Source organism: Hyperolius riggenbachi, chromosome 5 (assembly GCF_040937935.1).
Source record: "Hyperolius riggenbachi isolate aHypRig1 chromosome 5, aHypRig1.pri, whole genome shotgun sequence".
Classification (NCBI taxonomy): Eukaryota; Metazoa; Chordata; class Amphibia; order Anura; family Hyperoliidae; genus Hyperolius; species Hyperolius riggenbachi.
The window spans coordinates 47,472,886-47,617,064 of record NC_090650.1 but is presented as its reverse complement, the minus strand read 5'-3'; the positions used below and the strand labels follow the sequence as shown (position 1 = coordinate 47,617,064).

At 44.3% G+C, this 144,179-nt stretch overlaps 1 protein-coding gene across 1 annotated transcript; it reads right to left on the bottom strand.

Moving 5' to 3' along the window:
• Window positions 1-54,900: 54,900 nt before the first annotated feature.
• On the bottom strand, window positions 54,901-138,735 carry BMI1 (BMI1 proto-oncogene, polycomb ring finger). Its single transcript, XM_068238250.1, has 18 exons — window positions 138,524-138,735; window positions 106,900-107,005; window positions 106,753-106,816; window positions 106,637-106,671; window positions 105,331-105,391; window positions 104,593-104,649; window positions 104,455-104,514; window positions 102,905-102,960; window positions 90,741-90,753; window positions 76,233-76,368; window positions 68,699-68,795; window positions 68,448-68,503; window positions 68,302-68,352; window positions 65,820-65,931; window positions 65,689-65,731; window positions 62,855-62,953; window positions 62,200-62,280; window positions 54,901-61,402 (listed from the first exon to the last, which is right to left on the bottom strand). The coding sequence occupies exons 1-18, from the start codon at window positions 138,660-138,662 to the stop codon at window positions 61,076-61,078; spliced, it is 1,593 nt and encodes a 530-aa protein (XP_068094351.1). The 5' UTR covers window positions 138,663-138,735; the 3' UTR covers window positions 54,901-61,075.
• Window positions 138,736-144,179: the final 5,444 nt, after the last annotated feature.

Here is a 144,179-nt window from a genome sequence, read left to right as displayed (position 1 = left end):
GTCAGGGTTGTCAAACTTAAATACGCAGTGGGCTACAAATTGAAAACTGGGACCAAGTTGCGGGCCAACCTTGATGCCTAGCGGTCAGATTCCTCCCATATACAGTTCCCTGGTGTCTAATGGTCCTCCTCCCTTCTCACTCCTCTGTAAGTTTCCAGACTGAAATTAAAAGATCATATCTAATGACATTCAGTGGCAAAAATGGATTGTGTAGTGATGACAAATTTTATACAATGTTTATATTGAAGTCGAGTTACTGTTCAACTCCTACAGTAAACCTAACACATACCCTTATAGTTCAACAATAGAGACAATTAAGCTAAAAATCACCTGTAGAGAGAAAAAAAACATATAATAGCTTCTTCAGGGTGTCTCCCACTGGACCCCAATTTTTCTGTAGGGCTGTAGGTCTGTAGGTCTGAGATAATCTTCCAATATTTCTCTGCACCACCACTTCCAACAATGGGGAAATGATTTGGTTGCAGCCCGATCCATCAAAGCCATACCTCTTCTCATGGCTCTGTAAGAGGTGGCATGTGGTGGCCATCTTGGCAGATGTGTCTGGAAGATCTCCTCCTCTATTACAGATGACCTAAGAGAGAAGAGAGCAGCAAAGCAAAGAAGGATCAGTGTCCATGAAGAGTCTTACTGGGGAGGGGGAGCATCTGGTTATCTCCAAACAATTGGTGGGCTTTTAAAAAAAATTAAGTGAGAGGAATACAGAGATGGCCATATTGTCATCCATTTTCTATAGTGCCATTTGCCATCCTACCATTCAGGTCTTTTGATTTCAGTGGTTTTCAAGCCTTCATCACAGGCCCATACACACGGGGTACAAATGTCTGTACAGACATGTGTTGAGCGACAGTTCGCACAACAGTTCATTCACGTGGACACGGCAAGCGACAAAGACAGTCTGCAGACAGTCTGCAGACACAGCCATGTCCGAGCGATTGAACTGGTGAATCGCTCACGGGTTCTGTCGTGCGAACCGCCACAAAGTCTGTCATTGTCCTCGTGTGTATGGAAGTTCTCTAGCAGACATTAGAGTCGCTCTCAACAGACATCCGGTGGTCTGCTGTATCTGTCACGGACAACTTCCGCCGTGTCTTTGCTTTTTCTATTTTCGCATGAGTACAAGTGTCGCGAGCACGAATTGTTGCTGCCATTAATCAGTTGATGTCTCTTGTCTGTTTGTCGCTGCTCACAGCTACTGACATTTGTACATCATGTGTATGGGCCTTTAGTGGTCTCCAACTCTTTGTGACCATACAGTGGCTTGCAAAAGTATTCGGCCCCCTTGAAGTTTTCCACATTTTGTCACATTACTGCCACAAACATGAATCAAGGGGGCCGAATACTTTTGCAAGCCACTGTATGTACTTTTGCATGCCAAAGGTGTCTGTCAGTCACTGTTTCTTTCAGTTGCATAGGCATGTTCATAGCTCCACATATGCTGTCTATCCATCTTAGCTTCTTCCACCCTCTTCTTCCTTTGCCTTCAATTTTAAGCCACGCTTCTGAAAAGAGGATGGAATTAGTAAGGTCTTAGGGTTCATGGTGCCCTGTACAAAGTCTTAGCTATGTACCTACTTTAATTTTCGGTATCTGAAAATTATTGTTTGTGATCATTTTAGGTGGCAGTTTAGGAATTAGCACTGTACAGATATGCTGCTTGGCTCTTTCTAAGGCACACAATACATATAATCTGATTTATACAACAAAACAAAGTTGATTCCTGTCCAGAGTAATTAATGTATATATATATATATATATATATATATATATATATATATATAACTTTTATTATAACATTTAAAAGAACCATATATATTTTCCACTAACTGAGGTAGGTTCAAATTTCTCGATCAGATATTTGACTATTATAGACAAAATCAATTCTGATCCACCTATTCCTCACTCAGATTGCTTATGTGCTATAAAGATTCCCCCCACCACAAATCCAACATGTTTCGGCTCCCTAAAATGGAGCCGTCGTCAGGGAATAAAAGTGCTCAGTGCTAGGGTGCTAAGTGCATAGCGTAATCACATTACAATCACAACATATGGAAAATAAAAAATGAGAGCCGTGCTCTCTAGCTCAGTCAGTCATCCCCCCACCACATGTTGGATTTGTGGTGGGGGGAATCTTTATAGCACATAAGCAATCTTAGTGAGGAATAGGTGGACCAGAATTGATTTTGTATATAATAGTCAAATATCTGATCGAGAAATCTGAACCTACCTCAGTTAGTGGAAAATATATATGGTTCTTTTAAATGTTATAATAAAAGTTATATTATATATATATATATATATATATATATATATATATATATATATATATATATATATATATATATATATATATATATATATATATATACATTAATTACTCTGGACAGGAATCAACTTTGTTTTGTTCTCTCTAAGGCAGCCTGTTTTTGTTTTTTTATACAAATAGAGGAGGACAAGTTGCCTGCTGCAGGGACTTCAAATTAAGTCTCCCCAGTAGCGGTCGTTTGTCAGTGATTCAAGATGAGGGATCAACAATGACTTCATCAGCAACATTGAGGCCTGGAACCCACTGAAAACCGCAAACGCAAAACGCAACCGCTAGCGTTTTGTCTGAGCGGTTTGCAAGCGGATTCATGCGCGTTTTTGGTCGTGTTTTGCAACATTGTATTTTTTTCCCCAGCGGGTGCCTAGCGTTTTGCGTTTTGCGTTTTTATCCTGATTGGTCCTGTGAATTATTTTTCATTTTGTTACAGTGTGCTGAACCGCAAAACGCTAGCAAAACCGCTCAGTTTAGGTTTTGCTGAGCGTTTCCGCTAGCGGTTCAATACTTTACATTGAAGCGCTAACGCTCCCAAAATGCTGCACGTCCTGCGTTTGCGTTTCTGAGAAACGCAAACGCTCCTGTGGAAGTTGACCCATCCATTAACATTAGCCCAGCGTTTTGGCAAACTGCTAGCGTATCGCAGTGCTGCCAAAACGCTGCCAAAAGCGCTCCTGTGGGTTCCAGCCCTAAAGGAAGATTGCACACAGGCAAGATTTTTGCACTAGATCAGTGATCTGCAAACTTGGCTCTCCAGCTGTTAAAGCGGACACAAACCAAACATTTTTTTTAATTAAAAACATTTAGTTGCACCACTCTGACACATACAAAGATAAATAAACACTCCTTCAAGCCTATGAGCATTTCAGTGCATGCTTTTCACCCTTCTCTTTTCATAACTAGGATTATACTGGGTGCAGCCATTAGCAATTCCTCCATTGCCGGACACCACCTACTCCACCAGTTTGCCGGATTTTGTCCCGGCAATTTGAAAGGAAGGGAGGGGTTCCTCCAATTAATGTAAAATATTTTATATTTGTCATAATGCAGCTGAAAAAAGGCTGCTATTTATTATTATAATTTAGAAAATAGATTTTATTTCTGAAATCTTGTATTTTTAATTTGGGTCCACTTTAAGGCTAGCTACACACCAGGACGTTGCGTTTAGGGGACGTTATAGGGCACATAACGTGCCCCTAACGCAACGCCTGGTGCTCTCTGGTGTGGACGTCGGAGTGAGCCGCGTTGTGCAGCTCACTCTGGCGTCCGTGATGCCGTGATGCGTACTCTTGGGCGCATGCGGCATCACGTGGTCCCGCCCGGCCAATTGCCGCACAGAGCGGCCGCTCCAGGAAGTAAACAATGCACGTCACTGAGTGCAGTGAATATTAATTAGCCATGTGCCCGGCCGCTCTCCCCACCTCCCCAACATGACTGAGCATGTGCAGACAGTCTAACGCGGCTTAGCCACGGAGAACGCACAGCATGCAGAACTTTTCTGTGTTACAATGTAACGCAACGTGGGCAGTGTGAACAGCCCACTTGTGTTACATTGCTGTGCGTTGGGGAGCGTTACAGGCTGCACTAATGTGCGCCTGTAACGTCTCTGTGTGCAAGAAGCCTGAGGAACTACAAGTCCAACAATGCATTGCGGGAGTCTGACAGCCACAGTCATAATTCATAAAGGCAAATGCATTGTGGGACCTGTAGTTCCTTAACAGATGGAGAGCCAAGTTTGCAGATCACTGCTCTAGATGGTCAGAATGTTTCAGCTTTAAAACTTAAGGTATGTAGTATTAGTAGGGAGCCTGTATCCAGCATTCATTTTCTTAACATTTTTTTGCAACTAATGCTAAAAATACTATGAGTAATTAAAATATTTGTGCATTAAATAACATTGTGTATTTGGACAGTATAATAGAAGCAAGCAGTCTTGAGATGCGCTATGTACGAAGGTCATCCAGAATAAACAACCTTTTTTATTTAATTAATTAATCAATTTATTTTCGACACGCTGTAGCTTCTGACTAGATGCATTTATCATACATTTTTACAAGGTCTTCAATCACTTGGTGTGTGCAAGGTAATGTCCATGTTTCTCTGTGGCCTCTTTCACACTATACGCTAAAAAACAGAAGATTGTTCCCAATGCACTGCTATGGAAAGTTAAAACGTATTACGTGTAAAAGGGTCGTTAGTCTATGATCTACTAATTTAGAAATCAGAATGCTCAGATGTTAGTATTTTGTGTGTGATGTGTCTTCTGCGGTTACAATCCTGTCTTAAATTTGTCAGGCATTGCTTTGGTTCTGTGATTGGATCCTTGTTACTCATCCACACTTGTATGACTGCAATCAAGGAGATTGATATTGATGAAGAATAAAGACTGATGCTGTTCCTTTACAAAAAACCCAATTGCCTGTTTTGTATATATTTAGCGTGTACTCTGGGGTGGAACTGTACTGATACTTTTTATCCCTATCTATTGGTAATAGCAAGCGCCAGGTCACTGAGAAGAGGCGAGGATGGAGATGAGTGCACAAACTGGAGCAGTGCTGACAAAAACAGGGAAAGGGGCCTCAGGGAGCACAGTACATTTAATGTGGGGATATCTGGGGGGGAGGCAGCTGACTCGGGGTCCTAGGGACAAAATATGCTGCGGAGGGGTGTCGGGGAGGGGGGGGGGGGCAGGTTAATCTTGGCAATTGTTGTTTGAACCGGCCCTGGGTTCCTGTTGGCAACCGCACTACTTTTGCTTCCATTTTTGTGTGTGTGTGTGTTGGTAAGTCAGCCTCATAGTGAAACAGCAATAAAACACCACCAGACAGATGCTAAAACTTTTTCATACTCTCCAAAAACTATAAAGCAAAAGCAAATATCCTGGAGTTAGGAATAAAGTGCAACGCCTTGTTCCCCTGCACTCATGAGTTAGCTGAATGGAGCAGATACTGAGCAGAGGATGAGACACAGGAAGGCTGAGGCCTTATTTACAGCTTGCTGTGGAGGCACCAACTGAGCGCTATCACTTCCCCTGCAGGAGATCTACTCTATGCTAAAGACCTGGGAGGGGGGAGCAGCAGCACTACCAGGCATAGGGAAGCCTGCAGCCCCCTTACCTACCTCCCACACCGCTGCACATCAGCAAAGTATGCTGTGTGAGAAGGCTGATCAGTCCTCATGCACCTGACTGCAACCCCCCCCCTCCCCAGCAACACTGCCTGTGGAGCCCTCCCACACTATTTTTCACTGACAGCAGTCCAGGGACACCACCAAGTTCACATTCAAGATCGTCTGCCTGTTTTAATTAGATCTCCCAGTGCCGGAGGCTGTTTTGTAAAGAGTTCTAGGCAGAATTTCCGGCTTCCAGGTCTCTGGGGGAATCAAATAATGTACAAACATAGAGGGGGGCAGATAAAAGAACAGCAAAGCAAGGGATTTGCGGTCTGCCTGTTTCTAATGAGAACAGGAGCAAAGCTCTGTCTGCAAGGGTGAACTAGAGAATAGATAGATGGATAGAAGATTGATAGAGAGATGGATGATGGATGGATGGATGGATGGATGGATGGATGGATGGATGGATGGATGGATGGATGGATGGATCGATCGATGGATCGATCGATCGATCGATCGATAGATAGATAGATAGATCTATGTATGTATCTAGACAGAAACATACATACATAGGAGATAGAATAGAAAGTCAGAAAAATTGTGAGAGAGAATAGGGTAACTGGAGAAAAGAGAGAAAATTTTAAAAAGTGGATATTATTATTATTATTGATTTATAAAGCGCCGACATATTCCATGGCACTGTACAAAGTAAGAAACAAACATGGGGTACATAATACAGACAATGGTGTACACTAATATACAAGATACATAATTAGTGACAAAATACAAAAAATGATACAACATACAGAATACAAAATACAGAAGTGGTAATGAAAGTGATAAAAGTAACATGATGAATAAAATGTATAATGATTTCCAAGACACAAAAGGGGGAGAGAGCCCTGCCCTTGCAAGCTTCTATATATATAATAGACTAAGGCCACATACACACATCAGACCATAGTCTTTTGAAAATGAAAGATCACAGACCAATCTTACCACCCTTCATGTAGTATGAGAGCCATACTCTACACAGTCTTTTCTATGGAGCTGAACTCCACATCAGAAAAAAATCTTTGCAAGATGCTGCACACACAGGTGCTGTACAGACACAAAAGATCAGTATCTGCAAAAGATCTGTTCCTGCCAAAAATCCATTCCTGCAAATTGCAATGATAGTCTATGAGATCTGCAGATCATCATACACACATGATTTAACTGACATTCATCTCTAGATCAGATCCACCAGGATGGATTTTCAGAACTGCAGATGATTGCTTGATCTGCAGATGAATGTCAGTTAAATCATGTGTGTATGATGATCTGCAGATCTCATAGACTATCATTGCAATTTGCAGGAATGGATTTTTGGCAGGAACAGATCTTTTGCAGATACTGATCTTTTGTGTCTGTACAGCACCTGTGTGTGCAGCATCTTGCAAAGATTTTTTTCTGATGTGGAGTTCAGCTCCATAGAAAAGACTGTGTAGAGTATGGCTCTCATACTACATGAAGGGTGGTAAGATTGGTCTGTGATCTTTCAGTTTCCAAAGACTATAGTCTGATGTGTGTATGAGCCTTAAGTGCCTCAACCTTCAAGCAAGAAGAAGAAGTACTTTGCATGAGAAAATTTATGCGTGATCAAACACCAAGTTTAAGGCCTTTTTTCCACGGACTGTTGAGCTGTGTGCTCAGCAAGCAGTTACCAGGCAGCAGTAATCAGTTACCAGGCAGCAGCAAGCTGTTACCAGGCAGTAGTGAGCAGTTGTAAGAGTTTGAGAGGCATTTTACTGCTTATCAACTGTCCGTGGAAAAGAGGCCTACCCTAGCAAGTCTGGCTTTGCAAATCTGGCCTAATTGGCTATTCATGAGGCAATGCTCACGCAAATTTGCTTTTGCATTCCAAACTATATGCAGGGTCAAAAAACCAATAAAGCGGTCGCCCTGCTGCATGCCAGTGATGAGCGAAAATTTTTACAGAATTTTCGCCTAATTTCGTTTTGACAGGCAAATTTTCCATCTAATTTTTTCACGTTAATTTTCGCCTCATGCCAGTCATTTTCGCGTTACTTGCGTATTATTGCGGACATTTTCCGCATAAGGGCATTAGCGTCTGCATTCAGAGAAGTTTCTTGCGCATTATTGCGGACATTTTTCCGTATAAACGTCTGCATAGACTGAATTTCCATGCGGATTATTGTGGACATTTTTCTGCATAAGGGCATAAGCATCCGCATACAATGAATTTTCGAAAACGCAAATATTTCTGAAGATTTACGTGAAAATTCGCCGAAAACTGGATTTTCGATGCGCAAATATTTCTGAAGATTTACGTGAAAATTCGCCGAAAACTGGATTTGCGATGCGAAAATGACTTAGGTGAAAATTCGCAAGCAACACTGCTACATGCTACATTAGCACTATCCAGGAGCGCCACAGGGAGGATTCCCAATGCCCCCTTTTTATACAACCGGGGGACCGCGGGGTCCCAGGCACTCTCACTGCCTGGGAACCACAGCAGCACCCCGGAGGGGGAGGCTTGGTGGCGCAGCCAGCGCTGGGGAGAGCCGTCCGCACCCACCTCCCAATATTAAAAACAGGCACTTACCTTAACGTCCATTGCGTTCCGCTACATGCGCATTAACTTGGGGGCACCACATGAGAAAGGAGTGAAGCATGGGTCACCCCAAGCTTTAGAGCTCAGGGCTGGCTCACATACAACACTCCGGGGGGGAGGACAAGCGCAGACAACTAACTCCAGGGTTCACACCACCGGAGCAAGCCATCCACCACCTGCCTCCAAAGGATACAACTGCAAAAAATGCTTTCCATGAGAAAATTAATGCGCATGTAGCAGAACGCAATGGACGTTAAGGTAAGTGCCTGTTTTTAATATTGGGAGGTGGGTGCGGACGGCTTTCCCTGGCGCTGGCCACGCTTAGGGGGATCGGCTGAGCCACCCAGCCTCCCCCTCTGGGGTGCTGCTGTGGTTCCCAGGCAGTGAGAGAGCCTGGGACCTCGCGGTCCCCCCTGGTTGTATAAAAAGAGTGGCATTGGGAATCCTCCCCGTGGTGCTCCTGGATAGTGCTAATGTAGCATGAACTTATTCCCGCAGGGCGACCGCTTTGCAGTATTGGTTTTTTGACCCTGCATAGTTTGGCATGCAAAAGCAAATGCATATTCGCATGAGCATTGCCTCATGAATAACAAATTAGGCCAGATTTGGAAAGCCAGACTTGCTAGAGTTAAACTTGGTGTTTGAGCATGGAAAGCATTTTTTGCAGTTGTATCCTTTGGAGGCAAGTTGTGAATGGCTTGCTCCAGTGGTGTGAGCCCTGCAGTGAGTCGTCTGCGCCTGTCCCCCCCCCCCCCCCCCCCCCGGAGTGTTGTACGTGAGCCAGCCCTGAGCTCTAAAGCTCGGGGTGACCCATGCTTCACTCCTTTCTCATGTGGGGGGCCCAAGTTAGTGCGCATGAAGCAGAACAGGGGGTATTGGAAAGCCTCCCAGTGGCGCTCCTGGATAGTGCTAATGTAGCATGAACTAATTCCTGCAGGGGGACCGCTTTGTGGTATTAGTTTTTTGACCCTGCATAGTTTGGCATGCGAAAGCAAATGCATATTTGCATGAGTATTTGCATCAGTATCTGCAAAAGATCTGTTCCTGCAAAAAAATCAGTTTCTGCAAAATGCATTTATAGTCTATGATATCTGCAGATCTCATGCTGGGCATACACGGTATGTTTTCTACAATGTAATCGAGCCATGTCCGATACCCTGCCGGATCGATTCTGCTGCGCTTGATACCGGCGGGCAGGACAAAAGAAGAAACGAGTGGAAAATAAGAAAGCGCTCGCGGGGACGAGCGGGAATCGATCCGGGCGCCCGCGGGGACGAGCGGGAATCGAGCCAGCGGCTCTATTACACGGTAGAAAACATACCATGTATGCCCAGCATAATGCACACCTTGTTTGACGGATATTGATCTGCAGATCAGACAATCCTCTGCAGATCCAAAGATCCATCCTGGTGGATCTGATCTGCAGATGAAGTCCGTTAAACAAGGTGTGTATGAGATCTGCAGATATAGACTATGAATGTATTTTGTAGGTACTGATCTTTTGCAGGAACAGATCTTTTGCAGATACTGATCTGTTGCATGTGTACTGCATCTCTGTGTACAGCATCTTGCAAAGATTTCTGTCTGATGGGGAGTTCAGCTCAATAGAATAGACTGTGAAGGTATGGCTCTCATACTACACGGAAGGGGGTAAAATTGGTCTGTGATCTTTGATTTTCCAAAGACTTTTATCTGATGTGTGTACCCACCTTTATTCTTCTTGCTTCAAGGTTGAGGCACGTACTCTATTAGATAGATCAAAGATGCGGCGTATGCTACGACGCGGGACGGCTAGTACAATCTAAAGGGAATGGGGGGAAACAAGAGGAGGGGTAGTATACAATAAAATATATAAAGGCAGTGTGTTTTAGGATACCTAGTAGGAGTGCAATTTGGTCTTAGGACAAAAGGAAATGGCTTAAGGTAGCGTATATGCTTGTCGGAACAAATGAGTTTTTAGAGAGCATTTAAAAGTAACAAAGGTTGGCGAGTGACGGATGTGTTGTGGGAGGGCATTCCAGAGGAGGGGTGAAGCGCGTGCAAAATCTTGTAAACGTGAATGTGAGAAAGTGATTCTAGAGGAGGACAACAGAAGATTGTGTGCAGATCTGAGATTGCGATTGGGTTTGTATCTGGAAATTAGTGAGGATATGTAGCGGGGAGAGAGATTGTGGAGAGCTTTGTAGGTTAGGGTTAGGAGTTTGAACTGGATCCTCTGGGTAATTGGCTATGTATGAATATGGAGAGATATGGAGAGATAAGTGAGCAGATGGACGGACGGTGCAAAAGAGAGTGAGATAGATAGATTATAGGCAGGCAGGCAGATGATGGTCAGGCAATTAAAGTGTACTTTAAGGGAAAAAAAGTGCCCCTTCTGTGTACTCACCTCGGAGGGGGAAGCCTCTGGATCCTAAAGAGGCTTTTCCCAACCTCCTCTGCAGGTCTGTTCAACGTTGGAACCCCCCAAAAAAGTTTGTTGCCACCTGTTGACAGCTCACGCATGTGCACTAGCACCGTACCCACTCCGCTTTCTTGGAAAAAGCCGGGCCGGAACGGGCCCGTGCTGCCGTGCTTGCGCAAGCCACTTGTGCAGTAGCACTGACCCGATCAGTCTCAGCGTTTTCCACCAGAGACCGAGCAGCTCTATGCTATGTTGATCCAGCGACAAGACTCCGGGGTCTTATCACTGTATCGACCTGGCTAAGTAGGACGGGGGAAGCCTCATTATATTGCAAGCTTTGCAGGTTTGCTTTAACCACTTAAGGAGTGTGGGCTTAACCCCCCCCCCCCCCCTAAAAACCAGGCCATTTTTTATATATTAGGCCACTGCAGCTTTAAGGGCTTGATACAAACAAACACAGAACATTTATATCGCGCTTTTCTCCTGGCAGACTCAAAGTGCCAGAGCTGCAGCCACTAGGACGCGCTCTATAGGCAGTAGCAGCGTTAGGGAGTCTTGCCCAAGGTCTCCTACTGAATAGGTGCTGGCTTACTGAACAGGCAGAGCCAAGATTCGAACCCAGGTCTCCTGTGTCAGAGGCAGAGCCCTTAACCATTACACTATCCAGCTACCACCGCTTGATGCAGGGCCGCACAACTCAGCACACAAGTGATTCCCCTCCCTTTCAGCCCTCTCTGTTGGTGGGCTATGATCAGTCCCAGGATGTTAATTTTTTTTTGTGTCAATATTTATACCTTTATTTTTTAAATAAAAATACATATTTTATTTATTTATTTTCTATACCCCCCTCTCTCCCTCCCAGGGCCGGGCCGAGGCATAGGCTGGAGAGGCTCCAGCCTCGGCGCAGTGTAGGAGAGGGCGCACAAGTCATTCAGCTGTCATTCCTAATTGTGTGTGAAGCAGAAAGAAATAAGAAAAGGGGATACATGGCAGTGACTGCAAGCCAGATAACTAGATATTAAGGTGTTGGGGAGGTTGTGGGCCCTGTGGCGCTTCTTAGTCTAATAGCAATCAGTGTGTGACGGCTGGTGTGGGAGGGATGGAGGGGCGCACTTTGGTGTCTCAGCCTTGGGTGCTGGAGGACCTTGTCCTGGCTCTGCTCCCTCCCCCCGCCAGCCAATCACTGTGATCAGCTGTCATAGGCTTCAGCCTATGACAGCCGATCACACCCAAGCCTACCAGGGGGACAGCCCCTACCAGGGGGACACACACAAGCCTACCAGGGGGACAGCCCCTACCAGGTGGACACACACAAGCCTACCAGGGGGACAGCCCCTACCAGGGGGACACACCCAAGCCTACCAGGGGGACAGCCGTGTCACACGGGATGCTTATGACGGAGCTTAGCTCTGTCGTTTAAGCGGAGATGCGCGCGCAATCTCTTGCAAAACACACCCCCAGGACTGCACGCCGATCAGCGTTAGGCAGTCCCGGGGCTGGCGCCACTTTCACGCCCATCGGCGTGACGTGGTCGCCGAGAGGTTAAGGTGACCATACACTTAGACTTTCTCCCAAGGTTGTGAACCAATTGTTTACTCTCTGATCAGAATCTGATGGGATTATGGTCCATACATACCATACCATACCTACCACAAGTAGTACAGACTAACCAGCAAGCTCATCGTGAACCAGAACTCATTAGAGTGTGTGAGGGGCTGCAATGGTCCTAAAAGCCCCCTTACTAAAATGCTAAGAAAAACAAAAGTTTGCTTACTTAAAAAAGAAAGAATTTGTGATAATTCAGGTTGGAGTGAGCTTGAGATGTCTCCCAGTGCATCACTGTGGAATATATGCAAATTAACCATTGTTAACCTTAGAAGCTAAACACACCTCCAGAACCGCTGGAATGCAATGATGTGTCATCTTGTTAATTTGTACAGAGCAATAATAATCCAACATGCATACAGACTGTTTCGGATTGTTTGATCCTCATCAGTGCATGGCATTGATTAATTTGGCTCTATGGAGTAGGGCTTGTAACACGCATATCGATATGTAGTAAATTTAAGCATGACGTACTGTTTGAGGCTGTGGCCCACATGCAGTGGTGTGATCACCATTGACCTGCCCCCAATGGATGGAAATTTCAAATCCTGTCGATCAATAGTTCAAACCATTTCTAGGTCAAAGGTGATTGTAATTCTATTGATCACATGTGTTGGGATAATATATTTTCGACAAAAAATCCATAAGTATATGGTTACCCTTAGATAAATAGATACGGGTGTGGGGAACAGATTTGTATAAAAACTCTGAATGTATAGATTTTCCAAACATCTCGGATATGTTACATATTCATTACAATACACAGATGAAGATGGGCAGCTTAACAGGACTTCCATAAATGATGGTCTTCCCTGTTTCTCTGGTGACAGTAGGTTTGACATAAGACCCAAAGGCAGTGGGGAATCCTCTCCTACCATAACATATTGATATTCGTGAACTAGGTCGCACAGCTATCCTGTCAGTGCTGTCAACGAACTCGGGCCATAAATATACAGAAAGTACACAGGCTGCAGCTGTGAACTGATTGGTTTAATAAACACAACAAAAGCTTCCGGTGGCTGTAGGAGGTCCTGTTGCCAGACACCTTGGTGCGCTTTACGCATAAGCTGGTTCTGCAACTGAACCAAGAATTCTACAGGGAGTATTTTCACTGTGACTAGTAAAATCCATAATACAGAGCTGTCAATGATCTCAGCAATATTTCTCTACACGTCACTGCTTGGAATGACATTATGGCAATGCCAACTGTGACAGTGTCATGAAGGCAACACAAAGCAATATGGGTATCCTCTACTGAATCAGCCACTCATACTTGTGGCCTGTTGGAGTCTCATTTCCCTCAGCCACAAAATTAGCAGAACCAGAATTAAAACTAGAGCCTGTCTTTGTTTTACAATCTAGCACAGAATGAGCTCATTTAATAAAACTGATGTCCACAAGGCTGAATTTATATTTTTTTCGCTCCTAGGCCAAGTATATTGGGGCTCCCCTTCCAAGAGCAGCAGCGCCTCTCCCATTCAATGTGCCACCCCCTTTTCCATGTGTATAATCAGGGCACTTTCCAAGCTAAATTGCACCCAGGGTGAGGGTGTAAAAATTGCACCCCCTTCCCCTCCCCCCCCCTCCTCCCATGGACTCGCGAACCCTTACTCTTTAGGGACAGTCACACACCCACAGGTCACAAGTACATCTGCCTACTTACTAGTGACCAGCCGCTCATCCAGGAGGAAGCGTGGACCAGGAAAACACACAGATAAGGAGAGCCTGGAAAGAGCGACTCCTCCATGGGTGCCGCGCACTGACAGCCTGCAGTACCGCTACAGGACATCACATGGTGGTGACATGATGATGACTTCACGTCTGATGCAGGCAGCCCAGGAGGAGTTAAGGAAGGTGATCATGCTGGTTTCTTCTTCCATTTGGCTGCACTGCGCGTCACCAGCTCCCTAGCAGTTGTGTCCTTCTGCCTGCGCCGCCCTTCTTCTACTTGCCAGTCTGCGCCCAGGGCGATTGCCCTGCTCTCACTACCCAAGAAGTGTATGATCCCTGTACTGCAGCCCCTCTCTTTCATGCATGGCTCTCTTGGACATCAGCTTCCCTTTTGCTGTGTTACTCCTCATTTGCATCCTTTTCTTTATATGTAGCAACCAATATTTCATGTACACATGCCCCTTGGGATGCAGCCATCCAAGGCCTGGGCCTTTGTGGCCTTTCCAGAAATCTGGCCCTGGTTGTCCACTTAACCGTAGTGCCCCTTGCACTGTGAACGTAAAAATGTTGTGCCATTTGAATGTCTTCTATTTGAACCTGAAGTACATTGGCTCAAGAATAGGGATGGTCAATAAGATGCAAATAATTTCAAGTTAATGCAAGATTTATGCAAACTCTGAATGCAGATTTCTGCAGCTTGAAAATGAGCCATTCAAATTCTGTCTCTAGTCTGTCTTCTAGGTAGAAATACAGAAAGAGACACCGAGAGCCCAATATAGTGTAGTATGTACTGGTAATATGGGTGTGACAAAGTATATATATGATATATATATTGTACTTTATACTGGTTGATATATATATATATATTGTACTTTATACTGGTTGAACTCGATGGACGTATGTCTTTTTTCAACCAAAATAACTATGTAACTATTAAGATGTGGAATGCATTGCCACAGGAAGTCGTTATGGCAAACTCTATACCTGCATTTAAAGGGGGCTTAGATGCTTTCCTTGCGTTGAAAGACATCCATGGCTACAATTACTAGGTAATGCCTAATGATGTTGATCCAGGGATTTTATCTGATTGCCATCTGGAGTCGGGAAGGAATTTTTCCCTTTAGGGGCTAATTGGACCATGCCTTGTGGGTTTTTTTTCGCCTTCCTCTGGATCAACAGGGATATGTGAGGGAGCAGGCTGGAGTTGTACTTTATACTGGTTAAACTCGATGGACGTATGTCTTTTTTCAACCAAAATAACTATGTAACTATGTAACTATGATATTAATACTCATAAACCAGGGTTACCTTCCAGGCAACCACTGTAAAGGCAGGTGGGGAGATTAGACCTGTCCCCACTCAGGATTAAGAAGTCGCTCTCTGTAGATCGGAAAAAAGGGGGCAACACCCCTCCACCAAGGGTGGACCTAGAACATGTACAGGCAGGCAAACAGGCGCCAAAAGGATAACAGTCGATAAAAAGTTTAAAACTCAGGGAGGTGGATTTTCCTCTTACAAGTAGACACAACAAACTGTTGATAGAGTTCAACCAAATATTTATTCACATGCTCCAGAAAGTGCAACGCGTTTCACAGGCATATCCCACTTCCTCAGGCTATGAACGGAGCATAAAACTCATGTAGGTCTAGTACAAAGCAAAGCGCCTCTGTGACAAAGTCCTCTATAAGTTAAAAGCTATTTCAGATATATGACCGCGTCCTGTTTACCTTTATCCATTTCACAAACTGATGCCGCCCTTCTAAACAGAAAATATATAAGAAAACTGTTTAATTAGGAACTGTAGTGATATATAGTAGAATACAGTAAATTATTCAGGACACATTATGCACTTTTCAGTTAAAAATCCTGCTTTCAACGTCAGAAACCCTTCCTCTAGCTATGTATTGCTGTACACTGGTATGTAGCTCCGCCCTCCAACTAAGGCTTATCCCAGGCTGTTTATTATATGGAATTTAACCCCCCCCCCCCCCTAAGCATTCTGACCGGCTATGTTTTTGTACTGGCTTTAGAACTCTCCATATATGAACATTCTGCACAGATCACCTGCCAGTAGTAAAGATGTTGCCACCTGTGATGAATTTCAGAATGTAAATCAGGGAGAGGAAACATTTTACAATGGGCAAACACTGCCTTAGGGCTCGTTCGCACTATAAGAGCTTTTCTAAGTGCTTGTGATTTTAAAAGCTCTTGCTAATGTTATACTGTGTGTGTGTTCACACTGGAGCGATGTGATTTTGTAAAAATCCCCCACAACATTGCATTAGCAAGAGCTTTTAAAATTTCTAGCGTTTTAAAAGAGCTTGTAGTGTGAATCAGCCCTAAATAATTTGTAAATTAATATTCATTATGTTATTTTGGTTACAGTTTATATTTAAGACTAGCCGATGGTTCAGTGTTGCCCGGGTATGTATTTGGCTGGTGTTGGCCTCCGCCCACTTTGTCTAACCCTAACACACAATTTCTCAATTACTCAGTGACTATGTTTGTGAGCTTTGTGGTCTTTGGCATCAATAATTTCCTAGTTTGTGTGTTTGTGCCGCCACCCCTTTTTCTGAATTTGAACCCCAGTCACCCAATGACCAACTGTACCCGGTGTGGGGCTTGTGCCATTAACAGTGCAAGAATGGCAGCAATTGCAAATTCCCCTTGAAAATCAATAGGTGCATTTTAAGATATTTTTGTAGGCTCCACCCACTTTTCTGAATATTAATTCCAGTCACCCAGTGACCAACTGTGCAAGGTTTGAGAACCCTACCATTAACCGTGTAAGAATGGATGTAGTTTATATTTTCCCAGTGAAATTTGTATTTGTCTACGCCCACTTTTTGGTTATGGAGATAAAAAGTATTCTATGTATTATTCCAGGCAATGTACTCATGTGTGCCAAATTTCATTCAAATCCGTTCAGCCATTGTTGCGTGATCGAGTAACAAACATCCAAACATTATCCAAACTTTTGCATTTATAATATTAGTGAGATAGCAGGCTGCCTTAAAGAGACACTGAAGCAAAAAAAAAAACATGATATAATGATTTGTATGTGTAGTACAGCTAAGAAATAAAACATTAGGAGCAGAGACATAAGTCTTGTTTCCAGTACAGGAAGAGTTAAAAAACTCCAGTTGTTATCAATGCAAAAGAGCCACTGATCTCTACGACTTTCAAAGTTGCAGAGAGCTCTGTCTTCTGAAGCTTCTCTCAACTGTCAGTCATTGTAATTTATTTTTCTCTGCAGAGAAGGGGTTGAAAAAAATCACTGCTGCTCTTCAAAAGCTTTATGGAGATGAAGATTTAATTTTTCAGCACGACCTGGCACCTGCTCACAGTGCCAAAACCACTGGTAAATGGTTTACTGACCATGGTATTACTGTGCTCAATTAGCCTGCCAACTCTCCTGACCTGAACCCTATAGAGAATCTGTAGGATATTGTGAAGAGAAAGTTGAGAGACGCAAGACCCAACACTCTGGATGAACTTAAGGCCGCTATCGAAGCATCCTGGGCCTCCATAACACCTGAGCAGTGCCACAGGCTGATTGCCTCCATGCCACGCCGCATTGAAGCAGTCATTTCTGCAAAAGGATTCCCGACCAAGTATTGAGTGCATAACTGAACATAATTATTTGAAGGATGACTTTTTTGTTTTAAAAACACTTTTCTTTTATTGGTCGGATGAAATATGCTAATTTTTTGAGATAGGAAATTTGGGTTTTCATGAGCTGTATGCCAAAATCATCAATATTAAAACAATTAAAGGCTTGAACTACTTCAGTTGTGTGTATTTGAATCTAAAATATATGAAAGTCTAATGTTTATCAGTACATTACAGAAAATAATGAACTTTATCACAATATGCTAATTTTTTGAGAAGATCCTGTATATATATATATATATATATAAAAAAAAGCTCAGAATTTTCCCTAATGTGTGCATAGTTATCACATCACTAGCATTGTGGCAGCTCCTGTACAGGTGAAAACAGGAAGTAAAAATCATCTATAGGAAAGAAGTAACAGTGGAAACACACTGTGGTAATTGTGTATCTTTCTTTAAGATGTAGATGTTACATCTATTTGAAGTATGCGTAAAACAGTGGTTTGTTCTAAAGCTGCTCCAAAATGGAACTAAAGAATCGAGTCAGTTTTGGAGAACAGTGATGTGAAGCCACACACACTTTAAGGCAGGCCAGAGGTTCTGAAAATAAGACCTTCTTTTGCGCATGATTAGATTGGATAGATGGTGAGCATAGGCTCTCGCCAAAGCTCCACTGCCCTCCTTTACTAACAACTCCCCTTCAGTCTCCCAATCCAATTATACTGCACATACTGGACAGACCTTGGCAATTTAAGGCCCAGCACAATGCCCCAACCTAACTGGGAGTCATTTGAAGTGCTCTGAGGCTTATTGGCTAAATTGTAGGGTTGGTACAAGTCCTAAACACAAAGAAAACAACTACAATGTTTTATGCTAATTCCCAGCATGCAGCCTGGGAGTTTAGGCTGTCTCCTAAGCCTATAATAGGTGCCTATGGAAGAGAGAATAATCACTCCAAAAGCACACGTTAACCTTTCCTCTCCCTATACTATCACTATGCAGGGAGGCCGGGAAAAGTTTTTATGCCATAAAGGCCCCCCTTTTCTTTAAAAAAAATGTCAAGCTTATATCAGCTGGGTGAAATGAGTTCCAACCCATATGTCTGTTTCAAGAAAGGGCTTTATGCTGCTCCGTGATATTAATGTGTCACGGGCCTTGAGGCACTATTGTTCTTTTTGGGATGTGTAGAAGTTATGTCTTACTTATTACGTACTCTATTGAAATGAATAATGCTAATAAACTGTCTGCTTTCATTCACTTTGCATTTTATTATTTTTTGTTTTGTTTTTATTGATTTGTTTATTTTTGTAAAAAAAATAAAAAAATAAAATATATATATATATATATATATATATATATATATATATATATATATATATATATATATATATATATATATTAGAATAAATAAATAACACAGTTGTGAAGGTTTTTATAGACTTCAAAAACTTTTTTTTTTTCCTCACCTTCAACAGTTTACATTTGTTCCCTTATTAAATGCTTGGTGAAATTTGCCTTTCAGCTATAAGTGAGCATTTGTGGTTATCCATAATGCTCCACTACTGAATATACAAATTATCCCTTTTTTATCCCATACAGCCATATCAATCCCTGCCATGTACTGATGAGGGCCAAAAGCCCGAAACAGGCTGTCTACATGTGGGGTTGGTGTGGCTGTGTAATATTTAGAGATATAGGCTTGCTATACACCAGCGGTTCTTGATGCTTGTCTGGCTTACAGGGGTGAAAAGGGATCATTTGTATATTCAGTAGTTGAGCATTGTGGGTAATGCAAATTATCCCTTTTTTTATCCCATACAGCCATATCAATCCCTGCCATGTACTGTTGAGGGCCAAAAGCCCGAAACAGGCTGTCTACATGTGGGCTTGGTGTGGCTGTGTAATATTTAAAGCTATAGGCTTGCTATACACCAGCGGTTCTGAATGCTAGCCTGGCTTACAGGGGTGAAAAGGGATAATTTGTATATTCAGTAGTGGAGCATTGTGGGTAACCACAAATGTTCACTTATAGCTGAATTATTGCAAATTTCCTTCTGTTTTAAAAAGGCAAATTTCACCAAGCATTGCTTATTAGTAGGAGGGCTTTTTGGTTCCTTTTATCCCCCTATACATTCCTAGTGGTTTGGGTCAACCTGAGCTGCTTGGTTACTCTGATGTTCCCATATTCAATAAACTTTGCTCCTGAGTTTTCTCCATGGTGATATTTTAACACTTCATCACATTTAAAGCCCCCAATACACAAGAAAATACTAAAAAGAAGTTTGATTTAACTTTTTTTTTTTTACTACATTTTAGTACTGTTTTGCCAGATGCTATTAATAACATTTTTTTTTAGATGATGAAAAATGATCTGGGAGAAGACTGAGCAGAAAAGTTAATGGCATAAGGCCTAAGATGTTTAATAAATGTTAGTCATTCCTATAGATTTATATTGTAAGGCTGGAGCCACACTTTTCAGTTTTCTACGTCAGTTTTTCTGCATGAGCTGCCTGACAGTGCTGCATTGCTGTCAGTTGTTTTTCTGCATAAGCTGCCTGACAGTGCTGCATTGCTGTCAGTTGTTTTTCTGAATGAGCTGCCTGACAGTGCTGCACTGCTGTCAGTTGTTTTTCTGCATGAGCTGTCTGACGGTGCTGCATTGCTGTCAGTTGTTTTTCTGCATGAGCTGCCTGACAGTGCTGCATTGCTGTCAGTTGTTTTTCTGCATGAGCTGCCTGACAGTGCTGCATTGCTGTCAGTTATTTTTTCTGCATGAGCTGCCTGACAGTGCTGCACTGCTGTCAGTTGTTTTTCTGCATGAGCTGCCCGACAGTGCTGCATTGCTGTCAGTTGTTTTTCTGCATAAGCTGCCTGACAGTGCTGCATTGCTGTCAGTTGTTTTTCTGAATGAGCTGCCTGACAGTGCTGCATTGCTGTCAGTTATTTTTTCTGCATGAGCTGCCTGACAGTGCTGCACTGCTGTCAGTTGTTTTTCTGCATGAGCTGCCCGACAGTGCTGCATTGCTGTCAGTTGTTTTTCTGCATGAGCTGCCTGACAGTGCTGCATTGGCGAGCCGGGACAAGGTTCTCCAGCACCCAAGGCTGAGACACCAAAGTGCGCCCCTCCATCCCTGCCTCCCCAGCCGTCACACACTGATTGCTATTAGACTAAGAGGTGCCACAGGGCCCACAACCTCCCCAACACCTTAATATCTAGTTATCTGGCTTGCAGTCACTGCTATGTATCCTCTTTTCTTATTTCTCTCTGCTTCAAACACAATTGGGAATGACAGCTGAATGAATTCTGCGCCCCCTCCTACATTGCGCCCTGAGGCTGGAGCCTCTCCAGCCTATGCCTCGGCCCGGCCCTACGCATTGCTGTCAGTTGTTTTTTCTGCACGTGAAAAACACATTTAAGTGTGAACAAGCTCATAGATTAATATTAGTCCTCAGTTTTCCTGTGCAAAAAAACTCACAGAAAAACAGATAAGTGTGGGCAGGGCCTAAGCTTCACAGATACACACACTATAACTATGACCCGATTAGTGTGGAATATCCACATTTATTTATTTATTGTATTTTTAAAGCGTCAACATATTACGCAGAGCTGAACAATTTAATTGTAACGATTGTGGAACTTTCTCCGTGATCAGCGCACAACGCGTGCGCTGACACGGCGGAAATCCTCCACAAGCGTATATTTGCAGGCACCCAGCAAAAGGTGCTACGCACCCGTAGAGGGAAATTCCTGTCGGCAGATGGCGCTGGGGAGTGCAGACGAACCAATCCTCTGTACCTCCACAAGTGCCAGACAGGAATTGTACGAAGCACAGAACGCAATCGCAAGAGAGGCGATTGCGAATGAGAGCGAGCAAAGGGACAGGTTGTATGTGTGTGCGCCAATCCAGTCGCCACCCCGTGACCGCGCACACACAACAGCAGATATGAAATAGGAACGCGATCGCGAGAGGTGCGATCGCCAGACGGGACACAAGGCAGATCAGAATAGAATACAAGGGTAGCAAAGGCACAGCAAATAATACAATAAGGAGATACGGAAAATAACAAACGCTAGCTAACCGCGAACACCGCACTCATTCGCAACAGTGCACGCGGTTATGCGCGATCTCCACGTGATAAGCACAATAGAGACAAGCACGCCTAACTAACCATTAACAGACAAACATGAAACAGAGGACGCGAGCGCTAGCTTAACGGTTACCTCACCGAGCCTCCAGCAAGCGTAGCGGACAAGACAGACACACGAAAACAGGGACAAACGAGAGATAGGATCCACAGCGCCAGCAAAAAGTAGCTAGCGCGATCCCAGAAGACAGAACAGAAGGATCCCCAGCGCTAGCGAAAAGTAGCTAGCGCGATTCCAGGAGACAGAACAGAAGAGATAGCTGGTAGCAACCGCTGCACCAGCTATACTCCAAGAACAGAGATCAGAACCATTTCCTGTCGACCACCATTGGGACAGGACAATGGCAACAGGCAAGACAAGACAGAACAGGCAATACAGATAATACAACCTGACTGGGCTAGAAGGGGAGCCTAAAGCAACCCCCAGGAATTAACTATAATAGCTAGCAATGGCTGACACTCCAGCAGTGTCCATCAGGAACAGACCATGGAAAGGAAATGACCAGCAAAGCCTTCTGGGAAACATAAAGCTCTTATAGTGCCAGTCATCAAAGAAGGCAGGTAGGGGATTGGAATAACGAATGTATGCAAATTCCCCAGCAAGAGAACAGACCAGAAACTTGCAATGGAAAGACAGGTCTCTGTTCCAGAGACCTGCAGCCCACAGACTAGAGGAATGGACAAACAGCTGTCTGCCTGTGCAGCCAGCTGAGTGGATCATCACAGTACCCCCCCCCCCCCCCCCCCTCTAGGGATGGATTCCAGACATCCCTCAAAACTGGTATCATCACAAAACTCTAACTGAAGACTCATGAAGGTCGGGGCAGCCCGACAAGGCCCAATTCCAGAGTCAGTCCATCCGAAACCGACCTCATTGCAAGCAGAAGCCACCAAAACATGCCCATCAGCACTACAAGTCTCAGCGTAACACCCATCAGGACTGTGGACACCAGAGAAGAAGCCATCGACACCCTCCAGACAATACCCACCACCTTCCAAGGAGCGTCCAAGAATACCAAACCTGCCGCAATACCTGTTCGAAGTGTCCCTTACAACACCAAAGCCATTGTTGATCGTATTCAGGGCACCAAGCAAAACCTTTCCCGGAATCTCCCAGAACGCCTTGAAGCTCCGCAGAGATCCCAAGAAGCCATAACGCTCACCAGGCTCACATGGAGAACCACCAAGAACCCCTATGGAACCTATGATCATTCCAGACTCAAAATTAGCAGGACACCCATCAAGATCAGGACTTTCAGGGACCACTTCTGGGCATGCAAGCAGGCAGGCTATATCAGAACATGTCTCCACTGAGGAAGCATCTGAGTACGCTGGTAACCGAGGCACACTTGGGCTTTCTGGGTCACAGAGCACATCGGGGTACACTAGTACAGGAGAAACCTCAGGACATGTCGGGGAACTGCCAACCTCAGAGTCCGACACGACAAGACCAAAACCAGTACCGGGCAGAAAATCATCACGAGTAAAGGTCACAGGTACTGGTCTTTCAAAAGAAGACTCGGACTCAAATTCAGAATTTTCTGTAACTGTAATATCATCATTGACTACACATGAATGAAGCTCCACAAGAGCTGCAAAAGTAGTCAGCAAGGCAGCAATGCCTACTGAAGTGGGCAACACCTCAGAAGGCCCTGGGGGGCAGGAGACATCTCCAACAAGTTCTGCACCCTTTGGGAGGAACTCGGAGACCTTCAGATCATCAAACAAGACCTCAGGAACATCATTTTTCAAGTTTTCTAAGAAGGATTCTGTACTATCCATGTTACAGGGCAAAACTGGAACTTTATTTTGAGAACAGGGCAGATGTCCCAGGGAAGGTTCCACCATAAACTGAGACTGAATTTCATCATCATGAGTGGATCGTACAGGAATATATTTACTGGACCACACACTGACTCCCTAACTTTAATCTCGTCGCACCCAGAATTCTGCGTAGTAGTCAAACTAGCTTGCAACTCCAAAACTGCAGAAAGACAGGTAAAAATAGCAGCAATACCTAGACGAGCCTCTAGGGGCAGGGCAGGAGATATTGTACAAGGCAATATTGACTCATCCAGAGTACAGGGTGGAGAGTCAGAACTTTCTTCAAAGCAAGAAAGGGACTCCCAAATGTCAGTGTGATTGGACATCGTTTTGTTATTCATAGTACAGGGCAGGCTCAGAGAAAGCGTCTCTGAATAAGGCAAAGAAGGTTCAGCATCAGATTCGCAAAACCGAAGCGCTGTCTCACTCTTAGATTCGGCTAACAATGTAGAATCCGAGGAATCAGAACGCAATACCTGCGAATCAAAATTCACTTTAGGTTGTGAAACTGATGCTTCCATAGCGCAAACCTCTGCGATCTGCGGAGCAGACTGCAAGGCATCTAGGACCGAAACACTGGAGCAACTGTCTCCAGGCAACGGGCCCTTACAGGTTAGAACAGGGTGAGACAGGGAATCATTTGCAGAAGAAATAGCGACATCAACAGGATAAACTTTATTAGGCATATTAATTTTACTTTTGACGCTGCACAGTCGAGAAACTTTCCCCATAGCAGGGTCACAGATGGAAGATCTCAAAGATCTGTTTCTAAATGACAAAGGATCCCACACATCCTTGAGGAAACCGGCAGACTCATGCCGATCACAATCTGCAGGAACATCCGAGAAACAAGCATCAGATCGCACAGATTCAAACTGCACACTGTCAGGAGAGAATCCTTCAGGATTCGCACAGGAATCAACCACAGCGGCATACTCATTCATTTCAGATTGCACAAAGTCAAGACTCTCATGCTTTACCCCAGAAAGGCAGGAACAATCATCCAACAACGATGTCTCTTTATTGGAATCAATTGGTTGGTGTATGTGCAACTCATCCAAAATCGTTTGCCATACATAGATCACCAGATCCACATCATCCTTGTCACATTCATCGGAATCAATCAGAAGGTACATAGAATCAAGACAAGCATTCAAGACATCTTCGCTTTTTGCAAAGTAAAAATCGCAAAAGGCTTTCCAATCAAAATCGAATTCCTCCAGCAAGGCCCCAACATCCCAGGAAGCAAATGGGGGTTCAAACAGGCCAGTATCCAGATAATCTCCATAGGGATGGAGTTCAGGAACAAGAACAGATTTTTTAACTGCTTTAATGTAGTGTGCGATCCTACCTATAGCAGGATGCACATAAGCTTTGGATTGGGGCAAAAAACCTGGAAACTGATCAGCAGATGCATTATAAACATCATTATCATACTGCATGGTTTTGCTCATTTCAGACTTGACAGAAATAACCTCTCTATCTGTGGTTGCCATGGGCAACGGATCTTTCCGCTGGGAAGCCTTCCTAGATCTTTTACGTTTAGACTTATAGGCTTTGGATGGCTGCTTTATGGATGAAAGAGTAGATGGAACAGCTGATTGAGCTGCTGACAACAACTCATTAAGGGGGTATGGTAATTGAGGTAATCTCAGCCAATTGTGAATTAAAAAGGCCAAGAATTCCAGGGGTCTTTGACTCAGGGTGGTATGATCTAACACATCATAACCCCACATTGACATTTCGCCCCCCAACAGAATGTAGACCATTTGGGGGGCCCAGGTAGACACTGGGGTGCATTGGAATTCAGGGTTCTCTAACAGTTTCGTACACTCAGACAAAAATTTGTCTGCTGATTCAGGTTCAAGTTTTTTAAATCTCTTAAAGGTACAAGAGCCATATTCGACAAAATCGTACAAATCGGAAATTCCGTCTACACTGGGGTTTTGGGTTTGGCTGGTCATTCTGTAACGATTGTGGAACTTTCTCCGTGATCAGCGCACAACGCGTGCGCTGACACGGCGGAAATCCTCCACAAGCGTATATTTGCAGGCACCCAGCAAAAGGTGCTACGCACCTGTAGAGGGAAATTCCTGTCGGCAGATGGCGCTGGGGAGTGCAGAGGAACCAATCCTCTGTACCTCCACAAGTGCCAGACAGGAATTGTACGAAGCACAGAACGCAATCGCAAGAGAGGCGATTGCGAATGAGAGCGAGCAAAGGGACAGGTTGTATGTGTGTGCGCCAATCCAGTCGCCACCCCGCGACCGCGCACACACAACAGCAGATATGAAATAGGAACGCGATCGCGAGAGGTGCGATCGCCAGACGGGACACAAGGCAGATCAGAATAGAATACGAGGGTAGCAAAGGCACAGCAAATAATACAATAAGGAGATACGGAAAATAACAAACGCTAGCTAACTGCGAACACCGCACTCATTCGCAACAGTGCACGCGGTTATGCGCGATCTCCACGTGATAAGCACAATAGAGACAAGCACGCCTAACTAACCATTAACAGACAAACATGAAACAGAGGACGCGAGCGCTAGCTTAACGGTTACCTCACCGAGCCTCCAGCAAGCGTAGCGGACAAGACAGACACACAAAAACAGGGACAAACGAGAGATAGGATCCACAGCGCTAGCAAAAAGTAGCTAGCGCGATCCCAGAAGACAGAACAGAAGGATCCCCAGCGCTAGCGAAAAGTAGCTAGCGCGATCCCAGGAGACAGAACAGAAGAGATAGCTGGTAGCAACCGCTGCACCAGCTATACTCCAAGAACAGAGATCAGAACCATTTCCTGTCGACCACCATTGGGACAGGACAATGGCAACAGGCAAGACAAGACAGAACAGGCAATACAGATAATACAACCTGACTGGGCTAGAAGGGGAGCCTAAAGCAACCCCCAGGAATTAACTATAATAGCTAGCAATGGCTGACACTCCAGCAGTGTCCATCAGGAACAGACCATGGAAAGGAAATGACCAGCAAAGCCTTCTGGGAAACATAAAGCTCTTATAGTGCCAGTCATCAAAGAAGGCAGGTAGGGGATTTGCATAACGAATGTATGCAAATTCCCCAGCAAGAGAACAGACCAGAAACTTGCAATGGAAAGACAGGTCTCTGTTCCAGAGACCTGCAGCCCACAGACTAGAGGAATGGACAAACAGCTGTCTGCCTGTGCAGCCAGCTGAGCGGATCATCACATTAATTTAGGTTACAGACAATATTTAGGGGTGACATACAGCAATATGACAATACAGGAATACAAGAAAGACCAGATCAAGCAGCACAGTATGAGTACAAGGTAATGCTTAGTCAGTCACTGGAGGGGGGCATGGAGATTAGGCAAGTTAGGTTCACTCAGATGCATAGCATGGGTGCACAGTAATGGAGGTGCATGATCAGCTAGGACACAAAAGGAGGAGGACCCTGCCCAAAGGCTTGCAATCTAGAGGGAGAGGTAAGGACACGAGAGGTAGGGGACCAGAGTTCAGCTGTGGCTTTAGAGCACTTGTGAGGGGTAGTAGGCCAGAGTAAAAAGGTAAATTTTGGGGGCCTTGTTGAAGATGTTGAAGGAGGGGGCTGCACTAATGGGTGGAGGTAGGGAGTTCCATAGTGTTGGAGCAGCTCTTGAGAAGTCCTGGAGGCGTGCATGGGACTGTGTGATGCAGGGGGCGGTCAGGCGAAGTTCATTGAAAGAGCGGAGTGAGAAGTTAGGTGTGTACCTCTGAGTAAGATCGGAAATGTAGGTTGGACAGGTTTTGTGGTAAGATTTGTGGGTCAGACACAGTATCTTGAATTAGGAAGCCAGTGAAGGGATTCACGGAGGGGGGCCACCGTGGTGGAGCGATGGGAGCAGTGGATAATTCTGGCTGTCGCATTCATGATGGACTGCAGTAGGGCTGTTCGGGTCATAGGGAGACCAGACACAAGGGCATTGCAGTAGTCGAGGCGGGAAATTATGAGGGCATGGATGAGGAGGTTGGTGGTGGCAGAGGTCAGGAAAGGGCGAATCTTACAGATGTTACGAAGTTGCAGGACTTTGTGGGGTTTTGGATGTGGGGAGTGAAGAAGAGTGCGGAGTCCAGGGTGACACCGAGACAGCGGGCTTGAAAGGTAGGGCGAATGGTAGTTTGGTTAATAGTGACAAGGCTTAGGTTGTATTGCTCACCGTTTTGTACAGGCTATTCGAAGTATCTGTCTATACATATATCTGTCTATACATACTGTCCATACTGTATTTTATTATGTCTGATGTGTCATTTGTTGCAGTGTAAAAATGAGATGACTCTCTGTACCTCACATATTATAAGTACTCTTCTAATTTTTAGGATTCCAGGGCCAATATGCAGTTAACGTTTTCTCCTGTTTTTTTCTCCTAGGAGATAATTTTTCATCCTTTCTTTAAAATAACTTTTTTGCCCATTTGGAAAAGTATCAAAAAGTAGGTGAAAAAATACTTTCCAAATTAGAGTATTTACTCCTTGCTGGTGGATTAAAGGGCATTATATTGACAAGAAGTAACAATATCACAGAAAACTCAGGAGAAAAATGAATGGCATATGAGCCCTGGTAGCTTCCAAGAAGATTGTTTGTACTTATCTCATTATAAAGGGTCTGATACATACTGTAAATACAATAAAAGTCTCATCTGATCACAGCAATAGTGACCACACAACAACAGCCATTGGGCCTGATCCAATTCAAATTTTTTTAAGTTTTCTTCTAGTTAATATTTTTACATGTTATAAATAAAATACATTTTAAGCTACCAGCAAGTAAGACAATACTAGAATAATTTGTACAGTAAATGAAAAAGAAAACTTGTTAAAGGGTTCCTATAAGATACACATGAGTTTTCTCCCAGGTTCACACTTTGTCAATAAAATGCCTCTAGTACGCAAGAAAATAATTAAATAATTTTGATTTTTTTTTTTCACCTACTTTTTGGTACTTTTTCAGTTGCAGAGTGCTGAAAAGTTATTTTAAAAATAAGATGAAATATTATCTCCAAGGAGAAAACTCAGGAGAAAAAAGGGAATTGCATATGGGGCCAAAGTGTGTTAAAAATGTACATAATCGGAAAGCGAGTGAGTGATGTATGGCTGTGTATTAATCCAAAAACCCATCTTAATTGTATTTTTTATATTATATACTCTCCTTCTCATTAGGTCAACCTCCTTTTTACAATGACATCATGAAGACTTTCTGTTGTCTCCTCCCTTTTTATGTCTCACTCTCAAATCCCCCCCCCCCCCCACACACACACACACATTCTCTGCCTCTCCCCATCCCTCTCTTTTCCTCTCTCTCTCTCTCTCCTACTCCTCCTGGTCTCTCTCCTCTCCTATCCTTCTCTCTCTCCCCTTCTGTAATCTCTACCTCTCCATCTCTCTAATATCTCATCTCCCTCTCTGTCTCTCCTCCTTCTCTACCTCTCCCCCTCTCATTTCCTCTCCTTCTATTCTTTCTTTTCTCTCACTCAGGAGCTGTACAGGTGTAAGAACCCAGCACTCTTCTGTTGCCTTTAGCAACGCCTAAATCTGGACTGCACCCCATTCACAGCTCGGACTGTGCTAGGCATGGGGATCTGGCTGGCAGCTGCCACGGAAGTAGGGGGAGGGGAGAGTTTCTCATGCATGGAAATAATATAAAGTAGGACTGCAGGCTCCCAGCTCTGGTGTAGCCGGTACTCACCCGGCTGGCACACCCCAGTCTCAGTAGCCTCCCCCCCCCCCCCCCTCTGAGTAAGCAGCAGAGAAAGTAAAAGCAGAGCCCGGTGTTGCCAGGCCAGTGGGAGGCTGCAGCACTGGGAGCTGGGCCCAAAGTGTGTGTGAGTCTGTGCTTTGCATCAAAGGCCACACAGCTCTGCACAGAGTGAGGGGCGGGGAGAGAGTGGGGGAGGGGAGGGACAAGGGAACTCGCTGACACACAGATGAGCAGAAGCAACCAGCCGATTGGAAAAACTGGGGTGTTGAAAAACTTTTGACAGGTAGTGTGTGTGTGTGTGTTTGCATGTTTGTATGTATGTGTGTATATATATATATATATATATATATTTTTTTTTTTTTATTTTTTTTTTTATTATTATTTTTTTTTGTGTCTTTGAATTTAATTATACATTTTATTCATCATGTTACTGTTGGCACTGTCATTACCAATTCTGTATTTTGTAGCAATTCTATATTTTGTCACCAATTATGTATTTTATATATTAGTGTATTCTATGTGTCTGAGTTATTATGTACCCCATGTTCGTTTCTTAGTTTGTATAGCGCCATGAAATATGTTGTCAATATATCAATAATAATATTAAATATACATATATATATATTATTTTATTTTTTTACACAGATAGAGGAGTTCCTGCGAGACAGCAATTAATCCACTGGATCTTCATCCTCATCTTAGATACGCAGCACATTCCCATTCATGTCCTGCTGACTATTTTATCAGAATTATTAAAATGCTGATTTGTGGACAGTCCTAAAATCAATAAAATTACAAATCAGGCCACTCTTCTGAACTCATGTCCAGGTTTTTGGCTGACCGCCCTTATTCAGGTGGAATTAGTAGCACTTCAATAAGGGTGGTCAGCATGAAACTTTGGGCCTATGTCCGTAATAACTGGCCTGCAGGTGTATTCCCTCCCCAATTAAATTATCTTTATTATGTAGCCAAGTCCCCCCCCCCCCCCCCCCCACACACACACACACACACACAGATAGTATGATTGAGTCACAAAATGTTACCCCCTCCCCACTTCCCCCGGGATTCAGTAGTCATAAGTGCCCTCCATGCAGATTTGAGTGGAGAGTTACCTCTCCTCACTCAAGCTACATGATCCACATTCCTCCGCAGGGCCTGTCTCTATGTCTGCAGTGAGTCTTTAACTAATTAATATGCTGTTAGGTGAGGGTGGGTCACATGATGACAGATGCCACTGGATCCAAGGTTAAGAGAAGCGAAAGAGGAAGGTAGATTGTACAGCTGGTGTTTGCAGAGGTGAGTTTCCAATGCACTACGCTCACCACTTTACAGTTCAGGGTGCCCACTGCAAGTCTATATTAGGTCAACATCTGGCCTAATATAACCAAGTACCAGTTGCCTACAGGCTCTCCCTACACCACTGTTGGCCTGCCTTGTGCTTAGATTCTCTGAGTTAGATTATTTGATCCACATGTACTGGCAGACTCCTGTAGTAAAAAGTTTTTAACATTTCATGGGATTCTGCAGCAAATAGTATTGTCTTGTGACTATAATAAAATCTGCACATGCTCAACAACACAGTAATTATTAAGTTATTTTTAATCAATGATATATCAAAATAATTTGTATTATAATAGTATTAAATATATATTACACTATAAATCTATAATTATATATAAGTTAATATATATTATTTTTTTCTTAGTATGTCATGATCTGAAAGCACCTATTTCTGCAAAAGTTTAGATTTCACTGCCTTTAGATGGCACTGTTAAATAATTGGATTGCTTAGTAAGAATAATATATTGGATTATCATATTCATAAGGATGACACTTTAGTAAACACAGAAAGTATTTTTTTAATTGTATACTTTTCCTTGCTATATAATATTTATATTAATCTTTGTTGTTGTTTAGCTTTTAAGAATTCATCTGCCATTCACATCAAAATAAGAAAAAAAAATTATATATATATATATATATATATATATATATATATATATATATATATATATATATATATATATATAGAAGGTAAATATAATTTTAAATTTTTATTTATTTATTTTTTGCTTCAGATATATTTCACAATCAAATGTAAAGTATTTCATATTAAAACAAAAATATAATTTCAATTAGCATTCTATTCTTTCTAGGAGAAGCAGTTTAATTTGATTTCCCATCTCCAACCCAATGGATTAAATATCAGATTTAAGCATCTTACACTTACAGTTACTGTCACCAGCAGGACATCTTTTGACTGAAAGTTTGTAGCCAAGTGCGGTTTAGACGTTTAACCAGCCTTTGTCTAAAATGCGTTCTATTTGGATAAATTGGAGGCAGAGGGATGACACAACAGCGCACAAGGAAGCGGGAGGATTAAGGAATATAAAAATTGCCTTGAATGAGATTACCCAGCCAACCATAACTCTTGAAAATACATCGGGAACATGATATACACACTATATTAGCTCAAGATGCAGCAGTCCCTACCAACTTCCTCGGCCTACAACCATCTAATGTTTTTGAAGAGCCCTTGTGAGATATACAGTAGATGATTGTGTAGTCCAGTGATTTTAAAATTAGGAGATATTACCGGTATGGACTTAGTATGTTGACATTTTATTTACTTGAACTATAATGGGTGTAGGTCAAGGTGACAGGATCTGAACTATAGAAAAGAAGGGAGATTCTTGTAAGGAGATATAGATGTCCATACAGAACAGGTCTACAAGTAAAGGATTTTGTGAAACTATCATGGTATTTTCAGGCGCTTTCCCTATGACTAGTCATCATCTTACTTCAAAAACATTCACCTAATAATATAACATGTCTATAATTCAGGGGGGTGGGGGCAGGCATGATTAATGATTTCAGATTGAATCTAGAAAAGCACTTACTTGCTATTACAGTTCCACACTACGATGTATACTATTTTCATAAGTTATAATCAAATGTATAATTTATGATTATGAAAAATAAATATGAAAAATCCAAGGCCCACTGTTGCTGTTATTTATTAGTTCACTGGTAATATCACTTCTGATCTACATATCCCTCTCCAGTGCAATATAAAGTAATGTCATAGGTGATATAATGTTGTAGTTATGCTATTATTTAGATCATTTAAGAGGTACAGGAAGTGATGATAGTAAAGTAGTGGCAACATATAATTTTCCTTTATGACAATTATCTTATTTTAGACCCATTATTTGGACATAACAGCATGTATTCATTTATCTGCTGTTTAAGATTGTTAATTTTTTTTTCAAGTGACAGTAACTCTAAATTCTAAATGACAAAATATCCAAATGACAAATGCCTAATTGAAGATTGCAATTGTACAGAACAGTATGGTGGTGGTGCGGAATCTATGTTGACAAAACTAAAAAAACTTTCTTGTTAAAATAAAATTTAGATTTATATCTCCAAAGTTTACACGTATGTATATATATATAATATATATATACCAGTTCTGTTTTTAGAGTTAAGTCATGTTACATTTTACTATTCCAACTCATATTGTGCAACACAATGATTAAACCATCATTAAGTGTGTTCTTGTATGGCCTAAGTGGTTGATACTGTGGTGATAGAAGGAGCTTTATAGTTGGCTGCATATCACATGTATCACTATGGCTGGTGGTATAGGTAAGGAATAGATAGAATACATCACCCTGTGCTGATCCTGCTCATGCTGCCAGTAGTAATATGCTATTCTTCTACAAGAGGAGCACTCCTATTAGAAGCAACTATCTAGATTTCTGAACTGACGTCTCTGGTTGCCCACTTAAGACTCCACCTTTTCCAGTACATAATTCTGTGAGAGCTCTTTATCATCTGATCTCATCCTGCTCTTTGTTTTCAAAATGAATTGATATAGCATACTTTTTATTTCAGTATATATGTGCAAATGACCTAAAATGTAGCGGATTACAATATTTGGCTGCTGTGTTTATACATAAAGGACGCGTTTATAATAAATGGGCTACATCAGCTTATCAGTTGGAAATATGATCTTTGGCAATTACAGTATAATGGCAATGCATCTTTTTTAACTGTTCGATGCACTGCTGCAATCATTTTCAGTGCATGCACGGTTGTTGAAATTACAAAACACAGAGAAAGCATATTTTTGGTATTGCGTACATCAACACACTGATTTCACTGTAAAATGACCCTTTACCACAATTTAAAAATATAATCGTATTATATGTTTGAATCTAATATGTATGTATGTGTATATATATATATATATATATATATATATATATATATATATATATATATATATATATATATATATATATATATATACACACACACACACACACACACACACACACACATATATACCGGTATGTATACACACACACACAGTTACAGCAAGATATATCTTAAATATGTAATATTGAGGAAATATATTGATTATAAATATATTAGTTTCATTAGCAATTATTCAATATTGTAGGTTATATTTAATCAATCTGTTTTTTTTTTTGCACTGCAAAATTTCAAACAGACACAATTGATTTGATCCATAATCTAAAAAATTCTTATCTATGATTTCTGTATGCCATATTGTCACATTTATAATATATAAAGATACAAATGTGTGTGTGTGTGTGTGTATATATATATATATATATATATATATATATATATATATATATATATATATATATATATATATATATATAAATTTATCAATATATGTATATATTATTTTTTTAAAACTCCTTTACAAACTGCTTATGGATCATTCTTGGCTACAGCACATATTTCTACATTTCGTACATATGTCCTTGATCCATAGACAAACCTAGAATTTGTTGTAATTAAAATGTATTATTGTTTTTTTTATTTTCCTAGTTTTTTGGTCTATTTTATCAAAATTGCAATTCTTAAGACTTAAGGCCATTATTTTCACAAACCATATTAAAGTGTATTTTTAAAAAGTTTAAATAACTCACTTAAGTTAATTATTAGATCTATATTCACATATTTTTCAATTTTTTTTTAACTGTTCAAATAAAAATCATAATATGATGTAATAATTTACAGCTCAGCTATATCAAGGTTATTTCAAAATCTATTTATTTGTTTTTTTTCCATATTTTTAGATAAACATTTAACTGGATTAGGTTTATGGAATACAGAAACTATAATTATTCAAAAATATTTTTTTCTGAAAAGTTGATGTCAGGTTCATAAAATGCTCTCAAAGCATATAATTTATTTCAAACACGTACTTTATGGTGTACTGTGTATTAAAAGTCCTTATTTACACAGTGATCCACTCAGTTACAAGAAGTCTGGAAGGTTGACATGACATACAAAATAACTTATTATTTGATGGTATGTGGACCACATACTTTAATATGGTAGAATTAAACAATAATAATATTTGTGTTCCCCTTGCTCCCTTGGCAGCTCCTAAACTGTTGGTTTAAACATTATAACACATACACACACACACACACACAATTTATTTTTTCTGTGATATTCTGTGATAACCAAGGAGCTTATTTATGATATCAGATACTGATTAAAACATATAGTACAAGTCTTAATTACATATGTAAGGTTACTTTAATTTTCTCTTCATTATTGTAGCTGAAGAAAACCTGTAGTGATAGTGATATGGAGCCTGCCATATTAATATACTTAGGAATAATTCTGTTTGCATGGCAGTAGTATGTCTGCCTTATTTTATGAATCCTGCACCCAATAAAAAGATGCAGCTTATATGGACATACTTACATCACAGGACTGGATGTTTATACTCATTCTGAATCAGTATCCCAAAGTATTGCATACTAGGCATAAGCGGGACAGCCTGTATTCTCTGTAATCAGATTCTTTTAATTTACATATGCAGGAAAATTATGGCCACTATTTATATGTTAAGCACGAGTATGAACATGAAGTATGTACCATACATGATCATAGCTTCGAATCAGGAAATCTGACCTTTTCCCATAAAAGAGAGCATGGGATCTACTGACATGTCGACAGAGTCACTGTTATCTCTAGGTCCAGTTCAGACACGTCTGTTTTACGCATCCATTGTGAGAGCAGAACGCAAATTCAAGTCCTGCCCAACTTTTTCATCGTCCACAGACACTTCGAAAGCTTTTTGACAGAGACCACCTTAGAAACAATGAAAGCCTATTGATATGGATTACATCTATTCTCAGTAGTGCTTTAAACAGACAGGCATGGTAGGGGAGGGAGAGGAAATTCCTGCCATTTTCCCTCTCCCAAAAACACTGACAATATTTTTTGCACATTGTGGTATGTAAGGACAATGTTTACAATACACTTTCCTTTGTTTCATTTTATGTCTTGAAGGCAAGTATATTCCACACTCTGTCCAATATACTTTCATCCTGAACAGCAGATTGGCTCTAGATGTGTCCGTGACACAAACAGAGAACAGAACTTAAGTGGACAGACAAAGCAGATCGTACTACAGATCCGCTGTGACCATGCATGTTGTAGCGGCACTCTAGTGTGACCCAGCCTATGTTATTATCCTTTCTGCCATGTCATATTTCAAATTATCCCTTGTCACCATTGAAATAGAATAATGCAAAGTCACAAACCCCCACAATGTCTGACAGTCCTGCATACACTGCATATTCCAGTGCATGAAAGCCTATAGGGAAGGACTACATAAATGATCACTATTGTGTCTAATGGTAAAATACTTAGGTCCATATGCAATTCACTTTTTCTCCAGAGTTTTCTCCTAGGAGATACTTTTTCATATTTTGTTTAAAATAACTTTGCAAGTGAAAAAGTACCAAAAGCAGGTAAAAAAAATATTATCAAAATTATGCTGAGTATTTTCTTGCTTGCGGGTGGTTCAAAGGGCATTTTACTCACAAGTTGTGAAAATATCAATTGGGAGAAGGCTCAACTGGGAGAAAAAGTTAATTTCATATGGGCCCTATAGTCTAATAAATTGCAGTTGCGGCTGTCCTTTTTTCTTAGGCACTTCAGTCATCCAGAATTGCACTATGTGGTATATAGTTATCATTGAGGCCTGGTATTTACGTAACAGTTACATTTACTATACTAGTATATGAAATTTACCATACCTAGTTTCTTGGGCATAAATTATGTACCCTACCCATTACAAAAATTGTAAGGTAGTTAAAATGATTGAGGTAGTTCATCCATAGATGTCTGATGACAGCCACTATCAAGTTTGTAAAATTAGTTACTCCTCCATGTTCAAGGGGGGGATATAGATTAAAATAAGAATGCAACTAGTAAATTGGCTGATCACCTCCACTTCCACTTCTAAACGATTGGATTAATCTGGTGAATGTCAACCTGCCCTCTATAAACTTACATATCAGACTAGGTCACAATTTACCTCATTCGATAAGGTATGGAAAGTATGGGTTGACTTGTCCGATGCTACTATTCCTCATCTTGATATTGATGCCATGGCTCAGGACCTACACCTTTGAATTAAACATTATTGGCCCATATGCAATTAACTGCATATGCAATTAACTTTTTCTCCTTAGATTTCTCGTAGGAGATAATTTTCCATCTGCAGCTAAAAAAAAGTACCAAAAAGTAGGTGAGAAAGTACTGTCAAAATTGTTCTGAGTAGTTTCTTGATTTTTGATATTTAATAAGATGTGAAAATTCACCTTGGAGAAACTCAGGAGAAAAAGTGAATTGCATCAGGCCTATTATCTCTGTGGTGTTGACCATATTTCTGTATATCGTTCTTATTGATCCAAACCACCCTGCTGAAAATTGCTTGTAATCTCAGGTGTATGCGTCTTTTGATATACCATGTGACGTATTTTGATTGTTAGGGGATTATTTTGTTTAGTTTTGTTTTCTTATTTTTTGAAAATTTAACTAAAACTTCTCTTTAAAAGAAAGAAAGAAAGAGAGTAGGTGAATAGTAAATCTAAGTGCTACACAATTACCAGGCCTAAATGTTCGCATATCATATAGTGCATTTTTGGATGACTGAAGTCTCTAGAAAATGGTAAAATACTAATTTCTAAACTGATGACAAAAGAAAAGAGCATGCAAGAATAAAGCTTAACAATATTTCCCTGTAACACATAAAAAATATGGTTACTACTTTGGGGTAAGGGCCCATTCACATTAGGGAGCGTAAAACGCTAGCAATTAGTGCTAGTGTTCTGGGGCGCTTATTTTTCATGGTTAACGCGTATTTTTTGCTGTACATTTTCTGAATTTTTGAGCAATCGCGATTAGTGCTTTTTTTTACATTGCAATCGCGATTGCTCGAAAATTGCAAAAAAGTGCTGCATGCACCGCGTTTGTGTTTATCGTGAATTGTCGGCGAGTGCAGCAGTGAGATCACTGCCTTATACATTACATTACTATCGCTTTTGTGATCGCCTGCGGTTCGGCAGTTAGGTGCAGGTTTATGTGTATGTGAAAAGGCACAGCTGATCTAGCTTTGGATACGTTGTGACCTTCTACATTGTGGGAGCTGTGTATTATGATAGGCAAACAATAGAACCATTTGAATTATTTAACTCCATGACACAAAATTAATGGTGTGAGGTAATATATCATATAGACATATAGCAGGTCACAAGAGCACATTTTTTGTTCTGCGGTTTTAAAACGTATGTATCAGTTTTGATTTGTTTGCATTGTTTTAATATGATGTCAAAAGTACAATCTTGCAATCCCTCCTGTGCTCTATTGAACAAAGTTACAGATTGCCCAGCAATCTCCTGGTGAACCAGAACTCCTAGGAGTGTGTATTGAACAAATACACACATTAAACAGCTCTTGAATGCTCAGGACCTTATGTGCAAAGATTCTGTTGTGTGCACAGCAGACATATTAGTTTAGCGTGTTGGAATCAGGACTCGATCCTAATGTGACAAGTTTTGAGGCTAATTCTGTACAGATGTCTTGCTGGCCTACAGGCTAGCAATGCATTCTGTTGCTATGGTCGGGCAGTAGTGCCGATGGAGCAGCACAGAGTAGGTAGGGTAAGTAGGAGAACAATGCCCTCAGCCTGTGCTCGGCCTAGACGATCTGTAAAGCCCCATACACACACTCAACAGCTTTCTTTTATGCAGCACAATTATCAAACAACTTTTGTTGTGAAACAAGTTGAACAACAACAAAAAAGTTGCTTGCTATTGTTCAAACAACTGATAAGACGTCAATCCAACTGTTGGATTGACGTCTGCTGCTTATCAGTCTTATCCGTTGTTTGAACAATAGCAAGCAACTTTTTTTGTTGTTGTTCAACTTGTTTCACAACAAAAGTTGTTTGATAATTGGGCTGCATAAAGGTGCGTACAAACGCACTACGGCAATGAACGACGGGTCCGTCAGACCCTCCTGCTGGGTGGGCATTCCAGCAACAGTAGTGCGTGTGTACAGTCTGTCAGCAGACTGATAAGGCTGTCTCTGAATGATCCGCTGAGCGGATCGTTCAGAAACAGTCTTATCAGTCTGCCTGTCTGACTGTACACACGCACTACTGTTGCTGGAACGCCCACCCAGCAGGAGGGTCTGACTGACCCTTCGTTCATTGCCGTAGTGCGTGTGTATGCACCTTAAAAAAACGCTGTTGAGTGTTCCTATGGGGCTTAAGTCCAGAAATCCAGGCCTTCCGCCGATGCACATTGGAGGGCGGCGGGTGGAATGGGGTGGTGGATTTGGGGGTTGCCGTAAACATGCCCTGAACCATTGTTTACAGGGCTTTAGTCCCTCATTCCCATTCCTTAGCAACAGGACACATCAGAAACCCTGTACACTAGCAACACATCTGGAGTCCACATATTTCACCTGACAATTCACTCCACATTCTCTGCGGGTGACATAACTCGTGCATCTGTATTGGGTATCGTTAATGAGTTGAAAATAATTCGATTGCGATAGTCGATGCAAGATTTTGCAAATTTGTGTGCAGCTTGAAAATGAATTGATCAAATCCCACCTTCATTTGATTGGTCCTTTTTCAAGATGCATACATTTGCATAATCCTGCATCAACTTGAGATTTTATTTTTTTTATCTTATTGTCCGTCCCCAATGTGTAGACACCTTTTATTTTTTTCTGATTGACAACAGTTGTATCACTTATAGCCTTTCATAAAGTTTGACTATGAGTTGCCTTCATGTTTTATGTGAAATGTGTGTTGCAAAGCTTTGAGGAAGAGTGCTCTAAAATGGCCGACCACTTCCGAAGCTTCTTCCATGACTGAGGCCTACATGGAAGATGTGGTGCAAGTTCATTTATTATAACATATGTATAATATATGTACAATAATGTAGTCTACATTTTTTCCTTCAACAAAATTAGGTCAACTAAAAAAAAATGATTGATGTTATAATAATTCAGTTCGATTTCTGTGATTCAATATATCAGATTTGATCAACTCAACCATGTTGATCGACAAATATCTTATGAACGATCACCAGTATGAGGATTTATGGTCAATCAGTTGCACCAACTGTACCATAGCGTTTATTCTATTTACTCTTTCTCCTGAGTTTTCTCCTAGGAAATAATTTTTCATCTTTTGTTAAAATAACTTTTCAGCACTCTGCAATTGGAAAAGTACCAAAAAGTAGGTTAAAAAGTTTTATTTTGAGTATTTTCTTGCTTGCCGATGGTTTTAAAGGCATTTTACTGATAAATATCACCTAGGAAGAAAACTTAGGAAAAGGTGAATTGAATAAGGGGCCATGTTTTTGATAATTCAATCACAATTATCTAATTGAAATGGCGAATTGCACATTGAAATTGTACTGTTCATGGTCACCTTAGAGTCATGTCTGATTTAATTTGCTCTACAGTTATTCCCACTAATAGCTAATTCACTAAATGGGTCCTTCCCTTCAAGAGGTCTTCATGTCTTCTGTAAGCAGCTGTTGTCACACACTCCAAACTGTGTTTAACTACAGGTGAAACTCGAAAAATGAGAATATGCAAAAGTCTATTTGTTTCAGTAATTCAACTTACAGTGAATGGGAACCACATTTTTTTTTAAATGAAGCAAATACTTGCCTAAGGAGATGGAAGGCTCTGGATTATATAGAGCCTTCCATCTCCTCTCTTGGTGCTCTCTATCCTGTGCTGGCTCCTCCCCCCGTTTCGATCCTCTGCCAAAAGGGTATTTGGAAGTCTTCGGGAGCCGTGTCCTCCCAAAGACGTGCGGCTCCATGCTGCACAGTCGTCAGCGTTCAACAGAGCGCGCTTGCGCAGACACAGTACAGGGCCGCCCTTCATCAGGAGCACTCGGGCTCCCTGAAGACTTCTGAAGCCTCCTTCTGCCGGGTAAAGCAGTATTTGACTAATTTAGTCAAATACTGCTACCGGGCGAGCCAGCACTGGAATGACGGGACCAGGAGAGGAGCCGGAAGGTTCTATAGGACCCAGAGCCTTCCCTGACCTCGGTTAAGTATCTGGCTCATTTTTTTAAATGCTGTTCCCATTCACTTTAAAATGTGAAACTAATGGATGAAATAGACTCTATTAGATATTTGAAGCTTTTATTTGTAATAATTGTGATGAATATGGCTTATAGCTTATGAAAACCCCAAAATCAGAATCTCAGACCGTTAGAGTAGTGTGAAATGGGTCAATATTCTAGGCTCAGTGTCAGACTCTAATCAGCACTACTTGCAGCAGTTGTATATCAGAGTGTGTTTGTGTGTTTGTGTGTGTGTTACTACATTAACTGCATTTTGTATAGATGATTTATCGCTTGAAAGACTGTTTGTTCATTGTGCAACACAGAGGCAGGGGCGGTTATACCAAAAAATATATATACGTTGACGATGTATGAGTACATTTGGTATACGTTATAATTAGTCATTTTAGTATCTTCCAGCAGTACTTTATTGGTGTGTATCGGCTTACTTCAAAGGTCAATAATTGTATTTATGTAACCAGTGCTCATTTACTAGCACTGTCCTCACATATTATCATGCAGTGGCGAGACAGGTATCGAGGTGATTGATCTAGCCGACCCTGGACGTAGCCCTGAGTCCCTATAATGCCACAGTCCTTCCTAAACCCAGACTAGACTGTACTGGTGGCGATGACGCAGCAATCGGTATGGCTGCCCTCCTCCATGGCACAACCCTGGCAATAAGCAGATGTACCCCTCAGATTACACGTGTCTTTGCCTCTCGCAGTCCCGAATTCGACACTCGTGCAGCTTCCTACGGCGGGATGAGCAGCAGCGTAGGAAGTCGGAGCAGCACAATGCCTCCAATGCACAGGCACAATACAGGAGCAGCAGCAGACAACCGGCTCAGATAATAACAGCTTTGTGCTGCCAAGTGAGCGCCAGCTTCACGACCTGCCCGTCTTTCTTCATGAATCCCTCATTAATGGGGCAGTTGGGCTCTTCCCGAGACCCCCAGCACGATGCCTGTTTGATACCAGGGCTGTGGCTTCCTGCATTTCCTAGACGGTGGTCTCTGGAAGCTTGCATTGTGCTCCACGCACGCTACCTAGGCTCTGGCGCTAAATGCAGACGCCGTATTCCTTGTGCAAGAACACAACAGGCTTTTATTTGTGGAGGGAACAGCAGCGAACATAAGATCGCAGACAGCCCAGATCTCTGGTCATTGTGAATGAGGTATACAAAGGAAGGGAGGGAGTGCACCGCTGACCACACGTATTGTCGCCACTGGTAGGGGGGAGGGAATGATCCCCCCCTCACCCACCCAGGCAGCACCCCTATTCCCTGCACAGTATGTTGTGCTGCAATTACATCTGATCATTTCAACCCCATAACAGATCTTCAGCCAGCCAGTGATGGGTGGAACTGTAATCTGCTGCACACAATGCACAATGCTCCCCCCCCCCCCCCCCCCTCCTATTCGCTGCTTTGCTTTTCACAGGGGGAGGCTAAACACTCCTGATAGAAAAGACAAATATAATATAAAGCGATCTGCGAGGCCGTGCAATCAGTCAGAGAGAGGCAGTGACACATCATGCATGGGAATAATTGCTGCTGGGCTGCACGCTGCTGCTGTCTGCCAGCCCTCAATAACAACAGATCGGGAAGAGGCACAGGCTGGCTGGGGGAGCAACTCTCTAGAATAGGAAGGAAATCCGCTACTGCTGCAAAACCAGGCACAGCAGCAGCAGCATCAGGGCTCGGTGCGAAACAGGAAGTGAATCTCGCCCTGCGGGGAGGGGTTCACCAACTACCCTGGAACCACACGGAGAGGGGGGCATAAACATTGTTTAGCCTGGTGTAATATAAGATATAAAAAACCTTGCATAGAGAAATACTTCTCTAAGGACTACACTGCAGGCAAGAGAGCCTTCATTTCACATTATGCAATTAAACGAAGAGCAATTTAACCCCCTTGGCGTTATGATTCTTTACGGATTTTAAGGTCTAAAAACGGTGCAATTTTTTGCCCCCTTTCAGACCCTAAGACCTGGAAAAAATCTTGCTGCCAGAGAGATCTGCAGCAGTTCCAGCAATCACTAACCTACCTGGCTCCAGCGCTACAGTTAAGCCTCCATCCTCCGGGTGGCGCTGCAACTCTCAAGGAAGATTGCCAGCTGTCATCATGACGACAGCCAGCGATCTCACCAGCAGGAAGCAGAGCCCCGGGGGAGAGGAAGAAGAATGCCAGCCGACATCGGGATCCCCGGGAGGTATGTAGAAACGCTCCCGATGCGCGCTATACTCTGCACACAGCCTCCGGCGGCTACCCCGAGCAGAGGTCGGGATTACTGCTCTTAGCTGCGGCTTTTCCGCCCTAACCTTAACTCGGGATAACCGCCAGGAAGGTTAAGGGACACCTGAACTAAGAGGGATATGGAGGCTGCCATGTTTACTTACTTTTAAACAATATCAGTTGCCTAGCTGTCCTGCCGATCTCTTTGGCTGAATCACACACCTGAACCAAGCATGCAGCTAATACAGTCAGACTTCAGTCAGAAACATCTAATCTGCATGCTTGTTCAGGCTAGGTTCACAGTGAGACGACGTGTTTCCTGTATATCGGGCATGTGTACAAACGATCGTTCGGCTGATAAGACCGATTTTGACCAATCCGCCAAGCGGATCCGTCAAAACCAACGTTATCAGCTGAACGACCGTTTGTACACACGTCCGATTTGACGTCCAAACGACCGGTCTGAACAAACGGTTATTTGGAAACATCAGACGTGTGTCCGCACCTTTAGAGGCAGAGGCTCAGCAGGACAACCGGGCAATCTGTATTGTTTAAAGGGAACCTGGGATGAGAGGGTTATGGAGGCTGCCATATGTATTTCTTTGTAAACAATGCCAGTTGCCTGGCTGTCCTGTTGATCTGGCACAAGTAGTGTCTGAGTCAAAGCACTGGAACAAGCATATGGCTAATCCAGTAAAACAGGAGTCAGCTATGTCAGTGTACCTGATCTGCTGCATGCTTGTTCAGGGACTATGGCTCAAAGAATTATGCTGGGAATACTCCATGAGTTTTTTTGGCAAATAGATGGCTCAATGGATAACTGCCGACAGGTCATATCTGATTTTGATTGTTTTTCCAATCGATTTTTAAGTGAATGGAAATTGATCAGAAAAACTATCAGAAAATCAATTGTATAATTGATCGGAAAGTATATCTGCCAAAAAAACTCATTGTGTATTCTCAGCATAAGAGAAACAGGATCAGGGGGACTGCCAGACAACTAGTATTGTTTAAAAGGAAATTAATATAGCAACCTCCATATCCCGCTCACCTCGGGTTCCCATTAAGATGAGATAAATGTGGCAGCATTCATATTTCTCTCGGTTCAGGTGTGAAATAATATTAGCAGGCAGGTAGGCATACATACATCTCTACAGTGAGGTGCGCTGCTCTGGGGAATTTTTACAAACAAAAAGAATGATATAATTTATGATATCAAGAAAACACAATAGGAATGATCAACAAGATGCAAATAATTTATCCTTGCATTCAAATTTCATGTAAATTATATGCAGCTTAAAATTGGACCAGTAGCTACTGCGCATGTCAAGCACTGACAGCCGTTGGGACAGGATGCAGGGCGGGCTGGCCGGCGGAGTGGGCGGGTGGGTGCGCGTGGTGATGAAAGACCTAGAGCCCGTTTTTAAACGGACTTGGGTCACTATTAAGTTAAATAAACGGAGAAATCTCCAGAGAGGGCATCGCACAACAGGAACTAGTTACCGCCGTCCTCTTCATTTCCTGCAGCTGCCTCATCATATGGCTCCTGATGTGTCACCTGACCAGCATTGGGTCACATGCACACATCAGAGCTGTATGCAGCAGAGCAGCCGACAGCTGCAGGAAGCAAAGAGGACCCAGCAGCTGCATGCTGCCTCCTGATAGGACTCCTGAGGTGTCACCTGACCAGCATCGGGTTACATGCACGAATCAGAGCTGTATACAGCGGATGCAGCAGAGCAGCACCTCGGTAGGTGCGGGGAGCCGGCCGCCAAGCTGGAGGGGTAGCGGGCAGGACGGGGGTATTGGGCCTAGCGGCCTTAAATAGTTCAGAAGCAGCCGCTACTCATAAAAAGAGGCACGGGCGGGGAGGACTCACCTCTTCCTCGTTCCAGCGTGCGCTCCACTGACGTCATTTCCTGCAACGCTTACAATACTGTGGGCGGCGTTGAAGGAAGTGACGTCAGTGGAGCGCACGCTGGCCTGGAACGAGGAAGAGGTGAGTCCTCCCCGCCCGTGCCTCTTACGAGTAGCGGCTGTTTCTGATCAATTTAAGGCTGGAGGGGAGTGCAGATCGGGGGACCCAGGCGAGGGAGGGGGGGTCCAACCCCCCTCCCCGCCGCTAGGCCCAATACCCCTGTCCTGCCCGCTACCCCTCCAGCTCGGGGGCGGCAGCAATAATTTTTTCAAAATTTGCCTCAGGCGGCAAAAAGTCTAGGGCAGGCCCTGGTGTGTGTGTGTGTGTGTGTGTGTGGTTGGGGGGGGGGGGGTGTTTATAGGCATGTGTCTAGCTAAAAGATACGGTATACAAAGGATAAAAGTACAGGTACATCAAGGAGTTTGTTTATAAAACAAAAATTTGGGCCCAGATGCATTTTACCTTAATTCTGGTTTCACTCACTTTTTTTCTACATTTGATATTACTTTTCACTTGCTAGGTGCCCAAAGTGTGTCATGTAGATAAGCAAAGAACACATCTCCTTCGACAAAGCTTAGGAAAAAAGTTAATTGAATCAGTACCTTAAGCCTCATCTACACGGGTAGATGAGGCTCCGATGTTCCTTATCAATCGAGCCGCTGATGCGGCTCGATTGATAAGATCTGACAGGACGGATCTCCCCACCACCGATTCCCTGCTCGTTCCCCGCGAGGGGACAATGGCAGGGAATCGAGCGGAAGATAAGCGGCGCCAGTGGGGAATCTAATCCGGCGCACGAGCCACCGGATCGGAGCCTTATCTACCCGTGTAGATGAGGCTTTAAAGGACAACTGAAGAGAGGTATATGGAGCCAACCATGTTTGTTTCCTTTTAAGCTATACCAGTTGCCTGGCAGTCCTGCTGACCCTCTGCCTCTAATACTTTCAGCCATAGACCCTGAACAAGCATGCAGCAGATCAGGCGTTTCTGACATTGTCAGATCTGACAGATTAGCTGCATGCTTGTTTCTGGTGTTATTTAGACACTACTACAGCCAAATAGATCAGCAGGGCTGCCAGGCAACTGGTACTGTTTAAAAGAAAATAAATATGGCAGCCTCCATAGTCTTCTCACTTCAGTTGCCCTTTAAAACAATTCTTCCAAAATGTGCATTAATTCCTGTATTAGCAGTTTTTTTTGCTTGTGGCCATATAAAGGTGTACATAAATGAAACATTTTGACTGCTAGGCAGCCTAAGAACATAGGCTAGATTTGTGGCCAGAGTGCTCATAAGGGTTCTTTTCCACTATGAAATGCGATTGCATTTCAATTTCCACCATGCGATTGAGCTACTACTGTATACTCAGTATAGTAGAGCTCAATCGCATCCAAAACACGGCAGGATGACTATTGCGCTTGGACCAAAATCGGATCACAATCGGATCACACTATTGGAAATTGCTGCTGCAGTTTCCATTAGTTTAATGTACCTTGCGTTTTGCAATCAGAATCTAATTGCAAATCGCAGGGTAGTGGAAAAAGGCCCTAACTTTGAATCAATAACAGCTTGCACATCCTAAATAACTATTAATTACAACAGAACGCCAAAGTTTCGAGACTTATCCGGTCTCTTCATCAGGGCAAATAAATAGACCATAACATTGCTGTTGTGCAAGATCCCAATAGCAGCTAGATCATTCCACTCACCACTGAACAATTGTAAGACTGCTCGAAACCTGATCCATACCAATGCATAACTTTATGGAAATATATAAGAGGCAAAGCATTTAATGACGTACGCCCATATGCAATTCACTTTTTCTCCTAAGTTTTCTCCTAGGAGATCATTTTTCTTCTTCTCTTGAAAATAAGTTTTCAGAACTTTGCAATTTAAAAAGGAAGTGAAAAAGTATTATGAAAATTATTCAGTGTACTTTTCTTGCAATAGTTTTCATCTTCTCTTGAAACTAACTTTTAAGCATTTTACAATTGAAAAGTATCTAAAAGTTGGTGAAAAAGTATTTTCAAATTTATTTTGAGTATTTTCTTCCTTGCTGGTGGCTTAAATGGCATTTTATGACAAGTTATGAAAATACCTTTGGAGTGGGTAAGGGTCCACCCCCGCCACTTCCAGGTTTTAAAAATGGTACATCATTTTATCCTTTTGGCGCTTCTGTTTTTCCTTTGTTACTGTACCAGTCCACCCTTGGTGGAAGGGCGGAAATTCTCATATTTCTTCCTACCTACAGAGAGCGACTTCTAAATCCTGAGTTCCTGGGACAGGCTTGTTCTCCCCACCTGCCTATACAGTGGTTGCCTTAGGGGCATAGCCGGCCTTTGATATGAGCGACCGGAGCGGTCGCTCAGGGCGCCGGCTTCCAAGAGGGCGCGCCGCACCTATAGCTGGCTAACTATACTGAGAGCACCTACACCTGACTTCCTATATTGGGGGCACCTATAGCTGGCTACCTATACTGAGGGAGTGCATTTACTCCTGGCTACCTATACTGAAGGCACCAACACCTAGCTACCTATACTGGAGGCACCTAAGCCTGGCTACCTATGGGGGGGGGGGGGGGGGGGGGAGACCTACAATTGAATTTCTATACTGGGGGAACCTATGCTTGGCTACCTATATTGAGGGATCCTTACACATGAGATCCTATACTGGGGGCACCTATACCTGGCTACCTACCTATACCAAGTCTGATGGCGTTTTTTTGGGGGGGCGCTGGGGCAATAACGTGTGTGTGTGTGTGTGTGTGTGTGTGTGTGTGTGTGTGTGTGTGTGTACGCACGAAGCAGATGAAGGAGGGGGGAGCACAAAAATCAGATTTCGCTCAGGGCGCTGTGAAACCAAAGGCCGGCCCTGCTTAGGGGTAACCCTGGTTTGTGAGTATTAAGGTGGGTACACACATCAGATAAAAGTCTTTGGAAAATGAAAGATCACAGACCAATGTTATCCCCTTCCATGTAGTATGCGAGCAATACCCACACAGTCTATTCTATTGAGCTGAACTCCCCATCAGATAAAAATCTTTGCAAGATGCTGTTTCGGCTCTTCTGACGGAGATAGGCCGAAATAGCCGATCTCCGTCGGGTCCGCTCTACTGCGCAGGCGACTTGTGCCTGCACAGTAGAGCGGCCTAACGGAGATCGGCTATTTCCGCCTATCTCCGTGGGAAGAGCAGATACTGCGCCTGCACTGGAGCCACGGAGGTAAATATTTACATCACCGCCGCTCTGGGAGGATTTTTGCCTTCACCGTGGGACCGAAGAGGACGGGGGAAGCCTCAATAGGATCCAGAGGCTTTCCCCACCCGAGGTGAGTACCCCCCAGGGGATCTCATTGACCATCCCTACATCTAGGTGGTGAAAATGCTTTGCTGGCTATAATGTCTGTGTATGCGACAAGAAGAGACAGAACGCACTCAGGGGAACAGTACAGCAGTAGATTGGGTGAATTCATAATAATCTCACCTCTAGAAGTTGCTGGCGAACCTGTACAGGAGTAGCCAGCATGTAGGCTTTTATCCCTCCAGCCAGGGATCAGGCACAAAGGCAGCTGGATTCCTCCTTCACTCGGATGGTTGTTGGCATGCAGCGAGCGTCTATGAGGTTGTACACCCTGTCTGTGTGCGAGTCCACTATATGCTGTTGCACAAACAGATTGTGGTGGATTTCAAAGCATCAGCTCCAGGAGTGAGGGATCTAAAAGCAAAGCTCCATGCTGCTCCATGAGTCTTGCACAGGCAGTTGGAGCGGTGGTCTAATTGTAATGCAGCAATGCGTGTAGGAAAGAAGAAACGGTGGCTGCCGTATAGTGTTTGAGGTTTATTAAAATATATTGCAACGCGTTTCAGGAGACCAAGTCCTCCTTTCATCAGGCAAAGAGTTACAATGGTATTTATGAGACAGTTAAATACATAATTTCCCTGTTCAATTAAAAGTTTTTTTTAAAAGGACTAATCAGGGTGGAGGTTAAAAGGGACCAATCAGGACTGAGAGCCAATCAGGGTTGAGGTTAAAAAGCATAGGCTAGGTTTTGGAGAGCTATGTCATCAATTTGCATATGACTGACTCCCATGAGTCTAAATGTGCAGTATATCCATATTTGAGCTGCAGCTTTGGCAGAGGAAATTGAAGTTTAAAATAAATTTATGTTGGCAGATAAAATACCTGAAGATTGTGGGTTGAAAATTGGATCTTGTGTAAAATTTATATTATATCTGCCAACATAAAATTTATTTTAAACCTCCATTTCCTCTGCCAAACACCATTGTAACTCTTTGCGATTAAGGGCAGATGGTAAGCCCGATACGCGTGAGTTGATCCTGTGATTTTATCGCACTGTCTGTGGATTTTTCTAATAAACCTATCAGCCTTTTTCTACTTCAATCTGGTCTGGCTTGCGGATCCTTTTTAGTTCATTTATCCTGGAGCTGATGCTTTGAAATCCACCACAATCTGTCTGTGCAACCGCATATAGCGGACTCGCACACAGACAGGGTGTACAACCTCCGAGCCGCTCGCTGCCTGCCAATAACCATCGTGAAGGAGGAATCCAGCTGCCTTTGTGCCTGATCCCTGGCTGGAGGGATAAAAGCCTACACGCTGGCTACTCCTGTACAGGTTCGCCAGCAACTTCTAGAGGTGAGATTATTCTGAATTCACCCAATCTACTGCTGTACTGTTCCCCTGAGTGCGCTCTGTCTCTTCTTGTCTCAAACACAGATACTTTTGACAACGAGGTGGATACTAAGAGCAGCACCTTTATCCTTCCCCTGTTCCACCCTGCCACACTGATCGCTCCTTCTGTTTGCCGGAAGTAAACCGCCTGCTCCTTTTCCAAATTGCTGGCTATAATGGACACAAAAAATAGAATGAAAACATTTAATGCATCCAGGCCTATACCTGAGTGCTTCATGAATGTAAAAAAAAAAAAAATATGAGTCCACCAGCTTGTTGAACAAGTTTTATTTCGGTAACCTCTAAAGTACCTGCGTTTTTTATACTGTCTTAATCAGGGTGTGAATAAAGCTTTCCAGATTGTATTTGGTAGTAGTCCCACCTGAGTACTCTGGCAACGGCAGAGCAGCCAGCTATAGAGGCTACTAATTGAATCCTGTATCAGATTTTATTAATTGCGCCAATTCCAAGCAGCCAGAAATGAGCATAAAATCAACATAAAATTTTCACCAATTTGAAATTTAGTAGCATCTTAGGCCTGGAACCCACTAGCAGTGCTTTTCTAAGCCTTTTGTACGCGCTTGTGATTTGAAAAGCTCTTGCTAATGCAATGTAAGGGCTGAAACTCACTAGAACGATTTTTGAGCGTTTGGGGAGCGCTTTGAATCGTTAGCGCTTTCCCTAAACGCTCTGCCAATGTAGATAAATGTAACAAATTCCACAGTAGCGATTGTGATTAGCAAAATCGCAATCGCAGGACATGCAACATTTGAAAGAGTTTGCGCTTCAATGTAATGTACTGCAACGCTGACAAATCGCTCATGAATCACTACACATAGCTATTTGAGTGCGATTGCAAATTGTACATAAAATTATGATACATTGAAAGGACCTATCAGAATTAAAATCACAAATCGCTACACAATCGCTGGCAAAAAGCTTGCACTTTTTAAAAGCGATCCCAAAAGTGCCGGAAAACGCTAATGAAATCGCTTACAAATTGCTTATTAAAAACACTAGCGATTGTACTAGCGATTTGCAATTTGTAGTGGGTTCCAGGCCTTATGGGGGATTTAAAAAAAAAATTCAAATCCCTCAAGTGGGATTACACCCATAGCTTTACATTAGCAATAGCTTTTCAAACACATACAAAAGGCTTAGAAAAGCACTGCTAGTGGGTTCCAGGCCTAGCTGGCCATCTCTAGAGGCCACTTCTATGATCAGAGAGGTGCTGTTTATGATAACTATCAAAGAGAACCCGTCACCAGTTTTCTTTGTTATGCTGGGAATACACCATGAGATTTTTGGGCACATAAATGGTTTGATAGAGAATTTATGACATGTCAGATCTATGAGAAATCGATCAGAAAAACGATCAGAAAATCAGAAGTGGCTTAACGATTGGAAAATCGATTGAAAAAAATGGACGGAAAATTGATCGGAAAATCGGACAGTAAATCTGACAGAAAAATCTCATCGTGTATTCCCAGCATTAGACAAATTCACATTACCTTCTATTTCTGTAATTGATGGTACAATTTACAGATACTATATGGGGCAAAATATTAAAATGGTTGATTCAGCTTTCGTACAAAATGTATCGGGATTAAAGCGGACCTGAACTCATAAGGTCCTCTCTGCTCTAAAAGATAGACAACAGCATAATAACTTTAAACAAAAAAAACATTTCTTTGTTACAGCTGATACAAATCCTAACATAAATCTGCACAGTTTCTACTTCCCGATTCATGGAAGCCGACATATTGTTTACAACCTGTGCTTTCAAATGGCCTTATCTGCCATATCTGCAATAGGCAGTCATGTGACACATGGGAGAGATCAGATTACTACTTGTGATTAGACACAAATGAGGGGGAATGAGACAAGCTAAACCCTCTATATACATACAGGGTGCATTTCTCTCTGTTTTAATTCTGTCCTGTGCAAGAGTTCAGGTTCTCTAAGTGGCGGGACAAAAATGTTAATTGCTCGGCAAGATGGCAATAAGGCTGTAGATACACTGTGAGCGCTATCTGAGCTATTTTCTGACCATCAGAGCTTTCTGACTTTTTTTATTATTATTATTATTTTGACTTAGTCAAATTGCCATGCTCGTAATTTTTTGAAAAATCGCAGTCTCTGGTTTTACCGCAATTTTAATGTACGTCATTGGAAGAGTTTAAAAAAAAAACGCTCAGAGAGCTCTGATGGACAGAAAAGCGCACAGAAAGCGCTTGCAGTGTGTCTACAGCCTAACTGTTCTTCCAAATAGTACATTGTCCAAGTTTAACTACACTTAAGAGACAGAGAGACTGTGACCAAGAATTGAACTTCATCCCAATCAGTAGCAGATACCCCCTTTCCCATGAGAAATATTTTCCTTTTCTTAAACGGATCAGTATGGCTGATTTTGTGGTGAAGCCCCTCCCACAGTGTGGTGTCAGCGCCTTACAGCACTGGGGTACTGACATCACATTTTGGGAGCATTGTTGCATTGTGGGAAACAACAGCTGTTTCCAACTGCCAAAAAAAAAAAAAAAAAAAAACAAGCAGCATCTCCTTTCACTGACATCACCTGCCAGCAATAAAAATGTCACCATGTGATGAATGTCAGAATGTATATCAGAGGAAAGATTTTACAATGGGCAAACACTGACTACATAATTGTAAAAAATAAGCACTTTATTACATTCATTTCACTGGAGTTCCTTTTTAACTTTTGCAGTAATTTTGTGATGGGTTCTCTGTTGAGGCCAACATACTGCATTGGTCACATTTTATTTAATTTATTTTATGAAATGATCATTAACCCTTTTTTAGCTCCCATTCCAACATTTAGATATAGGAGGCTGGCATATGGGTGGCCAAATTAAAGGGAACTTGAAGTAAGAGGAATGCAGATGCTGCCATCTTCACTCCCTTATAAGACACTCCAGTTGCCTGGCTGCCACGCTAAGCTTTAGGCTTTAGTTGTTTTTAAGTCACACACCTGCAAACAGTATGCGGCCAGTTGAGTCAGACCAGAATCACAGCATTTGATCTGCATGCTCATTCTGGCCCAGTGACTTTAAAGAGGAACTTTAAAGGGAACCTAAACTGAGAAGGATATGGATTTTTCCTTTTAAAATAATACCAGTTTCCCGACCCTCCTGCTGATCCGGTGTGTCTAATACTTTCAGCCACAACCCCTCAACAAGCATGCAGATCAGGTGCTCTGGCTGAAGTCAGACTGGATTAGCTGCATGCTTGTTCCAGGTGTGTGATTTAGCCACTACTACAGCTAAAGAGATCAGCGGGGCTGCCAGGCAACTGGTGTTGTTTAACCACCCTGGCGTTCTGATTAAATCGCCAGGGTGGCTGCGGGAGGGTTTTTTTTAAATAAAAAAAAAACTACCTATTTCATGCAGCCAACTGAAAGTTGGCTGCATGAAAGCCCACTAGAGGGCGCTCCGGAGGCGATCTTCCGATCGCCTCCGGCGCCCAGAATAAACAAGGAAGGCCGCAATGAGCGGCCTTCCTTGTTTTGCTTATATCGTCGCCATAGCGACGAGCGGAGTGACGTCATCGACGTCAGCCGACGTCCTGACGTCAGCCGCCTCCGATCCAGCCCTTAGCGCTGGCCGGAACTTTTTGTTCCGGCTACGCTGGGCTCAGGCGGCTGGGGGGACCCTCTTTCGCCGCTGCTCGCGGCGAATCGCCGCAGAGCGGCGGCGATCAGGCAGCACACGCGGCTGGCAAAGTGCCGGCTGCGTGTGCTGCTTTTTATTTCATTAAAATCGGCCCAGCAGGGCCTGAGCGGCAGCCGCTGGCGGTGTTGGACGAGCTGAGCTCGTCCAGACCGCTCAGCTGGTTAAAAGGAAATGTAAAGATCCCTCTCAGTTAAGGTTCCCTTTAACCCAGGATTGAGCTTCATCCCAATCAGTAGCCAATACCCCCTACCGATCACCTGCCAGAACGAAAGATGTTGCCACCAGTGATAACTTTCAGAATGTAAATCAGGGAGAGGAAATGTTTGACAATGGGTAAACACTGACTAAATAGTCTATATATGGATATTGTAAAAAATTAGCAATTTTATTCATATGTTATTTTCACTACAGGTCCTCTTTAAGTATTAAAGGTAGAGCATCAACACAGAAGTTAATGAAGATGGAAGCCTTTTACTTCAGGTTCCCTTTAGGCTGCTTTCACAGTGGGACGTTACAGGCGCACGTTAGAGCAGCCGGTAACGCAGCCCAACTTACAGTAATGAAAAATCAATGGGCTGTTCACAGTGCCCACGTTGCGTTACAGTGTAACGCTGCACGTTATTTCAAAGTGCAGCATGCTGTGCGTTATCCGCGGCTTTAGCCGTGTTAGACTGTTTGCACATGCTCAGTATTGTGTTTTTTTTTTATTATTTTGAGCAGAAGAGGAGGAGGGGAGAGTCTGCTATTGTTAGCCACATGGCTAATTAATATTCACTGCACTGCCGTGTAGTGATGGGAAGTTCGGCTCGATTCATTGAAAAGAGCCGGACTTCCTATCTCGACTGTTCAGAATCGATTCATTGAAAAGAGCCGGACTTCCCATCACTTCTGCTGTGTTTTCTTCCTGGAGCGGCCGCTGATTGGCTGGCGGGACCACGTGATGCGGAGTGTTCCGATCACGTGGTCCCCGCCAGGTATGAGACAAAAAGGCGCACCAGCCGCCGCACAACGTGGCTCACTTTGGCATCCACCTCCAACACCACCATGCGTTGCGTTAGGGGCACGTTATGCGACCGTAACGTCCCCTAAAACGCAACGTCTTGGTGTGAAAGAGGTCTTAAAGGACAACTGTAAAGAGAGGGTTATGGAGGCTGCCATATTTATTTCCTTTTAAGCAATACCAGTTGTCTGGCTATCGTGTACAAGAGGTATCGGTGCGGGAGACTTGGGCGCAGGATACAGCCGGTATATGGCTGATCCTGCTGCTGCACAAGTTCCCGGCCGTGTTGAATACTATTCCCCCTCCAGGCCGCCATGGATAGTGGGGAATGAATTGTGTTTTAAAAGTAACTTTAGCTCCGTCTGCTGACGTCGCCGAAGTTAATCCCTGCACGTTGCTATAGCCGCAATTCCTATTACGGCCTATGGTGGCGCCGGCTGCGCCCAAGTCTCCTGTGCTAGATTCAGTGTTCGTGGCTATCTGTCTAATACTTTTAGCTTAGACCCTGAACAAGCATGAAGCAGATCAGGTGTTTGACATTGTCAGATCTGACTAGATTAGCTGCATGCTTGTTTCTAGTGTGATTCAGGCACTACTGTAGCCAAATAAACCAGCAGGGCTGCCAGGCAACTGGCATTGTTTAAAAGGAAACAAATATGGCAGCCACCACATCCCTTTCGCTACAGTTGTCCTTTAACATTGAATATAGTGGCCTGTCTACCCAGTCCAGGGCCAGATTCATTCTGTAAGGGGCACTGGCTACCTGCCTTTCTCCAGCTCTGGGTTAGACAGTTTTGTAGAAGCCAAATTTAGTACTTTTATATCCGATATAGAAATCTATCAACAAACAACAAAGACAGCCAACATATGTATATGCAAAAGTAATGATTTAATGACTATAAGCAAGACAAAGCCATAGATTTGTGCTTGTTCTGCAGACTGGAGACAATGAAATGATTAGCCACATTTTTTTTTTCCTTTCAGTACAAACATGAATAAAATTCGAGAAGAAACATGTTTTGGGGGAGGGCAGGACAAACCGATAAAGTGATAGAGAAAAGTGCGGGGTACATAAACGGTTCATGGTGTGGCTGCCTGCCCTGACCCGGATGTACAGAGTACAGGGCAGGCAGCTCCCTTCATCTGAATGGATGTGTAATTTTTTTCTGTAGCATTCTCACCACAATACAGTAGCAATTAATGACCAGAGTTACCAGTATTCTGTATTCACACTCAAAGCCAGCAACATCATTCTGAAGAATCCAACCAGGAGTTATAGGGAATGTGTCATTAAGGCCTGGCTCCACCCTATATTGCAGCCAGGGGTGGAGCTTCCAAAATGGGCAGCCTGGGCAATAGCCCAGGGCCCCAAATTGCACGAGGGTTACCAAGCCAGTGAGGTGGGGTGTTGATGCCAACTCTGACCCAACCTCTATCCCATAGGGAACAATGAATCAGAGATCACCCACTAGACAAGCTAGGCAGGAGTCTTAAGGCCTGGTGGGCACCTTCTCCAAACCTGGCCCCTCCTCACTTTTTACAAAACAGGTGACAAGCAGTGGGAGCCAAAGAGGGCAGCTTGCTGAGAGCTTGATTGCTCTTGAATCCACTTTAAAATGGTATGAAGGAGAGCCTGCAGCATGTGCTTCTACCCTTCATCCCCAAGCCAGAATCACCCCAAATAAAATAATTTAGTGCAGGCACTGGAGCTGCAGCTGTTTCTTGGTTAAACATTATGCTATTGAGACTGCAATGACTGACCTAAGAGATTTCACATTAGCTAAGAATTTGATGAATAAGCAAACTCAAGAGCAACAGGAACCATTCCCACCTGCTGTCCATTTACGGCTTTGCAGTGCCTTCACTGCCATTAAGTAGCAATAAACGTGCTTGAGGAAGGATCTGTTTAGGAACCGAAACGGTCTAGTGATGTTGTACCTAAGTGTTTATTTTGTGACCGGATAACATTTGGCATAATTGTAAATCCATTAACTTCCCTGGCAGAATTATTTCTGGATTTTAGGGTCTAAAAGCGGTGCAATTTTTTCACACCAGGCTTTAAACCTCATTTGTAACTTACAAACAATGCTAGTTACAGGGCAGAGGAACAACTGCTAAGCATCAATGCGGGGTAGCCCATTGCACTGAAACCAGCAAGTCACATGATAAGTATGAAGACTGCCAATACTGACCTTGTATGGAAAAATCCAGCAGATCAGGTAATAAAAATCTAACAATGCATACACACCTCTATGTATTACAAGTCTGCATATATTCTACAAAGTATGCATTAAAAAAAAAAAAAGTTAGCCTGACCTAGAGTTTCAAGGTGAATCTCAACTATTGACGAGGGGGGGAGCAAATCCTTAAGGTCAGCTCTGTACCTCGTAGCTGGGCATACACCATACAATCTTAATTGTAAAATCTTGCCTAATCTCATATCACCTCAACTTTTTAGCTCTTATGCTACAGGTAGGTGTAAGTCTGTACAGATTGTGTAGCGAGCTTTATAGACCGAGGCTAAGCACGACAGCTCAACACCAAACATTTTTGCCTTTTTAGAAAATGGTCAGTCATTGCAGCCTTTGTATCTTTTACAACATATAAAGGTTTAAAGAAGAACACCATGAAACTCCATGTAATTGGTAGGTATAATACTTGCAATTTATGCCCGGTACACACCCCGCAATTTCCCATCAGATCGATGGGTTGAATTGATAATTTTCAAAGGGTCCAATCAGATTTCCTAACAATTTTCTGATCACTTCTGTACAAAAATAGTTTGGAAACCTTATTGGGCCTGTCAGAAATGATCTATTCAACCCATCTATCGGACAATAAATTGCATGCTGTGTACCAGCCGTTATACTTTTTAAAAATAGATTTGAACTTCAAAAGTTTAGGGATGAGCACGGACAGTTTTGCAAAATGTGAATCTGTCCCGGTGTGTGGAGGGCGTGGCAGGTCACAACCCCCCCCCCCCCCCCATGCCTCTCCCTGCTGTGTTGCATTTCATGCTCCATCTTCTCAGCCTCCGGCTCTGAAGGCAGAAGTGTCGAGAAGATGGAGAGCTAAGTACATCGCAGCAGAGAGGTGGCGACATGGACAAGCTAACCCTCTCTGTTGAGGCATGCGCCTCCCGCACACACTCCGGGACAACGGATCTCACTTATGCCTGCAAAATGGTTGCAGTTCCTTAGGCTTTGTGGCCAGTTCTCTGACCAGGACAGTGGAAATCACACAACTGAGCTCAAATGCTCGATTGCCTGCTTGAGAAAATAATGGAGGTTGCCAAAGAAGCAATAGATTGACGGGTTCTGACTGGGGAAAATAAACTGCTTATTGAGGCAAGCAGAAGACCCAGGAAAGATATTCCTCTGCCAAAACTAGCCAGTCACAAACAGCGTCCCCAGTGGGGGCCGGAACACATATGTTGCTGAGTCAATTTCAGCAAAACATACCTGTGTGCCACAGCTTTCACTGTCCCTCTTTAATGCACTGCTACATGCACTTGTGCGTGTGTGCAACATAGAGCTGTCCCATTCAGGATAGATGAATGGGGTCAGCACCTCAACATTAAGCAGCGCCATGCATTTCTGTAAATGGATAGGCCATCTGCATTGCACAGGAATTGGAAAGTGTGCCTGGGCTCTGATACTGATCAGTGGGACAGGAGGGAGGAGGAGACAGGCAATGAAAGAGATGGGGCTTAATGTTAAAACGTTTCATGAATTATCTCATCTGTTTTTCAATCAAGTTATCTTATTAAACTCCGTAACACACTAAAGCTCCCGTATACACGATAGATTAAGTTGGCTGAGGCAGTCAATAACGACCCGCTCCGCCGATAATCCGGCCCTGTGTACAGTGGCCCCCAACTGCTGTCTGGCAAGCAATCTGCCAGGTGGATCAACTTGCTCACGTGAGGGCCAACACCTTTGTCGGCACCGCTCACCCCGCCCACCGCGTGACGTCATATCAGCACTGCTTCGTCGGCCTTCCACTCCCCGCATAACAGAATGAGTCGTCAGCTATACAGCGGACTCTGCATTTGTACAGCCATGGGCCAGTGACATCACCTGTTGGGGATCGGGACCCAATCCCTCCAGTGACACCAAGAGTGTGTACGGGCCTTTAAAGGATGAGAGAAATAGTATTAAAGTTATTTTAATCAGGAACAACTTGTTTTAAATGATTTTTGATTGAAAAGCACTGGGGGATGTTTTATAAATATGATAAACAGGTAAAGAGATAATTTGAGAGATAAAGGCATGTGACTCAACCCAAGATAGAGAGATAGGAGTCACTGTGGGAAGATGTCGTACTAATTCTGCACTGCCTGGCTGGGGTCGGTTCCTGGAAAAGGTCACAGTAGAGTCTGTTACCTTAACAACAAGGTAATAACACTGTTTAACTAAACGTTATATTGATATGTTTTGTTGTATTACGACATAGCGGCTGCGAGGGCCCATGCACTATGCATGCTGCGTAAGGCGTGCAGTCCACAATGCCTTATATTAAACGTTTTCACATTTGCGTTATGCTACAATTTTGTTGTAGTGCAAAGTGTACAAAAAAAAATGACACAACTACTTCACTATGCATTAACGCCAACCAATTGTCAGTTGAGAATGGAGGGAGTTGGCGGTTTAAGTGCCTTCAGCTATGGGGCTGGTGACAGCAGCCGGGGATTCTTAGGTAGCATGCTGCAGAGTGTGCAGCCTACCACCACATGGGCAGAGAGCAACACCACTACAGGATCCCTTTGAAGCAAACCTGAGACCAGAGTGGGTTAAGATTTTGATTCTTCCCCAAGTAGTGGCAAACCTTGGGATGACCCAAAAGCATCCCAGATCCTCCATTAGCCCATCGCTGCCACCTAGGACAGTCTTCTTCATGGCTGCTCTTCCATTCATGTACAAGCACATGCGGACTGGGCATGTGTGAGTACAGGCCGCACACACCCAGTAGAATGAAAAGCCATATACGAGCGGCTTTAATCTACTGGGCATGTGTGGACTGTACTAACACATGCCCAGTATGGATGCGTTCATATGGTGATGGGAGCACAGCCAAGAGAGTATATTCAATTATCATCGAATATATTTAGAGGGATCCGGGACTGGAACAATGGGCACCAGGGAAATCCAGGAAGCCTCTAGGCTATCCAAAGGCTTCCCACTAATTAGGCAAATATGGAATTGTATTAATAATTACTTCAGGTACACCTTAATGATCTTACATAGTACATTCCAAGTCAAAAAATATCTAATAATCACAGTTATGGATATAATTCAAGGGAGACTTTTTAATGTTTCATGGAGTTCTCCTTTAACTTAATGACATATTCCCTATAAACAGAAGGAGAGTGGAAATAGGAACCACAGCTGGGAGAATAGGAGTGCACTTGGTACTGCCAACTCCTCAGGAGGACAGTTGCAGTAATAGGCTATTGACAAGCTAACAGGTTTAAAAAGGGACCCTGAAGCAAACCTGAAGAAAACTATAAGCAGAGGCTATGAAAAATGTAAATAATTCTAGGCTACCTTCAGTGAAAACCACATGACAAAACACATTGTTATTCCAGAAGGACCTTTGAAATTTCGATGCAAATTTGTGCTATATGCCAAGTGTCAGCAGGAAATACCCAACTGCCAGGAGGAAGTCCCTCCCCTTTCAAGCTTGCAATTGGTCCTTTCATGTGATGGTCACTTCACTAACCAACAGAAATGTTCAGCTTTGTTCACCCACCTCCAATCCGCTTTTTAATAACTACTATAAGGCCTGGCTTTGCTGGAAATTTATAACTGCAGATTTCACTGAAGGAAGCCATTCATTTGCACTTCATATACGATAAATCACTTTATAGGTTCACTTCTGGGTCACCTTAACGGGCAACCACTGGATTGGATATAAAACACTTTTGGAGATGTTAACACAGGCTATTCGCAGCTTGATAGCTCAATGAAAATAAACAAAAAAAAACTCTTCATCAAAGCATTTATAAATATATCATACAATACTGTCTTCCTGTTATGTCATATACCAATATGGCATTTTACAACCAGCATAATGCCAACTGATTCTTACAAAAGCGAATCACTTAAACAAGTCAGTAAAATAAAAACGGTAGTACCCGCTTTTTTCTTTTTTTTTTAATAGACAAAAAAAGATTGTAAAAATGAAAGATTACCTAACTTCTGTTTGATCGGTTGGGTGCAGAAGTACGGCGGGACTCCTACCCTTTGACACCAGACGGATGTGACGTAAAAAGTAGCCTCCTTCTGGTATTAAAGGGGGTCATAACAACAACGCCAAGAATTAAGTGGGATAATAAAAGAATCATCAAGGTTATAGAACACATATATCACTATTCACAGTGAAATGGCTACATAGAGAAGTCTATGTATTTTCTTTTCCTTTTCAGTTGGGTGATAAAGCACTTGGATTTCAGAAGACTGCTTTCAAGAAGGTCCATAGAAGGTATTTAGAATCAAAAAGAATAAAACAGAAAAAGACAGACTGTGGTGATGAAGTTTATCCAGGAGATATCCATACATCCAAGGTTCTCGAACTCCTTCTGTGCCACGTCCTTATAATACATCCAAAATAGTCAGTTAATCCAAAGAATTCAGTAAATTCCCAAGAAAAGAGCTTCCAGCCAAAATAGTACAACATAAGCCAGATGAACCAAAAACCACCTGTCAAGAGGCAACTTGTATCCGTAACAGAGGTTAGATTATCCACCACGTGACTTTCCAAGAACAGTAATCCAATGCGGTAGAACCATCTTGTCCTCCAGGATCAGGTTCCAGTATTCCATCAGCTATGAATAACAACCACATCAAAAGTCCTTTTATGGAAACCAAATAACCAATAAACACCACCCCAACCTCGCTTCCACGGCCACATGGAGGCTTCTCTACAAAGCAGGCGATGGGGAAAGTCACGCGGTATCAGCAACTATAAAGCTTGTAATGGCATGAAGAATTCTAGGAGCTTGGGTGCTGTTCTCTACAGGAAGAGCCCCCGCAGCTTCTCCTTCACCCAGAGGAAGTAGCAGAGGAACCGTTGAGGGACATTTTCCTGGCTCTGTTGGCAAAGGGATTCTGGTGGTTGCTGGTCGAGCTGGTCCCATTGATGGTGGTGGAGATATGAGGAAACTGGGGATGCGGGGACTGAACTGGGGTGTTGGGGCTTGGCATGCAGGAGGAGGTGGAGGGCGCCCCTCTTGCGGGGCTCCCAGCTTTATCACTGCCAGAGTCACTTTCCAGCTCAACGCTGATGCTATTTATTCTTCCAGATGGATGGCTTAACTTCAACCTCTTGCAGGTAGGTCTCACACGGTATTTAAGGGGAAGAGGTCCATTCTGCAGGAGAAGAAACATCAGAGTTTTAAACAGAATACCTTCCCATCAAAAATCACTACAAAAAGGCTCTGTGTTTACTGGACATGGAAAACCCATATCATCTTCCATTAGAACCTTGCTCTCTAGAAATCTGGATTACCTTGCAGGAGAACTCCTGGACACAGAGCATCTTATTCAACCAACAGGAGAACAGTAGACATTTTACCCCCTAGGACAACACTGCTGTTTAGATCAGTCTACAGGGGAATGGACCCTCCTAAAATGCAGACCTGCTGTCTACGGTGCTTTTACAATTACTCACTAAGGAAAAGTATAAAGAAGAGAGTGTCAGAACCGTAATCGGAAATCACTGCCCCACACAAAAAGTGTAAGGTAGATTTGTGCCCATCATAATCATCTCATCGCACACACCAGTCGTATTAAGCAGGGATGTGTGGAGGCGGTCATCAGTCTATGCCATGATTAGCACCTGTTCAGCAGTGGTGTGCAGAGGGACTATCCTCATAGTAACTGTTAAACCCCACTCCATGTTAAAGCAGGGGACTAGGCACCACTGCACAGGACTAACAAATACAATGTACATTAGAGGATCTGGGTCAAAGCATTTAGCTATGACATGCCTAAGTAGAGTTATTGGTTAAATTATTTCACATGTGTCTGAACCGGATTTCCACAACCGCCTGCTGTACACACGCACGGACTGTAGGCAGTCTTACATTGGAGGTGAAACAACCTGACACATAGTTACAAGGGATCCCCAGTACTCCAGCCAGCAGTCACATCTTCATAGTGCTTACCCTCCTCCACGTGTAGATATACGCGATGTCCATTAACGTGTAATAGTCTTTCAGGGGCTCCTCCTCGTACATGACATCGATCTGTGTGCAATGCAAATACAGCAGAAGGTCACCATTAAAAAGGGCAGGCATGCATTAACCCTTCATCTCCCAGGGTGCACTTCTGGCTATCAGATATACAATATAACATCTTAAAATAAATAACACTGCCTTAAAATAATCCATCATATCCGATAGGACTGTTACAGAAATGAGTTAACATTCCGGTGGCCTCTTCTGGCTGATGCAAAAGATGATCTACTTTGTAGAGGGGTTCCTGGAACTGATGTCAGTAGAGTGCCTGGAACGCAGAGAGGGGCTCATTACCTGGAAGGTATGTGGTATATATGGAGGGAGGGCTCATTACCTGGAAGGTATGTGGGCTATATGGAAGGGGGGTTCATTACCTCCAAGGTACTGGTGGAAGGTATGTGGGCTATATGGAGGGGGGGGCTCATTACCTCCAAGGTACTGGATATATGGAGGGGCGGTCATTACCTGGAAGGTATGTGGTATATATGGAGTGGTGCTACTTATCTGAAGGGTGTTTGGGATATATGGAGTGGACTATTACCTGGAAGCTATTGGGGCTATATGGGGAGAAGGGGCTCATTACCTGGAAGCTATTGGGGATATCCATTTTACTCCTCAGGAACTTCCGTAGATGCATCACAGTCATGGCAGCAGGGCAGCGCAGGTACCTCTTGTCGTTAGTCTGGAGGAGATGACATGGTGATCAGTTCAGTATTCAGTATCCGGTCTAAGACTGCTGCATGTGCTGGGATAATAAAAAGCCTCTCTGTGTATTTTGGCATTGCCAAATTCACTGGTGGATTATGATAAAGAGAAATCAAGTAATTAAAGAGTTACTTGATTCTTTAATCATATCTCCATCACCAGAAACCCTTCATCCCTCAAACCACCAGCCAACAATCACCCCTCAACCATTCCCCATCTACAGTCTCCAGATGAAGGAGCAAGCGCCAATGCTCCGCCTACCAAGACAAGCTCCCAAGCTCCTAGCCTTCTTCCTGCCATTGGGACCTTTTTAAACAGCTGATACATACAGTGGCTTGCAAAAATATTCGGCCCCCTTGAAGTTTTCCACATTTTGTCATATTACTGCCACAAACATAAATCAATTTTATTGGAATTCCACGTGAAAGACCAATACAAAGTGGTGGACACGTGAGAAATGGAATGAAAATCATACTTGATTCCAACCTATTTTTTACAAATCAATAACTGCAAAGTGGGGTGTGCGTAATTATTCAGCCCCCTTTGGTCTGAGTGCAGTCAGTTGCCCATAGACATTGCCTGATGAGTGCTAATGACTAAATAGAGTGCACCTGTATGTAATCTAATGTCAGTACAAATACAGCTGCTCTGTGATGGCCTCAGAGGTTGTCTAAGAGAATATTGGAAGCAACAATACCATGAAGTCCAAAGAACACACCAGACAGGTCAGGGATAAAGTTATTGAGAAATTTAAAGCAGGCTTAGGCTACAAAAAGATTTCCAAAGCCTTGAAAATCCCACGGAGCACTGTTCAAGCGATCATTCAGAAATGGAAGGAGTATGGCACAACTGTAAACCTACCAAGACACCTAAACTCACAGGCCGAACAAGGAGAACGCTTATCAGAAATGCAGTCAAGAGGCCCATGGTGGCTCTGGACGAGCTGCAGAGATCTACAGCTCAGGTGGGGGAATCTGTCCATAGGACATCTATTAGTCGTGAACAAAGTTGGCTCTTATGGAAGAGTGACAAGAAGAAAGCCATTGTTAACAGAAAAGCATAAGAAGTCCCGTTTGCTGTTTGCCACAAGCCATGTGGGGGACACAGCAAACATGTGGAATAAGGTGCTCTGGTCGGATGAGACCAAAATGGAACTTTTTGGCCAAAATGCAAAACACTATGTGTGGCAGAAACACTGCACATCACTCAGAACACACCATCCCCACTGTCAAATATGGTGGTGGCAGCATCATGCTCTGGGGGTGCTTCTCTTCAGCAGGGACAGGGAAGCTGGTCAGAGTTGATGGGAAGATGGATGGAGCCAAATACAGGGCAATCTCGGAAGAAACCCTCTTGGAGTCTGCAAAAGCCTTGAGACTGGGGGGGGGGGGGGGGGGGGGGGGGGAGATTCACCTTCCAGCAGGACAACGACCCTAAACATAAAGCCAGGGCAACAATGGAATGGCTTAAAACAAAAACATATCCATGTGTTAGAATGGCCCAGTCAAAGTCCAGATCTAAATCCAATTGAGAAACTGTGGCAAGATCTGAAAACAGCTGTTCACAAATGCTGTCCTTTTAATCTGACTGAGCTGGAGCTGTTTTGCAAAGAAGAATGGGCAAGGATTTCAGTCTCTAGATGTGCAAAGCTGGTAGACACATACCCTAGAAGACTGGCAACTGTAATTGCAGCAAAAGGTGATTCTACAAAGTATTGACTCAGGGGGCTGAAAAATTACGCACACCCCACTTTGCAGTTATTTTTTTTTTTTTTTTTAAATGTTTGGAATCATGTATGATTTTCGTTCCACTTCTCACGTGTACACCACTTTGTATTGGTCTTTCATGTGGAATTCCAATAAAATTGATTTATGTTTGTGGCAGTAATATGACAAAATGTGGAAAACTTCAAGGGGGCCGAATACTTTTGCAAGCCACTGTAATTTTCCCATTGGTTATCTTTTTAGAGAAACATCGTGACCACTGAAAGAAGGTTGAGTTGGTCTTTGACTTCCATTAAAACATATAAATACACAAAAAGGTAGATATTAAAATGTACAACAAAATAATGGAACCTAATAATGGGACAGGAGCCACATCTTCTGCAGTGGATATTATAGTGTCCCAGAGTGGAGTGATTACTTTCTTACAACACAGCAAGCTGTTGTGTTGTAATGTTTTCTGTAATAATTTCAAAAGTCACTCGTCACTCCATAGCTGGAGCCATAAGCACAAAACGCCCCCTGTAATTCTTTTACTTTAGTCTCTGTAGCTGGAACCCCTCGCTGGTCCACTCCTCACCTCTTTCTGTAGAACAAAACCTGGTGTTGAGGTATGTGTACAAAGATAACCTCGATCTGATAAGGTATTAGTTATCAGCGCGCCTCCCTGCTAAATCAGATTTTAATGGGAGGATCCAACCACTGCTCCTGCTAGAATTTTTCATCAAAACTACAGAGCCATAGGTTTCTGTACCCATTTAAGAAAATACGGTTTCTTTGACACCGAAAAAGGACAATGCGTTTGGTAGGACTTGCCTGCTTCTTCAGGTCGATAAAAGTGTCTTTAGGAAGTTGCACCCACGGACTTGGAGCACCAAATGACATTTGGCACTCCTGGTCCCTCCGTGCAACAGCCCCCAGAAGACTGAATTACACAAAATCCAGTACAAGCCAGAACATTATTTGGAGAGTAACATGACAACATATTTACCTCTTCTTTTGATTTTTCCTTTTGGCTTCCTTTACGGTCCGCCCTAGGAGGACAGAGGAACATTATCACCAATGCTCTCAATTCTACATCAGTATCATTAATGCACACAGTGCAGCATGGCCTGGACTTACCTGTTCTGGTCAAAGAACTCAATGGAAAGACTGATAATCTCATCATCTGTGATGATCCTTTTGTCTTCATCTGCCACCTCCCCCCTGTCTTCATTGGAGCCATTGGCCACTGCTAAAAACAGAAAGCAAGCTTCACAAAGGAGAAGACACCTAGCCAGCTCTCATCATAATATACTAATTACACACATCAACTTAATTACACTGAACTGTGGTGGGCTCTATCAATGCCATCACAAAGAAAGATCACAAACTAGAGAAAGTTGAAGCAATGCTTCAATCAGTTTAGTTTTTACATAAGTGCAAAGGTGCCCATACACTTTTACATATGCATTAGCCCCTGATGAGTTTCTTGACAGTGACAAAAACAGTAGGGAGGAGCCAAACACAGAAAGAGGAAGTAGTGGAGAGTGGCAGAGAATGAGCGTGTGTGAGATGGATTGCCCTGGTAGCGATGGTTAGTCCAGGAGACCATACAGGGTGGAGCCTGCTCAAAACACTCCAACAGCTCTGTTCACTGGCTGGATACTGCGAGCACAATTTTATCTCACATACTGCATAAAGAGTGTTTTGCACATTATTGAGGTAACAAGTGGAGGATAAAGAGAAGATATTGTTGCTGAGACCTTGGTGCATCACTGACCCTTGAGAGCGAGATACGGTGTGTAGACCACCCACTGACCCTATTGAAGTTCGGAGAGGTGTGGGGGAGCCTATGTACTTCCCCAAGTGCCCTGCTTGACCACCGTAATTGTAGTGTAGCCAACTTGGTGAGTGTCGTTCCATACGGGTGATATTGGTGGAGGTGACGTAGAAGGATGAGCGCTGGCTGTATTTAGATTGTATGTGCCCATACCCTTGCTCGATTTTCCTGGGAGATTAGATCAGTTATGAAAAAATCTGCCAGAGACCGATGCTGCAACGTGGCCGCTCAAATAATTTCTGTAAATTTGCATCTCTATAAACCAGAAAGAAGAGCAGGATCATCCACCAGGCAACCTAGACAGGTGCCTGGAGCCTAGATCTTATCAATAGTGCAGCTAGATTTAAGCTGGCCATACACTGGCCCGATTTACCGCCGTTTCGACAGCAGATTCGATCACTGGGATCGAATCTGCTGCCAATCGTTCGCGCTACACGCCAAATTTCGATTCATTTTGTCCGATCCCGTCGATCGCGCCGTGCGGAAAATTACCGTCGATCGCCCGCGGGTAAAGAGCGCATCGCTAGCGGCGTTCGAGTGCCCGACGACCGACGCAATAAAGCCCGCATACATTACCTGCTCCGCCGGCGCGACTGCCCCCGCTCGTCTCCGCTCTGGTCTCCGGCATGCCTTCACTTATTCCTGCCTGGCAGGAAGTTTAAACAGTAGAGGGCGCTCTACTGTTTAAACTTCCTGCCGGGCAGGAAGAAGTGAAGCATGCTGGAGCCGGAGACCAGAGCGGAGAAGAAGAGCGGAGAGAGACCCGGGAGTCGCGCCGGCGGAGCAGGTAATGTATGCGGCGGCAGCAGCACCACCACCACCACAGATTGTGATCGGTTTCAGGCTGAAATCGGTTCACAATCTGTTTGCAGTAAAGGCAGCCATACGATCCCTCTCTGATCAGATTCGATCAGATAGGGATCTGTCTGTTGGTCGAATCTGATGGCAAATCGACCAGTGTATGGCCACCTTTACAGTGTAAACTATCTAAAAACAGCTTCAATAGTTTATGAGTATTTATTCCTGTGAATCAATGAGGGCAGCCATGTTCTGTTTGTCACAGGCTGAGGGCTGGAGATGCTATCAGCTTGCCTGTGTGTAATGTGACAAATTCAGTCCCCTCTCCTCCTCCCCTCTGCCTCTGAAATCTCTGGCTAGTAACCGCCTCATCCTGCCCAGACTGAGCTCCCATAAGCCCTTGCTACATGGCTCTAAGAGTTCCAAGCCTCTCTAAAAAGCTGTGGGCGAGGCTTGTTTAGTTTATAGAGAATTAGAGTATCAAAACAAAAAAAAGTATTTGGCTTGAGGAATGCCCTATATACTATATGAAAGGAACGCAATTATGCAATGAGTAAAAGGTTATCTTGGATCCACTTTAACATCTTAATTCATCTCTGCCCGACGGGGAAAATTTGTTGTGCCTGGACTTTGCACATCACTATTTAGCAGGGACACATCCCGAGGGCATTTTTCTTGGCAAGCACTTGTCCAACAAAAAGACCACCTTGCTTAATTAGCAAACTTGCTGCTTGTTTGGTCACTCTTTGCTTAGGGACACCTAAGTAAAAAGGCTGAGCTGCCCCAAGAATAGCTTCAAAGGACCCTTTAGCTTGTAATCAATAGACAGAGGAACTGCAGAACCCCTCCCCCACGCTTCCTGAGCAATCAGAGAACTAGAGATTTAAATGTGACATCATATAAGTCAGGACATTCACACATTATGGGGCAAGCCCGTCTGTAGGGATGGGGGTGTTCAATTAAAACCAATCAGAGGGCTCTTACCAGCTGCAGTAGGATGATCTGCATAAAAGTCTCTTCGACGTTTCATTTCATCTAAAAATAAATAAGAGATGTGATTGAGACCAACCTGATTCTGTGTATATAAACAAAAAAAAATGACATCATCAGATCAATACATTCATACGTACTTTTGAACAGGCCTGGCACCAGCTTGTACACGATATCTTGGAGGGTTTTGTCTGCCCTGCAAGGAAACAAGAGGCAGGAACAGGCTTTTAATAGCTGGACAAATGACAGGCTAGCTAGCTCCATCTCAGGAGGACTTTGACCATGGCTGCATTATTAACATGGAACAATGGAGGCTGATCACACACAGGAGGGAACACAGAGAGGGTTACACAGGAAACTTCCACACACAGACACCCTCCACGCTCCTTACCTGATGTTCAGCAGGGGTCTGGTCTTGTGCACCTGAACATCACAGATAGGGCAGTATTTGCTGGTTTCCAGATAATGCACAATGCACGTTTTACAAACTGTGTAAACAAAGAAAGCAAAGCAAAAGGCCTGGTTACCCATATGGATAAAATAAATCAATATACAAAAGGTTAAAGTGGCCAGAACTGTCCAGTCCGGAAAACGTTAAAGCAGGCTTGAACTCAGAACTTCCTCTCTGCTCTAAAAAAATACGCAACAGCACAATAACCTTTTTAGAAAAACATTTATTTGCTACCACTGATAGAAATCCTGTATTAAATCTGCAGTGTCTCTACTTTCATGGAAGCAGACAAATTGGTAACATCCTGTGTTTACAGATTAGCTGTTATGCCGATGCAGCCAGCTGACAGATCAAGTTACAGTTGTGATTAGTCACAGATGAGGGGGAATTACACAGGCTAAACTCTCTAAATACATACAGAGTGAATTTCTTGGTTTTCTCTTTCTGACTTGTGCAAGAGTTCAGGTCCATTTTAAGTTAAATTGCTGTGCATAGGTCATATAACAGAAAATGAATCGTTGTGTAACTACAAAGTTTAGAAAGATACAGAAGGGGATGGAGATAGAGATTTGGTGCTAGAAAGAATTAAAACATTTTGTCAGTTTTCTCTCTTTCACTATCCAGATCCAGTTTTCTGCCTTAGGCGTTTCTGCATTTTTTTATGCTTTTGCTTTTTTTGTGTGTTTTTTATGCATTTCGCTTTTGTGGTTTTAATAAATATTCATAGTTAACTAGTGAAAAAATACATTTTTTTTTTGTACAAACGCATTCTTGATTTTCTAAAGGAAACCATTGTTGTACATGAAGACAACTTTGTTAGCATCTCTTAAGCCCCATCTACACCATGCTACATTGTAGCGATCCGGCGGCTCGATTAGCCGCCGGATCGCCTCTTCCGTGTGCCCGCCGCGTCCCCGCTCGCCGCGCCGCATTCGATTCCCCGCTCGTGCCCGCTCGTCCCCGCCGGCGCCGCTTATCTCCCGCACGATTCCCTGCCATTGTCCCCTCGCGGGGAGCGAGCAGGGAATCGGCGGTGCGGAGATCCGTCCTGTCGGATCTTATCAATCGAGCCGCATCAGCGGCTCGATTGATAAGGAGCATCGCGGCCGCATCTACTCGTGTAGATGCGGCTTAAAACAATAACTCAAGTCGTATGTAAGTCGGATATTATCTGTACAGGAAAATGCAGACAGCAGCTAAAATGCCTTATACATCTCTATAGGCAATACAGTAGAAATATGAAACTGACAGCAAGCACGTAAATAGTGAGAGGTCCTATAAATAAAAAATAAAAAATAAATACATTTTTACCTAATCATACAGTGTGTCAACATCACAAAAAGTTAAAAAGCATGATCGCTAAAAACATAATAATTGTCCCAACAACATTGACCTGAATAGTCTTCTATCTAGCCTACATAAGACATTGCAGTAACTAGCAACACAGACACAAAATTAATACAAGTACAAAACATGAAAACCGTGCTACCTGGATAGAGAGATGAAGGCCGCACAGATAAAATCTTGACTAAATACTGTTTATAAATAGCATAGATTTTCACCCGCATAGTAACAACAACAAAACAAAGTAAAAAAAATAAAATAGATTAGCTTCAGTTGGACACTTTATGCTCTCACTTGTTGAAGACTGTTTCTGTACCTTTACTGAGCAACTTCTCACAAGTAGCGATGGCCCATGTCCTGGAGAACTCATGGAGAAGCATGTGATCAGTTTATTCACGTGATAGACATGCGAGTCTCCGATTTGCTAGTCATGATCATGTGGTAAAGCAGGATGTCATCACAGCAAATTAGAGATCTAATCTGTCAGGTGATCAGACAATTCACATGCTTCTCCATGAGTTCTCCAAAACATGACCATTGCCAATCACGTCCTGCTGCTATTGAGAGGGGGGAGGTTGCAATTCAGAGGTGTAAACAGGAGAACAATGAATGGCCTTGGCTGAGAGGATCAGGCAATCTGGATCTCTCAGAGACACAACAGGGCTGCCGTATACATGCTACATTCTTGGCAGATGCGTTCAGGAACTAACTAGGGATGATTGGAAAGTGCAATTTCCGGTTCCGCGGAAATCTGGAATTCCGTCAGAACAAAATTCCGTGACCGTTACATTCCGGCGGTATTGCGTTCCGGCGGTACAATTTCAGTAATCTCATTTGAAACATCGTGGGCCATGGGACCCAGTGGCTGGTTTTTTTTTTTTGGGAGCAGCAGGAGTTGTCGTAGGCCATGGGATTTAGAGGTTCTTCCACAGCAGTCATTACAATTTTTGTTTGGAGCAGCAGGAGAAGTTGTAGGCCATGGGACCTAGAGGTGGTTTCACGGCAGTCATTACAATTTTTTTTGGAGCAGCAGGAGAAGTTGTAGGCCATGGGACCTAGAGGTGGTTCCACGCAGTCATAAAAAAAAAAAAAAAAAAAAAAATGTTGTTTGGAGCAGCAGGAGTTGTCTTAGGCCAATTATTGTAGTCAGTATCCTATTATTGTATTGTGGTAGTCATCTTATGAATCAGTGAGAGGGGCCTTGTAATTGTCACTGATCCATGACTCGTTCATTTTTATGAACGTTAGTATGTCCACATTGTCTGTGGACAGACGGGTCCGTTGGTCGGTGACCACCCCAACAGCAGCGCTAAAGCAGTGGCTGGATGGTGTACTGGTTAAGGGCTCTGCCTCTGACATGGGAGACCTGGGTTCGAATCTCTGCTCTGCCTGTTCAGTAAGCCAGTAATTCAGTAAGGAGTTCATTGGGCAAGACTCCCTAACACTGCTACTGCCTACTGAGTGCGCTCTAGTGGCTGCCTCGCAAGCGCTTTGAGTCCGACAGGAGAAAGGCGCTATACAAATACTGCCATTATTATTATTATTATTAAATACTTGCTCAGAAAACACTGGCGGCGGGGCATGCAGGAACCTCCAGTGCATACTGAGCAAGTTCAGGCCAGGTATCCAGTTGTTTTGTCGAATACTCCATGGGGTCATCATTACTCTCCGTATTGTCTGGAGCACTGGCCGACCCCGAATAATCATTCGCCATACGGGCCAGCCGCTGGCAGTGACCACTTTGTTGTGCTGCTGCTAGAAGGACTATCTGGCATTGGCTGATAAAATTCCCTCAGCATACTCAGCAGGTTCACAGATTGGCTATTGGTGCTGCTGCAGGGAGTGGGACCACCAGACCTTTGCCGAGTGTGATGAGGCTTGGTAGCTTGGGCCCGGGATACAGGTGCAGGAAACGCATCTTCTACCCAACGAAGAAGGGCATCCCGGATCTGGCACATCTTGGCATCTGCTTGGGAGGGGGGTATGAACTGGTGCATTTTCCCCTTGCACCGGGGATCTAAGATGATGGCCACCCACATATCGAGCCTTGATTTTAGAGTTTTAATCCGGGGGTCCTTCCGGAGGTACTGGAGCATATGTGCAGCCATAGGGAAGAGATGTCTGCCATTTATCATCTCTTCCTGGCTGTCAGAACTGTCGTCATGCTCCAGCTCCAAATCAGAATCTTCTTCCCACCCCAAGACAATCGGCTCTTCCGCTTCCACAAGCTCTGCCTCCTCATCCAGGACTGGAGCATGCTCACTCACTCCCCCACTTGACTGACCACTGTTCAGTAGGACTTCCTCCCCCTGTTCGAGCAGTTTGTCAAGAGCCTTGTCCAGCATGAAGACAAGAGGGAGCACCTCTGATATGCTGCAGTGCTCCTCACTGACCACTTTATTGCCTGCTCAAACGGCTCTAACACTTTGCACACCTGTCCAATCAGCTGCCACTGGTCCCCAGCAATGTAGTCCAGTGGCCCTGTTCTGGTGGAAGATGTCTCAGACAGGTATAGCCCGACCGCCATGCGCTGTTACCACAACCTCTCCAGCATGTAGGGGGTGGAGTTCCACCGCGTCGGACAATCGGAAATAAGCCTGTGCTGCGGCAGGCTATGGCGGCGCTGCAGCAGTTTCAAGGCCGCGGTGGCGGTTGCGGAGCGACGGATTTGGGCTGACACTTTTCATGCTGAGGCCACAGCAACCTTCAATCCATCAAAAGTTCGTAGAAACTTCTGGACTACAAGGTTGAAGACATGGGCCAAGCAATGTAAGTGAGTGTAGCCACCTTCCGAAATGGCGGCCAGCATGTTGGCACCATTATCAGACACCACTACACATGTCTCCAGTTTTCAGATCCGGTTTGCCTGTTCTCGTCCATGGATTCCAGTTTCAGCACTGCTTGGCATCGATGGTGCTGCAGACCAGTGTAAGAGCGGGACCACTTGCTGGGAGGCTCAGCAACGGCAGACTGGCCTTGGACAAACCAGGTAGCAGAGGGAAGTGGAACAGGCCTCCCCTTCAACCCACGTGGCGGCACCACCAGCTGAAATGCCCCAGATCTTGCACCCTCCTCAGCAGCACCATGGAGGGTGACCCAATGGGAGGTAAAAGTTCGATACTTTCCCTGCCCATGCCTGCTGCTCCAGCCATCCATAGTGAAGTGCACCTTGCCATCAACAGCGTGATCCATAGACCAGCCGACGCACTCCCCAATGTGCTGGTGAAGGGCAGGGATAGCATTCCTGGCAAGATAATGGCGGCTGGGGATCCAACAACACTGTTCATCAGTCTGCGGAAGGGGGCACAGTCCACAAACTGGTAGGGCAGCAGCTGTTGGCCCAACAGCCTTGCCAGGAGCGTATTGTTTTTGACAACAAAAGGATCACTTGCAGGGAGCATCCGCATCCTCTGCAACATTTCTGGCACAGAGGCCTGACGCTGGATTCAGACGAAACCAACAAGGGTGATGAGGTTCTTGCCGAGGTCTGGAGTCCTCTACCAGCCTGGCATGCAGAGGGATTTGAAGTAGAATGGGACTGAGCAGGTTGGATAGGGACAGGACGAGTAGGAGAAAAAAAAAAAAAGGAGGGGCCTGTTGCTGCTGCTTTTCCTCCACCCAGCTTATTGTAATTTTTTACATATTCAAACTCCAGTCTGTGGTGGTTGCGCAGATGGCTTATCAGCCCTGAAGTGCCGAACCCGGTGCCCGATTTGCCTCTGCTCACCGATTTATGGCACACAGAACAGACTGCCCTGGATTCATCTTCTTCCAGAACAGTAAAATAATTCCATGCAGGGGACGTGCGTGCACGTCCAGGAGTGGTACGACCTGTTCTAGCACCTCGATGCTCAGCATTTGACTGGTGGTGGGTACTGACAGACAGGAAAGCACTTGCAGGCTGCTGGCCAACCATCTGCTCTGTTTGTACAAGCTGCTCACACCTGCTAGTGCCTAAACCAACAGGTGGCAACCACGTTTAATCAGCCACCTCATCATCCAAAATATTATCTAGTTCAATAAGTGACTCATCTGGACCCTCCACCTAGCCACCAAACACCTCTGTAGTTGAGTGGTGGTGATGATGATGTTGACTGGTGACACTGGATGAAGAAAACAGTGGCCATTTCTGTCACCACAGAACCCAGAATTTCTTGGGAGCTTGGTCCCATGGTCTCCTCGAATGCCTCCTCCCAAACCGTCTCCACATCTCGCTCATCGACATAGGTGTGCTTTACTTCTGGAGCAGAGTACTGGGAGGAAGGAACCTCGTCAAGAGAATCAGCTGTGGTCGGGTTCTGGTCATGAGGAACCTGGCGGCCACTACTGGTGCTGCAACTAGCTTCAAGTTCCTCAGATTGAGTAGAGGGTTCCTGATCTAAATAATCCACAACTCTCTTCACCTCTTGCTCTGTCAAAATGTTCCCACCTGCTGTGAACACAGTGAAGACATCTCTGGGGGGGGGGGTGTCTTTAACAAAGACTTGTTTTATGTTAAAAGTTAAAACAACTAATATGGGTCTGTCTCTCCAACACCAGACTGAAACCCACAAGCTTCGTGACTGCACACCTCTCTTATATACAAAATGATTGGGATAGCTGCTAGGTAGCTAGGGAGCTGGTTGCTAACGTAGGATTGGTTGGTTATTCTTAAGATGTGTCTTGTACACCATTTTATGCTTTGATGGGTCACTAACAATTAATAAATTATTACCTTTTTCACGGCAACCAGGTCACGTCTTATTGATTGATATACAATTGTGGCGGTTGGGTTGGAAATACCAAGTGGAATTTGGGAAAATGATTGTCTGTCCCCTTCCCTTCCCCTAGGCCCCTGTGTTATGGTTATTCTTAAGACTCTAATTGGTGCAGAAATTCAAATTTTCATGCAGAAATCCTGTTTTCACTTATAAGCTTCAGTCTAGGGTCTTCCTTCTGATTGGCTTGAAAAAAAATTTGCATTCCGACGGAATTCCGCATAGCAATTCTGGAATTACCGTTTAGCACTATAGCAATTCCGTTCCGATGCGACGGAACGGAATTGCCAATTTTCCGACCGGAATCGCGGAAATCTCAATTCCGCGGAATCCAGCGAGCAACGCTGCATCTAACACAAAGCAGTTCTTCATACAGTAATGGAAGAAGCTACTCAGAGTGACAGAACATCTTCTGCAACACAAATGGTACCCAGTTGAAACTACATAACTTTTTCCCCTATACAGGTGGCCTCCATTCCAGAGATTGTAAGCTGAATTTGTAAATTGAGTCCTGTGTTAGATACAATATAGTGAACATGGATATATGATTTACTTTTGGACAACACTGGATTTGTACATATAGTATAAACTATGTTTTTGTGTCTATTCAGTTTGCTTTAAAGAGAACCAGAGATCTCAACGCAAAGATTTTTTTTTTATTTTATTTTTTTTACTTACCCGGGGCTTCCTCCAGCCTCATAACCATGGATGTGTCTCTCGCTGTCCTTCTGTTCAACTGAAATGAGAATTATATGGAGGCTGCCATATTTATTTCCTTTTAAACAATACCAGTTGCCTGGCAGCCCTGCTGATCTATTCGGATGCAGTGGTGTCTGAATAACACCAAAAACAAGCATGCAGATCTTGTCAGAAACACCTGATTTGCATATGCTTGTTCAGGGTCTATGGCGAAAAGTATTAGCGGCAGTCAATCAGCAGGATAGCCAGGCAACTGGTATTGGTTAAAAGGAAATAAATATGGCATAAATATCCAAGGAAGTCCCGCTACACCAGGAGGTAGGGTGAAGTAGAAAAAATACTTTATTGTAAATCCATCTTAATCCATTACCAGTGTACAAGTAAAAAGCTCACGCGTATCGGAGCGATGTATGGCTCCTTAATCATCTAAATATGGCAGCCTCCATATAATTCTCACCTTGTGTTCACTGTAAAGTTTTATAAACATTTTATACAATACTTTAACATTTAGCAACAAAAATATGTAAAAAAAAACAACAAAACTGTATTGTAAGTAGGGTACTGACTGTAATATAATAAAACTACTAGTAATCACCGTCACAGAAATTCAGAAATACTACATTATAGCAATATTTGCAGGAGAAACCATATTTATTTTTTTCTTGTTTACTTACAAGAATGAAGACACTCAATGATGGTGGTAGCATCGATGAAGTATCCCCCACAGAGGACACACATGAGATGGGGGTTCAGCTCAGTAATTTTAATCCTAGTTGTCCGATGCATGATTGCTGCTGTCTTTCTCAGTCTCTGCAAGGAAACACAGTCAATAATTCACAGATGGCCCCCAGTGCTGGTCAATGCTTTTCCTATAACAAATCACAACAGAGGACAATGAGCAAATGTAGCACAGCGATAAGGGGGGGGCTAACAAGATTTTTTTTTTTCCTTTAAAGAGAACCCGAGGTGGGTTTGAAGAATATTATCTGCATACAGAGGCTGGATCTGCCTATACAGCCCAGCCTCTGTTGCTATCCCAAACCCCCCTAAGGTCCCCCTGCACTCTGCAATCCCTCATAAATCACAGCCACGCTGCTGACAAACAGCTTGTCAGAACTGGCTGTGTTTATCTCTATAGTGTCAGTCTGCTGCTCTCCCCGCCTCCTGCAGAACTCCAGTCCCCGCCTGCATCCCTTCCCTCCCTGCTGATTGGAGGGAAGGGATGGGGGCAGGGACCGGAGCTATGCAGGAGGCGGGGGAGCAGCTGAGACTGACACTACAGATGTAAACACAGCCTCACAGCATGGCTGTGATTTATGAGGGATTGCAGAGTGCAGGGGAACCTTAGTGGGGTTTGGGATAGCAACAGAGGCTGGCCTGTATAGGCAGATCCAGCCTCTGTATGCAGATAAAATTCTTTAAACACACCTCGGGTTCTCTTTAAGGTGGGTGATGGAGACCCTGCAGATGATTGTCACTGTAACACACCCATAGGGGAGAGACCCCCATCAGGCTCATGAATGTGAAAACAGAACCATGGCTTGATAAAATAAAGAGAAGGCATTGCACAATTTTCACTGGCATCGACACAGATCATATGAAACAGCTGTATAGAGATATAAGGCCCTAGCACTTTGCAGTGAAGCGGTGCCCCCAACATTTCAGCCTATATGCATAGGCAAAACAAGGTGTTGTTAAAGGGGAACTGAAGAGAGAGGTATATGGAGGCTGCCATGTTTATTTCCTTTTAAGCAATACCAGTTGCCTGGCAGCCCTGCTGAGCCTCTGCCTCTAATACTATTAGCCATAGCCCCTGAACAAGCATGCAGCAGATCAGGTGTTTCAGACTTTAAAGTCAGATCTGACAAGACTAGCTGCATGCTTGTTTCTGGTGTTATTCAGATACTACTGCAGAGAAATAGTAGACCAGCAGGGCTGCCAGGCGACTGGTATTGATGAAAAGGAAATAAATATGGCAGCCTCCATATACCTCTTACTTCAGTTCCCCTTTAAGCTGCATACACACGTAAAGATAAAAATCTTTGGAAAAGAAGGAATCAATCTACTGCATAGGATTGTCCCAACAATGTTGTACACATGCAAACAATCAGTTCATGCAAAAGATCCAAGTAATGCTTTTGAAGTCCATTTACTGTGAACACAAAAGTTAAGAAATATCTCGAGCTCGTCTTTGTGGAAGGGAATTTGAGATTGAGACAAACCTCTTTCGTCATTAACATTTTAGGGCACTAAGTCAATTTTTCGAGCTGTGTACACACTTGATATCAAACTTAAGAAAATAACCGATCAGCAGATAATCTGTGAGAAAAATGTATCGGTACTTAATGACCTAAAAACAGAACAATGAAAGAGGTTTGTCTCTCAATATGTCAAATTCATCCTGGGGGATTTTTTTCCTGACACGAGTCCTTTCCTATGGAGGGGTGTATGAGATAGTCAGATATTCTTAACTTATGTGCGCAATGCGCAAGCATGAAGAAGTGTGTGCAAGCAGATTATCTGCTGCTGATAAGTCATTGATGGTTCATAACAAAATAAATACTTACCTTACGTGTGTACACAGCTTAAAGGCGCGTACACACGCCTGGTTTATTCAAACGACGGGTCGTCAGACCCGCCCGTGGGGCAGCCGTTCTAACAACAGTTTCCGTGTGTGTACATTCTGTCGGCAGGCTGATGAGGCTGGTTTTGACCGATCCGCCAAGCAGATCAGTCAAAACCAGCCTTAGGCCTCTTGCACACTGCATGCATTTCCGATTCAGATTTTTAATTGGTTTTTACCTCAGATTCAGATTTTTAAACTTTACTGCATGCTGCGTTTTTTGATCCGTTTTTCTGTTGAACATATTCACGGAAAATCGGAATTGAAAATCGGAATCAGAAAACGGATTTGCAGTGTGCAGGGAGCCTTAGCTTGCCGACAGACTGAACACACACGTAAACTGTCGCTAGAATGGCCGCCCCGTGGGCGGGTCTAATGACCCGTTGTTTGAATAAATCAGGTGTGTGTACGCGCCTTTATTGGCCAATCTTATCGCCTACATGTAGCATGAGGACCAACAGAAGGACAACTGAAATGATAATATGGAGGCTGCCATATTTTTTCCCCCTTTAAAAACAATACCAGTTGCCTGCCGGCGTGAAAAATGTACCGGTCTGTTTGGCTGCAATAGTGTCTGAATAACACCAGAAACAAGCATGCTGCTAATCTTGTCAGATCTGACAATGTCGGAAACATCTGATCTACATATGTGTTTTCAGGGTCTATGGCTGAGACTACATTCACAGTGGGACGTCACGTTGTGATGTGATGTTAAAGTCGCAACACAGTATTACAACGCAAATAAAAGGGGGGGTAACGCAGATAAATGCTGTGTTACCATCACATACAGTAGGTACAGTAAAGCATACACGCAATGAAAAGTAAGCTTTCCTGTACTTGGTAATGTGTGCGTTTAGAGGTAACACACTGCAGCAGTGTTACCATAACGCTACACGTTACAATGCAACACTAACATCGCACTGTGAACATGCCATAGGATTAGCATTGCAGTGCGGTAAGCGGCATTACAAGACTATCACGCAGCTCCGCAACGTCCGACTGTAAACATAGCCTCAAATTATTAAAAAAGGTAGAAGATCAGCAGAATAGCCAGGAAATAAATATGGCAGCCTCCATATCACTCTCACTTCAGGAAACCAGGGCTCAAATCAATAAAAAGATTTATACATCCCTGGGGCTTCCTCCAGCCCCATCCGCTCGGATCACTCCCACGCTGCCGCCCTCCGATGACTGCAGCCTCAGGTATGTATAAATCTTTCTTTATTTGAGCTCTGGTACACTTTAAATACAATGAAAAGATTGTGTAGGTAAGCCATCATACTAGATGGTGGCGGTAAAATTGGTCAATCATTGGCCAATCAAAACAAAAGTTTGCTTTCCTAAAACAGAAAGAATTTGCGATAATTCAGGTTGGAGTGAGCTTGAGATGTCTCCCAGAGCAACACTGCTGAATATATGCAAATTAACCATTGTACCCTTAGAAGCTAAACACACCTCCAGAACCGCTGGAATGCAATGATGTGTCAGCTTGTTAATATGTACAGAGCCATAATAATCCAACATGCATACAGACTGTTTCGGATTGTTTGATCCTCATCAGTGCATGGCATGGATTAATTTGGCTCTATGGAGTAGGGCTTGTAAATCTGAGAGGCACAGACTAACCAGCAAGCTCATGGTGACCCAGAACTTACACACCCCAATGAGTTCTGGGTCACCATGAGCTTGCTGGTTAGTCATTGGCCAATCAAAATTGGATGTATGTACCAGTCTTTAGGCAGAAAAAAAAGGTAGAGGTTAGTGTTAAAGTTGATCATACAATCTTTTTTTGTTTTTGTTTATACTATAATTTATATGTTATATGAGGGATTACATAAAATATTCATTCGCAGCATATTCACTCAGTCTACCCATCTACATAGATTAAAAAAAAAAAAAAAAAAAAAAAAAAGTTTGATTAGTGGGCACCTTCAGGCACTGGAGAGGTTAGTGTCAGGCACTGGAGAGGTTAGTGTCAGGCACTGGAGAGGTTAGTGTCAGGCACTGGAGAGGTTAGTGTCAGGCACTGGAGAGGTTAGTGTCAGGCACTGGAGAGGTTAGTGTCAGGCACTGGAGAGGTTAGTGTCAGGCACTGGAGAGGTTAGTGTTAGGCACTGGAGAGGTTAGTGTTAGGCACTAGACAGAGGAGAAAAGACAAGGAAAGGTTAGTAAGAGGCAGGAAACCAGGACTTCGGTGCGATATAATATGTTGGATCTTTCCAAAGAGGGAGGAGAAATCATAAATAATTACATGTCCCGGAGAATCCCCCCTCCGATGTGATGAGAATATCAGGACAATGATGTACAGGTCTATGGAACACCCCTTTCCCCCGACATGTTGTGGTCGCCCTGCCCTTGCTGCCATCGCAAGAGGGAGATGAGGCACATGGAGGTCCACCCGGGACAACCACCCGATCAGGCGAGGACCCCGGAGCTGCCAGCTAGGCTGTTTTATTGATGAAAAAGGAAGGTTGCAGTGTGCCCGAGCTGCAATCCTCCCGTTGCCATGACAACCTACACTTACACTTGGCATCCTGCCATCGCCTGGAGATGGTAGGAAACCCAGCCACGAAGCTAAATAAAAGGTGCTGGGGGCAACTACCTGAGAATTTTATTTAACTCTTTACTGGACAGTAAGTACAAGACTGGTCATAAGAGACCGATTCCGATTATTCTATAGATAGATCCACGTGTGCGATCTGGTGTGCTCTCAGAAGGTGGTGATGGTAGGGGGGGGGGGGGGGGGGGGCGAGTCTGGGGGGGCTTGGGTGTCGGCGATCAGTGACAGGGGAGGCAGGGCAGAGAGGGAGGACACCGTGGACTCACTCTGCCTCCCTTCCAGTAATAGTCGGAGATCCGACCACAGTACAGAGAGATGTGAAGTGCAGGAGGCGGGGGAGGGGAGCAGGAGAGCGAGAGGGGTGCCTAGTACAGTTCAGGGAAGAGACAAAGAGCTGAGAGGGAGGGATGGAAGGAGAGACCGGGGTCACACGAGCCCCCACCCCTCTTCATACACCCCCAATGGGGACGGTCCAAGGAGCACTGCCGTTTATTGTAACGTCCAGGGAACTCCGGAGACTGAGATGTCCTCTCGGTTACACACTGGAGTCGTTACAATGTATCTTCTCTGTCCTCAAAATGCAGTGAAGCCGCTACAATTTGTAGGTGCTCTCATAGCGCTGCACTGGAGCCAGCTCCAGCTCCAGTGCAGAGTAGATACATTTGTAGCAAATGTATCTACTCTGCACTGGAGCCGTTACAATGTATCTACTCTCTGCACTGGAGCCGTTACAATGTATCTACTCTCTGCACTGGAGCCGTTACAATGTATCTACTCTCTGCACTGGAGCCATTACAATGTATCTGCTATCGCCTTGCGCTGCGCAAAATATGCAGGCTCTGCGTTCAATCCAGACGCCGCGTTCTACCGCAACCACAGATGGGCGCTGCGCTTGCGTTCTGGCGGCTCTGTGCCACGATCATAGTCTATGTACGAAATGTACAGCGCCGTGTCAGTAGAACTCGGAGCCACTGTGATATTATTGCTAATATCAATAATTATTCTGGGCTGTGAGAGGTTCAGTATTATTAGGGACATTCCTGCGATAAGGAACACCGCACGCAGAGGTTAAGCGTTATTATAAAGCTGTAGCGCTAAAATGACATTCCAGGACTGGCGCTGTAATATTTGTATACAGAGGTGGAGCGCTGTACTGGTATACTACAAGGGCAATACAGTAATGTACTCAGGGGTAGCGCTACATTAATGTCTAGTACAGACTAATACGCTGTAATGTATAGTACAAGTCAAAAATCATCTTTCAGAGCGCAGCGATAATAACGTCCTGATTATAAGTTCAAACCAATGTACTCACCAGAGCTGCAGTAATATATAACATGTATCATTATAGATGCAGAACTGTAAATGAAGCTATTCAATAACGTATCACCACAGCTGCAGCAATATAATTTACTCACTAGATCTATAGCACTGTTATATGAGTAGAGGTACAACACTATAATAATGTGTCACTAGAGGTACAACACTATAATAACGTACTGAATAGAGCTGAAGCACGAATAATATATATTACTGAATGCCCAGCATGCTATATAGTACTGTGTAGGTGCAGCGCTTGTATCACTGGAGGTAAAGCATACCTACTTAATATATGGGTGTATATAGTATAGTATTATAGCGCTAATGTTTGCAGCACCATACATTGCCTCTATGCAATACAATACTTACAGTATATACAGTAACTACAGGCATTAAAGTGGACCTGGACACACAGGACACAAGGAAAACAGAGAAATGCACCCTGTATGTATTTAGAGAGTTCAGCCTGTCTAATTCTCCCTCATTTGTGACCAAGCAATAGTTGTAAGTTGATCTCTCATTGGTGTCAACTGACTGCCAGGGCAGATAAGCTTATTGTTAAACACAGGATGTTAACAATATGTCTGCTTCCATGTAAGCAGGAAGTAGAACTGCAGGATTTTTTTTCTTTAAAAGTTATTAGGCGGTGGCTTATCTTTTAGACAGAGAGGAAGTTTAGAGTTCAGGTTCGCTTTAATAGTAGGTACAGACACTATAGGCATTTTACAGTGCTGCACTTAGCATGGACAGTAACAGTACTGCACCCCCAGTATATACTAATAGCTATATGGAGTTCCCAACCCACATCTAATATGTACTGTAACTATATTTACAGCACGGCGCTTCTAGTATGGAGATGAGTAAAGTTCACAGCGGCTACCCCTCCAGTATGAGTGTTTCACTTACAACGCTGCACCTACTGCACGGCTGTATCTCCATTCTTCCAGTACTCTACAGAGGATTCAGTTAGTTCTTGGTAACCCGGGACCACTAGGATTGTGGAAGAGGGGAACATGCAGCCCTCTTATTTAGCACGTTCTAGTGACTGAGCCTCTTCTATAGAGTGTAGCAGTAATATCGCTGCAGAGATTGTGCAGTGTATTATATTAGCCATGTCACCGCATTACTAGCCAGGGCAGAGAGGTTCTTGCTACAGCGAAACTGGTCGAAAAAAATAAGTCCCAAAAATGTAGCTGTTGCCCAGAGCAACCAGCCAGTGTTCCTGAGAGCATGGAGTTGCTTGATACAGTAGATTATTATAGGAAACAGATTTAGTAAACCTCTCGCTATAGTAAATTCAGTACTCAGGTCCCAGCCATGCGCCTGTATGTATGATTCTGATTAAGTAAACTACTTGGCCAGGTCCCTCCAACTTTTTACTGTAACTGCTCCAGTTTTGTTTGCACTCTCTTTAGCCTCCTGTGAGACTGTAGTGCTGTTCAGTCGACTCGGCCATGTGACCAGGGCTGTTACACTGTGCAGCTAGGACAAGGCAGTTACACTGTGCAGCTAGGACAAGGCAGTTACACTGTGCAGCTAGGACAAGGCAGTTACACTGTGCGGCTAAGGAAGTTATACTAGTGCAGCCAGCCCAGGGCAGTTATACTGTGCGACAAGTACCAAGGCAGTTATACTCTATGGCCAGCCCATGGCAGTTATACTGTGCGGCTAGGACAAGGCAGTTAAACTGTACCCAGCACAGGGCAGTTATACTATGCGGCAAGCCCAGGGCAGTTATACACTGTAGCCAGCACCCGGGCAGTTATATACTTTAGCCAGCACCACGGCAGTTATACTGTAGCCAGCACCAGGGCAGTTATATGCTGTAGCCAGCACCAGGGCAGTTATATGCTGTAGCCAGCACCAGGGCAGTTATATGCTGTAGCCAGCACCAGGGCAGTTATATGCACCAGGGCAGTTATATACTGTAGCCAGCACCAGGGCAGTTATACGCTGTAGCCAGCACCAGGGCAGTTATACGCTGTAGCCAGCACCAGGGCAGTTATACGCTGTAGCCAGCACCAGGGCAGTTATACGCTGTAGCCAGCACCAGGGCAGTTATACGCTGTAGCCAGCACCAGGGCAGTTATACGCTGTAGCCAGCACCAGGGCAGTTATACGCTGTAGCCAGCACCAGGGCAGTTATACGCTGTAGCCAGCACCAGGGCAGTTATACGCTGTAGCCAGCACCAGGGCAGTTATACGCTGTAGCCAGCACCAGGGCAGTTATATATACTGTAGCCAGCACCAGGGCAGTTATATATACTGTAGCCAGCACCAGGGCAGTTATACTAATGCAGCAAGCACATGGTAGGGACACTTGTTTTCCGTGTGGTTATAGCATTAGTTTTCTGAGAAGCAGAGTATACTAATAGCTCTGTAAAGCAAGTAGTTATAGTGAGAATATGATCCATAGAGTGCAATCTGATAACACCCCTCTGCGACTGAGAGCGCCATACTCTCCTGTATGAATGGGGCAATTACAGCAAGTGACTAACTTTATAAATACAATGTAGTTGCAGCGAAATAAATTATTATAGCGCCACCCTTATATTGAGTACTTTAGACAAGTAACTATACTGTACTTACAATACCGGCAATAGCGGCAGCACTATGGTAGTGCATTAGTGGTGCAATTCCAAAACTACATCACACTTCCTATAGTATATGTCGTATCATACTAAACTTACCATAAAGTGACAGATATACGGCGACACAGCCATTCATTATGGTTCAATGACAGGAGCACTGTGTACTCAGTTCAGTAAATATCTCGGCTACAGTATTATGGTGACAGGCGGTATACTTTCTATAGACATAAGGCAATTAATACGCAACATATTTTGAATGTAATAGAATTATTTCGCGTATATACATATCACTATGACCATAGTGTAGTGCGGAATAAGCACAGTACACTGTAGGGCTGACACTATACTCACTGCACTTAACTAGCTATTGTAGAAACATCCATTAGGGTTTAGGTAAGTTTTTTCCATCAATATTTGGGCGGCCAGATCGGCAGAGCTGGTAGATTTTGTACTGTACGTACAAACAACATACAATTATTAGTGAACTCAGTGGCCTACAACTGTACAACATGGGAGGCCTCCTTACCGGATCTGCTACAACCGACTGACTGGACCAGTCGGCTGACCATTTACCAATTACCATAGCAACACCATCCCTTACTTCACTTCGGGTAGACATCTCCAATGGTTGCTATAGACAACAAATCCTATCTGTAGATCATAGAATGTAATAAAACAGGTATGGGATCAGCAATGGAATTCTGTGTAGTTATAATTGGGTAATTTAAAAAATGAAGAGGACAGGACTTTAATGATTATGCATACTTATTTATATAGCGCTGACATCTTCCGCAGCGCTGTTACATGCTGCATACAGTCATGTACATTCCCTACCATAGTCACTTGTCTTATGTTGCCATTGTAGACTTTAGACCATTGTTTTTTTGAACCATCTAAGTCATTTGTATGTTTTTGGATGTACCCAGAAGGGCACACAAGGGGAGAGCATACCAAGGCCCACATCTGAACCAGAAACCCCAGTGCTTCAAGACCATCCACTATATCATTAGACTGTCCAGCCACTCAGCTTTGGCGGGTGTATACTGTACTGTATATACACATTTCCCATTTCTACAACCAAAAGGAACCCATGTATGGAGCCTTATGATCCGTTAAATTATACCTCACCATAAAGATAACGATCTGGCTAATGTGTCCATTAGAGATTGTACATGATTGTACATTGTCATCAATCACAAGGTAAGGAGCCTCGTTTAATAATCAAGTTGCACCTTTCTGATCTTTTTGGGCTAATAGGGTATTTGGTGAAACTTTAGCCACTGTCAGAACTATATGAATAGAAACTTCCAGAGCCAAAAAGTCTGTACAGCAAAAAAATGTAACTCGTTCTGTATAAAAACAAATGCAACAAACTCTCAGCAACCATCCGAGATACAAAACCAACAAAGACAACCGACATTTAGAATTAAACTATTTCAGAGGCCTATTTATAAAAAAAAAGGTTAATAGGCGGTAGCTCTGTGGGAATATAGGCTGCAATGGGTTAAACGTGATCGTTTTATCCAGAAAGAAATATATAATGGACTGTATGGAAATATATATGGTCGGGTAGGGATCGTCTTCTAGAAAAATGACACAACAGGTTATGGAATGATCTCTCAGGGATTATATGTTATTCATTTAAAGGACGAAAAAATACATAATATATTCACATAAAAATCAGACAGTCACTATTGCTTTAAGCCAATTACATAGGTTATTCCCCAGACCACGCGTCGGAGCGGACACAAAGTTACCAGCACACACGGGTTATCCCCATCCTGCAGCCGACAATACAACTTAAAACCATATGCCAGGGATACCACCGGGAACAACAACAGCTGAACCTGAACTGCTCTCCCCTCTCCTGTTGTCGGGGATCTCCCCTCCGGCCCGGACCCATTATGCAAAGTGTATGGCAACAAAGTAGCCCAGGCAGGAAGGGGACCCACTGGGATCATGCAGGTTTTTAGGCAGGGAAGGAGAGTAGGATTGTACGGCGGCTCCCTCGCTGGAGGAGGATAGTGAAGGCCAGTGAGCTACGCTGGCAAATGTGATTTACTGTCACACAAACCCAGATCCCCCAGCAGCAGGAGCAGAGCTCAGCCAAAGCAATACAAAGGAGGAGGGTGCACATGAAGTGACAAATGTACACACCACGGCGACATGAATATATATATATATATATATATATATTTACATAACATTACATCTGTTACACAATGAATGCGCAAAATACAAATATCTGGCTAGCACGACAATACACAGAGGTTTGCCTGTTTGTGGCCATGAAAAGAGGGAGCCTGGAGCACCCCGGGGTGACAATCTCACCCTACATGCGTACCAGGCGACATTAGCTGGCACCTACACTTCCTCTACTACAACTGACCTCCCTGCCACCCAGGACAGCAATTTGGAGTACAGTTATGGGGGGGGGGGGGGGGGGGGGGCACAGTGAAATGTGTGACAAGGAACAGGGGAGGGGGTTCGCTGACTTGGGGCAGAAGGGGTGGGGGCATACAACTAAATACAGAGGTTATAGGAGAGATCGCCATGGCATGGGCTGGCACCTCTGCTGCTTCACGTGTTCGATCCTGCCCACCCAGCTACCTGTGTGCCCCCCATACAAATTCCAGCATTCGCACCCCACCCCCCTCACTCACTCACTCCCCCTCCTCTTCATTTACGTACAGCAGACAAACACCCCCCCTCCTCCTCCGCCACCAATTCCCCACCCCCACCGCCTGTGCACGTACCGTGGGGTGCTGATCGGGGGTGGCTGCTGATGCGGGGGGGGTCCGGGGACAATGCGGTGCCCGGGGGAGGGGGGGCGCTCAGCGGATGAGCAGCAGCCCAGGGGCGGCCATCTTGAGCCGATCTGCAGACGCTGTCAGTGCGGGCACTGCGTTCATTCCCCCCTTCTCCAGGCCAGCCAGCCAGTGGTGGGAGGGGGGGTCCCCCTTCTCCTCCTCCCCGCCTTCCCGTGCTCTTCCTCCGGAGCGATCCGCCGCTCCCGCCTCTTCTGCCCGGATCGGAGCCGATTACACCATCCTCAGGCGCTTTTGTCCTGGCTCGGCTGCTTCCCCTGCACGCTGCTGCTGCGCACCGCTCCCTGCTGCTGCTGCTTCCCCTGCACGCCGCTCTCCGCTCCTGCTGCTGCCTGCCGCGCCGCTCTGCCAGTCCCTGCGCTGCACGAGCGGCCCGGATCCCTCCGCGCGGCACTCCGGCTCTACTGCTGCTGCTCCGCTCGCTGGAGCCCTCACACTGGAAACTGACACCGTCCCCAAAATGGCTCGGAGTCCGCCCCGCCCCGCGCAGTCACGTGGTCTCATTCCTTAAGGGCGGCCTGGGAATTAGTGTACAACACTGCACTCGACAATGTACACACACTCACTGCACTCAGCAGAGCCGCCAGTGTGCAGCAGCCCATCCATAGACTTTACATTCCCCCTTCTGTGCCATGCGATGGGAGTTCGCCATACATAGCGCAGCATTCGCAACAGCTGGAAACCAACTCCCTGAAAATTCGTTATTTTAATTCCGATTTTCACCAGAATCCAGATGAACTCGTAGCTCAGACGCGATCCACATACAATAATCGGGGCTGCACATGGCGTGGGGGCCTAACATTCAGATACAAGCTACAAAGCAGATGATTTAATACAGAAAAAAATACATTAGATGGACCTAAAAATGTTGCTTTCAAGTCACAATCAGGCGAGGGGAAATCCGAAATATATAATATTACTAAAAAAAATAGACATGCCCTTGCACAGGACTGGGTAGGGGAAGTGGACACGGGTATACTTGCCTGGTCTTCAGTGTTCACTTGCAGCGCCCAATCACGTGCAGAGAAGAGAGAGTCTTTTGTTTAAAACCCCCCCTATTACTGATTGGATACTTGAAGCAATCACACTGTGGTTCAGTGTACATCTCTTCTTATATTACTAAACCAGCTCCCCCCCCCCCCCCCCCCCCCCCCCCCCCCCCAACGATTGAAGTTAAAACAGCTCGATCTGACTATCTGACTCATGTCATCCCCCTACAACTGAACTGATGATTGAATTCAAAGCAAGTGTTCTCTTCTTCAGTACCGAATGGATGGAGGGGACATTATTTTTATAGCTTATTTTCCCCCAAAGATCATTTTGTGGTTTATCTCCCTGTTCACGGCTACAAACTGGGCAATCTAAAAATACTCCCCAATACTCTAAAATCGATCAGCCTCTAGCCATCCCATCCATACTTCTGTTTGTATAGAAGAAAATCGTGTCTTTTTTTGTCCTGGATGGGGTGTCCTAATCCCAGAGGCGCAGAAGTGTCGAGTGGAAATGGACTGGCTCTTTAAGAAATCCATGATAACGATTGTTTAGGGGGGAATCTGTGGGTTATCGATTGATCGGTGATGGGCTTCATAACGATGATCATGGGAGTTATTGGAACGTTACTATTTATTTATTATTATTTATATCAAAACCATGGGGACCTTATAAATCGATGATGGTCATAAAATAAAAAGATTGCTGGTGGTAAGCATGCTCCAAGGAGGACGTCCAAAGAACTCCAGAGACTGAGATGCCCACTAGATTTATGTTGGCTGGATGTGATGATGAGAAGCCAGGGCTGCCTGAGAGGGCTGCACACACCGGTGTACACGCTGCAATTCACTGTTCAACGCCGACGTCACCTATTGGAGCCGCTACAATGTATCTTCTCTCTGTTGACGCTGCTCTGAAGCCGCTACAATGTATCCGCTCCCTGCTTCCACTGCACTGGAGCCTCTACCACGTATCTGCTCCCTGCTAGCGCTGCACTGGAGACGCTACAATGTATCTGCTCCCTGCTCCCACTGCACTGGAGCCTCTACAATGTATCTGCTCCCTGCTCCCACTGCACTGGAGCCGCTACAATGTATCTGCTCTCTCCTCGAACTGTACTGAAAACGATACAGTGTATCTGCTCACTCCTCGCGCTCTACTGAAAATAATATAAGTGTACCTGCTCTCTGCTCGCATTGCACTGGAGCCACTGCAATGTTCCTCCCCCCTCCTCGCTGCACTGGAGCCACTACAATGTATCTCCCCCCTCCTCGCGTTGCACTGGAGCCGCTACATTGCATCTGCTCTCTCCTCGCGTTGCACTGGAGCCGCTACATTGCATCTGCTCTCTCCTCGCCTTGCACTGGAGCCGCTACATTGTATCTGCTCTCTCCTCGCGTTGCACTGGAGCCCCTACAATGTATCTGCTCTCTCCTGGCGTTGCATTGGAGCCGCTACAATGTATCTGCTCTCTCCTGGCGTTGCATTGGAGCCGCTACAATGTATCTGCTCTCTCCTGGCGTTGCATTGGAGCCGCTACAATGTATCTGCTCTCTCCTGGCGTTGCACTGGAGCCGCTACAATGTATCTGCTCTCTCCTCCTGGCGTTGCACTGGATCCGCTACGTATCTGCTCTCTCCTCGCGTTGCACTGGAGCCGCTACATTGTATCTGCTCTCTCCTTGCGTTGCATTGGAGCCGCTACATTGTATCTGCTCTCTCCTGGCGCTTCACTTGAGCCGTTACAATGTATCTGCTCTCTCCTCGGTTGCAATGGAGCCATTACAATGTATCTGCTCCCTTCTCGCGCTGTGCTCTATGCAGCTTGTGCGTTCAATCCAGACGCCGTGTTCTACCGCAACCATAGATGGGCGCTGCGCCTGCGTTCTGGCGGCTCTGTGCTACGATCATAGTCAATGTACGAAAGGTACAGCGCCGTGTCAGTTGAACTCGGAGCAACTGTGATATCATTGCTAATATCAATCATTATTCTGGGCTGTGAGAGGTTCAATGCTATTAATATTAGGGACATCCCAGCGATAGGATGTACTATAGAGGTGAAGTACTCACTGGTGTGGCAGCGCTAAAATCACATCGTTACTACAAGGGCAATACAGTAATGTTATTATGTACTCAGGGGAAGCGCTACATTCACGTCTAGTACAGGCCAAGGATAACACGAATTACGGCGATATAGTCACGTCCTGAATTAAGGTTCAATGCATTTCTAAAGTACTCACCAGAGCTGCAGTAATATAATAATGTACTCACCTGAGCAACAGCACTGTAATAATAAATCACTAGAGGTGAAGCACTATAATAAGGCACTCGCTAGAACTGCTGTAATCTAATAATGTACTCACTACAGCTGCAGCACTGTAATAACGTATCACTGGAGCTGCAGCACTGTAATAATACATCACTAGAGGTACTGTGCAGCAATATAATAAGGTACTCACTAGAGCTGCAGTACTGTAATAACGTATCACTGGAGCTGCAGCACTGTAATAATACATCACTAGAGGTACTGTGCAGCAATATAATAAGGTACTCACTAGAGCTGCAGCAATGTATATTATGTACTCACTGGAGCTGCGGCACTGTAATAATACATCACTAGAGGTACTGTGCAGCAATATAATAAGGTACTCACTGGAGCTGCAGCACTGTAATAATATATCACTAGAGATGCAGCACTATTATAAGGTACTAACTACAGCTGCAGTAGAATAATAATGTATCGCTGGAACTGCAGCAATATAATCTCGTATTTCTAGTGGTGCAGCAAGCAATATAATAATGCAGTCAGGTGCGCCACGATTACAGGGTACTCACTAGAAGTGCAGCACTAAAATAACGTACTGTGTAGGTGCAGCGTTCATATCACTAGAGCTGCAGCACTGTAAGGTATCACTGGAGCTGTAGCACTGTAATGACGTGTCACTAGAGGTGCAACATTTCTATATCTACTGTGTATATGCAGCGCTTTAATCAATAGCTACAGCACTATAATTAAGCACTTATTGGAGATAAAGCACATCTACTTAGTAGAGGGGTGTCACTATAATGAGCTGGAATGTTACAGATGCAACGTAGTAATAAGGTACACACTGACATCGCGTTGAACCTCGAGCTGTGCAAAGTTCTAATAACAGTTATAACTACTCCATTCTTATAACATCACAGCCAAATCTTTAGATTCGGCGCAGAGGGAAGTTGTCAGATTAAACTCAATGAACTCTCTCGTGCCACTGCCACTACTGCATAAAATACATGCAACAAAAAGCTATAAGTATATTCTGCCTCTCAGAGAAGTGATGCTATAACCGCATGGAAAACAACAGTAACCCCACTGCATAGTATAGCTACCCGTGCCGGCTACAGTATAACTGCCCTGTGCTGGCTACAGTATAACTGCCCTGTGCTGGGTACAGTATAACTGCCCTGTGCTGGCTACACTATAACTGCCCTGTGCTGGGTATAGTATAACTGCCCTGTGCTGGCTACAGTATAACTGCCCTGTGCTGGTTACAGTATAACTGCCCTGTGCTGGGTACAGTATAACTGCCCTGTGCTGGCTACACTATAACTGCCCTATGCTGGGTGTAGTATAACTGCCCTGTGCTGGCTACAGTATAACTGCCCTGTGCTGGGTATAGTATAACTGCCCTGTGCTGGGTGTAGTATAACTGCCCTGTGCTGGCTACAGTATAACTGCCCTGTGCTGGCTACAGTATAACTGCCCTGTGCTGGGTATAGTATAACTGCCCTGTGCCGGCAACAGTATAACTGCCCTGTGCTGGGTATAGTATAACTGCCCTGTGCCGGCTACAGTATAACTGCCCTGTGCTGGGTGTAGTATAACTGCCCTGTGCTGGCTACAGTATAACTGCCCTGTGCTGGGTACAGTATAACTGCCCTGTGCTGGGTACAGTATAACTGCCCTGTGCTGGGTATAGTATAACTGCCCTGTGCCGGCAACAGTATAACTGCCCTGTGCTGGGTACAGTATAACTGCCCTGTGCCGGCTACAGTATAACTGCCCTGTGCTGGGTGTAGTATAACTGCCCTGTGCTGGCTACAGTATAACTGCCCTGTGCTGGGTACAGTATAACTGCCCTGTGCTGGGTACAGTATAACTGCCCTGTGCTGGGTATAGTATAACTGCCCTGTGCCGGCAACAGTATAACTGCCCTGTGCTGGGTACAGTATAACTGCCCTGTGCCGGCAACAGTATAACTGCCCTGTGCTGGGTATAGTATAACTGCCCTGTGCTGGGTATATTATAACTGCCCTGTGCTGGGTATATTATAACTGCCCTGTGCTGGCCGCAGTATAACTGCCCTGTGCTGGGTATAGTATAACTGCCCTGTGCCGGCTACAGTATAACTGCCCTGTGCCGGCCGCAGTATAACTGCCCTGTGCTGGGTACTGTATAACTGCCCTGTGCCGGCCGCAATATAACTGCCCTCTGCAGGGTATAGTATAACTGCACTTTGCTGGCTACAGTATAACTGCCCTGTGCTGGGTATAGTATAACTGCCCTGTGCCGGCTACAGTATAACTGCCCTGTGCCGGCTACAGTATAACTGCCCTGTGCTGGGTATAGTATAACTGCCCTTTGCTGGCTACAGTATAACTGCCCTTTGCTGGCTACAGTATAACTGCCCTGTGCTGGGTATAGTATAACTGCCCTTTGCTGGCTACAGTATAACTGCCCTTTGCTGGCTACAGTATAACTGCCCTGTGCTGGGTATAGTATAACTGCCCTTTGCTGGCTACAGTATAACTGCCCTGTGCTGGGTATAGTATAACTGCCCTGTGCCGGCTACAGTATAACTGCCCTGTGCCGGCTACAGTATAACTGCCCTGTGCTGGGTATAGTATAACTGCCCCGTGCCGGCTACAGTATAACTGCCCTGTGCTGGGTATAGTATAACTGCCCTGTGCTGGCCGCAGTATAACTGCCCCGTGCTGGCTGCATAGTATATCTGCCCGTGCTGGCTACATGGTATAACTGCTTCTGCATAATATAATTGCCCCGTGCTGGCTGCATAATATAAATTACCCCGTGCTTGCTGCATAGTATAACTACACCGAGCTGGCTGCATAGTATAACTGCCCCGTGCTTGCTGCATAGTATAACTGCCCAGTAGTGCATAGTATAACTGCCCCGTGCTGGCTGCATTGCATAACTGCCCCGTGTTTGCGTCATTGTATAACTGCCCCGTGGTTGTTGCATAGTATAACTGCCCCGTGCTTGCTGCATAGTATAACTGTCCCGTGGTTGTTGCATAGTATAACTGCCCCGTGCTTGCTGCATAGTATAACTGCCCAGTAGTGCATAGTATAACTGCCCTGTGCTTGCTGCATAGTATAACTGTCCCGTGGTTGTTGCATAGTATAACTGCCCCGTGCTTGCTGCATAGTATAACTGCCCAGTAGTGCATAGTATAACTGCCCTGTGCTTGCTGCATAGTATAACTGCCCCGTGCTTGCTGCACAGTATAACTGCCCAGTAGTGCATAGTATAACTGCCCCGTGCTGGCTGCATTGCATAACTGCCTTGTGTTTGCTGCATTACATAACTGCCCTGTGCTTTTTGCATAGTATATGACTGGGAGTTAAACAGCACTATAGTCACACTGATGAAAGAGGACAAAGAACACTGGTTACTGGGGCAAGTTATCAATCGCCACAATGCTCTTTTAGAAACACTGGCAGGTTGCTTTGGGCAACAGCTACAATTTTGAGAGGTTTCTTTTGAATGAGCCCTTCTTTCCTGGTTAGTAAAGCGGAGACTGGACATAGGCAATACTGTACACTGCACAATGTATTCCTTACTGCTACGTTCTATATACAAGAGGCTCAGATATCTCACTGATCAGCTCCTGTACTAGAAACTGCTGAGGAATCCTCTGTATACTAACAGAATGAAGATACAGCCGTGCACCATGTGCAGCGCATTGAGGAGGGGGGGGGGGGGGGGGGGGGTGTTAGTCTTTTACTAGAGGGGCAGCCGCTGTAAGTCCGTATTCATGCTCATACCGGTACTAGAAGCCCCGTGCTGTGAAGCAACCTATTAGTAACCGTTCCCTAGTACTAGCTCTAACTAGTAGTACCCATAGTTACTGTAAATACTAGCTATGCTCTTGGAATTACATGTAGCTAATTTATACAACTCTTTATAGTTACTGGATACACTAGTAGCTAATAGGTACTTACCATAGGTGCAGCACTATTATCTGCTTACAGTAATTGGATATACTAGGCGTGCAGGACAGGAATAATATAAATGCCTTATTGTAGTTGCTGTATGTGCTGTGTAGGTGCAGCACTATAGACTCCCTATAGTTAGTATACATAGTGCAGAACTGTACATTAAATCCTATGTAGCAATGTAACCTGCTATCTGTACTATATGTACTGTACACATACAGCGCTGTACTAGCTGCCAGTATACAATCTATCCACGACGTTTCTGGTGACTATAACCCGGCTATACAGTATATATGAAGCTGGAATCACTGTAGCTCCACCATCTCCCTCCTACTATATATATATATATATATATATATATATATATATATATATATATATATATATATATATATACATATGAAAGGTATCTGGATATATGGTACAGTATATGGAGTTCCTGCCATGCACTATATACTGTACTCAATGGCACTGCCGAAATGCATTCCATAGTTGTACAAATGCCAGAAATACATAAGGTCTCCTATATTAGCCATACTGCACTTACTATAAACTGACAGATATACGGTGACGCAGCCATACATCCCTTCATGGTTCACTGACACTTTGTACTCAGTTCAGTAACTCGGCTACACTATACTTTCTATAGACATATGGCCATAATCAAGCAGCAAATATTGTGTTTAATATAATCATGGAAGTTCGTATATATACATCACGATGACCCCAGTGCACTGCGGAATAAGCATAGCACAGTGTAGGGCTGCACTATATGCACTAACTATTGTGGAAGAACCTTAGGGTGGTACATATGTTTCCTGAAATAAGCTATACTGAACTTGCTGTAAGTTTGGTAGAAATATATACTGCACTTTCTGTACGACATACTGCACTTTTTATGGGTTATACTGCACTCTCTATAGGGTATACTGCACTTTCTATAGGATATTCTGAACTTTTTATGGGTTATACTGCACTTCTTATAGATTATACTGCACTTTCTATAGGTTTTACTGCACTTTCTATAGGTTATACTGCACTCTCTATAGGTTATATTGCACTCTCTATAGGATATACTGCACTTTCTATAGGTTATACTGCACTCTCTATAGTATATACTGCACTCTCTGTAGGATATACTGCACTTTCTATAGGTTATACTGCACTCTCTATAGTATATACTGCACTCTCTGTAGGATATACTGCACTTTCGGTAGGATATACTGCACCTTCTATAGGATATACTGCACTTCTTATATATTATACTGCACTTTCTATAAAATATACTGCACTTCTTATAGATTATACTGCACTTTCTATAGGTTATACTGCACTTCTTATAGGTTATACTGCACTTTCTGTAGGATATACTGCACTTCTTATAGATTATACTGCACTTTCTATAGGCTATACTGCACTTCTTATAGGTTATACTGCACTTTCTGTAGGATATACTGCACTTCTTATAGATTATACTGCACTTTCTATAGGCTATACTGCACTTCTTATAGGTTATACTGCACTTTCTGTAGGATTTACTGCACTTCTTATAGAAAAACAAAAATTTGCTTTCCTAAAACAGAAAGAATTTGCGATAATGCAAATTTTTGTTTTTCTTAACATCTTAGTAAGGGGGCTTTTAGGACCATTGTAGTCCCTTACACACCCCAATGAGTTCTGGGTCACCATGAGCTTGCTGGTTAGTCTGCACTTCTTATAGATTATACTGTACTTTCTGTAGGTTATACTGCACTTCTTATAGATTATACTGCACTTTCTATAGGATATACTGAATTTCGTATATGTTCGGTACTAGAGTATACTGAGCTAGGAGGAGGACTTTTTATGCACTAGTGACATTGTACTGTGACCCCAGCCTCCAGTCTCAGATGAGTGACTATAGAGCTATAGGAACAGCTCAGACCCCGGGCAGAATGTCCCTATATCACTGTATCTGATGTATACGTTTATTAGATGGTATAAAGTTGACTATGCTATTGTGGCAGACGGGAATACGCTCAGCCCTCGATGGACGCATTAACAGACTGGATTTCTTTTCTTCTGTGACGACATCAGTTCCTGTTCATTCCGGAATGTATAGATCGTCTCGCTGCTGCAGGAACAGAAGGCACAGCCGGAGCTCTATGCAAATAATGCATTGATTGTAACAGAAATCTGTATGTTCTGCAGGCCGGGCTGCCGTGGTAATCTTTGGAGAGGACAGTGGTGTAATGTTTACACGTATTTACAGCATAAACCCACAGCTGGGAACAATACACATTATTAGGGAGGACATACAAAAATAGACAAGTCTGAGGACTCCCTTGGTTATATGTATGGTATGGGTCACGCAGGATGTACAAGATACAATAAACTTCGGCAGCCAATCAGATTCTAGGAACGGCAGATCACTTGACAGGATTTCTGGTTAATGTGAGTTGGTGCACTTTGTATACTCCAAAGGCCCCTGCGTCGTCTGGGTGGGAAACCCCCAAAAGCCACAGTGGCCAATTGAATGAGTTCTATTTGCCAGTGGGGGTCCTGTGGATTGCTGGTCGGTGTGCAATGCGATCAGTTTGGGTTCTTTGGGTTGATCAAACGATCACTGGCCGCTGCATTTATAGCCTACAATACCATCTAATCAATAGGGAGTACCATATGAATCAATGATCCTTTTTAAAGAGAACTTGAACTAAAAATTAAACGTCAAAATAAACTCATCATACTTACCTCCTGTGTAATCACTCATCTATCTTTTTCTTCTCGACTGGGTCCTATTTGTTCACTGTGATCAATGGAATTCTCCGTCCTCCATTTTAAAAATGGCCATTACCCATAACAGCTTTCTGGTCAGCACACTGTTAAACTGTAATATCGCCCACTTGAGCCATAGGGAAGCATGGGCATTACCTTGCACATTCAGTTGTAACTGACAGCAGCTGATATATAACTGACAGTGACTGGTATATTTCAATTCTGACAAACTATTGTCAGAACTGGAAGGGATCACTGTAAGAAGAAAATGGTGAGCTTCTGAAAGCAACTGACTGTGAGGTAAGTATGCAATATTCAGTTGCAGCTACATCATGTATTTATTTTAAAGAATTTGACTCAGTTCAGGTTCTCTTTAAGCCTGGTACTCACTTTCAGTTATAAGTAGACAATCACTGACCAATTGTAGCACCTCCATTCAGTATGAGAGTTTACCTACATAATATCAGTTGACTCTCATACGACATTGAAAGTGGTGAAAGGGGTCAGTGATTGTCCAATCATAATTCATGGTCTAAACCACAGTGGGGTAACTACAGAGGCATGGCTATGAAGTTTCGTGAATTCATTCCAAACACCCAGACAGTCAGGTTCCTCTTTTTCATGTATGTATATATTTGCAACACATTCATCATAAACATAATTGCATGCTCACTGCATATTCTTGTATTGAGATTACGTTTTCCCGTCAATGTTGGGGCGTCCAGATCGGCAGAGCTTGCAGATCTTGTACTGTACTTACCAATAAAATACAATTAGGGAACTCCATAGTCTTCTCAAGCAATATACAGCTGTGTATCCAGGGAGGCCCCAACACCGGATCTGCTCAGGGTGGATCAATTTAACAACAGGCTACAGCCGACTGGACCAGTCTGCTGACGATTTATAAACAGTTGCCATAGCAACGCCATCCCTTACTGCTCTTCTAGGATACATTTCCAATGGTTGCTATGGGCAACAAATCACGTATCTGCAGCTTAAACCTAGAATGTAATAATCCAGTTATGGAGAATCGATTAATCGCTGGATTTCTGTGTAGTTAAAAAGGGGGTGATGTTTTATTATGATGGATTTATATTTATATAGCGCTGGCATCTTCAGCAGCGCTGTATATATTCATGTACAATCTCTACCATAGTTACTCATGGTCTTATGTTGCTATTGTAGACTAATTAGGCCATTGTTGTTGTTTTTTAAACCAATCGAGCTATGTGTATGTTTTTGAATGTATCCAGACATGTAAACGGGAGAACATAGCCATGTAGATAGTGTTAGGCCCACATCTGAACCTGGGACCCCAGTGCTGCAAGACCATCCACTATATCACCAGACTGTCCAGCCACCCAGCCTCGGAGGATGTATATATTTCCCAGTGCGGGGCAGAATGCATGTATACACATCATGTTCCTTTAAATACACCATGCGCTGGCTGCATGGTAGGCGTGCTAGCAGACGCTGCTGGGCCAATGTATAGGCGGCTGCGTGTAACTGGGCTGATGGCGATGAATGTATTTGTGAAGCTGTGATAGAGCCAGCCCCTCCGGCTCGTGTGTGTCTATAATGTATGCAGAGGCTTGGCGTGTCTCCCCAGCAGCAGCAACCAGTCTATAGAAACAGCAGCAGCCAGTGTATGCTATAGGCAGGATATGGAGGCAGCAGGCTGTGCTACAGGCAATGCATGGAGGTGTCAGACTGTGCTACAGGCAGTGTATGGAGGCAGCAGGCTGTTCTATAGGCAGTGCATGGGGGCAGCAGACTGTGCTATAGGCAATGTATGGAGGCAGCAGGCTGTGCTATAGGCAATGTATGGAGGCAGCAGGCTGTGCTATAGGCAGTGCATGGGGGCAGCAGGCTGTGCTATAGGCAATGTATGGAGGCACCAGGCGTGCAATAGGCAGTGCATCGAGGCAGCAGGCTGTGCTTTAGGCAGAGCATGGAGGCAGCAGGCTGTGCAATAGGCAGTGCATGGAAGCAGCAGGCTGTGCAATAGGCAGTGCATGGAAGCAGCAGGCTGTGCAATAGGCAGTGCATGGAGGCAGCAGGCGTGCAATAGGCAGTGCATGGAGGCAGCAGGCTGTGCTATAGGCAGAGCATGGAGGCAGCAGGCTGTGCAATAGGCAGTGCATGGAGGCAGCAGGCTGTGCAATAGGCAGAGCATGGAGGCAGCAGGCTGTGCAATAGGCAGAGCATGGAGGCAGCAGGCTGTGCAATAGGCAGTGCATGGAGGCAGAAGGCTGTGCTATAAGCAGTGCATGAAGGCAGCTGGCTGTACAATAGGAAATGCATGGAGGCAGCAGACTGTGCTATAGCCAGTGCGTGGAGGCAGAAGGCTGTGCTATAGGTAGCAGACTATGATATATAGGCAGTGTATAGAAACATCGGACTATGTTGTACGCAGTGTGTAGAGGCAGCAGGCTGTGCTATAAGCCGAGTGTGGAGGCATCAGACTATGCTATACACAGAATATGGAGGCAGCAGACTGTGCTATGGACAGTGTATGGAGGCAACAGACTATGCTGTATGCTTTGTATGGAGGCAGCAGACTGTGCTATAGCCAGTGCGTGGAGGCAGAAGGCTGTGCTATAGGTAGCAGACTATGATATATAGGCAGTGTATAGAAACATCGGACTATGTTGTAGGCAGTGTGTGGAGGCAGCAGGCTGTACTATAAGCCGAGAGTGGAGGCATCAGACTATGCTAATATGGAGGCATCAAACTGTGCTATAGGCAGTGTATGGAGGCAGCAGACTGTGCTATAGGCAGTGTATGGAGGCAGCAGACTGTGCTATAGGCAGTTTATGGAGGCAGCAGGCTGTGCTATGGACAGTGTATGGAGGCAACAGACTATGCTGTATGCTGTGTATGGAGGCAGCAGACTGTGCTATAGGCAGTGTATGCAGGCAGCAGCTTGTGCTGTATGCTGTATGGAGGCAGCAGACTGTGCTATAGGCAGTGTATGCAGGCAGCAGATTGTGCTGTATGGAGGCAGCAGACTAGCCTATAGGCAATGCCTGGAATCAGCAGGCTTTGTTTTAGGAAATGAAAGGAGGCTGTGCTATAGACAATACATAGATGTAGCAGGCTGTGTTAAGGCAATGTAAGGAGGCAGTAGGCTGTGTATGGAAGCAGCAGGCTGTGCTGTAGGCTGTGTATGGAGGCAGCAGACTGTGCTGTAGGTGGTGTATGGAGGCAGCAGGCTGTGCTGTAGGCGGTGTGTGGAGGCAGCAGGCTGTGCTGTAGGCGTGTGTATGGAGGCAGCAGGCTGTGCTGTAGGCGGTGTATGGAGGCAGCAGGCTGTGTATGGAGGCAGCAGGCTGTGCTGTAGGCGGTGTATGGAGGCAGCAGGCTGTGCTGTAGGCTGTGTATGGGGGCAGCAGGCTGTGCTGTAGGCGGTGTATGGAGGCAGCAGGCTGTGCTGTAGGCGGTGTATGGAGGCAGCAGGCTGTGCTGTAGGCGGTGTATGGAGGCAGCAGGCTGTGATTAGAGTCAGCAGGCTGTTATAGGCTGTGCATTAGGCAAAGCACGGAGGCAGCAAGCTGTGCTAAAGTCTGTGTGGAAGGCAGCAGGCTGAGTTCCCCTTCCCCTCTCCAGCCTGCTGCTTATCTGATCGCCCTGACACTGCACAGGATTTATGTAGAAGGAAATTCTCCCAGCTGATCCCAGATCCACACGTGTGATCCGATCTCACCCTGCTCAGGCCCGGAGGGACGATCACCACTGAGAGGCCCCAGGCCGGGCGCTCTGTGACCCACTGAAGGAGGGTGAGAGGAGGAGGGGGAGGTCCAGGAATGTCTACAGTATTTCCATTCCAAGAAGGGGGTGGGGATCCTGCAGCTCTACTTCACCAGAAACACTTCCAGGCTATCCACCTATCTATCGCTCCTGCCCGGATACATACATCCCACTACAGTGTGTGTGTCCCCGAGCCACAAATACACATAACAATGCCCTGTTCACAGACCCAGGCCAGTCACCATACACTGCACACTGCGCCCCCCCCCTCCTCTGTGACTCAAACTGTGCTTATTCTTACATCTCTCTCTTGAGAGGTTCTTTGCTGGTAAAATAATTCTCAAGCGTCTAATCGGATGGCTCAGCAGTAATTAAATAGTAGTAATCATAATAATTATTCAATCATCATTGGCATAATCTGCCCAAAGAGTTTCTGAGTACATCAGACAGAGCTCTCTCAAACTGGGCTGTGTCACTTTATGTGACTCCGCCAACCCAAAAGTAGCAGGCCAGGGTCGTAATTACTCACTTGGAAAGCAGATAGTCGTGGAACATCTTACCAGAATATACAATTATTAATATCCTCGGGTCTATAGATCAAAACAAGCCTCTCAGTGATACAATAAGTAGGTTATCGAGATCTATACAATTCTGAGCCCACCATGGAACTTGCATGTAAACCCCACTTAAAATGAAAAGGGAGTCTGATTGCTAATGGCAATAGGTTTGTTTTTTTACACTGACAGAAGAACCAGTGAAGCCAATTTATCGAAACGGATGCAAAGGTGATGCAGTTGCCCATAGCAACCATCCAGTATCCCTATATCTTGTAAACAAGCCGAAATCTGATTGGTTGCCTTGGGGAGCTCCTCTCATCTATCCTTATATAAATCATCCCGTGACCTCTTTTTTCATAGTTCCCCACTGCGGAATCTAAAAAAGTAACGCGACGTCACAGGAGGACGATGACGTAAAAAAGCTGTACAGGGGAGACTTCTCGTTTTGTTCTTTACTTCCTATACTAAAGCCATGTGTGTCGGCCTGATGGGTTTTCATGTTTAATGGACACACTGATGGTCAATGCAAAACAATTACAAAGGCCAAAAAGACAACAGTATGAGCAGATGGAGCAAAATTGTATACAGGATAAAGTGAATTCATGTCATTTATCCTTAGAAGCCAAAGAAACAAACCCTTCAAGTTCTGGATAAAAAGAAAAAAAATGAAAGTCGGTCTCTCATTGGATGCTACATAGACAACAGCGCCCCCTCCCGTCAAGCAACGTTCATAAATTAACCCCACAGTTACCGATTAGATCAATAACTACTGCAATACTAGAGAAGTGAAACCGATTACATAGAATATTTAGGCTAATGCTTTTTATAAACAGATTACTTAATACTCTATTGCAATGAACCACACCATCCGATATAAAGAATATTTATTTTGTATATATATATATATTTAACACAAAAAGGCATGAATGTATTTGGGCACTGCAGATCCGTACAGGCAGAGTAACATAACAACATCCCTACAAAATAAATGTTCAAAAAGGCAGAATGAATTGATTTTGTGTTCAGTATGACAAACTGCCGTCATGAAATGCAAGAAATGAGCATTACACAGCAGCCTTACTCAATGGAATGTAAAAAAAGATTCATCTTAATACACAAAGGTACAAAAACATAATAATAATATTGGCTTGTCACATCTGAGACGTCCTCTCTAGGCTCTTAGCTGCGTCCTTCAGTTTCCCAACTAAATCCTACAGGAAAAATAAGATAAAGATCAGATTCCAACTTCAATAATCGTGACAGTATGACAAAAATGCAGGGAGAGGGGCCGACTCTGTGCAAACCACAGTCCCAGCTGTGCAGCATTCCACGATGACGTCATAATTATACTGCTGATTAATTGCTAGTATTATTTTAGGCAGCGGTGTAGATCATACAGTATTTGGGTGTGTAGAACTGGTTCTCATCTGTTAGGGGCGATCTATCAATGAAGACAGCTTGATCACAATTTCCTTGTGTTTAACCCTTGTTCCTAAATATTACTTTAGAATGTTACATAAATCCTGATGCATTTTGTTTTAACTGTTGAGAGATAACTTGTTAAAACTTGTAGATTCAAAAGGTTTTAACTATTCAACTCCTGTTAAAAAAAACAAAACACAAAACTTAACCATTCAAAAAAATCACTGATGTCAGCTATACAGTCTAAAGGATTTGGCAATCATTATTACAGGTTTTTTTTTCATTGTCTAAGCGCATTTGCAACATCAGTCAATAGGACTGTCTGTCTGCTGTAATCACTTCCACTGTCTCTGACCTGCATACAGGAATAAAAAAAATGGAATTTGGAGATTTGATGTCTACCACGCTGTACTGTTGCCATGGTTGCAATGAACATTTTTTTTTTACTGATAATGGCAAACTCCAATGCAGGCCAACGTGAAAAGGTCATATATAAACGTGTAGTGCAGTTAGGTGTTATTTTTACAGTTCTAATGGATAAACTCTGGTTGTTGTTGTTGCAACAACAAACAGCAAACTGCAGAGGGATGTTCCTTCAGACTGTATGGGATGTTAGCATGTAGCAGTTTAGCTGAATTTACCTCCAGCAGCGAGGTATTTAATGAAGGCCATACGATATAATTCCCCGTTGGGGCAACTGTCACCCCTTCTCAATACAACATCTGCTTGTAGCACTATGACATCTGCCTGTTCTCAATCACCATGCAGTTGTTGCTCATAGCAACTAGAGTTAACATTCCACGTTCCCAGAGTACAAATTATCCGTTACAGACGCAAAGTTGTCTCTATAATTATATTAATATAAAATATTTTATTTTTGGAAGTTCTAGAAATAAGGTTTAGGCAACGGGAAATCACAGAACACACAATAAATATGCATACCACCTCATCTATCCGAATAATCATATCTATCAATATACCTCTAGTAACGATTCAAATCATTGTAGTCAGTATGTTAGAGAGTGTATGGTTTGTCATTTAAATTTGCCCGTTTTAATTAAATGAATGTAAATACACATACAAAAAAAAATTAAATGCATTTAAAAGAAGAGATTATGTGTATATCCTGAAATTGTACTGTTACATTAAGATCAGAAATGCGACTCTCCTCTCTAAAAATAAAACAGTTATTTTCTTACTCTTAATTGATGTCAATTTTTCCCCCTTTAATTGTTATTCTTGGACTGAGGGGATAAAAAGTACAAACAGAGGAAATGAACTACCTGAAGCTGCTCCATAGAACAGTGGAAGCGGACATCCTGGGGCTGTCTGGCATCTGAGGTCTGGGGGGAACAGAGAAGATTTTACCCTCAAAATGTCCACATTGCAAATCACACAAGTCACAAGGGCTGCGCCATTACCTCCAATCTGAACTTCACGTAGTAGGAGGGCCGGTAGGTCTTGTGCAGCTGATTGCTCTGCAGAGAACAAGAGGACACGGTGACAAGGCTACACACATAGGGATTATAGGAACCATAACGCATCTTATACAGGCCGCTCAATAGAAATTCCCTATTGATACCAATGCCCTCCACTTCAATAGACCATCTGCTCTACCCTCCATACAATCTGCCTGTATCACAATTCAGTTGTTGCCCATAGCAACTAGTCCACCTCCCATCAACATTCAGTTGCTGCCAATAGCAACCAGTCAGCGTTCCATCACAATTCAGTTGTTGCCCATAACAACTAGTCAAGGTCCCGTCATCATTCTGTAGTTGCCCATAGCAACTAGTCAACGTTCCATCACAATTCAGTTGTTGCCCATAGCAACTAGTCAAGGTCCCGTCATCATTCTGTAGTTGCCCATAGCAACTAGTCAACGTTCCATCACAATTCAGTTGTTGCCCATAGCAACCAGTCAAGGTCCCATCATTCATTTGTTGCCCAAAGCAACCAGTCAACGTCCCATCACCATTCTATAGTTGCCCAGAGCAACTAGTCAACGTTTCATCTCCTTACAAGAAGGACAGCAGCAAATAGGTTCGTACACACAAAACATCTTTTCTACATTTTTAGTGGCGTTTTTAGTAAAGTTGCGAAATTCAGAGGGGAATAAACAGAATATATTTGTGCATAGGTTTATGAACGCTGTTCACCTTTATTCCATATGCTAGACTCCAGGACACATCAGACACGTGTGGGGGGCACCGTCCTATACTGGGAATGAAAGATAAGACAATCGGGGGTCATCCAAACCGCTAAAACAGCCAGGATAATTTATCAACGTCACTGCAGTATACTGTTTTTCATCGGGAAGGGAAGAAATAAGTTAAAGGGATAGGGAAGTGAGAAGAATATGGAGCTGCCATATTTATTTCTTTTTAAACAATACCGGTTGCCTGGCAGCCCTGCTGGTTTATTTGGCTGCAGTAGTATTTGAATTACACCACAAACACGCATGCAACTAATCTTGCCACATCTGACAATACTGGCAGATCTGCTGCATGCTTGTTCAGGGGCTGTGGATACAATTATTACTGGGCAGAGGATCAGCAGGAGAGCCAGGCAGCTGGCATTGCTTTAAAGTAAATAAATATGGCAGCCTTCATATCCCACTCACCTTATTTGTCCTTTAAATACATTGTAAAGATTATATTGCATATTGCTGCTTCACAGGAACAGAGACACAAACACAAAACAAGGATTCAAACTTGTCCTTGATTACTGTGTGCTAACTTTACTACAGGCGTCTTACCCAACACCATCCATATATTCACTACCTCAATTAATACAGGAAAACATATAGAGTACTTATAGCCCTCTATTCTCGTGCGTCGGGGTAAAAAAAACTTTGGTTAAATATATATTAGTTAGTTTAGCTGTAGAAAGTGGCTAAATGGAGGTCAAATGACAATCAGCCATTGGTGAGGTGACTGGGGGTGGGCAGCGAGTCTATGTGACCAAAAATCAATTCTGAGATGCTACAGATATGCAAAAATCCCAAGACCTCTGAGTCTATATGAATGATGGGGGGGGGGGGGGGGGGGGGGGGGGAAGAGATTTAGCGAGACTTTCAAGAAATGTGAATAGGAAAAAACTGAAACTAAAAATGTAGTACACAGATTCTTTAAATTGTTGTAAAGATGCTGCATAAACACCTGGGAAAAGTAGAGAGACAATGACAGGACTGTAGCTTGTGTAAAAAGTATTGTTGTCTGGGTGCAAAGCAAGGAAAACTGTAGGATTTGCCAGGTAAAATAATGGATGCAAACGGAAAATTAATCGTAACATTAGGCAACATTAATTTAATGATTCCATGTTTGCTTCAAATAACCTGTCATTTGCTAGAAAACAATATCTATCTATCTATCTATCTATCTATCTATCTATCTATCTATCTATCTATCTATCTATCTATCTATCACGATTGAGGAGACGGAGTGACGTCAGAGCTGCACTCACTTGTCTAGCAGGGTTTCCAGGGCTGCCTTGTGTTTCTGTAATACAGCAGACTGACAGTTAGGCACAGAGTATAACGGTCAGCAGGACACACACAGCACACACAGTGACATCTCCACCTGATACTCTGTGCACAGCTCTTCTGTCCTCTCCTTGTCGAACTTACAGTCCTCCAGGAATGAGCTGCGAGAGGGGGAGAGGAGAGTGAGGACTCCACAGGCAGAGTATACACACACATATACATATATACAGTATATATGAGATACCTCAGGGTTGCTCGGTCTGCATTGTGCTTTACAGCCTCCAGTATACATGTAGCCAGCGCCGTGTGACATTCCTTCACTGAGGACGGGGCACTTTGTCCTGTGTCATCTGCGGCGACACAAACACAGACAACAAGGCAGCATTACTAACTGAGACAACCAGATGCATTATTCCCTGACCTACAGTGCTCAGATGCTGCGAACTACAAGTACCAGCAAAATATATCGTCCACCCATATCTATCTATCTATCTATCTATCATCTCCCTACACACACACTGTACCCCCCCCCCCCCCCCCCCATATCCTATTAAAAATTTTGTCATGGGTTTTCTCCAATTACAATGAGATATTTTCCAACTTTGCCAATAAAATACCATTTAAGACCCCAGCATGCAAGAAAATACTCAAATTAAATTTAGATTACTTTTTATACCGATTTTTTTAGTACCATTTCAATTGCTAGGTGCTGCAAAGTAAGCTATTTTTAAGATGGGAGAAAAAAGGGAAAACTTGGGTGAAAATAAATAAATGGATAAGGGCCTTTTTGTGTATTAACATAACTGTGCACTGCACACAAACTGATAGCACATCACGGGGTATTCCTGGTGTGTGTGTAAAACTATTGCTGCATGCTGATCGCCAATGATCCAAAAATAGAAATACAGCCCAATAAAGCCAGCAACTGTCAATCAAACTGACAGCAGCCTAGAGGCTAACTTTAATAAATCGCCTGTGTGTACCTATCCTCTTCTGTACACTCTCAAAGAACTTCACTGGGAGACATGTATTTGTCTGCACTGTTACTATCTATCTATCTATCTATCTATCTATCTATCTATCTATCTATCTATCTATCTATCTATCTATCTATCTATCTATCTATCTATCTAACATAACTAACAGACAATAAGGCAGCTGAGATTCAGCATGGCACGCTGGGACTTGTGCCCATGGCTGGTAAAATCCATAACCTTAGACCAGACTATGTACACAATGGTCCATATGCACTTCGCTTTTTCTCCTAAGTTTTCTCCTGAGCGGTATTTTCACAACCCCTCAATAAAATGCCTTCTAAAAAGTAATTTTAAAGTGAAAGTGAAACATTATCTACTAGGCGAAAACTCAGGAGAAAAAAAAAAGTGAATTGCATAGCAGCCAATGTATCTGAGCAGGTAAAAAACAAACAATCAAACAAACAAATAAACAAACACATCAAGTTCATTAAAGCGAATCAGCAGGAACAGATGCAAATCTTACATCGCACTATTTTCCTTGTACTGCGCGCATAATCTGTACTACGGCGCTACACAGCTTACAGCGACCAATCAGAGATCAGCTTTTATCCTATTCGCAGCGGATTGGCTGCTGAGATACCCGCGTGCAGGATGACGTCAGTGCCAAGGCAAGAAGAGGAAGGAGAGGTCATACGAAGAGTTAAAGCGCTCGCGAATCTGAAATGCATCATCTGTTCCGAGCCTGCCCTGTTCTGTCGTCCTGATTTATTCACAGCAAATAAAATTATAATTAAGTCCTGTTCCGCGCCCATTGCCGAACAATGCAGAAAGGGACGTGGTAAGCAAAGGGAGATTTTGCAATTCTTTTTTTTTCTCTCTCTCTCTCCCTTCTACTTCTTCTTCTAACACAGCCCTGCTGAGCACAATCCCTCTATCACATTTCCAACCCGACGAGTTTCTGAGTGACGACGTACTATTGCTTTCAAAAGGTAACACAAATAAATAAAATAAAAGCGAGTGCTGGGAAATGACACGTTTCCACTGGTGTCAGCGCTAACGAACGCCCAAACGCAGCAGAAACGCTGCCAAGCCGCTCCATTCCTGGCACTGACCGTCTGTATCAGGTAACGCCTTCATCCACCTACTAATAACACTTCTCAGCCGTGTCTGAAATTGTCACAGTGATTCATTGTCACTAGATCAACTAAAAAAAAGTCCCTGGTACTAGTTCTGAAAGCTATTTCCATAAACGGTGACTTTGTTACCTCTATGGTGTCTAGAAACATTCCTGTAGCGTTAACTTTATCTCCCTACCAAGGAGATATCATTAATCACAATCTAACGAGACAATAACATCGGCATATAATCTGATACCAACAGGGAAAAATCAATTCAAGAGTTATCAACTCAGCCAAAAGACTCCACACAAATGTGTATGGGAAACGGGAGAATATACAAAATACAGTTCATGAGATAGGTTCTTATGACGTATAACAATAGTATAGAAGACATACACAGACTACTTCCTAACGTAAGTGTGTAATACTAGTCACACTGCAAAAGAGAATACACCGTGAGAAAGCGTACACTGTGATGTGGAGATACCAGCACCTAATAAACTAACAAGTCAGGCTCATCAGCTCAAAAAAGAGAGAAATAAACCACTACTAATACAACAAAGCCTCAAAATGTATAATTAACAGAACTATGCAGCTCTAACCAAACACTTCATGACGATCCAACAAGCCACTTACAAGAATATATATATATATATATATATATATATATATATATATATATATATATACACACACACATACACACACACACTATATATACATACATACATACACACGAACACTTTAATAAACGCCTCACTGATATGTGGATAAATTGTAAATTGATGTGTGCATATACACAGGGTAGTAGTATTATTACTCAATTAGCCGACATCTCAGATCGTATGAGGATAGGAGACAGTATAATGCACGTGTAAATGGATAGGGGCAGTGTATGCACAAACCATACTAGGCACCACAATAGTACGAGATGCAATTAACAAAATAATTCATACGAAAATGCATCAGAAAGGGGCAATAATCACACTGCCCAAAATCCACTAAACTCCACAACAATATGAATATACTGCAACCACTACTAACGTAGAAAATCATCCACACGTGTGCATGCACAAACAGCACGTTAATATATACAAGGAAATATTACCGTAGGCAAGAATACATACAATTCATGTATTGCAAAATGTTATGATAAGCATTGCAAGGTTTCTAAACAAGGCAATAATCTGTAGATATCACGTGTCCCTTCTAGCATGGTGAACTTATACACAAATGTATTCACATAATGCATTTATCATGTCTATTGCTTAGTGGATACAAACATACAGAAACTGACCAGACGAAAAAGCACACGTTTTTATAAAAAAAAATATTTATGGATGTCTGAGTTATATTTAATTTTTCCCCAACACATAGAAGACCAGTTTATTGATACGTTTCCTGATTCAAGTGGTCATTTTGGATTCTGAAAATAGTAAGAGATGCTAATACAAATATAATAAAATGTAATAGTGAACCCCTAAACCAACTATCAATCAATCAATCAATCCAGCCATAGTGTGTCTCAGTGAATTGCTGGTCTAAACTGAACGCCAGTGGCTGGTTTAATCGATTCAATTTTGACAAACAGGCCATGAACTCTTCTCATAGATCCCATACACTTCCTATACATCTCCTGTGATCTGATTCAGCCCATATGTACAATCTATCGCCATGTCAAGACAATATATGGGCCCCTATTCAATCAACACCTTCTCCTGCATGATATTTTGCACCTTGTCAATAAAATGCCATTTAAATCAAAAACAAGCATGGAAAATACTCAGTCATTTTGATAGTTCTTTTTTTCACCTACTATTTGGTACTGGTTTTTTTTTTCCTTAAGTGCTAAAGTTTTTTTTGTAAGAGAAGATGAAAAATGATATCCTAGGAGAAAACGTAGTACAAAAAGTTTATTGAATAAGGGGCATTAGGGGAATTATTATTTCATCACAATAATAAAGTGAAAGGCGATATTCGGCCTTTATAGCAGGCAGATTTACAACTTATACACATTTTCAGTTATACCTAAAACTGATAACACAACTGTAATCATCCAACAATAATAATCCTAATTTGTGGTGTATCTACACATCATATCTAAAGAGATCTATGCAGTAAATAGCACATCAACACCCATATACAACCACTATACCCTCCCAAATACAGAAGTAACATTCATGAGCCATGATCCAAATCACCTTTTCTCCTAGGTGATAATTTTACAACTAGGCCCAAATGGAATTCACTTGTTCTCCTGAGTTATCTCCTAGGTGATAATTTTTCATCTTCAATTTAGAATAACTTTTCATCACTTGGCAATGGCAAAAGTACCAAAAAGTAGATGGAAAAGTACTATAAAAATTATTTTTAGTATTTTTTTGCATGCTTGGTGATTTAAAAGGCATTTTATTGACATGTTTAAAAATATCACCTAGGAGAAAACTCAGGAGACAAAGTGAATTGCATATGGCCCTAGGCCCAAATGCAATTAACTTTTTCTCCTGAGTTCTCTCTTAAGAGATAATTTTTCATATTCTTTTTACATTAACTTTGAGGCCTGGAAACCACTGAAAACCGCAAACGCATAACGCAACCGCTAGCGTTTTGTCTGAGCGGTTTGCAAGCAGATTCATGCGCGTTTTTGGTCGTGTTTTGCAACATTGTATTTTTTTGCCCAGCGGGTGCGTAGCGTTTTGCGTTTTTATCCTGATTGGTCCTGTGAATTATTTTTCATTTTGTTACAGTGTGCTGAACCGCAAAACGCTAGCAAAACCGCTCAGTTTAGGTTTTGCTGAGCGTTTCCGCTAGCGGTTCAATACTTTACATTGAAGCGCTAACGCTCCCAAAATGCTGCACGTCCTGCGTTTGCGTTTCTGAGAAACGCAAACGCTCCTGTGGAAGTTGCCCCATCCATTAACATTAGCCCAGCGTTTTGGCAAACTGCTAGCGTATCGCAGTGCTGCCAAAACGCTGTCAAAAGCGCTCCTGTGGGTTCCAGCCCTTAAGCATTTTACAATTGAAAAAGTACCCAAACATTGGTGAAAAAGTACTATCAAAATTGTTTTAACTATTTTCTTGTTTTCTCCCAAGTGATATTTGTATACCTTGTCATGAATTGCCCTTTAAACCACCAGCAAGGTGGTTTAAAGGGCAATTTATGACAAGGTATTCAAATGTTTTTTTGTACCATTTCATAGTTATTTGTTGACATGGTGCATGTGATACATTATTTTGTATTCTTTATAAATATACATACCCTGGGAAGGGTGTGATTAGTTTTATATTCATGTATGTTGGCCTGATTCAGACATCGACCCACCGCACTAAGCACTTTTTTAATATAGTATTCAAATGTCACCTGGGAGAAACCTCAGGAGAAAATGTGAATTGCATATGCGCCCAGGTCAATAAAATGCCTTTTAAAACAACCAGCAAGCAAGAAAATACTCCAAATAATTTTGTCAGTAGTACTTTTTGATAGTTTTTCAACTGCAGAGTGCTGAAAAGTTATTTTAAAACACAAGATGAAAAATTAATTTTGAAACAACCAACCCGGTTAACTAAAAGACAAAAACACCTGAATTAAGAGGAACACGGCAAATGCCACATTTTTTAAACCTTAAAGGACAACTGAAGCAAGAGGGATATGGAGGCTGCCATATTTATTTCTTTTTAAAGTGTAACTGTTGGGCATAAAATCAAAAATTAATTCTTTATTTTTATCTGGTAAACAAGTAATAAGGATGCTAACCAGGCAATCCAAAAGTTAAAATCTCTATTACATTTCTTGCTGATAAATGATCATTCCCCAGTTTACCTGACTCTTATTTGGTACGTTGCCGCACAAAGGAAGTTGCAGGGCATGCTGGGTTGTCCTTTTTTGCTTCTGTACATTAGTTAAGTCTGAGGGGAAATAAAGAAGCAAAAAAAGACAACCCAGGATGCCGTGCAACTTCCTTTGAGTGGCAACGTACCAAATAGGAGTCAGGTAAACTGGGGAATGATCATTTATAAACAAGAAAAGTAATAGTGATTTTAACTTTTGGATTGCCTGGTTAGCATCCTTATTACTTGTCTACCAGATAAAATTAAAAAATTGATTTTTGATTTTATGCCCGACAGTTACACTTTAAGCAAAACTAGTTACTTGGCATCCTGCTAAACCTCAGCCTCTAATACTTTAAACCATAGACCCTGAACAAGCAAGCAGGTCAGATCGGACAAGATGAGTTGCATGCTTGTTTCTGGTGTGTTTCAGACACTACTGCAGCCAAATAGATCAGCAGGGTTGGTATTGTTTAGAAGGTGATAAATATGGCAGCCTCCATATCCCTTTCACTTCAGATGTCCTTTAAAAATACACCAATTGCCTGACAATGTTTTGGGCGTTAGCACTTTCTGAGTCATGCCAGGAACTAGGATGCCAGAGCATGTGACCTGCATGCTTGTTCTGGATCAGTGAGTCACAAACGTTTAGGGCTACTTCACAGTGCTCAGCTGCATTACAGAATAATTCTGCACGTCAACTCACTGCCCTTACAATTCTATGGACCTGTTCACAGTACTGCATTGTGACATATCGCGTTATGCTAACTCGCTGCATGCAGGCTTTGTGTTAAAGTCTATGGAGTCTCCTTTGCAGTTCACAGTCATAACGCATGAGTTAAGCAACTGACCAGTGTGAACCCAGCCTTTATGCTGGGCAGGCACGACTAGTTTTTGCTGCTCGTTTTTCCCGCTCAATCGTTTTGCCGCTCGATTCCGCAGCCAATTCTCTTTTGCTTGTTTTTCTTATCTTTTTCCATTCACTTCAATCCGGAATCAAGCGGTGAAAAGATCGGGCGGGAGATCGGACATGTCGGAAATTATCTACCGAGCCATCATAATGGTTCAAAATTGAGCCGTGTATTCCAGCATAAGAGGCAGAGGATAAGCACAGCACAAAAGACGCAAACATCCAGCAGACTATTCAGTTCAGCTCTATATGTTACACTATGGGACACTTACTTTAATAAATTGATGGAACTATTCTCAGACTTTCTCACATTAGAAGATGAGAGAAAAACTATAAATATATCTTACTGGGAGAAGAGGAATCCACAGTGACAATCGCTGCACACTATGTCACAGCATGCCACGGACTGAGAAGAGGAATCCACAGTGACAATCGCTGCACACTATGTCAACGCATGCCACGGACTGAGAAGAGGAATCCAGTGAAAATCTCTGCACACTGCCATAGCGACTGAGAGGAGGAATTCACAGTGACAATCGCTGTACACTGCCATAGCATACCACAGACTGAGAGGAGGAATGCACAGTGACAATCGCTGCACACTATGTCACAGCATGCCACGGACTGAGAGGAGGAATCCACAGTGAAAATCGCTGCACACTGCCATAGCATACCACAGACTGAGAGGAGGAATGCACAGTGACAATCGCTGCACACTATGTCACAGCATGCCAAGGACTGAGAGGAGGAATCCACAGTGAAAATCGCTGCACACTGCCATAGCATGCCACAGATCGAGAGGAAGAATCCAAAGTGAAAATCGCTGCACACTGTCATAGCATGCCACAGATCGAGAGGAAGAATCCAAAGTGAAAATCGCTGCACACTGTCATAGCATGCCACAGACAGAGAAGGAATCCACAGTGACAATCGCTGTACACTGTCATAGCATGCCATAAAGGAGGAAACCACAGTGACAATCACTACACACTATGTCACAGCATGCCACACACCGAGAGGAGGAATCCAGTGACAATCGCTGCACACTATGTTATAGCATGCCGCAGACTGAGAGGAGAATAACGGAACTGTAAGACTAAAAATGTCCACAGACTGCTTACCCATTGTCCCCCTACCTCACCCCCTCCCATGTCCCCCTTTTCTCCTTGCTTTGGTGATACCTGTGTGAATCTTGGTCATGCCAATAAAGCTATCTTTGATTTCATTGTAAGAAAACCTCCATTTCAAATAGCTTCTAACAGATGATGGTAGATAAGAGTGTCAAAATGTGCTTCCAGACTATAGATTAACCAAGTGCGGAATGCATTGTGCTGCTAATACCCCATGCAGCAAGATGGGACATTATGATCTTTCTGTACCCCAAGCATTGCACTGTTGCTATGGGTGAATAGAACTGAAATTCATAGTTCAAAGCTAGTTTTGAAAATTCTTTGCTGCAGCAGACAGTAATGGGAAGGGACTTTATAATAATGTTACATTATAAAAAAAAATACTCTGTACACCAATTTTATTTTATTTAAAAAAAAAATGTAATTTCTCTTTAAAGCAACAGAGATAAATCTTCAACATTGATCCCAATTCTTGCTTCCTTAAAAAATTGGATTAGGTGGATATTTGACGTGAAGATTGTGAAGTGCACCCTCTAAATAAGCACCCCCTAGATTAGAGTGCAATTATTTGTATATTTATGTACATTTTTACCGGAATAAAATGCAGTAGACATTACTTATTTTTCTATATTTCTTTCTGTCACTTACAGTAAGTAGCAAAAATCTGACAGGTTTTGGACTATTCCATCTCCTCTTAAATGTACTCCTTTTAAAAGCACTTACTGTTGCTCAGTCCAACTGCCAAAATAGTGTGCAAATAAATAGGGAGGTGAGCTGGCATCTTTGCATAGATTCCTTCCTTGGGGTGCTTTTTGTAAAGAATAAAGGAAATCGTGACAATCCCTCATCAAGTAATGGACTAGTCCAAAACCTTTCAGATTTGTCAGATATTTACTATCTACTGTAAGTGACAGAAACATAGGAGGGAAATCATTTGTAGTGCATTTTACTCTAGAACACAAATATTTTATACATATGCATAATCATTTATTTAGAATTTTACAATTTTTCCTGACAGTGGTCCTTTAACTGCTTAAATAGACTGTGGAAGCAATTGTGATGCAGTGAGGAGTATAAACATAACACTGCACAGTATACAATGCTGATTCATCGAAGAATATGGATACAATGTTGCCCAAATACAAAGTTGGCATAAAGCGTAACAAATACAGGCCTACCTTTGGAGGGCAAATGGGGACTTTGCCAGAAAAGTGCTATTTTTCAAAATGATGCGATTTATAAAAGCTTCAATCTTAAACATTTGCCAATTTTTAGCAGGATTGTCATTTTTCCACTATTGTGCTATTGTTTAATGTTGATTTAGTGTCGATCAGCCTGATTGCTACCTTATAGATTGCCAAATAGCATTCACTGCTTTTTGTGCTGGACCACATAGGATAGTTATAATCAATATTAGAGAATGTACCCCTTTATAAAGACTGTGTTTATACAGTGAGCCCAATTGTAGCAGACACAATTTTACTTTATTTAAAAAACAGCATAATTGTGTATCAGTGCTTTATACACATTTTCATATGTTTTTAATTAGCTAAAAATACTTCTGAGGATTGCTGTTAATTTTTTTTTAAATCTCAAAACAAACTATACTATAATGGATTCACTATATGTTCAAGTACCCTTATTGCATAAATATTTTTACCATGTGCTAAATGGAATATACCTGTGGATTCCACAGTCGATACCTGTATTCAGCAAAAAAGCCCTGTACCAGTTGGTGAAGTTCCTATACTGTGACTGGCACTGTGTATAGGCATTCCGCTACCTCTCAGGCCACACCTACTGGGCTGTCCTAAGAGCTCCTCCCACCACCTTTGGCACCATCTCCCAGCAGCCCTTATGAGGGCAGAAAACTGCCTTGCCTATTTTTCAAGAGGAATAAAAGCTAATTAAAGCAATTAGCTAATTAAAAATAAAAAGAATTTTGTGGCACAGAAGCTCAGTTTTTAAACATTTATTTGTGCTCCCCAAGTTCACAACATTTATTTTATTTTTGCAGTTTAGGCCTGCTTTAAAAGGACTACTATTGAGAAAAAATGTAAAATGCTTCTTGGGGAATTCTCTGGGTTTTCTTAAAGGACCACTATCCCGAAAAAAGTAGGCAGTTAAAATCTGACAGAACCGACAGGGTTGGGGCCAGTCCATCTCCTCATGGAGGATTCTCAAGGTTTTCTTTGTTTTCAACAGCATTTCCTGAACTGCCAAAATAGTAAGATACCAGCCAGCCTCCCTACTCGCTTGCACACAATTTTGTCAGTTAGACTTTGCAACTGCTGTTGAAAACAAAGAAAACCCTGAGAATCCCCATGAGGAGATGGACTGGCCCAAAACCTGCTGGTTCTGTCAGATTTTAACTCCCTACTTTTTTCGCGATAGTGGTCCTTTCATTTTTAAAATCAGTTCCTGAATGGCAGTTCAGTCCAACCGCCAAAATTGTGTGCTAGCAAGTAGGCAGGCTAGATCTTTTCCAGGGTATGCTTTGAAAAGAATAAAGGAAATACTGAGAATCCCCCATGAGGAGATGGACTAGTCCAAAACCTGTCAGATATGTCAGATTTTTACTGCTTACTGTAAGCGACAGCAACATAGAAAATTAATTTATAGTGCATTTTCCTATGGGAGAAATATACAGCTTATAAGTCTGTGTTTTAAATTTTATAATTTTTTGTGATAGTGGTCCTTTCAGAGCCTAGGCCTTAGGATACAGTGCAGAGCAGTGGTGGTGAGCTGGCATATTGTGCTGCTCTTTTATAGAGCTTCCATACACACTCACACCTATATACTGTGCATCGTAGAGGAAGTATGCAAATAGCACTTTGCACTTAAAGGGATACTGTAGGGGGGTCAGGGGAAAATGAGTTCAACTTACCCGGGGCTTCTAACGGTCCCCCGCAGACATCCTGTGTTGGCGCAGCCACTCCCCGATGCTCCGGCCCCGCCTCCGGTTCACTTCTGGAATTTCTGACTTTAAAGTCAGAAAACCACTGCGCCTGCGTTGCCATGTCCTCGATCCCGCTGATGTCATCAAGAGCGCACAGCGCAGGCCCAGTATGGTCTGTGTCTGCGCAGTACACTCCTGGTGACATCAGCGGGAGCGAGGACACGAGCGTGCAGGCGCAGTGGTTTTCTGACTTTAAAGTCAGAAATTCCAGAAGTGAACTGGAGACGGGGCCAGAGCATCGGTGAGTGGCTGCGCGGGCACAGGATGTCTGCAGGGGACCATTAGAAGCCCCGGGTAAGTTCAGCTCATTTTCCCCCGACAGTATCCCTTTAAAGTATTTTTGCATTCTGCACACACAACTGTTTTTTTGTGTTTTTCTCTGCAAGAACTGAGTGAGCGGCCCAAAAGCAGCGAAGGCCAAGGAGAAAAGCTCTCACTCCCCTGCCAAATCCCAGGAGTTGCCAAGAAATTCAGCACAAGGGCTGCCAAGAGGTCACACGCAGGGTGACAGGAGCAGCACCCCGACTAAGAGCCCAGCGCTGGCCGGCCAGCCTGCAGAGGGAACAAGGCGAGCTATTGTGCACCACAGGGCTCCTGCTCTACAGCTGGAAACACACACAAACAATAACAGCAATGACACACAGTGCCTGCCTGAGCAGAAGGTCTTCCAGCAACTAAGACACCAACCTACTGCATCCTCCCAGCTCCCTGCGCTATTGTACAGGCCGCCAGGACATCTGCTGCCAGGTCAATAATACGCACTGCTCTGCGCTACAGGCTCAACTGGTTACACAAGGACTTGCTGTCTATAGTATGTGTAAAAAATATATATATAAAAGTATACAACGCTGATGCGAATGATTGTGGAACAAAATGAAGGATCGGAAACAGGACAAAAAAACATCTTTAGGCTTGATTCCCATTAGCATTTCCCAACGGAACCGTGGTCCGTTCCGCTGAATGGACAAAAAAATGCAGCAGGATCCAATTTTCTGGACCGTTTCACTCAGCGGAACGGAAACAGAAGGTTTTGCAGCACAATAAGATCCTATGGAAAATTGATATTTTACAGCACACTGGCTGTAAAAATGGACCATGTTCCCAGGTCCAGATGGCCGGATCCGTACGGCCGGCTCCAGAAAAAAAACGCAGAAGTGAAAAAAATATATTCATGGGCTTGTTTGTGTGTGTTTTGGCGGTGGTGATGGTTTTGGTTGTAATAAAAGTTTCAAACACAAAATCATGTCAAAAACAAATTTTATTTAAAGGGAATCTGAAGTGAAAATAAACTTATGATATAATGATTTGTATGTGTTGTACAGCTAAGAAATAGAACATTAGCAGCAGAGATATGAGTCGAATATTGTTTCCAGTACAGGAAGAGTTAAGAAACTCCAGTTATTTATGCAAAAGAGCTTCACTGATCAGAGAGCAGAGAGCTCAATCTTCTGAAGCATATTATCTCAAGTGTGTCACTGTATGTTGCTCTTTCTACAGAAAAAAGTTAAAAAAGGTATTAGCCTGCTCGGTGAAATCATTTAGAATGCTGAGTAGTGTGTAAACTGCAAATATTAGAGAATGATGCAATGTTATAAAATAAACACTTTGGCCTCGATTCATCAAGACTTATCGAATTGGTTAACGACAGTTCGGTAAAATACCGAATTCGTTAAGTTGATTTCAGGATTCATCAAATTTATCTACAGCTGTTAGCGAGCATTCGGTAATAATTCGTTAGTGATGCGTTAAAACGGAAGAAAGTGCAAATGGAGCCATTTGATGTGGTTAGGTATTAGCTGAGAGTGATTCAAAGGCGCAGAAGGGCAAGAATAAGGTATAGAACCACATCAATTTGCAAGAGAATGGATTTATTTGCTATACCAGAACATCTGCATTTCTCTTGAATCATCTTGTAAGAGAACATAGGCAGTGCCAGATTTGACTAATTTGCTAGCTGCACTACATTTTTCAGAAAAGGCTCCTATCAAGCCGTAGCTGGCGAAATTGTGGAATTGTCCCAAGCCACTTCCAGAATCCTGGTCCAGGTGTTAAATCCTATTCGGAATGTTGCTATGTGGTGTTCAAAGGACTGCCTTTTACCCACAATTCCATGGGAATCTTATGGCCTTGTGTTAAATTACCGCTGTAAAATGGAAATATCGTCACGTTACCGAATGGTTACCGAATGTGGAAAAACCTTGATGAATACAACTAGAAATCGATAAACTTCGAATTCGGTAATTTAACAAACTGGAAAAAGTTATCTCAAAGACAATGATGAATCGAGGCCTATGTAACTGAAAATAAAAATATGAGACTATTTTCTTTGCTACTAATTCTCTAGTAATTATCCGTACTACACAACCAATTCATTATATCAATTTTTTTTCTCGCTTCACTGTCACTTTCATTTCCCCTTCCTACCAGGCCACAATTTTTCTTTCCTTCTCTTCACCTTTTTGGAAGAAAATGTGCAGTTTTTGCGCATGCATTTTTCACATTAAAATTTGCATTTATGTGCAAATTTTTCCATACGGATTTCCACAGCATGCAAACATTTGCATACAAATGCAAATTTGAATGTGAAAACCGCATGTGAAAGAACAGAACCCTGTCTTAGAACTGCTGGATGAGCCTGACTCGTTCATACCGGTTTCAGCTATTTTCCCTGGACAAATCAGGCTCGTCCATACCCCCAGGAAGGCTATAGGAGCACTATCGTGAAAAACTGTAACATTTAAAATACTTGTAAACACATACACATAAAAAGTACATTTCTTAAAGAGTAAGGCCTCATTCACATTAGGCAACGCGTACGGCTGTGCTTTCGGGACGCAAGTGTACCCGATCGCATGCCATTCGCTTTGCCGTGTGCTGCTGATTCCATTCATTACAGTGAATGCGTGCAGCAGTGCGATAGCGCATTGCACTGCAGCACGCATACTCTGAACATCAGAAGTGCTCTCTATGCACTTCTGATGTTCTTACTGATCGCATACCATAAGCGCTGCTGAAATGCATATAGTGTGAATGAGGCCTAAAATGAGTTATACCCTGTAGATTACTTTTCTCCTATGTTGCTGTCACTTCCAGTAGATAGTAGAACTCTGACAGAATTGAGAGATTTTGGGCTAGTCCATGTCCTTATAGGGCAGGCATATCCAAAGTCCAGCCTGGGGCCCAAATGCGCTGAGCCATTTCTGGTGGTCCCCAAAGCTTTCTACAGTTGCTCGCTTACAGGGGCCAGCAGCAGTTATAGGTACGGATTAGCACCTGCCACTATGCCAGCAGCAGTAACAGCCACTGATTAGCAGCTGCCACTGTGCCAGCACCCAGCAGCAGTAACAGCCACTGATTAGCAGATGCCACTGTGCCAGCAGCAGTAACAGCCACTGATTAGCAGATGCCACTGTGCCAGCAGCAGTAACAGCCACTGATTAGCAGCTACCACTATGCCAGCAGCAGTAACAACCACTGATTAGCTGTTGCCATTGTGCCAGCAGCAGTAACAGCCGCTGATTAGCACCCGCCACTGTGCCGGCAGCAGTAACAGCCACCGATTATCAGCTACCACTGTGCCAGCAGCAGTAACAGCCGCTGATTAGCACCCGCCACTGTGCCGGCAGCAGTAACAGCCACCGATTATCAGCTACCACTGTGCCAGCAGCAGTAACAGCCACTGATTAGCAGCCGCCACTGTGCCGGCAGCAGTAACAGCCACCGATTATCAGCTACCACTGTGCCAGCAGCAGTAACAGCCACTGATTAGCAGCCACCACTGTGCCGGCAGCAGTAACAGCCACCGATTATCAGCTACCACTGTGCCAGCAGCAGTTACAGCCACTGATTAGCAGCCGCCACTGTGCCGGCAGCAGTAACAGCCACCGATTATCAGCTACCACTGTGCCAGCAGCAGTAACAGCCACTGATTAGCAGCCACCACTGTGCCGGCAGCAGTAACAGCCACCGATTATCAGCTACCACTGTGCCAGCAGCAGTTACAGCCACTGATTAGCAGCCGCCACTGTGCCGGCAGCAGTAACAGCCACCGATTATCAGCTACCACTGTGCCAGCAGCAGTAACAGCCACTGATTAGCAGCCACCACTGTGCCGGCAGCAGTAACAGCCACCGATTATCAGCTACCACTGTGCCAGCAGCAGTAACAGCCACTGATTAGCATCCACCACTATGCCACTATGCCAGCAGCAGCTGCCACTGATCGGCAGCTGTCGATGTGCTAACTGCACATGGTATATGAAATATTTCCTGTGAAAATGGCTTGGCAAAATGTCACAGGCATAATGCACCTAATGGCAATCACTAAAAATTAATTTAATTTCGCTAGTTCGGCCCCCTGTGTACTCTCAAGAACGGCGATATGGCCCTTGGCCTAAAACAATTGAGGCCCCGATTCATCATTGTCTTTGAGATAACTTTTTCCAGTTTGTTAAATTACCGAATTCGAAGTTTATCGATTTCTAGCTGTATTCATCAAGGTTTTTCCGCGTTCGGTGTGAATTCGATAAAATATCGATAACAATTCGGTAAACATTCGGTAACGTGTCGATATTTCCATTTTACAGCGGTAATTTAACACAAGGCCATAAGATTCCCGTGGAATTGTGGGTAAAAGGCAGTCCTTTGAACACTAGGTAGCAACATTCTGAATAGGGCTTGACACCTGGACCAGGATTCTGGAAGTGGCTTGGGACAATCCCACAATTTCGCCAGCTGCGGCTTGATAGGAGCCTTTTCTAAAAAAATATAGTGCAGCTATCAAATTAGCCCTGGCACTGCCTGTGTTCTCTTACAAGATGATTCAAGAGAAATGCAGATGTCCTGGTATAGCAAATAAATCTATTCTCTTGCAAATTGATATGGTTCTAGACCTTATTCTTGCCCTTCTGCGCCTTTGAATCACTCTCAGCTGATACATAACCACTTCAAATGGCTCCATCTTCTCTGTCAGCAATGATCTGACAGAAATAACGACAGAGCAGTGAAGGAGATAACTAATCCTAAATGTAACGCTAAACCACGCCCACTTTTTTCTTTTCATGAATTGCACTTTCTTCTGTTTTAACGCATCATTACCGAATGATTACCGAATTAATACCAAATGCTCGCTAACAGCTGTAGATAAATTTGATGAATCCTGAAATCAACTTAACGAATTCGGTCTTTTACCGAGCTGTCGTTAACCAATTTGATAAGTCTTGATGAATTGAGGCCACCCATGTCATAGGGGATTTTCAGTATTTCCTTTATTCCTTACAAAAGCACTGAAAAAAAGGATCTACACAAAGATATCTCAGCCAGCCTTCCTACTTGCTTTTAAAAATAAAGAAAGCCCTGAAAATTCCCCATGAGGAGATGGGCTTGTCAGATTTTACTACCTACTGTAAGTGACAGTAACCTAGGAAAAAAATAATTTATAGTATATTTTAGTCTGGGAAAAATAAACATTTAATAACTATGCACACATATGCATTTTAAGTTTTACATTTTTTTGTGATAGTCTTTTTAAGAAGTTGGAAGCACGGACAGACAATGAGTGTAATAACGACTTGCCTGATATATGATTTTCTTATGAATTATTTAGCTGCATTCAGCAGCAGTGAGCACGTGTTTGCTTTTGGAAAGCGAGAGTTGGCATTGTAAAATCTAAATCACATCGGGCTTAAAGAGACTCTGAAGTCTCCAAAAAAATGAGGTTTTTACTTTACAAACCTCTTTAACATAATTGCCCCACGCTGCAGCCCTGCGGCTGAAAACTCCATAAATCACCCCTAACTTCTCGGGCAAAATCCACAACTTTCCAGGTCGTGGATTTTGCTGCCCTAAGGAGGCAGAGCTTTGGGCTGTAGCTCTGCCTCCATGTGCGTCAATCAGCGCTGACTGCCGGCTCTCCCCCGCCCCTCTCAGTGAAAGAAGACTGAGAGGTGCGGGGAGAGGCGGTGATCCGCGCTGATTGACGCGCATAAAGGCAGAGCTGCAGCCCAAATCTCTGCCTCTATGTGGAAGGAGCCCCACGATGTGCCCCAGGGAGTTTGGGGTGATTTATGGAGTTTTCAGCCGCTGGGATGTGGCGTTTTAGGAGGGGCAATTATGTTAACTACATAATGACCGGGTCAGACCGCGGCGGCAGCCCCAGGATCGCCTAACACAAATTGGCGACAAGTCCTGGGGCTGCAGTTTGCAGGAGATCGCACGCAGGCTGAGCTCGCATCTCCTGCTCGAGGGGTAGAGCTCCGCCCCGCCATCAGATTCCGAGCAGCGATCGAGAGACTGTTAGACGGCGAAACCGCCATCTTTTCTGTTAGTACAGCGCTGCGATCAGCAGTAGCGCTGTACTGGGGACAGCCGTGTGACTTGGCTGTCCCCCTGGGGCACTTGAGAGCGATCGGCTGTCATAGGCAGAAGCCTATGACAGCCGATTGCCAGGATTGGCCTGTTGGGGGGAGGGAGGGGATTCAAAAAAAAAGAAACAGTAAAAAAATATTGAATAAGCAATAGCAAATATTTATAAAAAAAATATACACAGGGAGCTCTGTTGGTGGGGAGAATAGGGAGGGGGGGGGGGGGGGGGGGAGTGTGTGTGAAGCACTTGTGTGCTGTGTTGTGCGGCCCTGCAGCTTGGCCATAAAGCTGCAGTGGCCAATTTTGATAAAAATAGCCTGGTCTTTAGGGGGGTTTACCACTGTGGTCCTCAAGTGGTTAAAGAGGTTTTTAAAGGAAAAACCTCATTTTTTGGAGACTTCAGAGTCTCTTTAAAGGAAACACAAGGTGAAAATAAACTGAGGAGATAAACAATTTTATGTATCCTCCTCCTCCTAAAAGTGACTTTTTTTTAGATATTCTATAATTTTATTTTATATCTAAATCTACTTTTGAAAGGAATACTGTAGGGGGTCTGGGAAAAATGAATTGAACTTACCCCGGACTTCTAATGGTCCCCCGCAGACATCCTGTGCCCACACAGCCACTCACTGATGCTCCGGCCCCGCCTCCGGTTCACTTCTGGAATTTCAGACTTTAAAGTCTGAAAACCACTGTGCCTGTGGGGCCATGTCCTCACTCCCGCTGACGTCACCAGGAGTGTACTGCGCAGACACAGACCATACTGGCTGGTCTGTGCTGATTGGCTGTTATCTGCATAGAGCGTCCAACTCACCGATTGGGAGCCAGATTACCAATAATTTACATAAGCGTCTATTAGACACCTGCCAATGCCCACAACCCAAATGATTTGACACACCCACAGCAGCTCCAAAATATTGGACTATGTTGAATTAACCCCGATTTGATATTGAGTGCCCACTGGGACTTTGTTGCTTTGATGTCATGTAGCAGTGCCACTGGTCTTTCGGTAAGAGCCAGGGCTGTGGAGTCGGTACAAAAATCATCCAACTTCCAACTCCTCAGTTTATGAGTATCCAAAATTGCTCTGATTTCGACTCCTCAAATCTGACTCCACAAATCTGACTCCACATCCCTGGCAGGTCTATGGAGTGGTGTACAAAATAATTCAAATTCAGCATCTCAGTTCATGAAACCTTCGACTCCAGTTACCCAAAAATTGCTCTGACTCCACAGCCCTAGGACACCCTCTGATCATTTTGGCATAACCTGTTATTGGTGCCCAGATTCTGTTCTACCCTTATCCAAAAATGCAACACACACAAACGCATTGATGGAATCCCTAATATGTGTTCGCAAACGCCTGGATTTGCAGAAAAGCATGGCAATGTATTGGATGTGTTTGGGCCCTTACATTTTATATTTGATCCCTAGAGTGTAGATATAGAATTTCTGTCTAAAGGACGACTGTAACAACTCCCCCTTCCCCCCCAAAACAAAGTTAGATACTCATCCAATAGGAGGAAAGGCTCTGAATCCCTAAGGGCCCATTCACCGCAGACGTTTTGCAAGAGTGATTTTTCAGCGGAAAAATCACTGAACACTGCGGCAATTTTTACGCGATCGCATTTAGCGCTTTTATAGCACTGAAACTGAACTGAAAATGGTGCAGGCGACGCGTTTGCGTTTCACGATTTTGTGCGATTTGCGGTGATTTGCGCAAATCGCCCAAGTAAGAATGGTAAGGTTTAATTACACTAGCGCTTTCAAAAGCGCTAGTGTTTGAGCATTTTGCCAAAATCACCGCCAAAACGCTCAAGTGTGAATGGGCTCTTAGTCCCTTTCTGTTCCTCTCTGCGTCCCCTCGTTCCACTGCTGAGCAAATATCATGTTGAAGAGGCCTTCGGGTCTCCTCAGAAGCCTACAGAAATACTTGGGGCTGAATACTATTGAAAAATGAGTGGCTGCGTACTGTACATGCGTGAGCACAGACTCGCACATGCTCAGTACGGAGACACTCATCTTCCAAAGTCGCAGCCGTGGAAGAGTTTAACAGGGGCCCAGCAGTGGAACAAGGGGATGCAGAGAGGAATGGGAAGGCTTCCCTCCTCTTAGGTGAGTATCGACTGTTTTCGTTTTAATAGGTTACAGTGGCCTTTCAAAATTAACACAGTAACTAAGCAGCCTGGGGTGACCCAAAAACACTTGGAAAGTATAGGGGACTAAAAGAGACCGAAAAGCCCTCCTACTAAAAAGCAATGCTTGGTGTGATTTGCCTTCTTAAAACAGAAGTTATTTGCGATAATTCAGCTTTGATTGAACATCTGTGCTTACCCATAATGCATGGCTACTGAATATGTAAATTATCTCTGTATGCCCCTGAAAGCCAGGCTAGCATCCAGAACCGCTAGTGTCTAGCAAGCCTACAGCTTTAATTTTACAGAGCCACACCAACCCCACACATTCAAATTTAGAAATCTATTATGGTCATATGTGACGAGGAAAACCAACCTGTACACTTAAAGAGAACCTGAACTTAAAAGTCAAAATAACCCTACCCAGGTCATACTTACCTCCTGTGTAGTCTACTCCTCAATCTCTTTCTCCTCTTCTGCGTCCCATTTGTACACTGTGATCAATGGAATTCTCCGTCCTCCATTTTAAATGGCTATTCCCCATAACAGCTTCCTGGTCAGCACACTGTTAAACTGTAATATCACCCACTTGAGCCATGGGGAAACAGACATTACCTTGCACATTCAATTGTAACTGACAGCTGCCGATATATAACTGACAGCAACTGGTATATTTCAGTTCTGACAAAATATTGTCAGAACTGGAAGGGATCACTGTGAGAAGAAAATGGTGAGCCTCTGAGAGGAACTGACAGCGAGGTTAGTATGTAATATTCATTTGCAGCTACATCATGTGTTTGTTTTAAATAATTTTACTCGCTTCAGGTTCCCTTTAAGGAGGCCATAAATCAGGGGACTTGGTGGCTGATCGACTATCCGATTCGATCAATGATGCCTCCAATTGTACGTATCGATCAGACAAGCTGTAAGATGTAGGGCTGACATTTCCGATCTGGTTGGTGGTAACGACATGTGATACCAGGACGAGTGACAAATGTGAAGGGACCCCAGACACTGCCCCCCCCCATACAAAATGTGCCTCCCAGTGCCTCGTGCAGTATACTTAACCTGTCAGTGTCCGCCGCTGGCTCCGTGCGGCATCCTCCAACCACACCCACCCCACATGGTTGCCGGCGCTATATGTGGGTTAGTGTGTGACGTCACACACGCCCCCATGTTACGCTGGCAACCATGTGGGGCGCATGTATGTAAACAGAGCACGGAGCCGGGGCGGACACAGACAAGTATACTGCAGTATATACTGGGCACATTTACACTAGGAGGGCCAGCGTGGCGGGAGGGCTGCAGCGAGGCGACATCACAAGGCCGATTCCTGAGAGATTTTATGCTGAAATCAGTGTATGGGCAGGCAGCAGATCTCGCTCTGATCAGATTCGATCTGTGTCATGGTCGATCTGCCCATATGTCATCTGATGTATGGGCACCTTAAAGTGTAACTGTTGGGCATAAAATCAATTCTTTATTTGTATCTGGTAAACAAGTAATAAGGATGCTAACCAGGCAATCCAAAAGTTAAAATCACGATTACTTTTCCTGTTGATAAATGATCATTCCCCAGTTTACCTGACTTATTTGGTACACACAGAATTTGGTACACACAAAGGAACCTGCAGGGCATGCTGGGTTGTCCTTTTTGCTTCTCTACTTCCCCCTCAGACTTAACTAATGCCACTTGTTTGGCTGAAGCCTCTTTCCCTCCTGTTTCTCCCTACCACACCTCTGTTCCTCTCTGATTGGCCAATATTTCTCATGCTGAGACAATGCACTTTCTATAGTTAAGGGGGGGGGGGGGGCAAAGGAGAGTAAGGGAGGAAATGGCATCAGTATTGGCTTCAAAATAGCCACAGTTAAAATGGGAAATGCTAAGAAAGATTTTCTCTTTTTTTATTATAGAAAAATCACTAAAATCAAAACGTGGGCAGTGTAATACATATGTAAGTAGAGCAAGTATTTATCAATTTATATATGTGTTTGTTTTCTGAGATAGTATGGCTGACAGCTCAACTTTAAGTCCAGTTATTTACAAGTTGCTATTTGAGTTGTTAGCTGTATTCTACTAATATAATCAAACATAAAGCAACAGGTGAAATGCTACCAGTGCTCCAGGTCTACTCCTCTTTCATCACCAGCTAAAATCCACTGGGTATTTTCTACAGATCTCCACCCTGTCACATGACTCACATAATGAGATGCAGAAATGACCGCATCTGTCACTACCAATCTAAATCTATAATAACAAGGTGCTGAATTCTGAATACTGTTATTATAAAGAAGCGGTGCAGACTGGTCTTGCCTGTGAGGTCACCTTGAAGTGGATCAGAGGCTGCCCTTTGTGAGGGTGTAACCTCCACTTTTACCAATGGAGGACAGAGTGCATAGTTTGTGAACCGGTAAGGGGATCAAATGACCATTAATGGGTCACCTGCAAAGATTCCGTCAGGTGCATATCCTGGGTAGAGGTATACCCTGAGCACTATAACTTCATGCAGTCACTGTTCTGTGGGTGTATCTCCAGTGAACAGTGCACAACAACAGTGTTAACAGTACACATCTACTAGTACTAGTGATCCCAATGAACTAGAGATTGCATGGCATACCCCCCAGGACTAGTGATCTAAGTGGACAGGCCTCAGTATTATTGAGGATGGCAGTCTGTCCCCAAGTACTAACAAACCCAGGAGACAGTTTCCAGAACCGCTGATCACAGTTCACCTTTCATATGGGTTAGTGCTTTCATTTTTTCTGGACTGCAGATTGTATTGCCATTCATTTGATGAATGGCACATCTTCACTCCGAGTACCAGCTAATCCTGTCAATGGAACAGGGAATCTGTTGGTATGGATATGGTGCCACCCTGGCATATTTTGCAACCGGCCTAAGTAAACACAGCAGACAGCCTTTAGCACTAGTGGCTACAGCAGACAGACCTCAGCATTAGTGGCTACTACGGCAGACAGACCTCAGCACTAGTGGCTACGGCAGACAGACCTCAGCACTAGTGGCTACGGCAGACAGACCTCAGCACTAGTGGCTACGGCAGACAGACCTCAGCACTAGTGGCTACGGCAGACAGACCTCAGCACTAGTGGCTACGGCAGACAGACCTCAGCACTAGTGGCTACGGCAGACAGACCTCAGCACTAGTGGCTACGGCAGACAGACCTCAGCACTAGTGGCTACGGCAGACAGACCTCAGCACTAGTGGCTACGGCAGACAGACCTCAGCACTAGTGACTACGGCAGACAGACCTCAGCACTAGTGGCTACGGCAGACAGACCTCAGCACTAGTGGCTACGGCAGACAGACCTCAGCACTAGTGGCTACGGCAGACAGACCTCAGCACTAGTGGCTACGGCAGACAGACCTCAGCACTAGTGGCTACGGCAGACAGACCTCAGCACTAGTGGCTACGGCAGACAGACCTCAGCACTAGTGACTACGGCAGACAGACCTCAGCACTAGTGACTACGGCAGACAGACCTCAGCACTAGTGGTTACAGCAGACAGCATTTGTGATTACAGAAGACAGACCTCAGACAGAAGACAGACCTCAGCACATTTGTGATTACAGAAGACAGACCTCAGCACTAGTGGCTACAGCAGACAGAACACAGCACTAGAGATTACAGCAGCCAGACCTCAGCACTTGTGACTACAGCAGACAGACCTCAGCACTAGTGACTATGGCAGACAGACCTCAGCACTTGTGACTACAGCAGACAGACCTCAGCACTTGTGACTACAGCAGACAGACCTCAGCACTTGTGACTACAGCAGACAGACCTTAGCACTTGTGACTACAGCAGACAGAGCTCGGCACTAGAGATCACAGCAGCCAGAGCTCAGCACTAGAGATCACAGCAGACAGACCTCAGCATTAGAGATCACAGCAGACAGAGCTAAGCACTAGTGGCTACAGCAGACAGAACTCAGCACTAGAGATTACAGCAGACAGAGCTCAGCACTAGAGATTACAGCAGCCAGCCAGACCACTAGTGACTATGGCAGACAGACCTCAGCACTTGTGACTACAGCAGACAGACCTCAGCACTTGTGACTACAGCAGACAGACCTCAGCACTTGTGACTACAGCAGACAGACCTCAGCACTTGTGACTACAGCAGACAGACCTCAGCACTTGTGACTACAGCAGACAGACCTCAGCACTTGTGACTACAGCAGACAGACCTCAGCACTTGTGACTACAGCAGACAGACCTCAGCACTTGTGACTACAGCAGACAGACCTCAGCACTTGTGACTACAGCAGACAGACCTCAGCACTTGTGACTACAGCAGACAGACCTCAGCACTTGTGACTACAGCAGACAGACCTCAGCACTTGTGACTACAGCAGACAGACCTCAGCACTTGTGACTACAGCAGACAGACCTCAGCACTTGTGACTACAGCAGACAGACCTCAGCACTTGTGACTACAGCAGACAGACCTCAGCACTTGTGACTACAGCAGACAGGACTCAGCACTAGTGACTACGGCAGACAGGACTCAGCACTAGTGACTACGGCAGACAGACCTCAGCACTAGTGACTACGGCAGACAGACCTCAGCACTAGTGACTACGGCAGACAGACCTCAGCACTAGTGACTACGGCAGACAGACCTCAGCACTTGTGACTACGGCAGACAGACCTCAGCACTTGTGACTACAGCAGACAGAGCTCAGCACTAGAGATCACAGCAGCCAGAGCTCAGCACTAGTGACTACAGCAGACAGACCTCAGCACTAGTGACTACGGCAGACAGACCTCAGCACTAGTGACTACGGCAGACAGACCTCAGCACTAGTGACTACGGAAGACAGACCTCAGCACTAGTGACTACGGAAGACAGACCTCAGCACTAGTGACTACGGAAGACAGACCTCAGCACTAGAGATCACAGCAGACAGAGCTCAGCACTAGAGATCACAGCAGACAGACCTCAGCATTAGAGATCACAGCAGACAGAGCTCAGCACTAGTGGCTACAGCAGCCAAACCTCAGCACTTGTGACTACAGCAGCCAGACCTCAGCACTAGAGATCACAGCAGCCAGAGCTCAGCACTAGTGACTACAGCAGACAGACCTCAGCACTTGTGACTACAGCAGCCAGACCTCAGCACTTGTGACTACAGCAGCCAGACCTCAGCACTTGTGACTACAGCAGACAGACCTCAGCACTAGTGACTACAGCAGCCAGACCTCAGCACTTGTGACTACAGCAGCCAGACCTCAGCACTTGTGACTACAGCAGACAGAGCTCAGCACTAGTGGCTACAGCAGCCAGACCTCAGCACTAGTGACTACAGCAGACAGAGCTCAGCACTAGAGATCACAGCAGACAGAGCTCAGCACTAGAGATAATAGCAGACAGACCTCAGCTCTAGAGATTAAAGCAGACAGATCTCAGAATTAGTGACTACAGCAGACAGACCTCAGCACTAGAGATCACAGCAGACAGACCTCAGCACTAGTGACTACGGAAGACAGACCTCAGCACTAGAGATCACAGCAGACAGACCTCAGCATTAGAGATCACAGCAGACAGAGCTCAGCACTAGTGGCTACAGCAGCCAAACCTCAGCACTTGTGACTACAGCAGACAGACCTCAGCACTTGTGACTACAGCAGCCAGACCTCAACACTTGTGACTACAGCAGCCAGACCTCAGCACTTGTGACTACAGCAGCCAGACCTCAGCACTAGAGATCACAGCAGCCAGAGCTCAGCACTAGTGACTACAGCAGACAGACCTCAGCACTTGTGACTACAGCAGCCAGACCTCAGCACTTGTGACTACAGCAGCCAGACCTCAGCACTTGTGACTACAGCAGACAGACCTCAGCACTAGTGACTACAGCAGCCAGACCTCAGCACTTGTGACTACAGCAGCCAGACCTCAGCACTAGTGACTACAGCAGACAGAGCTCAGCACTAGTGGCTACAGCAGCCAGACCTCAGCACTAGTGACTACAGCAGACAGAGCTCAGCACTAGAGATCACAGCAGACAGAGCTCAGCACTAGAGATAATAGCAGACAGACCTCAGCTCTAGAGATTAAAGCAGACAGATCTCAGAATTAGTGACTACAGCAGACAGACCTCAGCACTAGAGATCACAGCAGACAGACCTCAGCACTAGTGACTACGGAAGACAGACCTCAGCACTAGTGACTACGGCAGACAGACCTCAGCACTAGTGACTACGGCAGACAGACCTCAGCACTAGTGACTACGGCAGACAGACCTCAGCACTAGTGACTACGGCAGACAGACCTCAGCACTAGTGACTACGGCAGACAGACCTCAGCACTAGTGACTACGGCAGACAGACCTCAGCACTAGTGACTACGGCAGACAGACCTCAGCACTAGTGACTACGGCAGACAGACCTCAGCACTAGTGACTACGGCAGACAGACCTCAGCACTAGTGACTACGGCAGACAGACCTCAGCACTAGTGACTACGGCAGACAGACCTCAGCACTAGTGACTACGGCAGACAGACCTCAGCACTAGTGACTACGGCAGACAGACCTCAGCACTAGTGACTACGGCAGACAGACCTCAGCACTAGTGACTACGGAAGACAGACCTCAGCACTAGTGACTACGGAAGACAGACCTCAGCACTAGTGACTACGGAAGACAGACCTCAGCACTAGAGATCACAGCAGACAGAGCTCAGCACTAGAGATCACAGCAGACAGACCTCAGCATTAGAGATCACAGCAGACAGAGCTCAGCACTAGTGGCTACAGCAGCCAAACCTCAGCACTTGTGACTACAGCAGACAGACCTCAACACTTGTGACTACAGCAGCCAGACCTCAGCACTTGTGACTACAGCAGCCAGACCTCAGCACTAGAGATCACAGCAGCCAGAGCTCAGCACTAGTGACTACAGCAGACAGACCTCAGCACTTGTGACTACAGCAGCCAGACCTCAGCACTTGTGACTACAGCAGCCAGACCTCAGCACTTGTGACTACAGCAGACAGACCTCAGCACTAGTGACTACAGCAGCCAGACCTCAGCACTTGTGACTACAGCAGCCAGACCTCAGCACTTGTGACTACAGCAGACAGAGCTCAGCACTAGTGGCTACAGCAGCCAGACCTCAGCACTAGTGACTACAGCAGACAGAGCTCAGCACTAGAGATCACAGCAGACAGAGCTCAGCACTAGAGATAATAGCAGACAGACCTCAGCTCTAGAGATTAAAGCAGACAGATCTCAGAATTAGTGACTACAGCAGACAGACCTCAGCACTAGAGATCACAGCAGACAGACCTCAGCACTAGTGACTACGGAAGACAGACCTCAGCACTAGAGATCACAGCAGACAGACCTCAGCATTAGAGATCACAGCAGACAGAGCTCAGCACTAGTGGCTACAGCAGCCAAACCTCAGCACTTGTGACTACAGCAGACAGACCTCAGCACTTGTGACTACAGCAGCCAGACCTCAACACTTGTGACTACAGCAGCCAGACCTCAGCACTTGTGACTACAGCAGCCAGACCTCAGCACTAGAGATCACAGCAGCCAGAGCTCAGCACTAGTGACTACAGCAGACAGACCTCAGCACTTGTGACTACAGCAGCCAGACCTCAGCACTTGTGACTACAGCAGCCAGACCTCAGCACTTGTGACTACAGCAGACAGACCTCAGCACTAGTGACTACAGCAGCCAGACCTCAGCACTTGTGACTACAGCAGCCAGACCTCAGCACTAGTGACTACAGCAGACAGAGCTCAGCACTAGTGGCTACAGCAGCCAGACCTCAGCACTAGTGACTACAGCAGACAGAGCTCAGCACTAGAGATCACAGCAGACAGACCTCAGCTCTAGAGATTAAAGCAGACAGATCTCAGAATTAGTGACTACAGCAGACAGACCTCAGCACTAGAGATCACAGCAGACAGACCTCAGCACTAGTGACTACGGAAGACAGACCTCAGCACTAGTGACTACGGCAGACAGACCTCAGCACTAGTGACTACGGCAGACAGACCTCAGCACTAGTGACTACGGCAGACAGACCTCAGCACTAGTGACTACGGCAGACAGACCTCAGCACTAGTGACTACGGCAGACAGACCTCAGCACTAGTGACTACGGCAGACAGACCTCAGCACTAGTGACTACGGCAGACAGACCTCAGCACTAGTGACTACGGCAGACAGACCTCAGCACTAGTGACTACGGCAGACAGACCTCAGCACTAGTGACTACGGCAGACAGACCTCAGCACTAGTGACTACGGCAGACAGACCTCAGCACTAGTGACTACATTTATCCACAGACCCTGAACAAGCATGCAGCAGATCAGGTGTTTTTGACATTATTGTCATATCTGACAAGATTAGCTGCATGCTTGTTTCGGGTACATATTGTTCCTGCGCCGCGTAGTTTGGTTCGGGGAGAGCCGAATGACAGCTCTTCCTGCTGCCGCTAAACTTCGAGGTGGTGTTACATGCTATTCCTCCTCTGAGTTATCGCAGCTCTGAGTGAGATGTAATTTCAGGGTCTGGCAGCCGCCAGAGCGGGACGTGCAGCATAGCATTGCTGCTATGACGGCGCCCAGCTGAGAAATAACCTGCTTTGGCTTGTTTCTGGTGTGAATCAGACACTACTGCACCCAAACAGATCAGCAGGGTTGCCAGGCAACTGGTATTGCTTAAAAGGAAATAAATATGGCAGCCTCCGTATCTCTCTCACTTCAGTTGTTCTTTAAAGACAAGTGATCGCTGCGGGTGGCTGCATCGTGCAACATCATTTACCAAGGCTTTGTTAAACGATGCCGCTGAAAATCACTGTAAAACTCCCTTTGTGGGTATGGGCCTTAAAGGGAACCTGAGATCAATAGCCTCTCAGGTTCCATACTTACCTGGGGCTTCCTTAAGCCCCCTTAAAGTGATCATAAGATGGCGATACAAACACAAAATATACATACATGGGGCATCCTCCAGCCCCCTCTGGCCTGATCGCTCCCACGGCGTTCTCTTCTCCCTCCTCGTTCTTCTGCAATTGGCCTTGGAGAGTCCTCCGGTCTGGGGCCAAATGCGCATGCGCGGCCCAGCTGCAAGCATGTTCCTGAAGCGTTCTGCGCAGAATGCTCTCTGTGATGGTAGTGCGTCTTGCCGGATTGCACATGCGCCGACTGGCCCCGACTGATAGGTTTTTCGGGGCCGGTACCGAGCGAACGGAGAGAGAAAAGAGGACTCCATGGGAGTGATCAGGCTGGAGGAAGCCCCAGGTAGGTTTTATTGAGGGGTCCCCTTTTCTGGTACACTTTAAGGCTGCTCGTCCCTCGCCATCTCCCTGGGTGGCTCTGGTCTCTGGCAATTCATCCCGAAAGCCTGGCCAAGTTGCACTTTGTTAAGCATGCGCGGCCTGGCCAGGCGTACACCCACGGCATTCTCTGGTCCTTAAAGGACAACTGAAGTGAAATGAATATTTAGGCTGCCATATTTACTTTCTTTTAAACAATACTAGTTGCCTGGCAGCCCTGCAGGTCTATTTGGCTGCAGTAGTGGCTATAGTATGGCAGCCTCCATATCCCTCTCATTTCAGGTGCCCTTTAATAAGCCAGAGACTGCTGGTACGTAAGTGGTTAACAGGGTGCCTCTAGGTATGAATATTGTAAACCAGGGGTGCTGATTAGGTAGATTGTGATCTACCAGTACATCGTTAAGGACTTCTTGGTAGATCCCGACCCCACTACATTTTTCATTCTGTATATGCAAGTGTGCTTTGAAAATTGTACATAGGTAGATAATGTTGACTTGCTAATTTTTCAAAGTAGCTCACAAGCCAAAAAAAAAGTGTGGGCACCTCTGTTGTAAACTAACCCACTCCTTGCCCCCCCCCCCCCCCCCATTCCTTCAGATTGTAAGCTCACAAGTGCAGGGCTCTCTCACCCTTTAGTGTCCTGCAATCAGTTATACATTTTATTCATCACCTTACTTTTCTAAGTGTAATTACCAATTTCTTTATTTTGTACTTATTCTGTATTTTGGAGTGTGTTGGAACAAAGTCCCCAGCATTAGTGATCACAACACAAAGACAGTCCCCAACACCAGTGGTTACAGCACACAGTCTCCAGAACCAAGGATCACAGAACAGGAGTAGTACCACCAGTTCTGTAGGCAGAGGTGTCAGCAGCAGGGCACAGAGGTGGCAGAAGCAGGGCACAGAGGTGGCGGCAGCAGGGCACAGAGGTGGCAGAAGCAGGGCATAGAGGTGGCAGAAGCAGGGCATAGAGGTGGCAAAAGCAGAGCATAGAGGTGGCAGAAGCAGGGCACAGAGGTGGCAGAAGCAGGGCACAGAGGTGGCAGCAGCAGGGCACAGAGGTGGCAGAAGCAGGGCACAGAGGTGGCAGAAGCAGGGCTTAGAGGTGGCAGTAGCAGGGCATAGAGGTGGCAGAAGCAGGACAAAGAGGTGGCAGAAGCAGGGCACAGAGGTGGCAGAAGCAGGGCACAGAGGTGGCAGAAGCAGGGCACAGAAGTGGCAGCGGCAGGGCATAGAGGTGGCAGCAGCAGGGCATAGAGGTGGCAGAAGCAGGGCATAGAGGTGACAGCAGCAGGGCATAGAGGTGGCAGCAGCAGGGCATAGAGGTGACAGCAGCAGGGCATAGAGGTGACAGCAGCAGGGCATAGAGGTGGCAGAAGCAGGGCATAGAAGTGGCAGCAGCAGGGCATAGAGGTGGCAGCAGCAGGGCATAGAGGTGGCAAAAGCAGAGCATAGAGGTGGCAGAAGCAGGGCATAGAGGTGACAGAAGCAGGGCATAAGGTGGCAGAAGCAGGGCATAATGGTGGCAGAAGCAGGGCATAATGGTGGCAGCAGCAGGGCATAGAGGTGGCAGAAGCAGGGCATAGAGGTGGCAGAAGCAGGGCATAGAGGTGGCAGAAGCAGGGCACAGAGGTGGCAGAAGAAGGGGACAGAGGTGGCAGAAGCAGGGCACAGAGGTGACAGAAGCAGGGCTTAGAGGTGGCAGTAGCAGGGCATAGAGGTGGCAGAAGCAGGACAAAGAGGTGACAGAAGCAGGGCATAGAGGTGGCAGAAGCAGGGCACAGAGGTGGCAGAAGCAGGGCACAGAAGTGGCAGCGGCAGGGCATAGAGGTGGCAGCAGCAGGGCATAGAGGTGGCAGAAGCAGGGCATAGAGGTGGCAGCAGCAGGGCATAGAGGTGACAGCAGCAGGGCATAGAGGTGGCAGCAGCAGGGCATAGAAGTGGCAGCAGCAGGGCATAGAGGTGGCAGCAGCAGGGCATAGAAGTGGCAGCAGCAGGGCATAGAGGTGGCAGCAGCAGGTGGCAGAAGCAGGGCATAGAGGTGGCAAAAGCAGAGCATAGAGGTGGCAGAAGCAGGGCATAGAGGTGACAGAAGCAGGGCATAAGGTGGCAGAAGCAGGGCATAATGGTGGCAGAAGCAGGGCATAATGGTGGCAGCAGCAGGGCATAGAGGTGGCAGAAGCAGGGCATAGAGGTGGCAGAAGCAGGGCATAGAGGTGGCAGAAGCAGGGCACAGAGGTGGCAGAAGAAGGGCACAGAGGTGGCAGAAGCAGGGCACAGAGGTGACAGAAGCAGGGCACAGAGGTGGCAGAAGCAGGGCATAGAGGTGGCAGAAGCAGGGCATAGAGGTGGCAGAAGAAGGGCGTAGAGGTGGCAGAAGAAGGGCATGGAGGTTGCAGAAGCAGGGCATAGAAGTGGCAGCAGCAGGGCATAGAGGTGGCAGCAGCAGGTGGCAGAAGCAGGGCATAGAGGTGGCAAAAGCAGAGCATAGAGGTGGCAGAAGCAGGGCATAGAGGTGACAGAAGCAGGGCATAAGGTGGCAGAAGCAGGGCATAATGGTGGCAGAAGCAGGGCATAATGGTGGCGGCAGCAGCAGGGCAGAGGTGGCAGAAGCAGGGCATAGAGGTGGCAGAAGCAGGGCATAGAGGTGGCAGAAGCAGGGCACAGAGGTGGCAGAAGAAGGGCACAGAGGTGGCAGAAGCAGGGCACAGAGGTGACAGAAGCAGGGCACAGAGGTGGCAGAAGCAGGGCATAGAGGTGGCAGAAGCAGGGCATAGAGGTGGCAGAAGAAGGGCGTAGAGGTGGCAGAAGCAGGGCATAGAGGTGGCAGAAGAAGGGCGTAGAGGTGGCAGAAGAAGGGCATGGAGGTTGCAGAAGCAGGGCATAGAGGTGGCAGCAGCAGGGCATAGAGGTGGCAGCAGCAGGTACCAGAGTCAGTCTGGGCCCGGATCACTGCCTGGGTTTTTGTGTAGGGTTGAATCTGACATTAGCAGCAGTAGGAAGCGGGTCAGCAGCCGCTCGTGCATCTAGCAGGCCGCCCGCTGCCCCTCCTGCCAGTCTGCAGGGCTGGGGCACAATGGCAGCATCAGGCGACAGTCCCTGCCCCCCACTTCCCCTCCTCCAGCCTTACCTAGGGCGCTCTGTGCGGCCGGGCCCTGGATCAGGCTGTGGAAGGCCGCCCGCAACACGGCGCTGAAGGCTTTGGGGCTGAACTGCACCGGATCCGCTAACCGGTGTAACCCCCTCTGCGTCTCCTCCGACAGCTCCATTGTGACTGCGAGCAGCAGCGACCTTCCACCCGCACCACGTGACCAGAGCAGCTGACAGCCCAGAACTGTGTGTGTCTGTTGTGTGTCTGCTTCCTGCTTCTACCCAACTATGCTGGCCTCACTGTACACATGGGCTGATTGCTAGTAAGGGTTTTTTAATGCACTATGAATGTAGATCCAAGATATATAATATACAGAAGAGCTCCTTCTTGGCTTCCTCATCTACTGCATCACATCGGATACTGTTCTTTTGCTTCTCTTTGTAGCAATTCTGCTTGACTTACTTATGTTGTATTCTATTTAGAACCTCAAGGCTTGTTTCAAGCAGGGCCAGGGAGTAAAGTATAATTGCCACTGTGGTGAAAGTTACAACTTTGTAAGATTATGCAACCAGCAGCAATAATAGCTTTGCAACATTCCTGGAAAACCCCGCCCCAGGACTTGACGCCTTTCGGCGTTAGGCGATCCTGGGGCTGCCACCTTACCAACGCCTATCGGCGTTAGGCAGTCGGGAAGGAGTTAAAGGGAACCTGAGGTGAGAGGGATATAGAGGTTGCCATATTTATTTCCTTGTAAACAATGTCAGTTGCCTGGCAGTCCTGCTGATCTTCTGGCATAAGTAGTGTCTGAGTCAAAACCCTGGAACAAGCATATGGCTAATCCAGTGAAAGCAGAGTACCTGATCTGCTGCATGCCTATTCAGGGTCTATGGCTAAAAGTATTAAAGACGCATGTTCAGGAGGACTGCCAGGCAAAAATGAATGAATATGGCAGCCTCCATGTCCTTCTCAGCTTGGGTCCCCAAGGTGAGCCAATTGTACAATTGAAGCGAGAGGAGAGGACAATTTAAGTGAGAGGGATATGGCGGCTGCTGTATTTATTTCCTAAATTAAGCAATACCAGTTGCCTTCTGATCCTCTGCCTCTAATACTTTTAGCCCTAGACCCTAAACATGCAAATGCAAATCAGGTGTTTTTGACATTTGGCTCTATTCACAATCACACATATGGTAAGAGATTTTTTACCGCTATATTACCGGCAGTGATAATTTCTGCATTTTTTCCACATTCACTAAAAATGTTCCGCATGTTTTCAGCATGCGGGAATAATGTGTAAAAAAATTGGGGAAACGTGTAATTATATAGTAAACAAGCGGAAACCATCCGTAAAAAAAGGGGCATAAAAAAAATTTGTCAAAAAAAATAAAAAATTATAGTCCAGCACACAGCGCTCAAGGCTGAAGACTCCATTTAAAGGGAACCTTAACCCTGCAAAATAAAAAAGTTTCACTTACCCGGGGCGTCCCAATGACCCATGCAGCCGTCCTGTGCGCTCGCTGCTCCTCGAGTTTCCTCCGGACCCTGCTGCGCGTTCATTTTGTTTTCTGTCGACTGGGAGTCGGCCCCCGGTTACGCCTATTTTTGTCCACCTTGCTGCCGTCAAGCGTGGACACACTTGACAGTGGCATGGCGGACAAGAATACACGTGGCCAGGGCCAACTCTTAAGTCGGCCAAAAACTAAACTAAAGCGCAGCGGGGACCGGAGGACACTCGAGGAGCAGCGGGGGCACAGGACGGCTGCAGGGGTCTTGGGGAAGGCCTGGGTAAGTGAAACTTTTTTTATTGTGCAGGGTTAAGGTTCCCTTTAAATGGAGTCTTCAGCCTTGAGCCCTGTGTTTGCTGGACTATAATGTTTTACAATTTTTTGACAATTTTTTTTTTTATGCCCCTTTCTTTTACGGATGGTTTCCGCTTGTTTACTATATAATTACACGTTTCCCCAATTTTTTTTTATGCATTGTTCCCACATGCGGAAAACATGCGGCACATTTTTACACAAATAGGCCTGGAACCCACTGAAATCAGCAAACGCAAAACGCAACCGCTAGCGTTTTGTCTGAGCGGTTTGCAAGCGGATTCATGCGCGTTTTTGGTCGTGTTTTGCAACATTGTATTTTTTTGCCCAGCGGGTGCGTAGCGTTTTGCGTTTTTATCCTGATTGGTCCTGTGAATTATTTTTCATTTTGTTACAGTGTGCTGAACCGCAAAACGCTAGCAAAACCGCTCAGTTTAGGTTTTGCTGAGCATTTCCGCTAGCATTTCCATACTTTACATTGAAGCGCTAACGCTCCCAAAATGCTGCACGTCCTGCGTTTGCGTTTCTGAGAAACACAAACGCTCCTGTGGAAGTTGCCCCATCCATTAACATTAGCCCAGCGTTTTGGCAAACTGCTAGCGTATCGCAGTGCTGCCAAAACGCTGCCAAAAGCGCTCCTGTGGGTTCCAGCCCATAGAGCAGTGTTTTGGGTTATCCATTTCTTTGCCTAAGCTTGTACTCAGGGCTGTTATAAGCACTTTTAAAAATTAACATCTAGTATAAAACAACTTTATATTATATAATTAAACTAAACATAAATCATTTTGTAAAAAAAAAAAAGCATGTTTTTTTCAAATAAACATGAAAATGCCTGCTGTACAACCAATTTATATATTTCTCACCTTCTGCAACCTCCAGCAGCCTGCTTAGAGTAGGTTCACACTTGTTTTAAAAAAATATCCGTGGCTCAGTTTTTTGGCCCTGATCAAAAAACGGAGCCACGGATACCAATGTCAAAAATAGCAGCCTTCGTCTCTCACTCTCTCTCAAAAAAAAAAAACAAAAAAAAACAAAACGGATCCGTCTGCATTCCGGGGGATCCGTTTGAGAGCCTCAGAGGACAGTCCGGATTTGCAGGATTTTCACCAACCCGGATTGTTCCCTGATACACGGAGGAGTAGTGAAAATCTATGCAAAAATGAATCCCCCTCTACACAGGCTTCTTTGGACACAGAAACGGATCCGTTTTCTGTGTCCCAACCTGTGGGTGGGAAGGGGGTCACCATGCTGGAGGGGGTAGCAGCCAGGAAGGAGGTGACAGCAGGCGGCATGGAGGGGGGTCACCCCTCCTCACCTGGGTCCCCCATGTGGAACAAAAACGCAAACGCACGCAAAACGCAAAAACGCATATGCAGCAAAACGCTAACTTTCATGCACTGCCTAGTGTGTTCCCACCCTAATGATATGTATGCCACAATGCCTCTAGTATTTAGCCTCTAGCGTTCGTCACATGACACAGGTGCACTGGGAAAAAAGACACAGGGAGGAGTGCTGCCGCATGGAGAGAAGACACGATGAGAGCTAGCTCTGCTGCCAACACCCTGCCTCAGTCATCCCCACAATGCCCACACCGCTATCAGCCAAAAATCGATTGATTGAGCATTGTTTGCGGCATCGATAAGTATATAGCCACTGTTACTCTCACCTATTGATATTTTGTTAGAAGGGTTGGAAATTAATCCTTGCTGAACCGCTGCTGGGGAGACATTCATTGTTTGTTCCTGTGACAGTTGGCGTAGTCGTTCAGAATACATTTCCTTAATTAAAGTAACATCTATCAAAGGTAATTATTTCCACTTCCTTTTGAAAAGATCTTTTTAACACTGTGTTGTTTCTGTGAGCTAACCAGTGAGAAGAAATCTCAAAAGGATACAGACAGTGATAAAATGCTGACGGAAGTTCCATCTGTGTCCTATTTTAGCCAAAACTAAAATAAAAAGATGCATACAGTGTCACTTTAAAATGGAACTCCGGGAGAAATTGACTTTACCCTATTTTTTCTCCCATCTGCTAAACGTTATGATAGTAACGGCTGCGTTGCAAATATAAGCCAGAAATAACTCTTCACACAGTAGAGTAGTCCGCTGATAGCTGTCAGGTTGCTCCTTCTGCTACACCATACATGTCAACCTCCGGCCCACGGGCCACATCTGGCCCTCAGAACCATTACATTTGACCCTCAAGTGGTTTCCCCACTTTGCATTATGTTTGCCTCTTTCTAGGCCACCAGCCATATGGGGGAGGGAGGAGGAAAGCACTAAATACTAAGAAACTGTATAGGGGAGGTAGGGGGAAAGCGTTACACACTAGGGAACTGTATAGGGGCGAGTGGGGGCCTCTAGACACCAGGGAACTGTATAGGCAAGGGAGGACCACTAGACATCAGGGAACTGTATAGGGGTTGGAGGGTGGGCCATTAGACACCAGGAAACTTTATAAGGGAGGAAGGTGGCCAGTAGACATTGAGGTTGGCCCACGACTAGGTCCTAGTGAACAATTTCGGCCCACTTTGTATTTGAGTTTGACATCCCTGTCCTACACCCTCCACTCTGGTTTCAGGTCAGTGATTGCAGTTAACTATGGTGGGGGTGTGGCCAAGACAGCAACTTAGGAGGGGTGTGGCATGGACCACCATGCTCTTTGAGAGAACTGGGCAGAGCCCTGCAATCCAGGCTAAAGAGGAATGCTTGGGAAATTACTCGTGACTGTCAGGTACAGACTTGGGAGAGCATATTTCTGCCTTACACTGGATTTTAATAGCTGTTATTACTGACATAACAGTTTAGGAACTCCTAGCAAAAGATGAAAAGAAAGCCGTTCCTATATTATTATTATTAATTTGTATTTATATAGTGTCAGCATCTTTTATGGTGCTATACAATAGGGAATACAAAATACAGACAGTTATAAAACAAAAGGGATATGTATAATAGACAATTTAAAAGGTCTGCTAATGCATTGTACATAGAGGTAGAAAATAAGAACCTGCAATTGCATAGCAGTAAAAACACATATGGGAAAGAGAGGCCTGTCCATTTAAACGTATGTTCTAAAGCAGGCCATACACACAGCAATTTTCCTGTTTGCATCCCGGCAGATTCTATGACTCATATTGAACCTGCCAGAAATCTTCTGCTCAACATTTTTGACTGATGGTATTGTCGCTAAAATTGACCGTAACTATCGATCAGACAGGATGAAAATCTCAGTTGATTGGGGGTAGGGCAGGAGAGGCGGTAGATCGATGGACAACGGTGTTGTACTACAGTGAGCCGTGCAACTCTGCGGTTTGATCGATTTTCAATAGACTTCCTGTGTAAGTATATTGCTAATTGATGTGCTATATGTAAAAATGATCGATCCCTCTCTGATCATTTCCACATCGGGTGGCCATCTATGTGTGTATGGCCACCCTAAGCAGTTAAATTGAACCTGCATTTAGGAAATTCACTTACCTATGTTCTCGGACAGTCCGATTGTTCCTGCTTGGTCAAGTACCTCTTTGGCATTCTTCGGACAGCCTTTGAAAGTACTTGCATCCCCAAGTATTTCCGAAGATGAGTCCCTCTGTACTGCGAACGCGCCAGTCCTGGCTCGCGCATGTGCTCTACGGATACGCCTGTCTTTGGACGTGATCAGGGATGCAAGTACGTCCAAAGGCTGCCTGAGGCGTACCGAAAAACTTCAATGGGGGATGAATCTGGAATGATGGGACGGAACGAGGTCCAGGAAGGCTCTAAGGCAGGCTTTCTCAACCAGGGTTCCTTGAGGACTCTGCAGGGGTTCCTTGGCATCTTCCCCCATCGTGGGGGAAGTATAATAGAGCACACTATAATAGGTGGTACTGTAATAAGAAGCAC

Bases quoted from the DNA above. Each gene is read 5' to 3' on its own strand.
- BMI1 (XM_068238250.1), bottom strand. From the start codon at position 138,662: ATGGAGCTGTCGGAGGAGACGCAGAGGGGGTTACACCGGTTAGCGGAT. The intron at 106,672-106,752 runs GTGGAGATGTCA...GCTGTATTACAG, and splicing joins AGCTGTGCACAGAGTATCAG to AAACACAAGGCAGCCCTGGA. The intron at 68,353-68,447 runs GTACGTATGAAT...ATTTATTTTTAG, and splicing joins GGTGCCAGGCCTGTTCAAAA to ATGAAATGAAACGTCGAAGA.